At 54.2% G+C, this 114,909-nt stretch overlaps 3 protein-coding genes across 3 annotated transcripts in view; 1 reads left to right on the top strand and 2 right to left on the bottom strand.

Annotated features, from left to right (window-relative positions):
- The window catches only part of TMEM160 (transmembrane protein 160), a 1,998-nt gene extending 138 nt beyond the window's left edge, over positions 1–1,860 (top strand). Inside the window, exons 2-4 of the mRNA XM_004693967.2 lie at positions 4–122; positions 1,023–1,115; positions 1,515–1,860. Coding sequence (XP_004694024.1) covers positions 4–122; positions 1,023–1,115; positions 1,515–1,780 — 478 coding nt within the window. The 3' untranslated portion in view covers positions 1,781–1,860. The remainder of the gene's footprint in view (positions 1–3; positions 123–1,022; positions 1,116–1,514) is intronic.
- A 132-nt stretch (positions 1,861–1,992) lies between these two features.
- Positions 1,993–20,130, bottom strand: NPAS1 (neuronal PAS domain protein 1). Its single transcript, XM_004693966.2, has 12 exons — positions 19,978–20,130; positions 18,754–18,936; positions 18,073–18,308; positions 11,500–11,573; positions 11,136–11,225; positions 9,615–9,780; positions 8,344–8,459; positions 7,949–8,106; positions 7,267–7,373; positions 6,721–6,868; positions 3,030–3,121; positions 1,993–2,542 (listed from the first exon to the last, which is right to left on the bottom strand). The coding sequence occupies exons 2-12, from the start codon at positions 18,873–18,875 to the stop codon at positions 2,091–2,093; spliced, it is 1,761 nt and encodes a 586-aa protein (XP_004694023.1). The 5' UTR covers positions 18,876–18,936; positions 19,978–20,130; the 3' UTR covers positions 1,993–2,090.
- Positions 20,131–29,177: 9,047 nt separating this feature from the next.
- On the bottom strand, positions 29,178–90,778 carry ARHGAP35 (Rho GTPase activating protein 35). Its single transcript, XM_004694229.2, has 6 exons — positions 86,908–90,778; positions 77,685–77,829; positions 41,741–41,818; positions 40,223–40,354; positions 33,899–34,004; positions 29,178–33,378 (listed from the first exon to the last, which is right to left on the bottom strand). The coding sequence occupies exons 1-6, from the start codon at positions 90,589–90,591 to the stop codon at positions 33,021–33,023; spliced, it is 4,503 nt and encodes a 1,500-aa protein (XP_004694286.1). The 5' UTR covers positions 90,592–90,778; the 3' UTR covers positions 29,178–33,020.
- Between the last annotated feature and the right edge of the window lie 24,131 nt (positions 90,779–114,909).

Genomic DNA, 114,909 nt, shown 5'->3' with positions numbered 1-114,909 from the left:
GAGCGGGGGCGCTCGGGGGTCCTTTGCCCCCGGCCACGGCCCTCGCGCCGGGGCGTCGCCGCCTCCCGTGTCCGAGCTGGATCGCGCGGACGCCTGGCTCCTCCGGAAGGCGCATGAGACAGGTTCGTGGGCAGGGGCTGCGGTCGGCCCGGGTGGCGCTTGGGGTTCGGGGCTGCCTGGCTGTCCGCCTGACGAGGGGGGTACGGGGTGGGGCTTCTGCTGCAAACAGGGCGGGCTCAGGAGAGAGAAGAGCTTCCTGATCCGCGCAGGGAGCGCCGGCTGCCAGGGCGCAGTCCGTGCGCGTCCGAGAAGGGCTTCGGATGGAGCGGCGATCTGGGCTAGTGGGCGGCAGGAGTGACCGGTCGGGCCAGGACAGCGGCCTTACAGAGTAGGACCTATCAACAGAGAGGCTTCCAAAGAGGGCAGAGGAAAGGGGAGCTGCCTACAAGCGGGGTCCGCATGGGAGGGGGAAATCGGAGTGGAGAGGGGTGCGCTCTGCAAAAGGCGGCTGCAGTCCCGACTGGAGGAGGGAACAACCAGTAGAAGACAAGCTCTCGGCCGGCTGGAGGCGAGATGACCCAGGCTGCAGGGGGTCGGGGGAGCTGTTGGAAGTAGGGTCCCGTTTGAAGAGTACCAGTGGTCCCTATCGGATGGGGGAGCGGAAAGGAAGTCAGGGTAGCAGAGGGTGGTGTTTGTGGTAAACTAAGGGGAGGGGGTGAGATTCTGTCCCAGAGGGCCATGAATGAAGTGAGGGGGTGACCTATGGGGTTGCACATGGGAGGGGGTTGTCCAGCATGGCTTTGGGGTCTCCCCCTGCCATAGCTTCTCCAGTACTGTGCACTGTCTACTCTAGTTTGGGGGGAGACGAAAAGGGGTTCGGGTAGGGCGGGAGGGTTAGGTAGGAGCCTCCAGGAAGAGACTGGGATTTGGGGTGGGATGAGGTGGTAGGATGAGAGGCCCCTCAGTTTGTCTGGGCCGAGGAGCGGTGGGGGGAGATGTCTGATGACCCCCTCTCCCTCCAGCCTTTCTCTCCTGGTTCCGCAATGGCCTCCTGGCCTCCGGCATCGGGGTCATCTCCTTCATGCAGAGTGACATGGGTCGGGAAGCCGCCTATGGTGAGTGGAGACTCCCCCAGGCCCCCACTCTAGCCCCTTCCTGGGATGAGTGTCGCTGGGGATGCCACCACCCCCTCCTCCAGCTCTCACTGAAGACGCCTCACCCTCAGGGGTGAGAGTCAGCCTCTCCAGTCCAGCCAACAAGCTCCCCTCTGACCCTGGACCCCCAGACCCCACGTATATATCTTGGACACTCCCATTCGCTCTTGATCCCTGCTGCCCTCTAGAACGCCCCTGCCCATGACTGACACCCTGATCCCCCAACCCCACCTGTGTTCCCTGAGCCTCTGGGCCCGCGGGATCTGCTCAGCGCCGCGGGCCTTCTCCAGCCTGGGCCCCCGAGCTTCTCCGCTGACCATGGCCGCCTCCCCTGACCGTGACCTCCACGCTCTTCCACAGGCTTCTTCCTGCTGGGCGGCCTGTGCGTGGTGTGGGGCGGCGCCTCCTACGTGGTGGGCCTGGCGGCGCTGCGGGGGCCCATGCAGCTCTCGCTGGGGGGCGCGGCCACGGGCGTGGGCGCCGTGCTGGCCGCCGGGCTTCTCTGGGCTTGTGCCGTCGGCCTCTACATGGGCCAGCTGGAGCTGGACGTGGAACTGGTGCCCGAGGACGACGGGACGGCCGCCGCCGAAGGCCGCGACGAGGCCGGCCGGCCTCCGCCGGAGTGAGCAGCGGGGCCGCGGGATAGGGCTGGGCGCGCGGCAGCCGCGGGCGCAGGGACATTAAACCTAACCCTTCCCTGGCTCCGCAGTCCGAGTGCTCGTTCCTGTAGGGGAAGGCTGGGCCAGGTGGAGATGGCGCTCGGGAGGTGGGAAGGGGCGGTGGGGGCCGGGGGGCAGCTGGAAAAAACCAAGGAGGGGGAAGAGGAGAGAGGTCCGGGATGCCCAGACTGAGCCAGCGTGGGGAGCAGGCCTTTAATTCTCAGCGCCAGCGGCCGGGAGCTGCTCTCCCCCCTTCGCTCTGTGGCCGCTGCCCCACTCAGTGGAAGTCCCCCTTTCGCTGCAGCCTGCCGCCTGTGGGGCCCGGGTATGGCAGACCCAGGGTGGGGTAGAAGGCCTCAGGCAGGGTGGGGCCCTGGCCCAGCCTCTGCAAGTGGGGGTACATGAGCCCCAGCTCCGCAGGGCCGTACCGGATGGCGCCAGGGGTGCACAGGCCCCGTACCACGGGAGGCAGGAAGCCCGCATGGAGGAGGGGGTGTGGGGGGTCTCCAGGAGGTGCCAGGCCCCACGGCCGCACCAGGTCCTGCTTCAGGGCACTGGCCCGGATGACGGAAGTGAACTCTGGCCGCGGCGGGCGGATGGGCTCCTCGTCCTCACTGTCCTCCAGGCTCTTGGTCTCTCTGGGCCCGGGTTCTATTTTGATGCACTTGCCCTGGGCCTTGTCCTTGTCTGGGGGCGCAGCCTGCTTCCCTTCCACTGGAGGCTCTGGCTCTGGAAGAGAAAGATCCCGTGCGCCCTCAGTCTTCCCATCAGTGGAGCTGGACCCGGGGCCCCAGCTGGGGTGGTTCTCCCTGGGGACATTGGTGGCTGCCACAGAGGGGAGGATAATGGCTTTTAATGGGTAGAGGTGGAGATGCTGAGATGCTGCTCAGCACGCCCCCCAGTGACGTCAAGCCTCCCCCACACGGGGTGGCCTGGCCCTGAACGCCAGGAGAGTGGACTTGAGAATCCACAGCTCAGACCCGCTGCCAGCTAGCACTTCCCTTGGTGACAGGAGCCTCCCTGGGCACCATCCAGGGCAGCAGTCGCTGGCAATGTCGCCACGGGGCAGGACATGATGTGTGTGCAGCTGAGAAACTGGCGTTTCCGCTGGCTGTAAGGAGCCATGCGTGGCTGGTGACTTCAGGACTGGGCAGATGGGCCCAGGGCCCCTGAGAGCCCCCCCATGATTTGGGGGTGGGGGCTGAATAGGGCTCACCTGTGGGCTCGGGCTCTGGGCTGGACGCCTCACAGTTTGCACTGGCTGGAAGCTGGAAGGCATCCAGAGGTGTTTGGCCACCCTCGGCTTGGCTGGGGGTGAGACGGATGGGGTTGGAGCCAGGGGTCTGCCTTGCAGGGGAGGGGTACCCCAGTGGGAAGTGTAACCTTCAAAGTCTTGTGATGTGGGCCTCCCCCCACCTCTGAGTATAGGCACCTCGTATTCCCACCCTGAGACATCCCTGGACCGCTGGGCTCCGAAATGGCTTCTAGCCAAGCTTGGCCTTGTCCCCTGAGGCTGGACCTGTTACCCCAAATGTCACCCCCTAGGTGTCTCTGGGACCTCCCAGGCTCGTCTGAACTTAGCATCTTCCTTCCAAACTGCTGCCCACCCCCCATCCAGGGGCCCAGATCCAGGCCCAGCAAAACCAGACAACCTCCCCTTGCCCCCCCAGCCTACCCGGGACCCGCCCCCACCCCCGCCTGGTCCTCCAGCCCTATCTTCTTCCTTAGCCCTCCCATTTCATGGCAGCCTGAACAGTCTTTTTCCAAAAAGCTGCTCCGACTGCAACCCTCTCCAGCTATAACGCCCGCCATGATTCCTTGGAGCCCGGAATCAAGCCAGACCCTCAGCCTGGCTGGGTCACACAACCAGTTATCCCACTCGGGGCTCTTGCGCTCTCTGTCCCTCCCCACCCCCTTCGCAGTGAGGCTGCCCAGTACGGTGGTCAGCAGGGCCACCCTGTGGTTCTAACAGTGTCAGAAGTCGGTGTTGTACACCCCCGTAGCCGGCCGACCCACGGGGAGCTTTTCTGCTTCGTGCAGAGGTCGGTTGCAGCCACATGCAGACGGAAAGCCGGCCCTCGGCAGGGGCCGTGCAGGCCAGACGCAGCGGGTGGCATTTCTGGACCAGTAACTGATCAGCACTCCCAGCCTGGTCCCTTGTCGCCCAGGTTAGAGCTGACAGGCTGCCCGAGCCAAGGCGGGAGCTCCGGTCAGCTTGCTCTCGACTTCCTGAAAGGCCACTGGCACCCAGCAGCCCAACGCCAGTGTTCAGTCTGGCCTCTGAGGGTTTCCGAAAGCATAGCTGCACTATGGGGGACAGTGGGGCAGTCCCCCAAAGTCTCAAGGCTCAAGCTTTCGACAAACACAGCTGCCGCTGGCTGCTAGAACCTCGAGCAGCGTCACCTGCTTCCTCCGCCCTCTCAATTTCAGACTCGCTGCCTTTCCCGCCCCATGGGGCCATCGTGGCGCCTGGTAGCCCCGTTCTGCCAGGCGCTGCCAAAGCAATATGGTGTCCGCAGAAGCCTCGAGGCCAGTGGGGTGTCTGCATATGGGCACCTTCCCTGTGCCAGCTGGAGCTTCGGAGGCAGCTCAGCCAGCACCTTCGCCCAAACAGTTGGAAGGTTCCTCAGACCTTGCAGAAGCACCGTGCGATGGTGCTGCGCTGTGGGAACTGGGTCCTGCCTCTGAAGCAAAAAGCTTGAGTCCAGGTATCTACTGGGGTGCAGAAAAAAGCTTCCTTCAAATCTAATACGGGGAAGCGCCCAGCCCCCAGGCACGCCAGTCGACACGGGGCCAGGGCTTGGTGCAGCTGAGTGCATTTCTTCTAGTGTTAATTGCCCTCACATCTTTCACAAATGAAAGTCACTTGTGTGGGGTTTATTTACCAGCACGTAGGAGTGTTGGAAGCTGTTTAATTCCCCTCAAAACCTCTTGCTTTTCTTTGGGGTCTTGTTCCCTTCCACCAATTCAGTTTTTGCAGGGTTTGTGTTTCTGGTGCACCCGGCAGCTCCTGCAGCCCAAACCACTTCATTTTCCTGCTACAGGCATCAGGAGGGCCTGCTTCACTTCTTGGTGGAGCACCCGAGTAACGTTTGCTAAAGCAAGACATGTCCTGGGGAAGTGTACCCTCCCGGAAGTGTACCCTCTGATCCTGAGGTGAAAAAACAATCTGGGCCTTCAATTTACTAAGGAGATCACGACCAAGGAGTGGAACTGGACATTCTTTTATGTAAAGGAAACTGTTCTACCTTTGGCCCCGAACTGGTGCTCTGACGGTTATCAGAGGGCTTTGTGTGGGCTCCTCCATCCCTCCCCGCCACCCCCACCCCCCCATGGCGACACCGCTCTCCCCGACTGTGCGGGACTCAACTTTAGAACTGATGGCTTGCTCCAGTGCGACTGACGTCTGTCAAACGACCCTACATGAAGTACTCCCTGGGGTGGTTAGCAGAGGTTCTCGCCCAGGCCATTTCATATCCAGGGCCCCCCATTCCTTATCTGAACCACCTTTCGGCCCGCCACTGCCTGTTCTCTTCCCTCAGAGGTCCTTCATTTCTCTTTTGCCCGCTTTCAGCCTCTCGGGTCACAGGAACCCCCGCCCCACTCTTCCTTGGGCTTCTTTTCCTTCCTTGCCACGTTTCCACCCTTCTCCCCTCTCGTTTCCACCAGGGACTCCAGCTTTCCCAGAGGCCTTCCTCGCTGCAGAAAGCCACTGCTCTTTCCTTAGAGGTTCTTACTGTCCCCTTCCCTTTCTTCTGCACCCGCCCGTCTCCCCTCTCTATCAGGACCACACAGGCCAGGTTTGCCTTATCTTCGCCAAAGGCTCTGTCCTCCACGTGGGAAGGCGGGTTTCCATAGCGACAAGGCTTAGCCGACTTTGTTAGTCTAGCTGGAGCACTCAGCGGAGTGAATGCCACCTTAACCATTCTGCTCTATGCCTGCATAACTTTTTTAGAAGTTCAGAAGGCTCCCCGCGCCTCCATTTTAAAAGGACAGGTTTACCAGGAGAAGGAGAAAGGCACCTGCACAGACAGGCAGAGCGCCGCAGCGCGGCCCTGCGAAGGGAGAGGCTTGTGAAGAGAAGCCCCTGCCCGGACCCAGGCGGGAGTGCTCTGGAGGCATCCTTGGCCTTTTGCCGACTCTCCAGAATCTTACCAAAACTTTTCTGTTTTGGGATCCCTGCCTTGGCCCTAACTGGCACTTGCACTGCTCTACTGGTTGCCTGTGTCCCTACTGGGCCCCCAATCGGGGCCTCCCCAAAGGACAGCTTCCCCGAACTCTGGGTTTTCTGGAGCTGCCAAGTGGCGACCAACGACCAGTTGCCTGCTTCCCCTGCCCCCCCAAAACCACTTGGCCCCCGGCTGCTTTTTCTTCTTTCAGGGCCAGGAACAGCAGCACCCCCACCCCCATCCCTTGCCTTTGAAAGCCAGTAAGAGCGCCCATGCGGGCCTGCCCTGCTTTATATCCTCCTTCACCGCCCCACCTTCAAATCTGATTGGACCGTTTCATGCTATGACTGATTGGCCGTTTAGCACCAATCAGCCCAGTGCTTGCACCTGATCGGTCTGTTTACGAGTCAGGCACTAAATATAAAAGGGGATTTGGCACCTGCACAGGCCCAACCTGCCCTGATCTCAGGGCAGGCTCATGGGCTGGGGTGGGGGGTGAACAATGGGGGGGTGCACTGTGGAGCAGCAGGTTGGGAAACCAAAACCACCACTGCTCTGCTGCTGAGGCAGTTCCTGCCACCAAAGATGGAAAGAGCTGGTCTTGTCCCCCAGTAGTGTTCTGGTTTCACTTCTAGAACCTTCCCTGAAAAGCCCCTTCCCCAAGACTGTAAGAATGTTGACTCTCCTGGAGGGGTACTGCGCCCCTCCCCCCATGGGAAGGGTGGGTACAGCCCTCACCTGAGCACGTAGCTGACCCAGAGCACGTGACGCTCCCCTGGGCTCTTCCCACTCACAGCCACAGTGGCCACGGACTGAAGCCACACAAAGCCTCCAGCACGTTGCAGCCAGCGGTAGTAACCGGTCACCACCTGACCCTTGTCCAGCACTGGGCCCAGCCCAGGCATCCAGAGGAGGGGGTGGGTTGAGACCGTCAGAAAGACAGGACAGGGAGAGAGGTGGATGGGGACATGGGTACAGACAGATGTGGTGACAGAGGACCACAGGGAGGACAGGGGATGGCAAAGGCACAGACGGGGAGACAGAGCCAGAGTCAGAAGGCCGGGAAGTCGCCTGGCACTGAGGCCCCCGGGCTTAAGGGTGGGTCTCCGGCCCAGCACCCCCTTCCTCCCACCCACTCTGAGTCGTCACTCAGGTGTCCTGCTGCTGCTCCTGTATAGAGTGGAGCCCTGGGCTGGCAGCAGCAGGAGGAGCCAGGCTCCAGCTCGGGGCTGACATGGACTTTGGGGAGCAGGCCCCAGGGGTACTCAGGTCTGGGGCTCTCACGGTCCAGGTGGCTTTGGCGAATCCTGGCTGCATCCTGTCCGTGGACAAACTGGTAGCAGCTGCGGCCCACAAGCTCCGAGGGCCCCAGGTCCATGTGGTCGCTTACTCTGAGGACACGGGGCGACAGGGGGAGAAGGGCCCGAGGCCATGGGGATTGGGGGGCAGGAAAGGCAGGGTTGGCACCGGAATCTCCTGGCATTCAAGCCCTGGAGCGTTCTGGGCCCGTTTCCCATCTGTAAAATGGGTAGTGGTGCCCCTTCTGGGGGTCTGTGGGCCCGAGCAGATGGCACACCCCGTCCTGCCCTGCCAGGCACTGGAGGCCCTCAGAGCCAGGGAGCTTTTCACTAGTCAGTCCGCCCCCACTCCGTGGTGCAAAAGGAATGGATGAGATGAGCAACAGAGACATCTAGAAAGAAATGGGGCTGGGCGGGGCAGGCTCTGTAGACAGGAGCTCAGAGGGGAGGGCTAGGGTCTCCACATCTAGCAGAGCCCCCTCTAGGTCCCCAGGCCCTGCACCCACCCCTGGCCCCTGGTCCTCCGCTCCTTCTCACCCTTACCCCTCCCACCGCTCCTCAGCCTCCCACAGCTCTGGGTGCCCCAGCCCACAGACCCGGCGCTGCTCTGCCTCCCTGCCGCCCAGGTGTGTGCCCCACCTGCCCGCCTCAGCCCCCAACCCCGGTACCTGCTCTCACAGGCAAGGATGGTGAGACTCAGGCTGAGACGAAAGACGATCATGTGGCCGTGGAGGGGCAGCTCAGCCAGTGGGGCTGGCGGCAGCGTGTGGCCGAGGGCCACCAGGCCCAGCGCACGGGCCCGCAGGCGGCCAGTCACGTGGATGACCTGCGGGCGGCGCGAGGGTCCCTGTAGGGTGGAAGGACCCTAACCCCCTCCTTTCTGATTGATCCTGGCTCCAGCCTCCACCCACAGGTGGGGTGCAGTGTGGGCCCCAGTTCCCAGGCTCAGCTCCCTTAGTCACCCTCTGCAAGGACACCACGACAAGAATCTAGGCCCTCTCCCCCCTCCCCGCCAGCCAGGGAACGGGGCTGGCCACGGGCCAGAGGGCGCACACCCACCCACCTTGTACCCTGAGGCCTTGACGTGAAGCCCCCTCTTGGTAAGGGTGGACTTCATGCGGACGAAGAAGGAGCGCTCCTGGCCTCGGGAGGAGGGGGTTGCCTCCGTGGGGCTAGCCTCTGGGGTGGAGAGTGAAGGGAGGTTAAGGGGTCCTGTTGGGGAAACACACAGGCCACCCTTGCCCCCAGTATATCCAGCCAGAAAAGGGTCAAGGTCACAGCCACGTGGTCACACCTAACAGTTGTACATGTTCACTGAGGTCTACTAACCTGTCCTCCGGGCAGCGGCCAGCTGGGTCTTTCTAAAGCTCAGAAGCCCAGCTCCTGTTGCTGGCCTAAAACTTGGGCAAGAACTGCCTCCTTCTGGCATCAGCATTCTCGAAGTCTCAGAGAAGATGCCTCCTCTTCCAGGAAGCCCTCCCTCCCTGAACCCTAGACCAAGTGCCTTCATCCCAGCCCTGCCCTTTCTGGGTGGTCACTGTGTCCTGGGACTGTCACATCCTACCGGACTGTGAGGGCTGGGAAGGTGGACCTGTTGTCACTACTGTGTCCCTAGCCCTGGCCAGCATAGGCCTCAGGAGATACAAGTAAAACTCATGATACACATTACCTCTGAACCCCACATTCACAGGTAGAGGCCCCTGAGCCCCGACTGAGGTGCAAGCACGTTACACTACTGACAGATGCATTTGGGGTTTAGCAAGCCCCATACAAGCAAATCCTATTTATAGGAAAGCTAACCTCAGAGTCTCCCAACACTCTGAGTGAAAAGGTACATTGAGGGTGCCCTCAGCACCCTCCCTCCCCAACATGGAGTGGAATTTTCCACTGGAGAGGTTAGAGGCAGAGATCCTGGCCCTGGGCAAGCCTGGCAACCAGCTCAGCTGCTGACAACTGTGTGGCCAGGTGCACTAACTTAACTTCCCCGTGCTGTGCCTCATTATCTTCCTCTGTAAAGTGGAGGTAGTTAAGAGTTTCTGCTTTGAGGGGCTGTGGTTAGGATTCTGAAATGACGTATTAAAGGCACAGCACAAGCAAATGCCCAGAAAGCATGTTACATTGTTTTCTGAAGCCAGTTTGCACCACCTCTAGTCAGTGTTCTGGGGGCTCTTCTAAAGCTCAAATCCTGAGGCAGGGCCAGGCAATCTTAGGGCGCCTAGGAAATCTTAGGAAGTCTCAGGGCCTCAATTTGGACTCGGATTCGTTTTACAAAAACTGCTTTGTACAGTGCTAAGCTATCCTCAGGTCTCACTCCTCGGGGGCCCTCGGAATTACCGATCTCAGGGGACTCCGCCAGTGAGGAGGAAGAAGAGGAAGAGGACGGTACGGAGGGTGGGGTGGGGGGCTCGGGGATCGGGGTCCGCAGCCCCAGTTGCTCCAGCACTTCGGAGTGGTCCCCAGGATGGATGTAGTCGAAGACGCTGCTGCCCGTCAGCTCCACCTGCCGGCGGCGGAGGGGAATGCAGGAGACTGGTGAGGTGCGCGCGCAGCCACTCGCCCGCCTGCCGGCTCAGCCTCGGGCTCACTCCCCTCCCTTCACATGGGGTTCAGGACAGTCTTGTGTTTTTTGTTAGGGAAAATAAAGTTATTTTAATCTTTTTTTTAAAAGAGCACAGATTTAGACTTTTCTCACCCTCCCCCCCACTACAAATAAGCCCAGCGGCTTTCAAGGATTTCCTCCCCTCGCCTATTCTGCGAGGCGCTGTGCAATGTCTTCGCCTCCGAGGACCCAGCCCCTCTTACTCACGCCCACCCTCTCCCCGGTTCAGCAGACTGTGCTCTGACATGCGTCACAGTCTGTCCCGGCAGGAATGGGACTCAGGACACAAGCCGCGGGATGGTTTTCAACTCGAATTTAGAGGGTTGCCGTTTCGTCGGACACTTCCACATTCAATTCTATTGTCCAACTCTCGCAGGAGGCCGGTTTCTCCATGCTTTCCCCAGCTCCTCCCCTGCCCTGTCTGCTAGTTCCAGTTCCCAGTGCACCTCTCCAGGAGCGTCTCCTCTGCCCCTCTAAGTACCCTCCCACACCCCAGCCTTACTTGGAGTCACAAGCTGCCCCCAGCCCCTCATCCCTCTGAAGCCCTCCCCTGCCAAGGCCTCCCCACACCAGCTTCAAGCCTTTCCAGCATTCTTCCTCCCTCGCTTCCTCTGGTCCGTATTCTCCTTCTTCCTTGCCTGGAGAGAATCTTCCCCAAAAGCTACTCACAAAGGCCAAATGCCAACACTCTGAATTTTCCAAGTTTGCCACTGACTAAAATCATTGTAAGAGTGCTCAAAGTTGATAGCAATTTGGACGGAACAGATTGGCAAGAACTCACGCCACTAGGAGCCACCGGGAACTGGGCTTTTGGTGACTTCACTCTGCCTCCCCTTCACCTATTAGCGTCCAGCTCAGGAGCTGGGGCACGAACAGCAGGAAAATAAAGACAAAGATGCCAGCCAGCCGCAGAGTACACAGAAAATCTTCCAAAGCTGGCAAAGTCCAAAGATCTCCCGAAACATGTTGCTGTAAATCTTTAAAATCACTAAGAAGAAATACATTTTGGTAAATAAGATCCATCTGGCAACCAGTCAGTGGCAAACCGATCTTTCTGCTCATTTTGTTTTTTCAAATTGCCTGTGAGAATGAGCCATGTTGGGTGCCATCCGGGGCCCAAGGCACACACTCTGGGAACCAGATGTCCAGTCTTTCCACCGCCCCCTCCCTTGCTGGGATGTTGAGGCCAGTAGAAGGGGCATGAGAGGGCAGCAGGCAGCTGAATCCGTCCAGGCACCCTGCGGTGGGGCCCTTACCTGTGAGAGACCCAGATAAATGGAGACAGTTTCTGAGATGTAGAGGAATTTCCCTTCCTGGTTCAAGGCAAACACGAAGCCATCCAGGGACTACAGCGGGGAGAGACGGAAACCGAGAGGGAGAGGGGCTTGGTACTGGTCTGTCCAGCTGGCGTGCAGTAAGAGGTTCTGAAACCAGAACTTAGGGATTAGTGCACGGTCAGGGGCTCTGGGGGCCCTTAGAAGGGGCAGGTAGGAAGGGGAGTCAGCTGTGGCCTCCTGCAGGATGTTCCCAGGGGATGGGTGCTGGAGCTTAACCAGTCTGCTGTTCTCTCATTGGCCACCAGGTGGTAGCAAGGAGCAGCCGGCGGGGAAAGGGCCTCACCTGCAAGATGTGTCCTCCCAGGTGCTGTTCGAAGACTTCCGAGACCAGCGCCACTGCACCCCTGTGGCTGGGGGCTGGGAGCAGAGGGAGGGAGGGATGAGGCCAGGGCCTGCTGGTCTGGCTGGTTCCGGCCCTATGGGCGGCCCCCAGAGAGGCAGCTGTTTTGGGGTATTGTAGGCCCTGCACCCTATGGGGTGTGGAGAAGGGTGGAGAGGACAGCTGGGTGGGACAGACAGAAGGACTGAGGCACATAGAGACACCAGGAGATGCAGAAGAGGGAGTCGCTCATTCACTCATTGAACAAAAGCAACCTGAGCATCAACTGTGCTGAGAGGTGCTGAGGACACAGGTGGCCCAACAGTCCGGTCCCACCCCCATGAGGCATTCAGCTCAGGGACAGAAGCAGCATGCAAGAAGCACATGGAGAACTGACATGTGTGGCCTTTATGTGTGGCTGTGAGGACTTCAACAAGCGGGGCGAAATGCAGTAAGGGGTGGCTCACTCAGATGGGATGAGAAGGAGGTAGGAAGGAGAGGAGAGACAGGCAGATGGACAGAGCCAGCCAGCCAGATGATGGTAGACAGACAGGCGCAGAGAGACACACAGGCCGACAGACATCCAGAGAAACAGGCAGGAAGGAGGACGCAGCAGCTCCCCACCAAAGGACAAACCACCGATCCCACAGGGGCAAAGGACCTGAGGAGACTTGTCTGCAAGAGCCACAATGGGCCATGAGCTCATGAAGAGATGTGCAACATCACTAGTCATTAGCACAATGAGAGACTGTTTTGCACCCACTAGGATTCAAAAAAGAGGAAGGAAGGGTTGGTGAAGATGTGGAGAAACTGGCATCTTCACATACGTTGCCTGCGGGGGCGGGAAATGGCGCAGCTCCTGGCAACGAGGCCTGGCCATTCTGATCCCGCCATGAGTCAAGCATGGGATGATCCTACAATCCAGTAACTGCACTGCTGGTCACACACCCCAAGACACAGACACCCTATCAAGTGACTGTATGTGAACATTCACAACAGCGGTACTCATGATAAGCAAACAGCGCAGACGGCAAATGCTGCTCAGCTGACCAGCAGGAGAGAGAATGTGTCCCACCGCTGCCCCCAGCAGACAGCACATCCAAGCACCCATGCCGGCGACCGCGTGGAGGTTCTTGCAGATACTGAGCTAAGCAAGAGACACACGAGGCCTCGGACAGCTCGAGTCCTTTATAGGCAACGTCCAGAACAAGCAAAGCCACAGAAGGCAGGTTGGTAGCTGTCAGGGCCTGGGGCCGGGGGCCATCGGGGGTGACTGCTCCTTGTAATGGGCTTTTCATTTGGGGTATGAAAATGGTCTGGAGCTAGACAGAGGTGATGATTGTACAACACAGGGCGTGGAACAATGTCACCCAGTTGCACCCTTTAAAATAAATTAAAATGTGTAATTTTTACCTCACATTTAAAAAAAGATTTATTTTTTTATGCATTCAAGAATTGGGGTGTAGGCCAGAGGTGTGTGTGGGGGTGGAGTGAGAGAATTCACTAGAAACAGAATGGGGAGCAGAACAGGCAGATCGACGAAGTACACTGCTGAGGGGAGCAGCGGGGAGACAGGACAGGTCTGCTGCGCCCTGGGGGGTCCCTCCCTGGCTGGGATGGAACTCGTGCTGCAGTGGCTGCACTTTAACTCTTTGCACCACCAGGGAGGGACCTCAAAAACTTTTTTTCAAGAGAGATATTCCTACAGAGAGAAACTGAGATGGGGTGGAGGCAGAGGCAGAGGCAGACTAAGGAGGTGGAGACGTGAGGATTGCCGAAAGGCAGGGGCGGAGACCTAGCGCCCGCCGCCCCCCCGCACCCCCCCCTCAGGCAGAGCAGAGGGCTCTACAGTGAAGCTGGCGGTGGAGAAGACCCGTGTCCTCAGCCCTTTGCCACTGGGGCTCCCCGCATCCTGCAGAAAAGGACTTTGGGGCATGTGTCCCGGAGCACCTGGCTCCTGCAGGGCTTCGGGCTCGAGCCCGCGTCCAGCCCCAGCGCTCTCCCTCCCAGCCTGTGGCCGCGGGCCAGCCCCTTCGCCTCTCCGCGGGACTTGCTCTAGCGCGCTGACCTCTGCTGATCGGGCTTCCAGTCGGCTGAGCAGAAAGGCCCGGCGCGCCTCGGGCCCTGGGAGACGCACAGCCCACCGCTCGGGCAGCGATACCGTTATTCCCCGCCCCTCCGACGCGGCTGCGAAGCCCGCCCCTCCTCGCCGGGTCGGGACGCGATCCCGGAGCCCCGCCCCCGAGTCTAGGCCCCGCCCCTCCCGTGAGCACCCCCCACCCCTTCCTCCCTGCTGCTCACACACTTTCCCACCCCCGCCTGAGCTCAAGGAACAATAACGAGGGGGGGGTTCGATGGGGGACCCCCTCCCCCGAGACGCAGCCGGGTGACAGGCGGGAACAATGCGGCCTGCTAATTGTCGCAATTTTCCCCTGTCATTTTTGCTAATTCCTTCATTTTCCCTCTCATAGGATCAGCCCAGGTCAGACTGAACCGCTGCAATTAACAGTGTTAATGGGCCCGTCGGGATAGGGGTGTGTGTAGGGGGAGGGCTCAGCCACGTGCTGCCCCCCATCCCAGGGGACAAGATGCACTGGGGTCTGTCCCCAGCCTTGCCTGTCTCATCTTACAGCCCCCAGTTTTTCCCTCCCTGAACGTGCCACTCCCTTTCTCCTTCCCTCATGTCCCGCTGCCCCCCACTTCTCTCCCCTCCCCCATTCAGCAAGTGGTTCTTGAAGACTCCCAGGTCTGTCCCCTCTTTTCGTCCAAAGCCTGACCATCATACACACACTCAACAAACATTCGCTGGGTTTCTTACACCCTGACTACAGGGGCAGAAACACGGCTCCGGTCGAGAAAAACGGCTCCAGTCCTAATCATGGGGCTGGAGGGCCAGGACCAGACATGAGGGAGTGAAGGCAGCAGAGAGAAACCCAGAGCAATCCCAGGTTCTAGGGGTCCCAGGTCCCCTTCACCTCCAGTCTCCTCCCATTCTCAAGTGTCCTGAGGGACTTGCTGGCAGAGAAATGAGGATGAGAGAACCCATTAACTGCACCCCTCATCAAAGTGCCTTGCTCCCTGGGAGCAGACCTGAGGGTTGGGGTGCAGCACCTCTGCCGGAACTTTGAACGTCTCCATCTGTAAAATGGGTCCAGCCATGGAGCAGAAGGACTTCAAGCATGTGAAATGGAGAAAGCACGTAGCTCAGTCAGGCATTGGGGGGATGGGGAGACTCACTCTCCAGACTGGCCCTGCAGTGTTAACAGACAGGGACGCACCCTAAGACACCCGTGGTCGGGCCACCTCCTTGCTGTGCAGACGTGACAGTGAGGCCACCCAAACCCAGGTGGAAGTCCCCCCCCCCACCGGGGCTGGATGGTGCTGCCTGTGGGACCACGTCACCACTGCGCACGTGGTAAAGTGACATGAGATATATTTACACGGACAGGAGATATGTTTACACAGAACCCTGGCGCTCCTCACCCTCCGGTGTCACTGGCCTTTGGCTTTGACCGCTCCCTCTCTCTCACGCCCACGTGCATTTCCCACGCACCCCTCACCTTGTCCCCCCACTCCAACCTCCTCTTATGGGCCTAGCTGTCCCACCTCCTGTCCAGAGTCCTCCTCACACCCCCTGGGTTCCTGGCTTCATTCCCGCCCCCTTGAGGCTGCTGACTGGCTCAGGGAAACACCCATAGTCCTCACGCTGGCCCTTACGGCCTGCCAGCCTCCTGCTGACTGCTCCCTGCCTTACCTACTCCTCTCCTAGAGGGCCAGCAGCCCAGCCGGGAAGCCATTTCCCACCTGCCCACGGCCCTTTGCACTTGCTGTCCCAGTGACTGCACTGTTGCAGCTTCCTCATCGCTCGCTCCCTCTCTTCCACAGTCACCCAAGAAATAGTCAGTGGTTCTCTCCCTTGTCCAGGCACCATTCTGTGCTCAGGGAACAAGGTGCCATGGAGAAGACAGACAATAAATGCAAGAAAAGAGACATTGATCTTGGAATACAATCAGCAGAAAGAGAAGGCTGGTAAGGCAGGCAGGAGAGCTGGGGTGGGTGTGTGCTGTCATTTTTAATAAGAATGGTCAAGGAAGGTCTTAGGGAAGAACTGACATTCTGAAGGAAGAGAGTTCCTGGTGAGGCGACAGCACATGCAAAGGCCCTGAGGTGGGAATGATTTTTGTGTCCCTGAGGAACCGCAACATGGGGTGTGTGTGGGACATGTACAGGGGATGAGACCAGGAAGGTGGGAAGCGGGCGCTGACCATGCAGGCTTTATGGGGCAGGGACTGTGTGACCCCAGTACCTAGACCCAGGGTCAGTTCAGGGACGGCGCTCGGCACTCACTTGCTAAGTGAATGGCAGATGCCGAGCTAAAATCAAGGCGACTCTTCTCTGACTCAGAGGCCCAGGCCTGACCTGGACAACTGTGGCCCCATCTTATGGGTGGGAGACTGAGGCCCAGAAGGGGCAGAGACCTGCTGGGCAGCCCCACCCCTGAAGACCTACAAACGCACCCAGTATGGCCTTTGGAAGGTGGACACAGAGCCAGGCGCTGGGCCTGAAGTTCAGCGGAGCCCGTCTGGCTGTGTGGCCCTGGCGGACAGTCGGCTCTCTGGATGTTCGTTTTCCATTTCTCTAAAATGGGAATGCTAACATTGCCTTGGCCCAAGGTTGGAGATGACGGAGCTGGCACAGCGACAGATATGCGTCATAGGTGACCGCTGTCATCCGGGGACCTGGCCCTGCCCTTCAGTCTGGAAGGCCATGCTTTGCTGCAGCAAAGACCTACCTCAGTTTCCCTGTCTGAGCTGTGAGATGACCCCACCTCCTTGGAGACCCTGAACAGCTGGACATGCCTCCCATTTCCCATTTGTGGGGGTGCAAGAGGAACCCACAGAGCTTCTTTTGCCCCAATGCTCTGCCCCTCCTCATAGTTCCTCCCACAGGCACAGAATAGGACTCTCCCCGGCCCCGCCCCCCACAATAGCCCTGTAGGCAGAGCAGGGGGTGGGGGATTGGACGCTGGCGGGTCTCTCTCAGCAGCCCCCCCCATTTTCTCCCCTGGGTTCGGGGACAATAGACAAGATGTTTATCCCCCGCCGGCGCACATGTTGTTCGAGGTAATGACAGTAATCAGCGGCGCTAATGCCGCATTCTCTCGGCGCCAGTCAATTCGCCTAATTACCGCCTGGGAAGCAGGATTATTTAAATTTAAATGGTGATTTATTGCGAGTTTAATCAATGCTATTTTCTCTCCCCCCCCCCTCCCTTGGGACCAGGGCAGGAGGGGAATCGGAGCCTCTCCAACCCCACCCTGAGGACTTCCCTTCTGTGGGGTGGGTGGCCTAGGGTGCCCCGTCTAAGCCCCGGTGACCTCAGATTAACACGTTCCCTGTTTCCTAGTACAGTAATACTTAAAGCAGGAGTGATAACAGTTTCGTACCTCTTGCACGGATCCATCGGTAATAAAGCCTGCATGAGCATCAAAGTAGCTACCTGGGTGTCTATGTTTTGCATTTTCTATATTTGAGCATATTCTACATTGTGTTTCTCCACGCTGCATTGGCCACAAGATATCAGCCTGTCCAGAGCATGGGCTCCAACTTGTTTCCGGGGACTCCCCAGGGATCAGAAATGGTGGGCAGTAGCAACTCAGTGAACAGCCCCGGGCAGTGGGGGCGGGGTTCGGGGACAACCTGCCAGATTCTCCCAACCTGCCAGACTCAGCGCGCTCATGCCGCGCAGGACCCCGGGATCCTCTCCTCAGCCCTGGAGGTTGCGGGATTTCATCATGAGCCCCATTTCGCAAATGAGGCCGAGAGGGGAGGTGACCAGGGTCACAACGTGGATGCCCCACGAGCCCTGAAAGTCAGCGCTCACAGCAACGCCACTTGGGCGAGAAGGAAACTGAGGCACAGAGAGGTGAAAGGGCTGGTCTGGAAGCACACAGCCGGGGAGGGACAGCCCGGGCTTGACAGGGGTCCTGAGCCCTTAGGGGCCCTCCAGCATGACTTTGGGAATCCACACCCCAAAGTCATGCTCTGCAGGGTTGGGGAAGTCCACCAGTCCACCCCCACCTTGAAGTCTACAGCCCTCTGCTCCTGATTGTGGGGGCTGGATCAAGAGTCCAGCCTCGCTGTGTCCTGGCCCCTCTCTGCCTCTTTCTGTGATTCTCTGTCCCTTCGTGGGTGGGAGGCCCAGGCGGGCCGGTCATGGGACTGCTGGGCTCGTTTGTGATAACAACACTCATTCCTTCTCATAAAAGTTACAGCATTTCTCAGCATTCTGACCTCCCCAAGTTGCCAAGGTTCTTGACTAGGCCAGAATTCACGAGGTAGTGATGTGCCACCTCGTTTGCCCATTTTACAGATAAATAGACCGAGGCTCGAAGAGTAGCAGCTACTTGACAGGGACACAAAGCGTCTGGCGCACTCTGAACCCTGTGCCCCCTCTCGGTCAAGGAAGTGGGCGCGGAATGGCTCTGCCACCAGTTGCCAGGGCACCCCTGGACCACCTCCGCGCATGCGCACTCACCGAGTCCGGCTGGTGGCCCCGAAGTCCGCAGCCCCCAGGGAGGCGCCCCGAGCGCCGCGAAACGGCGTAGGCGGAGGTAGGTGACGCTGAGGCGCACGATGGACGCCTTGTCCAGCTGGCTCGAGATGGCTCCGGGCAGGGGGAGCAGCTTCGCCAGCTCGAAGAACTCCAGGTTCTCCTTTCCGCGCCGCGAGCGCGCCGCGTTCCGGGATTTCTCCTTGCGCTGCGCCTGCAGGCTGGGCGGGCGGCGCGGAGGGGGCGTCAGCGGGGCCCCTAGAGCCCCGGAGCCAGGGTCCTGGGGACGAACCCCACCTTCTAGGGCTTTGGGAACGGGGCGGGACCTTGGAAATGGATTCAACTCGCAGGTTGTGTGGGCAGGACCCGAGTGTGAATTCTACATCTCGGCTGTGGGACAGAACCCTGGGTGTAAATTCTGGGCGGAAGGAGGAGCAAGAGAGGAGAGATTATGAATGGCGGGAATGAATTCTAAGGGGCCAGGGACAGAACTCAGGAGTGGGGTGACCGAACAGGCGGCCAACCCAGGGTAAGACATTCTAGCCCCAGGGGGCGGTGCAAGCAGTCAGTAAATTCTCCAAGACCCCTCCTCTGGGCGGGGCCACAACCAAGGGGCGGGCCCACAGCCAGGGGCGGGGCCACAGCCTGGGGGCGGGCCTTGCTCACCAGGGTCCCGGCGGGGCCTTGACCGCGAGCCCCGGCAGAAAGTCCCACGCGACGCTGCCGCCACGACCTCCCCCGCATTTGACCTCGCCTCCGCCGCCGCAGCCGGGGTAGGGGGCCGCCATGTCCGCGAGGGCTCGCTCAGGCGGGCTCAGAGCAGCAGGCGGTTCTCGAGACTCGCGTCTCCTGCAGCCAGAAGGAGCCGGAGGCAGCGCTCGGAGCCCGGGGACTCCCCCCCGCGACCTTCTAGGGAAACTGAGGTCGGTGCGGAGCTCTGGGTCCCAGCCAGGCGCTGGGGTTGGATGGTGCCTTCCGTTTCCCCTCCGTGGAGGCGGGGGTACGGAGCCCGTACCTCTCACCATGCTGGGCCTCTGGCGAAGCTCTAGGGGAGGACGTGCCCCGCCGCCTCCTCCCCCGCGCCGCCCGCCAGCGCGCCCGTCTCACGCCCGCGCCGGGCCGGCTCCCGCATACCAATAGGCGCACGCGGCGCGCATACGGATCCGACCGGCCCGCGCGCTGCGTGCCAAGCATGCCCAAGTCGGGCGGGGGGCAGGCGCCTAGCTGGGGCCCTGGATCCCCTGGCTCCAGCCCCCAGAGCCCTCTGCCCTCGCCCCCCTCGAGTCCATCCCAACAGTCCGGGTTTCCGCTCTGTGGTGCGCTTATTTTCGAGGCGGAAGGGGGGCAGAGGGCAGGGGTCGCTGCCGTGATCACCGTGTGATCTGCCCAGGGACCACCTCTCACCCCCTTGGGCGGGGGTGCCACATGTCCAGACCGCGAAATCACCGCAGCCACAACTTACTCCTTGAAGACCCAATTGTGGCCCAGCCCCCGCACCAGCACCCAGAGCCTCAGCCCGAGGACGCACCCAGGATGGCCCCGACATTCGGGGCCCAGGTGTCCTGGTTTCTAGACCCCCCAGAACCAGGAACATGTTCAGTTAGGCGGCTTTCCTTCCTCCAGGCCTAGACGTTCACGTTCTCCCTTCCTCTCCTACCCCACCCCCATATTCAGGCCACCCCCAAGCTTCCCAACCAGGTGTCCACATGCCCTAGACCTTGGTGTGCAGGCCCTCCGGCCCCCTATTTCGTAAGGGCCCCAGCGTTTGTGTGTCTGTCTTCGGTATACAGGCGTTCTGACAGCCTAGCCCCCGGACACTGGAGTTCCGACCTCCGATTCCTGAAAGACCCCGGAGTTACCAGTGTCCTCGTGACAGCCTCCTACCCCTACCCTCAGGACCCCCAGCCTCGTTACCTGGCTACGAGGCAGACTCCGGGCGCGGCGGGGGGCCGGCCGGGCGGCGCGGGAGGGCGTCCCCATAGACCCCGGGGCGGCCCGGCTCGGCTGGGCGCACGGGCTGTGGCGCTCTGCTCTTGGCGCCCACCTCGGCCTCGCAGACTTGGAGAGGCGCGGACGGCGCTGCCGGGCGGGGGCGGGGTCTCCCGAGGCCCCGCCCACCATGTCTCCGCCCCTCGGTCCCTTCCAGCTCCCCCGCCTCCCGCCGTCTCAGCGCTGGGGGTTTCCCCGCGAGCGAGTCAGGAGCTCGAGGCCTCTCACCCTACGGCAGTGTCAGGGGTCCATCCCCGTCTGGCCAGAAAGAGAAGCTCGGAGTCGGAGCGTCCTCCGTCCCCAAGAGGAGCACCGCACCGTAGTCCTGGCACTATCTCCATGCCCTTTCAGGAGCAACCAGCGCCCCTGCTCCCCCAAGAGAGCCCGAAGCCTCAGCAGCCCCTCCAGCCAAAGTGGGCAACCTGCATCCGAGGCCCCGTTTGGGTGGAGACCCAGAGGTCTGTTTCCCCTTCAGGAACATCCACTTGTTGGGGCCCCTCCTCTTTCAGGAGACAACTCTAGGGTGTCGGTACCACTCTCTGCCCAGGCACCCAAAGCTTCCGTTCTCTCCCTCCACCCCCACCCCCCAGACTTCTAAGCCTCATACAGATTTGGCTCCAGGGCCCTCCCTGCTGGCCAGCGGGTTAAAGCGCAGCACCATAAAGCTATCGCAGCCTCTGCAGCACGAGTTCGATCCCCAGCCAGGGGGGTGATCCACATATTGTGGCAGACCTCTCCTGTCTCCTCACTGCTCCCTCTCTCACCCTCCACACCTCTGGCCTGTACCTCAGTTGCTGTATGCATAAATAAATACATCTTTAAAAAATCATAAATGGAACTCAGGAATTGCAGTCTCCCGTGAGGAACAGGGACCCAAGAGCCCTATTTGACAGAGACCCTCCTCTTCCACTCAGGCTCCTCCCCCTCTCCCACTCAGGCTCCTCCCCTCGGCCCATGTCCAGGGCCCCAGGATGTTTGCGGGCAACCTGGTATTGGGGTGCCATCTTCAGGTGCTTAAGCACTCCTGGCTAACTGCAAGGAACAAATGAAATTGGGAAAGAGTCTTCGAAGAGGCAGGCAGGGGTTGGCAGACCAGGGGCGGCCTTGGGGTGCACAGACGGAGGATCAGACTCTGTGCCCAGGCGGATGCAGCACAACCTGCTCCTGACGTTCATTTAACACCCTGCGGCCTGTTAATCCCTTCATCCCTGCAAACTTCTCAGCTGGACTCTGGAGTAAACCCTTTACAGAGGAGCAGTTACAGAGCGAGGAGAGAGCCCAGTCGTCATGGGCTCTCAGCCAGTAATATCTCCGTATTTATATTAAAAGAGACTTGTTAGGAAGTCCGAGGTTTCAGAATTGCCTCTGGCTCCCATCTCCTATGAAGCCGGCAGGACCTTGAGAGGGATCCTGTACCATGCAATACATCCTGAGTACCCATGCCCAGGAACAAGGGTCTTTGGAGGTGAACCCCACCGTTGAGGTTCAAACCCCAGCACTGCCACCTACTGCTGTGTGATTCTGGGCCAGTAACTTCACCTCTCTGAACCTCAGATTTTTCCCTTGCAAAAGGAGGCTCATTTCATTCTACCATGCTCACAGCATGGGATGAGCATTAGCTGTTCTAGCTGTTTTCAAAGTGGACATGAGAGGGGTTCGTGAGAGACCCTTGTGTGGGGAGGAGCTGCCAGGTCAGATTCTCTGATTTTTTCACTTCTGGCCCCCACCACTGCCTGGTGGAGTCTTCCAGTGGCTGCCTGGTGTAACATAGCAACAGACTGAGTGGGACATGACCGGGAGAATCCAGCTGTTTTCTACTGTGCCAGACTTGACAAAGATTGGTGTATGAAATAGTTTGATAAAATTATTACTTAAAGGTAGATAATGAGGGTTCTCCCTGGTGGCGCAACAGATTGGGACACAGCACTGCAAGCTAGCTGCAGCCACTTCAGTGAGAGTTTGATCTCCGGTCCTGGAGGTGACCTACACGGCATTGCTCCCCTCAGCAGTGCACTTCGTCCATCTGCCTGTTCTGCTCCCCACTCTGCCTCTGGTGAATCCTCTCACCATCCTTGTACCTCTGGCCTGTACCCCAATTCTTGTATGCATAAATAAATACATTTTTAAAAAAGATAAATAATGGGAAAATACAACAGGACATTCCACCTCAGATTGCTGTCCACGGTCAATGAATTAATTCAACAAATATTTATTGAGAAGCTATTATGTGCCAGAGAGACCTCTTAGGCTGACCTGCAAATGTGTGACATGCTCAGTCCCATGTGACATGACCTTTGAGCATTTATGAAGGAGTGGGGGTGACCCACTTTCCCCTTCTGCGGTGGCAGCAAAGGGTTCCTGTATATTTTGGTGTTCCCAAGTCTCATTTCTCTCAAAGCATTCACTCATTCATTCAACAAATATATTTAGGAAAAAACAAACAACAAACTTGGTCTATCAAAGATGCTATCACCCAATAATGGTAGAGAAAGTCCCTCCACAAAATTGTTGTAGTGTGTATGGGAGAAAAAGATACAGTAAATATGTTTTAAAAATTCATACAGGCATAGGAAAAATATACAAACTATGTAAATAACTTTGGGTTGATATGCATCATAAAGAATCCCCCAATCAATAAGATAGAGGCAGACAACCCAAGAATGACTTCATGGGTAAAATGATTAGCACACACAGCAAATCACTAACACAAAAGGCAGATAAACATGAGAAGGTATGAACGGAAATGAAAGGACCACACGGCCCGGGGTGATGCAGGGGTTAAAGTCTCAGCCCTACCAAGCTATCATGAGCCACTGTGGCTTCAGTTCCATCCCTGACCAGGGAGTCACCCCCAAGGCACAGCAGACCTCTCTCCTGTCTCCCGCTGCTCTTCTCAGCAGTGGGTTTCAGTCCATCTGCCTGATCTGCTTCCCATTCCATTTTGGGTGAGTCTTCTTACCTACCACATCTCTGGTTTACACCCCAGCTGTTGTATGCATAAATAAAAAAAATAATTAAGAAAAAGAAAAGGCTGCAGGCCATCCTTCTTTGCCTGTAGATGGGCTTAAAAAAACGTGGATACGGCCCTCCCTGGTGGTGCAGTGGGTTAAAGCACAGCACTGAGAAGCTAAAGCCACTTCCGCATGAGTTCAATCCCCACCTGCCCCGGAGGTGACCACATGGCACGGCAGACCTCTCCTGACCTGCCCACTGCTCGCCTCAGCAGTGTACTTTGTAGATCTGCCTGTTCTGCTCCCCACTCTGTGTCTGGAGAAGCCTCTCGCCACCCCTGAGCCTCTGGCCTGTACCAGTTCTGAATGTACAAATAAAATCTTAAAAAAACAAAACAAAACGTGGATACTCTCCAGATCCAGATGTGAAGAAGTGGATTAGTTTTTAAGTTAATTTGGTATTGCAAGGGGAGATTTATTTTGCATCTTAAAAAAAATTTATTGATTTATTTATTTACACATACAAGAACTGGGGTACAGACCAGAGGTGTGGGGGGTGAGAGTACTCACCAGAGACAGAGCAGAACAGGTGGATCTACTGAAATCCACTGCTGAGCGGAGCAGTGGGGAGACGGGAGAGGTCTGCTACGCCCTGTGTATCACTCCCTGGTCGGGGATGGAACTCATGCAGGTGGCTGCGGAGGGCTTTATTTTGCACTTTGTAGCCATCACAGTTCCTTTACATCTATATATGCGTATAACTAGACTATAAATATAGAGCAGTTCCTCAGCCCTGAAAGTGTATGACTTCCTACTATGTGCCCGGGGCTGGGACCCTCCGTGAACAAGACAGACGGGGTCTTATGTATATGTGTTAGGGTGGGGGTGGGGTAGAACACAGGTAAACAGAAAAGACGATGGGAAGGAAATAATGTTGAAAAGAAATAAAATGGTGACAGGACAAGATGCCTGGAGGGTAGTGATATGGCACTGATGCCCTTTCCGAGGAGCAGACATTTGCTGGACAACTGAAGTATGCGAAGAATCTAGGCTCCAGGCTGGGGGTTGGGGGGTGGGCCGGGGAAGAGCAGGTGCGCGCGTCGGGGTGGGCCGGGGGGAACTGGATCCTGGACGGGTGTCTGACGTCCAGGGCTCTCCGCCGAGGGTCGGAGAGGCGGGGCCACGTGGGGAGGGGCTTGGGTTTGGCCCCGCCCAAGGTAAGCCACGATTGGAGAACGTCAGGTCGGGGAGGGGCCTGATGTGGTTCCTATTTCTAAGACAACTTCTCCTGGGCGAAGAAAAGACCGTAAGTGGGACCCACCCCGCTGCGGAGCGCGGCACTGCGAAGCTAAGCCGAGCAGAGGCGGCTTCAGTGCGAGTTCGATCCCCGCCCCAGAGGTCCACAGGGCGCAGCAGACCTCTCCTGTCTCCCCGCTGCTCCCCTCAGCAGTATACTTCGTCGATCTGCCTGTCCTGCGCCCCACTCTATCACCGCCCCTGCACCTCTGGCTGTACCCCATTTCTGTAAAAGCGGCGAGATAGCAGAAGCAGTGCAGACAGGGCGAGCCGGCGGCGGACCTGTCAAGACACAGACCTTTCAAGACACAGCGGAGGAGGCTGTCTGGCGACCGGATGTGGGGTGGGAAGAGAGGAGGAGCCTCGGGGTGCGGTGGGTTGGGCTGGAGAGCTTGACCATTGGAGATGCCCTTGAAGGGGAGGCGGCAGCAGTGGGTTGGGGGTTAGGTGTTGGACTGAACTCTCAAGAGTGGACAAAATCCCTCAGATCTGCTTGAGATTTCTTGGAATAGACCTGCGGTTTTCCACGTTCGCAACAACACACCCCCCTGCTGTCATTTCCCAGAAAGTCCTACGTTGAGTCTGACCGGCATCCCTTCTCCCCACCCTACCCCCCCCCACCGTGGCACCCCAGCAATACATCATGTGAGGGGGGCAAGCTCTTGTTGGCCTGTGAGAGATGACATACTGTAGTGTAAAGCTTGGCAAGGGGTGATGAGAAGGCACCTGAGATGTAGGCTGCCCAATTCAGACAGTTTTGTTTTATATTCTCCTATCTGGCAAATACTTATTGAGCATCTATTGTGTGCTGGATGCTTCAGGGATCAAGCAGGGCACAGGGAGGCAGAGAGGGAGGCCGTCACTTTGATCTGACATGTAAGTGGGGGTGTCAGAAAAGGGTCCAAACAAGAAAAGGCCTGTCAAGGCCTCCCTGGGGGCGCAGAGAGTTAAGTCTCAGCACTGTGAAGGTATCTGCAGCCACTGCAGCGGGAGTTCGATGCCCCAGGAGGTGACCCACAGGGCGCAGCAGACCTCTCCTGTCTCTCTGCTGCTCCCCTCAACAGTGGATTTCAGTTGATTTGCCTATTCTGCTCCCCGCTCTGTCTCTGGTAAATCCTCTCATCACCCACACCTCTGGCCCGTACCCCAGTTCTTGTATGCATAAATAAAAAAATCATTAAAAAAAAGACTTGTCAGATGGGGCAAACTGGGGGGTGGGTGGTGGTGGGAAGCAGGAATGTATGTGTGCAAGTGCAATAATAATGGTGCAGGGTGAGAGTTGTGGGGGGTTGAATGGTGACTCCTCAGAATATAAGTCCACATCTTATAACCCCGAAACGTGCAGATGTGACCTGAATGGCAAAAAGTCTCTGGAGGTGAAGTTCAACAAAAGGTCCAGAGGTGCAGTCATCCTTGATGTTGGGGTGTGCCCCAACTAAGTGACAGAGGGGGTGCATGGGAGTCCGTCACCTGGAGGGGCTTTACCATTACTGGGAGGGCTGCAGCCGCCAGCAGGGAGGCCTCAGTGCATTCAAAGAGGCAGGGCCTGGTTTCTACCCCTGAGGAGGAAGCTGGCCCTGCCCACACATTGACATGAGACTTCAGGCCTGCAGGGTGGGGAGACAGGGTGCTACAAGCCAGCCAGCTGGGGGTCGCTCATTTGTTAGGGTGCTGCAGCAGGAGTTGTGGGCTTGGGGGTCAGAAAGCCGGGGCTCCCATCCTGCTTCCCACTGATTGCAGGCCACAGTGGTCAGTTCATTTGTGCCTCAGTTTCTTCACCTAGAAAATGGGGTAATGACCATACTCATGTCATAGAGTTTGAAAACTGAGCTGGTACATACAATAATGAAGTCATTGGAGTCCTTTAATCATGTTAAGATGGAATCTAGGGCCCTCCCTGGTGGCACAGTGGCTTGGAGTGCAGCACTGTGAAGCTGGCTACAGCCGCCTCAGTGAGAGTTCAACCCCTGGCCCCGGAGGTGACCCACATGGCTTAGCAGACCTGTCCGGTCTCCCTGCTGCTCCCCTCAGCAGTGTACTCTGCCTGTTCTGCTCCCCACTCTGTCTCTGGGGAATCCTCTCACCGCCCCTGCACCTCTGGCCTCTACCCCAGTTCTGTATGAATAAATAATCTTACAAAAAAAAGGAATCTAATAACTTGTGTGTCAAAATTGCACCCGGACATGTCTTGCTGACCTTTACGTCACCTGCGTGCTCTTCAATGCCGGTAGGTGGGAAGAGCCTGCAAACTGCATCTCCTGGATCCCGGCTTCCTGCTGCCAGCTTTCCCTTCCTGCTGCCAGCTCTCCGCTCCTGCGGACCCCACTGTCTCTCCGCTGATCAGTCACAACCTTGGCTTCCCAGTGCCCTCAGGACAAACTTCAACTTTATTGTCTTGCCCTGCAAGCACCCTGTCTTTCCACGACTGACGACATAAATGGCTGGCTGGCTGGCGGGCGGGCTGCAGAGACACGTCCAACTCCATTTCTCACAACCCGCTGCTCTATAGGCCGCACCCCCTCCTTTGGATTTCGCTTTCCCCAGCCCCCTCCCTCAATACCCGCTTCGACCCTGCGGGACCTACCCGCGCTGGGCCGGGCGGCGCTCTGCTGACCCCTGGTGGCCGCGTGGAGCAACGCCACACTCCCAGGCCCGGGCTCAGGCGCTCCGCCCGTTCCACCCACTGGGTGAGGCTGCAGGGGGAGGCAGACCCTCCCCTGGTGGGTGTCACAGGGGAAGCCATTGTGATGTCTCCTTGGAGTCAACCCCACCTCCTCCCTTGAGCAAATTCTGCTTTCCTGACCCCCGAGGCTCCGGGAATCCCACTCTCCCCACCCACTGTCCCTGCTCTGGTCAGCCCCAGGCGACGACCCCCCCCCCCCATCTTAGCTTGTGTCTCCCGGGCCTTGGGTTCCGACAAAGCTGGGCATGACTACAGGATTGTCTTCATCATTCTGCTCATGGCAATTTTTTTTTGCATTAACAAAAAACAACACATTAAACTGCAATATTTTCATCTTAACCTCTGAGTTCTCACCATCCCCTGGAAGCTTGGTACTGGAGGTGAGGCACGCCACCATCTCCTCCTCACCTCCTCGGGGAAGCCTTCCGGATTACCTGAGGTAACAGCCATGATCCCGTCAACCCACTTAGCTCTTACCTGCACCTGCCATGAAGGCACACATGAAGGACGAGCAAAGGCCAGCTGTCCTGCTGACTGTCAGCTCCTGGCCATGCCCCTGCGGGCCAGGAGTGGCTGTGCAGCAAACAGGGTGACACGGTGAATGCGATCATCTGAATGAGGAGCGAGCTGAGCCAAGGCTCTTAAAGAAACTTTTCTTGAAAGCAAAGGAACCTATTTTGGTGGGAGTCAGGGGGCCTCTTGAGGGGGAGGGCGGTGTTTCAGGAGGGAACACATCTGAGGTGTGAGGGGTGCTGGGGGAGACAGGGTGGCTGGAAGCAGGGAGCAAGATGGGCCCCTGGGGTTGGCAGTCACAGGGACGGCTGGAGTTCAGGCTTCACCCTGTAAGGTCTAGGGCTTGTAAGGGCAGAGGTGAGACAAGATGGCCAAGGAGGCTGGATATGGGGCAAAGTGGAGGGGTGTGAGTCAGGTGGCGGGTGGGAGGGAAAGCTGGAGGTGGGCTGGGCCGCTGGGCAGGGCCAGACACCCCGAGACAGCCTCCAGGGCCCTGGCTTGTGGGGGAGCATGGGGCCGGGCGCAGAGAGCATAGGTGCCCCACGGAGGGCTGTGGAGTGTCGCCAGCCTGTCACGTGTGCAGGGGCCGGAGGTCTGGCTGGCGCGTCCCAGGTGCCCTGACACCCGAGGGGCACAGACTCCACACCCCCGGAATTCTGGACAGTGGTGGGTGGGGCCGGGAGGTAAAGTATCCATGACTTGAACGTCGACTACATCTTGTTGGCACAATATTGAACGCCTACTGCACACTGTCAATACTTTCTTAAAGGACGATGTGAGGCGTTTATGTGGGCCCATACACCCCAGAGCAGGGAAGGAGCACATGCTGGTGAGTCAGTGTGCAAAAGGGTGCGGGAGAGCTTCCAGAGGAAGACGGGCTCTGAGGCAGCCCTGCGCCTGGGCCCATAAGCTGCCTCAGGCAGGCGCCCAGCACCCGCGCAGATCTGGTCGCAGGAAGGCGCCGTGTTCAGGAACCAGGCGACTCGGAGGCTGCAGTGTGACTGCGGAGTGGCAGGAGGGCGGGCTGGGCCCAGAGGGGAGGCCAGAGGGGCGGCAGGCAGGGAGCCAGGTAGGCGGGATGGCTGCAGCAGGGCACACGCGGCCACAGGTTGAGGCAGCGGCGGGCCTCTCTCCTGGACGCCTGGGCCGCGAAGGGGGTCACAGGCGAGGGCCCGGGTGGCCACCTGGTGACAGGGCCAGCATGGGGGGCAGGACTCTGGGCTGCGGTGGCATGGGGAGGGGCCTCCATAGCAGATGCAGCCTTCGCGGGGAGACTCCTCGGGGGCCCGACCAACCTCCACCCGAGGTGCTGTCCTGAACGGGGGTGGGACAGGTGAGCTCTGTCCAGTCTGGAGAGGCGCCAGGTTCTGGCCTTCGGCTTGTCACTGCCTGACCCCACCATGGGGGAAGGCCACAGGGTTGTCCTGTGGCCAATTGCCGTGGCCAGGCTGAGCTCTGCTCCCACACACTTGCCGGAGGGGAGGGTCAGGGTGGCAGGACAGCGTGGCCTCCCTGCGGGGTGCAAGGGCCTACTCTTGTGGCAAGGGGCCTCGCCTCCTGCCGGTCCTCCGGTCCTCCACCAGGCCGGGCCCAGGCCCCGGGGACGCTGGGCGTGTGTGGGAGGCAGTGGCCGGGGAGGGCCACCTTCATCTCTCAGCTTTGGTTTTTTACAAGATTGATTTATTAACTATGATACATATCACATAAGGCCTTTTCAGTTTTTTACACCATTCCCATTGAGACAAGTACAATACTTTGTAGCAAATACATGATTTTAAAAAACAAAACCAAACAAAAACACGTCAGTCAGACACCTCAGCCTCGGCTGAGAGCTGGCCATGCACTAATCAGGCCGGGGCCTCAAACCCAGGACTGTTTACAAAGAAAGTCTGGAAATGAAGCAAACATTCCTAACACCAGCTAGAGGATGTCCTGGTTAAAGCCCCGAAGATACAAAGAAATAATTGTTATACTTTCTTTACATACAGTTCTCCACTTTGCTGCGAAACAGAATTTTGGGCACATGGCCAGACTACTAACACATTTCAATACCATTAATATGCTTTTGTTTTTCTCAGGAAACTCAAAATATTTGTTAATTCAACATATATAAAGATCATTTAACATGTGAAAATACAAGTACCAGAAAAATAAGCTGGCAGCAGCACTATTCCGAATTTTCAAACAATTTTATTCCCATACAATTCAGACATTTCCTTTTTTAAATGTACACAGGGAACATGATTCTTTTTATGCAAACAATAACTTACGCCCTGTCTCGACTACATGGAAGTTGACATCGCTGCTCTGTGCGCAGGGCGGTGGCTGGGGGCTGCCGCCCCCGCAGACCAGGCAGGCCCCAGGGGTCCTGCCGGGGAGGTGACGGCGGGGAAGGGCCCTCCCGGGGCTTCCAGGCAGCCCGCGGGCCATTACAGGGACGGGGTGACTGTCCATCCGCGCCCCAAGCACATCGGGTGGCCCGAACCTGCGGCAACGGCTGAAGGCGACTCCGCTGCCCACTACCTGCGGAGCCAGCAAGGCGTGGGGCGCCCGGCACGCGCCCCTTCACTTAGGGTGACGGAGGGGACTCCCAGCCACTGCACCAGGTCCCTGGGGCCTCCTTCAGCAGGCAGGGCAGCTGCCGAGCCCACCTCCCGCTGCCCGGGCCTCCTCCGGGCACCCAGTGGTGCGGCGCGCTTTCCAGCCAGCAGGGAGGGCAGAGGGCTGAGATCAAAATGCCAAGCGCTGGTTTTCAAGTTTCAGGGTTGAGGTTAGAATGCCACGGCCGGGGGTGCCGCCCCAGCCTCCTGCCCTGATGGGGGGGCCGCGCAGGGGAAGCCGCGGCAGGGGGCTCTGGCGGGCGCTGCTCTCCGGGTGGTCCACAAGCTCGCGCACCCCAGCGCATCCCTGCTCAGCGGAAGGCAGGAGCTGGGACCTGAGCTGGCGCTCTCCACGTGGCTCCGCGGGTGTCAAGAGGTGGGGGGGCTTGACAGCACGTGAGGGTGAATGTGGGTGACACCCGATGTGCGGCTAAGACAAGGTCACAGGACGATCCAGCACTGCGCGGCTCAGCCCACGGCACCCTCGGTGGGGGCACTGAATGCAGACCCCCGCCGGCCCCTCCAGCTACCCTGAGCTGGGGTGCACTTCCCGGGGCTGAGCGAACCAGATGAACCCGAGGGGTCTGTGCCTTGAAGGTCAGCACGTCCCCCCACGCGCCCATGGGGTGTGAGGCGCGAAGCAACAAGCGCCGCTGCCTCCAGTCTGTCAGCTGGGAGGAGGCTGGAGGCGGCCAGGAGAGGAAACCTCGGAGAAGCCAACCCGCTGCTTCAGGGCCCGGCACCAGCCTTGCTGCACCCTGGGGAGCCGGGGCAGCTCGCTGGGGTGCAGGGGTCCCGTGGGCCCACCTAGTCCAGCTTCCTGCTACCTGCCCAGGAGTGAGGGTGCCAAGCACAGACGCCAGGTCCCTGCACCCCGCCCAGGGCAACACAACCAGAGAAGTCACCCAACTGGCAGGTCTCTGGGGGCAGAGCAGCGGGAGAGGGAGGCGGGGCGCTACCAGGAAACGGGGGAGACAGGGCTACTTCTGCTTTAGTTCACAAAGGGACAGTGGCCCCAGGCCACCCCCTGGGGTTTTCCACCCCACCCAAAGCCTTGAAAGGCTCCCCAGGAGGGGTGAGCACAGCCAGAAAAAGGTCAAGATTCATTCAGTGGAGCAACTGCCTCACCCGCCTGGGGCTTGAGCAATGATCGGGGGCGGCACCAGGGCCCAGGGTCTGCCCACCTCAGCCACAGCTCAGGCCGGGCCTCGCCGAGCCAGCCGGGCTCCAGGCCCGGGCCAGCAGCAGAGAAAAACCCATCAGTGAACACCACAGAGAACATTCATGTACCTTGGGTTTGTTTTTTGACTTGTGTTTTTTAAGAGGCGGTAAAACCAGCAAGGATAATTTAGTTTTTCCAAGCACCTTATTCTGCCACATGAGAACTAGAAGCAGGAGGACGTCCAGCTTACCCAGAGGAGAAGTCAGTGGGCAGAAGCCTACCCGGCCTCCCACAGCCACAGGGCTGGGGGCTGCGGGGCGTTCGGACGTGACCGCGCTCAGGCACGCTGAAGTTGCCCTCAGCCCGGGGCGGCCAGGGCCAGCCACAGGTGCCGCTTCTTAAAGTGCAAAGAGACCCAGAGGCCGGGTGGCTGTGGGCCCCTGCCCCCACCCGGGCCCCTCGCGGAGGCCTCGCCCAGCCACCAGAGTGGGGGCAGGCAGCGCGGGCAGCGGCCCCTGCGGGTGCCGTGTCGGGGCAGAGCTGGGCACCGGGAGGGCTCTGCAGGGCCCAGGAGGCCAGTCCTGGGAGGGGCCGGGAGGAGCAGAGGCTGGGCCGAAGGCACTGGGCCCGCGCCCAGGGGCTTTGGGGCTCGCTGTTAGTGTTAGCGCCTCTGGGCCTGCATGGGCACAGCGGACCACCCACCTCAGGGCTCCCCGCCCACCACGCTCCCTGGCTGGCGGCATCCTCGGGCCGGGGTGCACCGGCTGCACGTCACACCAGACACTCGGCACCCGGCACAGGGCAGTGCTCCCGCCGCCCGCAGTACCCCGAGGCAGACCAGGGCCCGGGCGGGCCCCACGGTCTCCCTGGCTCTTCCCCCCGAAAGTTCAGACCGTCTTCTTGGGGAGGGACCTGGTGACAGGACGAAGGTGGGAGCCCTCACCCCCGGCACCCTTGTTTTCCCGTCACAGGATAAGGTGGGTTCCCGCCAGTCTGCCTCTCAGAGACGGGAAGAGAGCTGAATCTTGAGGTTTGTAGTTTTCTTCTTGTAGTTTCTTCCTTTTCTTTTTTAAATTATTGGAGGGGTTTCCATTTTTCTTCCAGTGTTCCTTTGTTGAAGGGGAATGTGTCCAGAGGCCCGAGGGGTGGGGCGGTGCGCCCCTTGGTCCTGGCCGCCACCCCCGCTGCCCTCACCGCGAGGTGGTGGCTCAGCGCTGCGCCGTGGGGCGCAGAGTGTGGCCTGTAAGTGTTCCCAAGAAGCTGCTAGACTGGCTGGACGCCCCACGTGGGGTGGGGGTACAGATACGGAAGGCGGAAAGAGACAGGGACGGGAAGTGGTTTCTTCAGGGGCCGCCAGGCTGCCCGGGAAGTCTGAATCGTGCCCCTCCTCCTCCTCCTCCCAGGCCAGGGCTCTGTCCAGGTTGCGGGCAAGCGCCGGAGGCTGCTGGTGTGAGCATGCCGGGGGCAGGCTGAAGCAGTGGGCGCGCGGAGGCCCTGCCCAGCCAGTCCCTTCTCCGGGGCGAGTCAAAGGGCAGGGCCTGTGGCGCCTGGGCTGCCTGCCCCAGGCTGCAGTGCGGGGTGCAGGCGCCCGCCCCAGCCAATGGTCTGCTGTTGGCTGGTGCTACAGCTGAGGCCGCGAGGAGGTCACAGGGGCGCGGACACGCCTGCCTCAGGAACTGGTTTGTTCAAGGCCAAATGCCGCCCCATCGAAGAGTCTCCTTCGCCCAGGCCACAGCGGCTCACAGCGTGTGTTCAGCTTGAAGCTGGGAGGGGAGCAGTGGCTGCATTGGGGACTGGGGGGTAGGTGGAGGGGTCTGGGGTGGTGACGGCTGACTGGTGATAGGAGTGGAGGTGAGGAAGGGGACGGCGGAGGCCACGGTGGAGGGGGAGCTGGGCGTGGCCCCGGGGGGCTCACTGATGGGCCGATTGTAGAAGAAGAAGGGGCACTGCTGGATGAAGAGTTCAATGATTGTCTGGTAGGTGCGAGTGGCCGTGAGGGCGTCCATGGTGCTGAAGTCAGGGCGCATCAAGGTGGGCCAGAAGCAGATGGAGAGGTTCTCACTGGTCATGAGGTTCACCTTGTTGTTGTGGCTGACTCTGCAGGCGACACCAGACTCAGGTCAGCGCTTCGAAGGCGGGGGCCCTGCCTCGCCCCAAGTGCACTCAGCCACCGTCACCCCGCAACTCTGTCACCCTCCCTCAGCCTTGCGGCCCCGTGCCCCGACCTCTCTCCAGAAGCCCCTGAGGGTGGTCGTGAGGCCCAGGCTCACAGGAGTCCCCAGCCCTGCTCCTGCCAGTGAACGGACAGCCGGGGGCCTCTCACCCACATCACCCAGGGCCCAGGTGTGCAGGGCGGGAGCCAGTCCCCAGCCGCAGCGCCACAGGCACCCTTAGCCAAGAGCGGAGTAGGCCTGCCGGAAGACACATCTCCACGCACCGCTGTGTCTGGAAAGGACACTGGCGTGCTGGGGACCACGTGGGCCTCTTCCGGACACATCAGGACAGAAGGCTGAGGCGCCATGTCAAGGACACACGTGTGAGCCAGATGTGCCCCCAGGGAGGAGGGGACCGCTGGGCGTCTGTGAGAGGGAAGCCCAGACGCAGTCCCGGGACCTACTTGTTCAGATGGGAGATGACGTATTTGAAGACTTCATGGTTCTCCTTTGGAAACTTCTTGAGTACCTCCTTAAGGGCATGTAACTTCTGTTCCCGGTCGTTGATTTCTGAGAAACGAGAAAACCAAATTTTTATGACCAAGCAGGTGGGTAGGTATTGTAGGGCTCAGAGCAAGTAGGGGTGCTGCACTGTTAGAAGCAGGCAGCCACCTGTGGGCCTCCCGAGACAGCCCCTGCTCTCCCGCAGCCTGTGCCCAGCCCCGCACACCTGGCAGCGGCACAGGCAGGGCCAGGCCCACCTCTGGGCCCTGGGCACTGCTGAAGGGGAGCACTGTGTGCCGGGGGCTTCCTGGCTCCCACCCTGAAGACTCCACGACCCGGAGGCTCCACCATAAAGAACGCCATTCTTCGCTCATCTGGTTGCCCCTGGAGACAGCCTGCCAAGGCAGAAAGCCTGCTGGCTTCCTGAGCAGACGGGCGAGCACGCCACCCGCCCACGCCACCAGACGGCCTGGGGAGGGGCCTGTCACAGGCCTGGGCTCTGTCCTTTTCCTGGAGTCACAGGGACCCTCACACATCTACTTGCTGGAGGAGCCGAGGAAACAGTGGGGGAATTCTTAGGCAGCCCGTCAAAGAGACCACGCACCCCCCCCCCCCATCGTGGAGTCCGCGGTAGCGGAGCATGAAGCCAGGCTAACCAGACGGTGTGCTGGGCCCGGCCTGGTTCGGTGCCTACCCCACGGCAGGGTTAGCAGCCCGAGGCCACGCTCAGATAACCATGGGGAGTCCCAAGTGGGGGCACATTAGGGCATACGATGGTCCCTGACTGGCTGGGGTCATCTTTGGGATGGATCAGTATTCTAGACCTTCTCCCCACGTCAGTCAGGTCCAAATCTGCTCGCCATTCCTGGAGGCGTGTGGGTGCCCCAACCCCCGGAAGCCCGGAGCCTCCAGCCTGTAGAAGCACCATGAGGAGGGTGGTCTGAGTGGAACGTGGATGGGCAGGGAATGTGAACAGCCAGCTGCGGTGTCAGAGCCCAAGCCCCCACCTGCCCCCAAAGTGGCCCAAGTTGGTTTCCGATACAGCCAGCTCCAGAGCCCGGGGCGTGACGTGTGAGCCCGGCTCCTGCTTCATCTAAGGGCCGGTGGTGGGCTCCCTTGCTCGGGGACACACTGTAAAGTGGGGCGCTCACAGCCAGACACAATACAAGAGCCTCACGGGGGTCAGACTGGAGGGAACTGGCGTGAGGGAGCTGTTCCAACACGCAGTGTGAGCCATCGAGGCCCAGGCAGGCTGGCAGACATGAACTTAGATCGATTTTTTTACCTTGAACATTTGACTTGATAGAAACACCATCTTGGTGACATTGTGTCTATTAGCAAACAACCGAATGGTCACAAGAACTGATTCTCTAGAGCCGCTGTCAGCTTTGTACTTGTGACACAGACTTGCTAATGTTCAAGTTCTATGGCAAACTTTCTCTGTGGTCTTGAGTTTCAAAACCCCTTACTGTTGAACTTCAATAAAAACTTCACATTGGGTCTCCCCTGGTGTCTTAGCACTATGAAGCTGTCTGTAGCCACTGCGGCATGAGTTCGATCGCCGGCTAGGAGTGACCCCCAGGGCACAGCAGACCTCTCCTGTCTCCCCGCTGCTCCCCTCGGCAGTGTGTTTCAGTCCATCTGCCTGTTCTGCTCCCCACTCTGTCTCTGGCGAATCCTTTCAACCCCTGCGCCTCTGGCCTGTACCCCATTTCTTGTGTGCACAAATAAATGCATCTTAAGAAACCCTACTGGAAATTAAAAAAAAAAAAAAAAAGATTATTTATTCATACAGAACTGGGGTACAGGCCAGAGATGTGGAGGGTGACAGGAGTCACCAGAGACAGAGCGGGGAGCAGAACAGGCAGATCAACGAAGTACACTGCTGAGGGGAGCAGCGGGCGGGTCAGGAGAGGTCTGCCACGCATGTGGTCACCTCCTGGGCAGGCGGGGATTGAACTCATGCGGAAGTGGCTTTGGCTTCTCAGTGCCGTGTTTTAACCCGCTGCACCACCAGGGAGGGCTCCTACTGGAAATTTTTATATTAAAAAACAACAACAACATGCATATACTTTGGGGAGTCAAGTGGCTATACTGGAAACCACAAGAAGCTCACGTGTGGCCCTGAGCAGCTCGTGCAGGTACATGCCTGGCACCATGCCGTGTGTGTGGGCTCTGGTCAGGTGCTCCCAGCAGCACCTTAGCACAGAAGCCTGTCTCACTTCCCTGGCTAAAGGCAGGAAACAGGGCTGCAGGGCCTCCATGCGCTGGGGACGCCCTGGCTCCTTCCCTGCTGCCGAGCAGCCAGTCAGCAAAGCCAGAGGCTTCCTTCCTGCCTTCCTTGGGGGAGGGGACCATCTCTACAGGCGGAACATCAGCATGGAGCCCCTAAGGTGCAGGCGGCCCAGTCCCTTACACCCTCTCCCACCACTGCATGGCCCAGCTCGGACCCAGAATCCAGGGAGACGCCATCACAGGGTGCCCAGGGAAGCCTCTGGTGCACAGGCAGCCTCCGCCCACAGCACGCAGCCCGTCAGCCCCTGAGGGTGGAGGACCCGCTGAGCTCAGGCTGGCAGCCTCGGCTTGGTCAGGCTCCGGCAGGGCTGGCACTGGGCTGGGTCCCCTGGTGCTGGTGAGAGGCGCTCCGCACCCCGGCTCTGGGCACCGTTGCCACTCGGCACATAGCGCTCGCTCCAAATTCACTACCTCCGACCCCAGAGCCCGTTGTCTGGGAGGCCTGCTAAGGCTCGGGTCTCGCTATCTAATGCTCTGCACCCTGGAAGTGAGAACTCAGTCACCTGAGAAGGCAACACAGGTTCAGGAGAGGCATGTTCAGGCAGGGAACAAGATGAAATCTGGACGAACACACTGGCCTGGTGAGAACAAGACCCAACGAGCCTGGGGTCCTCCCTGGGAGGAGGGGCAGCACAGGTCATGGGGACCTCAGAGGTGAGCTCGCTGCTGGCTGGTCACAAAAAGCAGACCAGCTAAAGCTCAAAGAAGCAAGGACCCTGGACCCAAACGCCGTTTCTGCCTGGCCAGGCCTCTGCTGCCATTCCCGGTGCCAGGCAGTTACCCGGGCACTAGGTGTGGCTGCAGCCACTGACACAAACCTGCGAGAGTCGCTCACTGCCTCTGAACATCACCCTCCCAGAAAAGGAAGCCCCGGGATCAGGTGATGCCCCCGGACAGGGCAGGTGGGCGTGCAATGCCACCTCCTGCTCAGTCGCTGGAGGACTCCACGGCCCAGAATGGGAGATGCTGGAGGCCTTCTCCTGGAGGGAGGCACGGCCTGCAGACTGAGAGGGGCTGAGGCTGCACACGAGCTGGCTCAGCATGCAGGGCCTGAGGGGGAGCCGGTGTCCTTACAAGGACCCGAATCAGCAGCGCCTCGGCAGCACGTGACTCAGAGCAGACCAGCCTGCCTGGTGGCCTTGGCATGTCGGACTTCTATCATTTTGTTTTACAGATTTATTTATTTATGCACAGAAGAACTAGGGTGTAGGCTATAGGTGCGGGGTGGGGGCGGGGGGGGCGGTTTCAGCAGATTCACCAGAGACAGAGTGGGGAGCAGAACAGGCCAACTGACGAAGTACGCTGCTGAGGAGAGCAGCCAGCGGGTGAGGAGAGGTCTGCTGTATGCTGTGGGTCACTCCCTGGCCGGGGATCAAGCTCTGGCCATAGCAGTGATAGCCCTTAGGACACCAGGGAGGCCTCTTCTATCATATTTAGTCCTGAGCTGTCTCATCCACTTAAAGGAAAGGGTAAGATGATGACCCATGGGCTTGAGCCATTCAGGTCACACATGCCTTTGACAAGCTGGTGAAAGCTGCTGGTCTTTACTGCAGACGACAATGTGCACAGGGACCTTTATAAGCAGTGACAGGCCTGGAGTCAAAGGTCCAGCTCAGAACCTGTGGGCTGACACAGGGCCCTCGGGCGGACTGGAGGGTGCCAGATAGGGACGTTGTGGATGAAGAGGACAGCATGTGGCACAAACACCTGCTGCACTGCTCAAAGGCAAGCAGCAGTGTGAGCTGCGGCGGCCCAGGGCGGCGCAGGCCTTTCCCACTCCCTCCCGAAATCCTGGTTCTACCTGGGCTGTAGCTCGGAGGCTGCCTCTCCCGTGAAGCCCTTACCTTGTCTTGCTCCTCCCTGCACTTCCAGATTGGTGGCTTCACTCTGCCTGGCAGGTGACAGTGTACCCGGGGAGGTCAGGAATGGGGCATGAGCCAGGACATCTGGGCCTGGGGTGCTCTCCCGGAGGGTCCTTCCTGCCTGAATCTCCCACACATCACCTTGAACACGGCACGGACAATGGTGGAACAATCACAAAGACCTATTTTGTGACAGTTTCAGCAATGTTCAATATTATGAAATTCTGGAGCCGGCAAAACAATCTGAGAGTGACCTTGGTATTTGTTGTAATGGGATCTGAAACCATTTCTAAGCCCTGAACACACACAGACATGACGGCTCTTAGGTATTAGTGCAAAGAGCCAGAAAAGGTGATGTTGCCATGGAAACCCAGACCGGCTGGGAATAGCTACTTTGGAGCTCGAGAATCTTCGTTCTGTAAGGTCCCTTAATACTGACCTGGGCACTACCTGGGCAGTGCTCTGACCTGTGACAGGCAGAGTCCTCTTCATGCAGGCGCTCTGTCACGAGAGGCGCCCTGTCAGGGAGACACATTCCCTCCGCCACGTTCAAGACAGAGCCCCAGCTGAGCTTGGGGCACAGGAAACACACAATGGGAAGAGAAAGCGGAAAATCTCCACCCTTTTCCAGGCTGCAGTAGCAGCAAGAAGCTCACTCTTCAGCAGAAGCTAGCGGAAGCTGCTGTAGGAAAGGCAGTGATTGCCTATCAATACAGCCTCCAGCTCAGCCTTCCCCAAACAAAAAGATGCCATGTCAGCAGTTCCCGCAGAAACAATGGGCCACCACAGGGTGCCAGGACCCGACCGGCCTCTAGATGGCGCCAAGTCCAGACAAATGCCGAAATGCTGCCAGCACCCCCAGCTCCCGTTCACACCTTCTTTTCCCTAACTTCCGCCCAGAGACAAGCTGGGGGAGAAACAGTGGCTCCAGGTAGATTTCCTGGCACACCGCACCTGGGCCGCCAGGAGTCAGCAGGAAAGCGACTATGTGTATGTGGGCGCCTCTCTCTCTCTGGCTGGCAGAGGGGAACACAGGCCACTGCTGTCTTCATGCCCTGAAGCTCGTGTCCCGGACTCCTGTCTCCTCAGGCACATGCAGAGGCCAGGCAGCGCACAACAGCCCCAGGGCCCCAGGCTCGGCTAGCAGGAGCCGCAGTGATTTCAGTGTCTTCGCCCCAGATGGCAGGGCTAGGCAGCCCGAGGAAAAGGAGATCACGGGAGTGACTCGGGCCCTGCAGCCTCGGGGCTACGCTCGGGCGCTGACAGGGCACCTCACAGTTCAGAGGTGGGCGCTGCCACTACTAAGTCTGTGCCCCAGGACTGCAGCTATGCCCCCCTCCCCCCTTGACCCTCCCCATTAGCCTGTGAGTGGACAGTGCCTGCTTGACAGCTCTTGAGCCGGGTGCTGGCGAGACCAATGTGCGCGGGCCCCAGGCCCACCCCTCTCCATCCCGCTGCTGCAGACACGCCCTTCTCGGGCAGCCCTGCAACAGCTGCTTTTGGTACTGGCCTGGCAAGCCCAAGGGCTGCAGCACTGCATGGGGTCAGCACAGCTGCCCAGCGACAGGATCCCGGCGGTGGACGAATGAGGTAGACTGTGCGCACAGCGTGAGGCGGAGCGACCGCGTGTGAAAGTCACCACTAGTCCCTGAGTGCCAACCCACGGCAGCCCCGAGCGAGCAGCTACAGAGGCCCCGGGTGCTGCCCCGCCCCCTCCCAGAGCGGGCTGCCCGGGGGCTGGCTAACCCAGCACAGCGTTCACTTCCTTAGACGAGAGGAGAGGGAGGAAGGACAGGAAGCCTCAGCCCTTCCCGATGCCTCCATATCCTAACGGGAGCAAAGAGCCAGGAAGGCTGCACTGGCCACGCGACTGTGAGCAAGGGGCAGAGCCGGGCCCTCCCCAGCCTGCTACGAGGCTCCTCTCCTGCAGCGGTCTTGAGAGGACCTGCAGCTCTGAAGGCCGGGCTCTGATCTCCAAGTCCCCTTTCTCAAGGCCTTCAAATGTGAGCTCCAAAACCCCGAGTGCCCACTTCCTGAGGGGAGCTGTATGCCACTGTCTCAGCCTGGCCAACACAGTCAGTCTAGGGTGCTGCCGGGCCCTAGAGCCACGCAGGGGCCGAGACTCACTGTGCGCCTCCACCAGGTCGATCTGCATGTTGTATGGGACCAAGGGGTCCGGCAGTTCTGAGAAAAAGCTCTTCATGGCGCCGGCCACAGTGTTCACCGTGAAGTCTTTCTCTGCCAAGTCCAGGTTGTGGTCTGAAAAGAAGTCGGAAGAGTGAGCACAGTGACCCAAGCTGAGCGGAAGCAGAAGGCAAACTTGGCACCTGAGGGGTAGGAGGGCCCCGGGGACCCCTGCGGCTGGCCTGGAACTGGGCAGGGACCAGCACTGTCAGGAGTTGAGGCGCGAGATCTGTGTGGGGGCCTGCTAAAGATGTCTGGGGGCCACGGAGAGGCTGACACCCCTGGCTCCCACCACGGTCGCCCCGAGTACAGGAGCTGCATCCTTCCTCCCTGTTTCTGGAGGCCTCTGGCCCCTGGTCTGGTCTGGACAGGCTGCCACCCTCGTGTACACCACTCCCCCGGCCCTGCGCAGGGAGAGCAGAGGCTACTTTCACCAGGGTCACGGAAGCGCCAGTGCGAGCTGCCGCCTCTGTCACTGCTCGCCCTCAGCCAGCAGGACCTGCGGACTCGTTCTTCTCCTTTGGCGCCCCCAAACTACGACACCACCCCAACCCTGCCTCTAGTCTGAATCATGGGCTTGAGCTAGTCTGTGGGGGTCGGCCACGGACAGGAACCGCAGCGTCCACTCTTGGCGTGCCTGGCGCGAGGCCCCAGCGCCTTGGCCTCAGCCTCCAGCCTGCAGACGAGCGGGCGCCGGAACCAGGCACCTGGCACGGAGGCGGGGTCTGCTCCTGCTCTCTGAGCCTGGCCACGCAGGCCTGGCCTGGGCAGAGCGGGACATATTAATCCCGGCTCAGCTTCCTCCCTGGCCGGGCACCGGAGAACTTTTACCGTGTTGGCTGGCGTGCTGCTGGTGCTGGCGGGGACTTCTCAGTGCTCAGCGGATGCTCAGTTCTAAGAGTGAGCTTGGCTGCGGGTTAGGGTGAAACAGATTTGGCTGTCTGGCTCTAGGCCTCTCAAAGCTGACCTAGCCCAGGAAGACAGGAGTCTCTGCCAAGAGCCCATGTAACGCTTGAGAGTGCAGCTGGGAGAGTCTGGGTCCATCCAGCTGTCACACAGTGTCCCCTCACTATGCTTCACTGCTGCAGGGACTCTGGGAGGAGGGTCACTGTGGGCGAGGGGGCTCCTGATACCCAGGGCCCTGGGAAACCAGGATCTTTGTCTCCACACAAGCTTCATGGTACATGCCCACCACTGCTCTGCCTGGCCTGACCAGTGCGGCCTGACCAAACTGCTGGAGGTGTGGGGAGCAGGAACGCTGCCTTCCCGCCGCCTCTGTGGCAGCGTGACGCGGGAGGCCAGGCTGTGTGGGGCTCAGTGTGTTCGCCTTTCTCAGTCACCAAGCCGGCACTTCCTGGCTTCGGGATGAGTGTGGGCAGGGCCCGCACAGGCAGTCTGGCAGGGGCGTGGGCCCGGCCTAGCGAGGCTCCAGCTTGCTTCAGGGCCAGGCGGCGGCCTTACCTTGATCAAACTGTCTCTGCAGACTCTCCATCTCTGACTTGTTCCCGCTGACCCGGTAGATGCCTTCAGTGCTCAGTCCTGCAGGCAAATGAATAGGTATCTCAGGAGAAGAACAGAAAGAGAATAAGAAGGATGGGACCCGAGGACAGAAGGGGAGCGCCAGGGAACTCCATAAGGCACCCACCAGAAGAGAAACAGGGCGAGGCAGTCTGGATTTTTCTAGATGCCTCAATGCAGTTGCCCTCCATTTCTTATTCATTTAAATAAAAAGAAATTTATTTATTTATGCATACAATACTGGGGTACAGCCAGAGGTGCAGAGGCAGCGAGAGAATTCAGCAGACACAGAGTGGGAGCAGTGGGTGAGACAGGAGAGGTCTGCTGTGCCACGTGGGTCACCTTCCAGGGCGGGGATTGAGCTTGTGCTGAAGCGGTTGTGGCGAGCTTTGCAAAGATGCGCTTTAATCTCTTACACCACCAGGGGAGGGCCCATATTCATTTAAGTTTTTGAAAAACTTCAACAACAGCAGTTTGTCTACATTTTGATGTATATTCTTGAATTTTAATTGAGAATGCAATAACATTTTAAAAAGTCCTATTGCTCATTACTCAGCTTTCCCTAAGCCTTCACTGTTAGAAAGAAAGCAGAACTATCTTCCAGAGATCCTTGGCGGTACGGGCCTCTCACTATGTGAATCCTACTCACACTTCCCTCCACTTTTCCCCAGGCGCGGGTCTTCTTATTCTGGACTTGACGGGGGGCTCTGAGTATGTCATGTGTTATGTCAGTGTTCTATACATTTTTATCTTCTAATTTTACCTACTGAAATGTTTAAAATACATCATTTAAAAATGTTAGGTTTTGAAAACCACTTTCCTAATTCCAGATCAGATATTTTCTATTTCTTCTTTCTTGTTCGTTTGTGAGGTTTTTACCTCAAACTGTATGAGCTTTCAGGAACTTATCTAGGTAAAGAAAGGAGCCAGGTGCTAACATGCAATAAAGCACCCCGCAGACGGTGAGATGCCACATGAGGGAACATCACCCGGGCCCAGTTCTCATCACGGCCCACCCTGGCCTCTGGGAAGGGAAACCTGAAGTCCATGCCCTCAGGGCCATGAAATCACTGTACAGTCAAGCGGGGACTGACTTCGAGGGCCAACCACCACCAGGTTCTTTCAGAAGACTGCTTTTGAGGGCACCGAGGAAGCCCGTGGGCCCCACTGCAGCCCACAAGACACCAGGCAGTGAGAGAGCACTAGGCCCTCAAGTCAGTTAGCAGACCCCCGAGAGGCCAGATACAAGCTGCTGCTGCCTTCCTGCCTGCTTCTGGGGTCCCAGATTGGTGTGGCAGGTGAACTGAAGCCCGAGCCATCCACTGCCTGACTTAAAGCTGTGGTTAACTGCACAGACCTTCCATCCCAGAGAGCAGGGAGTTGATGGCGCCGACCACGGGCCTCCGACACGGAGTGCCGAACCGAGACAACGGAGCTCGTCGCTGCACTGGTGTGAGACCTGCCCCATACTACAGACTCGAGGTCCCAGAAGCACCTGCCAGGCGGCGGCCTCCCCCTATCCCTGTTTGGAGTCACCGCTGCTGCACTGAGCCAGGCAAAGTGCTTCCATCCGCCCCCCACTCCCTTGAGAAACAGACAGCGATACAGCTAATCCTTGTGGCCACAGCTGCTGGACAGACTGCAGGCCGGAGAGTGAGGTGAGACGGTCAAGACCTTGGCCCGAGTCACAGCCTGGAGGCAGTGCGGTCTGAGTCCAGAGCCGCCTCAACTTCTGGAGGATGCTTGACTTTTGTGGGCCAGGCAGGGGCCCAGGTCACAGTCTCCCCTCCCTGCAAGAAAAAATGCCCCGGGGCCCTCAGCTTTCTGCTAAGAGCTGGTACACACCACTGCTGTCAACCCAAAGTCAAGGTCAGGAACGGCCACTTTGCCAAACCCGGCAGGTCATTTACAGCGGACGGTCTTCTCAGTGACTTTTCTAAACTGTTCTCAGACATGTTTAAACCTCCTACCCGTTTCACATCTCAGGTGACACATACTGCAAGCTTGCGGATGAATCACCCACACTCTAGCAGGCCGGGGTATGTGTCAGTTGGCTCAGGAACTATGTTCTACCTATTTTTGCCTTCCCCTGAAGAGCAGCCCTCTCTGATACAAAGAAAACGACGGTACAAACGTCAGGATCTTAAACAGTTCCAGAAAGCGAGGCAAAGCCCACAGTCCAGGAGCCTGAGTAGCGAGGCCCTTTCTGGGCGGTGGCAGGTCCTGGCAGCGCAGCCCATCACCAGCTTCAAGCAGCCCTGACCTTCGGCTCCGGCAGAAGCATCCTCTTCCTGGCTTCCTGATGACCATCTGCCCCCACAGCGCGGAGACCAAGCTTCCAATTAGCTATCCGGGAGCCATCAGAGGTGCGGAGCCTGCCGAAACCTCCCGACGTGGCTGATCACAAAGATGAAGCATTTGAAAGTGCAAGGCCAGCTCCCCGGCATCTATTAATCATCCACTCGGCACTTCCTGTGATCTGCACGCATGTTTGTTTTACGAAATCCCATTTTAAAATAGCAAGGCAACTGCCCCACACAGCACCATGGCATCACTTAGGAAAGGCAGCATTTGCTTGCCCACTACAATTTATCACAACTATTAATTAGACGTCAATTAAAAAAAAACAAACACCACAAACTCAGGGAGGATCACCAGCACCACAAAGGCAGCCAGGGAACAAGGGCCGGCGACTCAGGTGAGGACAGGACACCTGACAGCAGGGGCAGCCGGCCAAGGAGGTCCCGGGCCCACACCGAACATGCCAGCTGACTCGGCCACGCCTGCCAGCAGACAGCAGGGCCCTCCAGGAGCCAGCCCCAGGGCTAGTCCGTGCCCGCAAGTCCGCCTGAGAAACGCCACCCTTCAGCTTGAGGCACGTCCACCCGCAGAAGTCTCCAGAGGCCCACACAAAGCGGCCTCACACGCCTTTTGGCTTTCTTTAAAAAAAAAATCCTATTAGTTTCAGGTATCTTCTGTTTTAGTTAATCTCTCGGATCAGAACAGGAGAGAGCTCAGAAGGGCCAAGGTCGTTGGAGCTCAAACTTCAGGACAAATGCCACATGCAATAGCCATGTTCTGAGGCCCCGAGTCCAGAGCCCCACTGAGAGTAAGCGGTCATCACAGGAAGGCGCTTCCTCCACACAGTGACTCTTCATGCGACAGTCACTCCCTGGGGTTGTCCAGAGCTTGTGAACTCTGCCATCACCTGACAGCCACCTGCCTGCGTTGCTGTTTAAAAAAATACCTGACCTAAAAAGATACCACCTACTGGGTACTCACACGTGTGTGCATGTCCTGGTAAGGACCTGTCATGCGCCTTTATGCTAGTTCTCACAGAGCCCTTCTGAGGCTACGACCATGCCCACTTTACAGACAGACCTGAGAGCTGATGGTGGCAACCTGGATCCTGGATCTGCATGCTTTTGCCACTGAGCTTTAAATCCCGAGTTCTCAGTGCTGCGAGCCCAGCACCACGGGGGGTGGTCTGTCTGGCTCCGGGCTCCATCAGGAGGGCTCCCGGTTCTGATGGCTTGGAGCAGGGCCCAAGAATCTGCATTTCTTTCCTCCCTTTCTTTTTAAAAAAGATTTATTTATTTATGCATACAAGAACTGGTGCACAGGCCAGAGGCATGGGCGGGGGTGAGGATTCACCAGAGACAGAACAGGGAACAGAACAGGTGAGTGACTGAAATCCACTACTGAGTGGAGCAGCGGGAAGACAGGAGAGGCCTGCTGTGCCCTGTGGGTCACTCCCTGGCTGGGGATCGAACTCACGCTGCAGGGGCTGTAGACAGCTTCAGAGTGCTGCGCTTTAACCCACTGTGCCACCAGGAAGTGCCCCCAAGAACCTGCATTTCTAACACTGCCAGGTGAAGCTGCTGCTGGGCACTGTGCCTCGAGAACTGCCATCCTAGAGGATGACCCAGACCCCTTAGGTCCCTCTGACTCCAAACTGTACGATCCAGAAACACTGGGGGGGACCTCGGGAGAAACAGAGACGGACACTTCAGAACAAAGCAGTCCCCAGGGCACCGGAAGCGCTGTCTGTTCTGGCAACAACGCTCTGTGTGGTCTTCAAACTCTGACCTGGGTCACAGATGGCTTGTCAGTGGGTGACCAAACGGCAGAGAGCCAAGAGGCCCCTTCTCCCCTTCAGCATTTACTGAGCACCCCGCACCCCAAGGCAGGTAACTGCCTTAGACTTCCAGGAGGGTTTTCCCAAAAACCATTTCGGCAGCACCAGGCGGCCGGAGGACCCAGCGTCCCCCATGCTCCAAGCTGCGCCTTCCCCAGTCTTCCCTGTTGCAGCTGCAGCCCAGCCCGCTCCAGGGCCCTTGGAATGTGGACAGTGACCCAAGGGAGCTTGGAGCCCAGCAGAGGACACCTCCTGCCCTGGTATGTGTCTGATTTCCTGAAACGTCCACAGAAGTTTTTATTCCTGGAGCCCAAGCTCTCGCCTCTCAGCACCAGGGTTCTCAGTCAGAAGCATTCCTGCAGGGGAGGCCCCACCTCCATTCCTGCACACGGGACCTAGTTCCTCCTGTTTCCTTTCCAGCAACAAATCAATCCTTCCCCCCAGCCTAACTCTGACTTGTTCTTACTTCCTGTATTTAGATATCAAAACTCAGCACTTTTCTCCTTCAAAAAAACCGTAATGGGTGCTGCTCTAAAACGCCCCACACCAGACAGATCTTCAAAACCAGCTTTGATCAACTTTTCTGGAGGCTGAAAGTGCAGCTACCAGGCCAGTCTCCTTGTCTCTCAGGCACCCAAGAGGTGAGGGTCGGGTAGAGTTTCAAGGCCAGGGGTACTGAGAGCTCCAGAGAAGCCAACTCCTTGGGGCATAATATTCAAATTGTCTTGAAAATGACTGACTTGCTGGGAGGCGGAAGAAGCCCCCCAGTTAGATCAAATGCCAAAGTACACCTAAGGGGTCTCTCCTGGTAACGATCACAGGCAGCACCCCCAGCCCAGAGGGAGCCGGGGTGCGGGGGGTGCACACAGCATCCCAGGAAGGCAGCATCCATCTGCCCCGGCGCCGGCAGTCTACCTGGAATCTCCTCCTCCTCAGCACGCTGGTCATGTGCCTTTATTTTTTTCCAAAGACTGATTTATTTATGTGTACAAGAGCTAGGGTGTAAACATGTCTATGCGGGGGGTGAGAGGACCCACCAGAGACAGAGTGGGGAGCAGAGCAGGCAGATTCACTGAGACACACTGCTGAGGGGAGCAAAGGGGAGGAGGAGAGGTCTGCTGTGCCCTGTGGGTCACTCCCTGGCTGGAGATCGAACTCCTGCAGTGGCTGCGGACAGCTTCCTATCTGCATCTTAACCCCTTGCACCACCAGGGAGGGCCCTGGTCACGTGTCTTTAACAGGCTCTCAGCACAGGGCTGGGAGCTTAGCTGCTGCTGCTGACCTATGAGGAAAGCAAGCAGGAGGACGAGTAGCTGAGACCTGCTGCCAGGGAGACAGGAGCACGAGGTCAGAGCTCCGAGCACAAGCCGGCCGACACCTGCCTGAAAGGTTCGGCGCGGTAAGGAAGACGCAAAGAGATAGCGAGGCCAGTAAAACCAAAAGTAGGTTTATTTCTGCGCTCCTGGAGATGTTCACTGACCCAGAGTGAGCAGAGGTCAGGGAAGTCTCACTGAGAAGGACAAGAAGGGTCTTTATACGCCTAGGTAGGGGGAGAAACAGCCAGGTGGAAAACCCTGACAAGGAACTGAACTTAGTCTTCTGCCCGGGCTTGCGTTACCCGGTGGTAACGCAACAAGTCATGAGGTTCTCGCTCCCGGAGAGCTGCTTCTGCTTGGGCAACCGCCCCTTCCGTGTGCCTGTGTCTGGATGGTGCTGGCCCTGACACTGCTCACCCTCTGGACTCTGAAAGGTGCGAGCTACTGCGCAAGGCTGCAGCAGAATGGCGGCCTCACTTCTCTTGCCCACACTCTAAACAGCCTTCGTGGAGGCTCCCCCTCTAGGCCTGGCCTCTTCTGAGATCAGTCAAAACAAGCCAGACGCAGAAAAAATTTAAAAACATGCAAGGGCTGTGACACCAAAGGGACCTCAGTTCTGATCTGGCTCTGCCTGGTGCTGGCTGGGTGACAGGGACAAAGCTCTCTACCACTCAGAGTCGGGTTCTCCTCATCAAAAGGGGGCTATTATCAATGACCGTAGAGAGGCCTTCAATATCCAGATGACACAGAAAAGCAGGAAAAACAAAGGGTCTTTGCCTCCCATGGCAAAAACCCAAACCTGACTTCAGCTGAGGCTTCACCTCAAGCACTGTGTAAGCTCTTCGCTGGAATCATCACAGTGAATCCACCCAATGATCCCTTGAGGGGAACGTCATAGTTTTTCACCATTTTAGGGACAAGCAGAGGCTCAGCGAGGCTGAGCGACCTGCCCCAGGCCACAGACTCAGGCCACAGAGCCCACGAAGGAGGCCACGTTGGTGCGCTCATAGCCACGCTGCCACTTCGCGGCCGCTCCCATCCGCCCCCTCTGCCTGGAGCGCTGTCTGTGGGCCCCCGCCACCACGCCAGCCTCCCCGCGGGGGTGCGACGTCCGGCCCCACCTCCAGCCAGGCATGTGTGCTCACCCCGTCAATGTTCTCCTCTGTGTGCGGGACGGGGAGGTAGCGCCAGAGGAAAAGCGCCGCTCTCCACAGAGGGGTGGCGGGAGGCACCCTCGCTTTATTCTCGCTTTATTCAGGAAGAAGTTCCGCCATTGATGACACTGAAGAGTCCCCACCAAACCCCTGCCGCCTTCCTGTTTTGGATGTGCTCGGAATGATTTTCTGGCTCCTCTATTACTTGAACACTGGGGTCGCTCTGGCCCCTCCAGGGCCCTTTGTTAGCTGTCTCCCCTTGGTAATTCCCTCGTCAATCAAGATCTGTTTCTGGCACTGCCAGACCTCCTCTCTCCCCCCGACAGAATGCCACTAACACTCTATTATGACTGCTTGACCGGGTGTTCGCCTCACAACCCGGCTCTGTGGCTTTGTCATTCCCAACACCATTGTATGCACACGCAGCCATGCCAGAAAGCTCAGGCTGTGAGGAAGAAGGGGGTGGGGTGAAAGAATCACACCAGGTCTGGGCCATCAGATGGCTCTCGCCTGGCTGATCCGGCAGGAGCGCCCATGTGTTTACTGTCATTAACTGCGAAAGGTTTCTGGGCCTTGTTCTGAGCCAGACGAGGGCTCCGTTTACTCCTGAGTTTCCAGAAGAGGCACACGACAGATGTGCTGAGACCACACTGGCGAGTGAGCTTGAGGTCAGCCTGGAGTTGACACTGCTGTTTGGGGCAGTCTGCGACGGCGAGGAGAGAAGAGTGTGACCCACGTCTGGGGTGAGCAGACTGCACCCTGCAAAGTAGCAACCGGTGTTTGAAGCTAGGAGCAGCTGGGAGGCCCTCCTGCCAAGAAGGCGCACGTCCTTCGGGCTCTGAGGTGTGACCTCGCCCGCACACCCTTGCCAGCCCGGTGGCATGGGGTGATCGCAGTTTGGCTGAGGCGAGCTGATTCCACTGTGGTGAGGGTCTCACTGGCTGAACAAAGAGTTGCCAACAGACAAGCAGATCCAGCTGGTGCGTAGGTAGATGGGACCACCACTTCCACCCAGGCCCAGAGGTCACAGGCAGATCTCCTCCAAGCACTAATGAGGCAGCGTCTAGCTCCCTTCAGGCCCAATGCCCAGGCCCAATGCCCAGCGGACCGTGTACGGCACAAAGATGTCAGTCATTACAGCTCAGTGTCCTGCCTCTCCTGGCTTCTCCTCAGAACACTTTCCTAGGTTAAATGTCGAGAAACAGATTACCTGCCAGCTGCTCGGGTCGCTGCCCACCCCCACCAGGTACTCTGAGTCCAGGGTAAAATGCAGTCTCCACGTGTGGCTGGGCAGTCCAGGTCGGCCCTGCAAGGCACTCCTGGCTGTTCTTTCTTTAACCTCCACTGTCTCTGGCTGAGCACAGAACCCTCTGGTTTCCCATGCTCTCCAGAGAGATGCAGCTTTGTGAAGATCACACCACGTGCCTGCACAGCATGGAGCACGCTCTCGGCAAACCCCAACCACCCAGTCGCCATCCCCACTGCGAGTGTGCTCACCTGAACTCCAGAAACCAAGTCACGTGACAGCTACACGGTGGGGCAGCTCTCAGAACCCAGGCCATTTGAGCCTGGAGCCCACAGGATGGCTGCAACCCCCCCACCTCTCCCCAGGGTGGAGGAGGGTGCTTCTCGAGCAAGTATACCCAACGCCTGCCTTCCAGTGAACCTGCTGCTCTCCCTGCTCCCCACTCCCAGTGAAGACACAGCGCTTAGCAAATTCATTCTCTCACCATGGTCAGGCATCTGCTGCAGGCCGTGTTTCCCAATGCCAGGAGTTCACTTTTACAGGCCAAGGCTGGGACCCCCCACAAGAGGGCTGAGCCCCTTTCCAGAACTTATACAAGTCCTTGTGAATGGGCTGAGTGGCCCCATCTCAGTCGGCCCAGCTTCTTGGCCTGGCCTCTGCAGATTTCAGCCATGGCACGGCCGGGCTGCCCACAGAAACAGAGAGGGCCTCGCCTGGGATCCTCTGGCTCCCGGGAAACGAATTGCAAAGAGCGAGTCTGAGGCCACAGTGCCTGGGCAGGGCCTCCTGGGGCAGCTCACTGCAGCTGGTGGGACCTCTGTAGCCAAAGCTGGTGAATGCCAGCTCGCTACTGGTTGCCCACGTGTGGGAAACACTTTCACTTCGGCGTCCTCATCTGAAAAATGGGACCTTTGCCCACAGCGCCTGGCCAGAAAGCACTTGGGGACACAACACAGCGGAGCAGAAGCAGCCCGTGCAGCTCCCCCTTCTCACGTGTGACAACCAGAGTGAGGATGCGGCGGCGCGGACCCCTGCAGACCCCACCAGGCAAGGCAGGAAGCACAGCCCTGTACAGCCCGCACAGCCCTGTACGCTGCTCAGTGGCCACTCAGGCCCCGCCAGCCAGGTCTGCGAGGAGGAGGGACGGAGTTGACTGGGTGCTGGTGCGCAGAGGGAAGCGGACTGCAGCAGCAGGCCAGGCGGGCCTGTCGGAACTGTCTCAGGGTCTGGGCTTCCACCCAGACTATTTTGGTCTTGGATGTGAGGGCAGGATTACTTTGTGAAACATGTCCGGCCTCTCTCTGGCTGCGGGGTGCTCCAGGCACCCTGCCAGGGCTTGCTGCCCCGCCAGGGCTCTAGGTCCTGAGGAAATCCGCTAGCCAAGCAGGGCACAGCTCCGTGAGCACTGCTGATCTGGACGAAGCAAAGTGGAGCCTGCTGTTATGGCCGGGGGAGCTGGGAAGGGCAGGAGACTGTGCTAAAGGTAACAGGTAAGGAGGGTGGCGAGAAATGCGCTCATGGGAGGTAATCCAAAACAAGCAGAGGGCTTTGCTTTAAAACTACTTGGATTATGGAAAAGCGAGTCACTAACAAACCTAGAATCAAGGGGAAGGGGAGATTAAGTAACACAGAACCCCCATAAAAATCACAGCATATGAAACCACACACCTCATATTTTAGCACTTTATCATCAATTCAAAGCAGTATAAATACGGCAATTACTCACATAAGGCTGTTGGTGGATTCAAGCTGTAACAGCGCCTATTAAACTGTTAGAGTGATAGATGGGAGTATCTATGCTGAGATTAGCCGCCTTCTCTGAAAGACAGAATTACAGAGGTCTAGGCTGACTGCAGGGAAATAACTGCCTGATTTGATAGCGCTGGAGGTGCCAAATCCCTCCACGACTGCTCTGGAAAGTGGCTTTGATGAACGTGGATGGAAAGAGGCTCTGCCAGGGTAGCGCTCCCTGAGCAGGAAGAGCGTGGGCGTGTCGGCCCGGTCACCAAGCTCACAGCCCCGACAGGCCGGAGGGCTGCAAGGGGTCTTTGCCCAAGGGGCTCTGGGTTGGTTCCTTGCTTATGAAGAGAGGTTAGTGCTACTGTGAGATCAATACCATCTGTCAAATGGTGGGACCAGCTGAGAAACTTGACCCTGTGAAGAAACTGGGATCCCCCCCAGCTGCAAGAAGCACATGGTCCAGAGCTGGGGCTTCTCCTTGGCCCAACGTACCCTCTGAGGGCCAGCAGGGATGTTCCTGCAAGCTGAGCACCACTGCGGAGAGGGCCGGTGGGCTGTGGCGGGGAATACGCGCTAGTGGCATCGAGCTCCGCGGCCCTGAGGCGTCTGGTAACAGGTCCTTCCCAGCCAGACCTGAGTTTGTGATAATACCTCGAGAGCTTCGGGGTGAGGTGGTCACGAGAAAGCCTGTGCTTCGATAAAAAGGCTGGGCGGGGAGAGGGCTACAGACTGGACCATGCAGCTTCTGCAAGCCCGGGACAACTGGGCGCAGGAGCCTGAGGCCAAAGACACTCTTGAGGTGTGGGGTCCGTGCCCCAGGGGCACCTGGAGGCGGTGCTGTGTGCCCCATGCCTCCTTCCCAGAGGCTGCTCTGGAGCTGTGGTCTTTACAAGAAGCTGAAATAATAGGTACAGAATCTGCCCGAGTTCTGAGTCAGTGTAGCAAGTTATTGCACCTGAGGAGAGGTTGTGAGCACACCCCAACTTTGTGGCCAGCAGTATGACAGAAGTGTGGGTAACATGGGGACCTGACCCTTGTGAAGGTGCCTGAAGTGGGGCCAGTCTGAGGAGGAGGCTAACACTAAGTCTGGGTACTTGGTGTCAGAGTCGGAATAGACGCCACACTCTGGTGCCAGTCTTGGAGAGTCGTGAGCAGTGACGGTACGTGGAATGGGGAGCAGAGATCACCATGAGCTGCCTACATCACTTCTCCATGAGTGCCAAGAGCCTCACTTAGTCTGTTAGTCTGTCTTCCTCAGGCCCCGTGAGGCCGGCAATGGGGCCAGCAGGGTATGCCTTTGGCTCAGAAGCCCTGTTCCCAGCGCCACCTTGCGAATCCCATCTTCCCTTATCAGAAAAGTGGAAATCCTGCCTCGGAGGACGGCTATGAGAATGAAGGAGGCTGCGGACCTCAGCACGCGGCCTGGCGAGGCGCCCGCTACACACAGTCTCACTTAGCAGGCGCAGCACCCCACCAGGAACCCGCTTCACCTCCCTCTTCCCGTCGAGGACCCGAGACCTGAGTTAAGGAGCCTGCTCGGCAGCATGCCTGCGGCAGCCCAGACACTGCCCTGGCACCTCATGAGGGCAGGGTTCCGTGGCAGCAGCCGAAGGCTAAATAAGGAGCATTTCCCAGCCTGATTAAGCAAGCTCGGAGTTCACCAACAGCTGGAGAGAATCAGCTGCAGCGGTAGCTGGCCTTTGTCCCACTGCCTCCATCAGGGCAACGCTGTAATTTGCTCTCAGTTATGAAGCTGAAAATAAGTGCAGATTACTTATTCCAAACATTCAGCAGCCACTTTCCATTCACTGATTGGTGGGGCATTCCAGGAAAGACTGAGTTGGTATCTTCTCAAGAACTGTGCCCCAGCCATGGAAGCGTACCCCAATACTAGACACCTGTTTCTCCCCATCATGTGAAGCGGAGGGAGACAGTGTGTGCTGGGCCATCTCTCTATATAGGGAGAGGTATAGCCCGGAGGGGTCACGGATGGTTGTTTATTTGCGACCTGTAATGTGGAGGGAGACACCGGAAAGGAAGCCAGGAGCTAACGTCCCACAGGAAAGCAGGATTACGAGTGGCCATTAGTGTGGTCTGTCACAAGCCTGTGTGACCAGAGTGTCTCCATTCTAGAAAGCACCCCAAGGGGAGGCTGGCACAGCTGGAGGCAAAGCGACCAGCGGGGGTCACAGGGACCCCGCTTGCCATTCATGATCATATCAGGAGAGTTTCATCAGCCAAAAGGAAACCCCATCTCCATTAGCAGTCACCTCAAAATCCTCCCTCCTAACTACTAGCCACACAGCTTTATTTTTCAAGGGCCTCACAGACAGGCCCAGTAAGGACAGCTCCTGCTCTCTGTGCTCTCCTGGCTTCTTTCGCTTGCCGCAGTGATGTTTTCAAAGGCGTTCTTGCATGCCGTAGTGCTACAGCACTTTGTTCTTTCTCGTGGCCGAAGGCGACTCCCAGCAGCACGGTTCACACCGAGCGGGTGCACTCTTCAGCGGCACAGCGGGAGGGGTTCCTCTCCATCTTCTATGACTGCTGCTGCCCCCTCTCCACAAACCTGAGCGCGACTTACAGGTCTTGCCCCCAATGCGACAGATGCACTTGAGCCTTCATGGCCTGCACCAGCGCAGGCCTGGCAGCTGAACCACCCGCTCGCTCTCCTCCCTGGCCCGACTCTCACTCTTTGCCTTCTAAGATTGTCTGTTTAAACACTCGACCTCAAAACTTCACACATCTCCCCAACTGCTGGCGACACCCCCTCCACCCCCACAACCAAGAACACAGGGAACTGTCACCACCCAGACACTGCAACCTTGCCCGAAATAGATGTATCGTCTTCCTTCTCCTTTCTATATACTTACAATTCGTTTCCACTGAATAGGACTTTTGAGGGAAGGGGCCGTCTACAGACTGGCTCTGTCTATACCACTCAGAGCCATGACATGAGCCCTGTGTGCTTGCTTCAGGGGACACACAGCTGAAGACCTGGTCTCTTCCCTCAGTGAACTTAGGCTCCATTGAGGGGCCACAACTAGAATTCAGTGAGTGCACAGAGGACGGCAGAGCATGGCGGGGAGGGGAGACCCTGGCTCCAAGCGGGGGTCAGGGAAGAGCTCTCATGATGGAACAGCAAGGAACGGTGCTGTGGGCACAGCGTGACACCTAAGGAACTGCACGTGGTCCAATCTGTGCACCAGGAGTTCAGCGTGGGCACCAAGTGCCCGCAGTGGCGAGGCTAGAAGGCGGCGGGCGGGAACAGTGTGCTCTGCCCTGGGGGGAATCTGTTTTAGGGAGAAGTGCAGCAGTGTGGCTACAGGGCTGGACTGCAGGGGCGCTCAAAGCCAGACCCAGAGACCAGGCTGAAGAACACGGGAAGGGTACCCCAGATTTCATGCCAGCACAGGTGAGCAAGATCTCCTAGATGAAAACCAATTTCTACGTGCCCACTGATGCGATGAGATAGCGGGGTTTGACGAATCTTCTCAAATTCTTTTGTTCAAATGAAGGCTAAATGAACCTTACGCATCCAGAGCCCTGGTGGCCTGCCTCACGCAGAAGGACTTCCCTAGAATCCCGGGGAGGAGGGCGGGGGAGAGGGAGGGAAAACCAAAAAAGCCTCCAGCCCAGCCGGCCACCAGAGCCCGGCAGACATGAGGGCCGTACAGTTACCTGACTGTGGTGCCGCCCAGCCCCACACCTGACTCACCCACTCTGCTTCCAGACAGGTACCAAGTCAGCTTTAGGGGTTTCCTTCCAGTCCGATGCTCACCCAATGCCTCAGCCTTACAGGCACTGGGCAAGCTCACGTCATTAACCATAATCTTTTCTTTTCCATGTAACTATCGTTCCAGAAGGAACTGCTCTGTGACTTCCTTAAGGATATGGCCCTCACACAGGAAATATCGTGTATTCGACAAACCCAGAAACATTTATAAACCAAATAAAATTCTCAATGGAACAGTGAAAATGCCCAAAACAAAATATCCAAAAAAATCACGTAGCATTTTGGTAAAAAGGAGCAAAACTATCTTTTTCAAAGGTTGGAAGGTTGCCTGGGCTGTAACAAGAGATGGTTTCCAAGCAATCACCCCCTTTACTGACTTGCCCTGGACTGTGCTCTTCTGGGGACAGAGCCCCGAGCACCCAAGGGAATTGCTCGTAACCGTCCTCAGTTACTCTTTTAGGAGAATAAAAACTGAACAGCAGGACTGTAGGATATTTTGGTAGAGAGCAGCAAGGGGAATGGGAAACAAGAGTTCAAAGATTGATTCAACTGGCTATTTGAAAACATTTTGTAAAAATAAGAACTTAGAGCCTGATTTTGGTATAAGTCCAAGAAAGTGAAGTCTGAACAGCACAACCTCAGGAAAGCCCCAACTCTTAGAACAGCTGGTGGAGTAAGCAACGGGCCCCACCCGGCCATCCGGCAGCCAGAGGCTGCTCACAGCGGGCGCCAGCGCGGACTCTGCGCGCCTCCCAATCTCCAGCCAAAGGCAGCAATTTTTGACCACAGGAAATGCTCCAACATCCAGCTATGCTTTGACTCAACAGTAAACTTCAAGATAAAACCTCCACAGCAAAGCACGGAAAACCTGCCCTCTGAGTCAAATGCCATGAAAACAACCCCTGGGAACCCTCCCTCTGCCACTCTAACACAGGCGGGGAAGACAGAGTCTGTTTCCTCTGGATGCTGAGCACCTCCCCTCCCTGAAAAGACAGGTGAGAGAGGGCTGGCCAGCAAAGCAGCAGCAGGGGAGCGGGTGCAGTGAGAAAGCGAGTGCGAACGGAGTCACGGGCCAGCAGCCTTCACGCCTCAGCACCAGCCTTCCTGCGGCCTGGGGTTTTCACAGTGGCCTGGGCTATGAACCCAGAGCCCCCAGCTGGCACATCAGCTGGCTCTCAGCCTCCCTCTCATTCTTCACGGGCCTCGAGGTGAGAGACACCCGCACACTGCCTGCCATTTCAGCGCCAAAAGCATCGCTTGGCCAATCCTTGCAGACGGTCCCGGGCTCTGGCTCCCAGCACAAAGCTCAGGAAACCTTGGCATCCATGGTGAGAGAGAGCGGGCCCTTCAGCTCCTGGGGGTCTTACTGATAAAATGAAAGAGTTGGACTAGGTGCTTTAAAACACGGCTTTACGGAAGCACAGCACACATTTCTAAGTTCACAGAGAAAGGTTCAGTGATTACTTTGAACACACCCATGTAACCAGCACCTGTACGAAGGTACAGAACACCACAGCAGCCTGGAAACCCCCCTCCAGTAAGGGTGCCGTCACTGTCCAGGTCTAGAACACCTAGGCAAGTTCTTTCCGTTTTCCTGCTTTAGACCATCAGATGCAGGCAGTGAACTGTGGCTTCTTGCTTCTCTTGCTCAATGTGCTCCTGAGAATCAGCCACAGGGCAGAGGTAAACCAGATGACTCTGAAGGCATATTCCGATTCCGACATATCACCTCTGAATGCCCCTGTCCCGTGCGGGCAGTGTGGGGTGCTGGGTGGCGTGCTGGCCACCTCCACCAGGACACGGCACGCACAGGCCCTCCGGGTCACTGTGAGGTCTCCCTTCCACAGACGCGCTGTGCCTCTGAGCGCTTCGGGCAGATCTTCGCTGCAGGGCTGCTTGTACAGGGACAGACCAGAACTACTGTCCTTTACTGGGAAACTGACTCCTGAAGTTGTGACATAGCCAGGCCAAGGAACAACACACTCAGTGAAGAGGGGAGGCGGGTAGGCAGGGGAGGGGCAGTCGTTTCTCTGTACCTAACTCACTAACGTGGCAAAGCGTCCACAATTTATTTTTAGGCAGGACACAAGCCATACACAGAGCGCGCCTGGAATCGTTCCACTCGGGTGGGAGCAAGCAGCACGTGCTCGTCCGTGCGTGCACCGGCAGGGCAGAGTGTGCTGGACAGTGAAAGCCCTAGCCACAGGGGGCGCTGAGAAGTGGACACGCCAATTTTACTTTTTTCTAGTTCAAGCGACAACAGCTTATTTTTTAAAGCTCTATACACTTAATGATAAGTTTCTTTCCACACGCTGCAGCAAGCACATATAAGCAGTAAAAGCTCTATCTCGTGCCACTAGCCCTCACCAACAACCGCCCTCCCAGAGCCAGCTGTGAGACACCCCCGAAATCTCCACTGTTTCTGGGCATTTCCCTGCTCGAGTCGTAAAACCACAGGCTTCCTCGACCTGACGAGCGTGAGCATGTCAGGCATGCCCGCTTTTAGTACGGGCAGTGCCCACGTCAGTACATCAAGAGAAGCCCGACCGCCCAATGCCTTCCGGGCACCCCTACTCTATCCGCGCTGCAAACCTGTCCACAGGGCAAACTCCCAGGCGGTCAGTGACTAGAACCAAGGACATAAAGGTTTCAAAACTTTAACAGATACTGCCCAATTATTGCGTTTAATGGCCGTATCACTCGATGTCCACCATCAGTCCATGAACACACCAATTCCCAAAGAGCCTGCCTTCGATTATTTTTAACGAGAGGACTCACTTCACCTCAAGGGGACGGAAACTGAAGACCTACGAAAGCCAGTCCTGAGTTCGAACTCCTCTAGGAGGTCTCCCCGTGGCTACCTTTATCTAGCAGGGCCAAGGCACCTGGCGCTGACACAGGCCCGGCCAGAGGAGGGCTGGTCCGGACACGCAGTCACAATAATCCCATCTCTACAGCTGTGCTCCTCGCTGTGAGAGTGGTGGGCCTTTGCAAGCTGTCAGCCCTTAAGATAGAAACAAGAAAGATCAAGCCCTGGAGTTCTGACTCAGCACATTTAAGCTGAACTTGCTGCTACTTACCAGTGAAGCCACTTTGGGGCAAATGACTTACTTTTCCTCAATACCAGCTCATTATTAAGAAAAGGGAAAAGGGAGTTGGCACGGCATAGGACTTTGTGGAGATGAAGCGTGATCATGCAGCAAAGAGAATGGAGATCGCTCATGACACTTGCCCTCTGCATGGTCACCCTGGAGGTCTACCAGAGGCCTCGCCAGCCCAGGGACTGCCACAAGTGGAATGCACCAATCTGAGCACCGGGGACCAACAGAACACTTGGCAATTTTGCTGAAACTCCTGACAGGTGGCAGTGGCTGCGGTCACTGGTAGTGCCTAACCCTCCTCTCCTGTCCTGGCAACAAGGAAGAATGAACTCCCCTACCTCCCCTCCCCCGGGGCTGGATGAGGCCAGGTGACCATTTCTGACGGGTGACTGTGAGAACTGAAGTGAGGTCAAAGCATTTAACAAGTGGAATGAGACCCTCTAGAAGCCTCTTTCCCGCTGCACCGTTGAAGAGAGTGGTTGTTCCACTAGCTGCAGCTCTGAGAGGACAATGAAGAACAGATAAATATCACTGGTAAGAAATTTGCTCTTTTAAGTCACTGAAATTTTTACCTGGACTAGCTTGACTGATATGAAGGGGCTAATGGAGAAGAAAAATGTAGCTACAGAAGTGATGGTGAGAATTAAGGCGCACACCTAGCCTCTAAAATGGACTTGTTTCTCCTCATAAAGACAACAAAAACCCGTGAAGCCCCCTCCAACGTGCCCTGAGGAAGCCCCAGGAGTGGGGGGCAGGTTGCCCAGCAGGTCGTGGGGCTTCTTGTTTTGGGGGTTAGGCTGTTCTGCACTTGATCCTGAGGCAAATACTCCATGGCTGGTGCCAGAGCATCTTCCTAATGATTCTCAGCACAGTCCCCTCACCCCCCACATGCCTCCTGAGGAGAGAAAGCTGAGCTGACTGAAATGCTAACAAAATCACAGGAAGACAGAAATAGCCAGGCTAGTGGAGAGAAGGCAAGAAAGCATCTAAGAACCTGTCCCTCTCAGTCAAGCCTGAAGCCACTCCCTCAGTGAGCTTAGGCTTCCCTTCCTTCAAGGGCACAAAAGCAGCACTTCCTAACCAAGGGCAGTGAGGGTTCTCAGAGCAGGCAAATGTAACAGCCATGAAAAATGAATTTTTCAGAATGCTAAATTTATTTAAATTAGAAGACTGATGGAGTAGTAATAAGGCAGACTACAGAATTTGTCCCTTCTTGAGGAAATCACACAAAAGCAATGAGGAGAATGAGAAAGAGAAACATCAAGTCTTTGACAAAACTGGAGACATCTGTGACCCCAAACCCAATACATGAGTAAGAACCGCTGAACACTGTAAAGGTCACCGGGGGTGTGGGAACGCGATGAGAGAAAAGCCTGCTGTCACAGAAGTCGGGCAGAGTGTGCAAGTGCGCCCCCAACAGAGACCCTTAGCTCCAGAGGCACTGCCAGCAATTCTCCATCTCTGCAGCGGGCGCTGGCCGGGAGCCACTAGCTGGACCCCCAGAAAGTGACTGTCCGGGAGGCAGGGCGACAGGAACCTGTGGGGACACAATGGCCAGTTCCAGGAGGTGGACCAAGAAAGGTCAGGCACACTGCTCACTTCCAGGCCTTGTAAGGAGTGTTTTGCTAAGCTAGAAGGCCCCCCACCAAAGAATTTTCTAGAAACTGCAGGAGTAGGAAGGAATCCCTTCATTCACAGATGAATGACAACTTTAAAGGATTCATCTATTGAACTAAATTGTTTATTAATAAAGATGGTAAATTGTATTGTTCCTATTTGCAATAAAAAAGGGGGGGAGTCACATGATACCTCTAGGAAGACTAGCAACAAGGAAGGTGCAAGAGAAACCAACTGCAGAAATATTCATGAAAAAAAAAAACAAACGCTGCCATACAGTGAATAAAAATATATTCCCAGGAATTCACAAAACAACGACCCAAGCAATATCCCCTCTAGAAACCACTTGTGTAAAAACTGAGTTACAAGCATTTAGAAAAAAATATGAGGCCTTAAAAGATAAAACACGTAGGGGTCGCTCAGGTAGTAGAAGAAAAAAATAAGCATTTTTCCATTACAGAAACTTCACGGGATAATTCACGGGAGCAGCCCACAGAAATCAGGAACACACTGAATTCACTCGACTGGCTGAGGACAAGTCAGGTGGCCACGCACTTGAGATGCACAGGGCAAGGAGTGGACAGGGACGTAGACCATCAGGCCTCCCAGGAGCCCCTTGCCCGGCCTTGGCCAGGAGCCTCTTGAAAGCCCAGCTTTTGGGCATCATGTGGGGGTCTCATTACCCAGGCCTGGCCGATTCCATCTAGACCTGGTGACTGGGCTCAGCCTCCTACCGTGCACCCCGAAGAGCATGCAAGTGGGGAGGGTCGGGAGCTGCAAGTTCCAACTCTCCAGTTTGCCTCAGTCTTTCTGGTGGCCAGGCCCACCCCGAAGTTACGGAGAACCTCAACACCTGTTATTTCATTAGCTCATAGAAGACATCACTTCAGAAACCCCATCCATGGATTTTAGGAGCAGAATACCAGAATCTGGGAAAAGAGACCAAGATCTACTATAGTTCACCAAGTACAATTTATTCTAAGGGCTATGGGTTGGGTCAGTAGCAGGTAGTTATTCATTTAATGTATTCATTATCAAGTGCATTAAAATGGAAAAAAATGAAAGGACTGCATATTTTTAAAAGTTCAAAGGGTAACTTGATTCTACTTGTGATAAAGCAAAAGCCCTCAGTAAAAATGGATGAGTAAATAAAATCCAAAATAAAAATGGAAAAAAAAATTTCTCATTCTAAAAGCCAACCTGGAGCAAAATAAAAATATCCACTATTATTAGCATTATTTAATTTACCCTGGATGTCCTATAAGTCAAAACAAGTCCAGAGTGAAGAAAGTCAGAGGAATAAATCTGGGAAAAGAGGTAAGACTTAAGTATCTAAAGCTGCTATAAATCATTTACCTAAAAACCCAAGAAGTTCTGTATCTTGAGTGTGGTGGCAGTTACATAATCCTATACTATACATTTGTTAAAACTGAATACACACTTAAAATTGGTAAGTTTTATTAAATGTAAATTATATTTTCATAAAGCTAACTGAATTCCTTGTAAAATAACAAGCAATAAAAAATTCAGTAAGGAGTCTGGACACAAAGTTAACACGCAGATGTCAAAAGCCTTCAATCTATTTAAGCACCACTTATAAAATGATGAGAAGTCGCTTTTAAACCCACCTCCAAAAAAATGTGCAGCACCACAGGAGGAAAACTAAAACGCTACTGAGGGACACAAAAGAGGAAATAATATCATAAAGACATCAACAGTTATTATGATTTAATATGACCCCAGCAGGACTACGAAAGGTTTCTTTTTAAAATTAAATAGATTCTGAAGCTCATATGGAAAAACAAGCAAGCAAGAAAATTCCAAGCGGTCAGCTATGAAGCCGCAGGGACTGAGGCGGGCTGGGCAGGGCGCCGCACGCCTGGGCACCGCGGGGCACCGGGTGCAGGCTGCCCGGACAGGCAGCTTGTGCAAGGCTGCGCTGTACAGCTGAAGTGACGGCTGTGCCTTCCACAAAATAACTTTCAGAGAAAAACAGAAACAAAATGGGAGAGGGAAAATCTGTGATGGAGTTTCAAAAAAACGATCTTGAAGTGGGGTAAACCCTTTCTAAATATATCAAAATCTCGGAAGCCAGAAAAAACAATGGAAAATTCAGCTATAAAAACAACAAATGACACATTCTATAAAGAAGACGATACACAAGGTGCCTGCCAACTTATGAGTGGACGGAGGGAGGTGGGTTCGTTGTGGGGAGAGGGCAGAAGCTGAGAGGGGACTTACTTTCTCCTGCGTTATCATCCAGCATTTTGTGCCAAACACAGGATAAAGAAAATAACAGAGGACCACTCTGGATTCTCAAGTCACCTTCCTGACTACTTTGGGATTAGTAAAGTAACCTCTCTCTCTCTTTTTTTTTTAAAAGATTTATTTGTGCATACAGAACTGGGGTACAGGCCAGAGGCTCAGGGGTGGCGAGAGGCTTCACCAGAGACAGAGTGGGGAGCAGAACAGGCCGACAGACCAAGTACACGGTTGAGGGGAGCAGCGGGCGGGCCAGGAGAGGTCTGCCGCGCCATGTGGTCACCTCCGGGGCAGGCGGGGATCGAACTCATGTGGAAGCGGCTTTAGATTCTCAGTGCTGTGCTGTAACCCGCTGCGCCACCAGGGAGGGCCCAAAGTAAACTCTCTTTTATGAAATAAGTCATAGAAGAGTTGTGGAAAGATTAAACATCCTTGGTTGGCAAAGCAAAATGTTGGGAACTCTATCACTTCCAAAATGCCAAAGGGTGCTGTCACAGCCTATGGCATTAGGCTGGGAAGCAGCCTAAATGATTAAACTGAGATAGAAGATTCAAGAAACACGACCCAAGTTGTGGCCTCCCCCCCCCCCCCCCGGCTGTGTGGGCTGGTGGCGCTGTGTGGCCGCGCACACCTGTTGGAAAGCGCCTAGAAGCAGAGGCCTCACCTGCAAGACAGACTAACCCCAGATGGGACAGCTGCGAAGTTGTGACTTGCAAGCACTGCCACTAACAAGCATTTGCGTTTTGATTTTCCACTCAAATGTCGTGCAGGTGGGCAGCGCCATCTCTGTGTGCGCAGCAGAGAGCGCTTCTGCCTCTCAAGCAGCAGGCCCTCCTGCTCCTGCCCTGAGCCCTCGTCCTAGTCACTGTCCTCTGGGCACTGGAGATGCTCATTCAACACCTGCATAGCCCGGATGAGTGGACAGTGCTGGAGCTAAAAGTCAGAGGCTCTGACCTGCCTCAGTCACCCCGCCACACGCCAGCATTACGACGCCCAACTCCACAAATCTGAATGAACTGAGAAAGCTGACTTGGATTAATAAATCATCGCAAGTCTTATTTCTTTAAATCAGGCTTTGACCAAAAAAGAGAAAGAAAAGAAGAAGGCTGCACCACGTGAATAGCAGTGGTAAAGGCCTGCCTCAAGAACAGCTGGCTCACTTGGAGTTAGCACGTTGAGAGCTACACACAGGATCTATCAAATATTTAGTTGCCTAAATCTAGGAGGAGATATGGCTACCTCAAACTGCGTCTAATCTTCATCCTCACTGAACAGATGAGGGAGCTGCGCCCCGCGCAGACGAGGATCCACTGAGGCGCCAGGGCCAGCTCGGCAGCCAAGTGGGGGCTCCTCAAGGGCCCTCTGGGCCGCTGTGTGCAGCGCTCTCAGCCGGCGGCATCACAGCTCGCTCTTTATGTCTTTCAAGAAGGGTGACACACCTAAGGGGACTGTACAGCAATTTCCATTTTGTAGAAAGAAAGAAAAACATCTTTCCCTTCCATGTCCTAAGGGGTGCCCTCTGGAACCTTGTTTGGAAACTGTGAATGCCACCCCAGTGCTCCCTGCACAGATGACCGTGACGGGGATGCTCCTGCCCCGGCATGGAGGCAGGGAGGTCTGCCACCTTGATGGATTCTGCCAAGAAGCTGGCGGCTGTGGGCAGGATGCCCCTCACCAAGGGGACGAAGTGAAACACTTACACAGAGCTCAGGACTGGAACGGCCACTGTCACGCTCCGCGCCCCAGATGAACACCCACACCTGGGCCCAGCCGGTGTGCCCCCAACTGCCGTCCCTGACAGCGGAGCCATCCTGGCTGCGTGCCACAACCCTCGCCCGGCAGCTGCCTCACACAGACCGGCTCCAGAACTGCGGGAGTTCAGTTCAGGCTAGCAAAATTTTCACCCATTCTTCCTCATCTAGTCTTAGTGATATTAAAATACAACAATGAACACAAAACTGATACTTCCCAAGGCCCAAAAGAATTGGGCTAACCCCAATTCAAGATCCTTCACGCCCGTCATGGGTAACAGGAGTATGTATGCTCCAGTCAGAGTCCAGCCCAGGTCAAGTTTCTACGCAACACTCTTGCTCCCACAGCCCAAGACTGGCTCCTGACTGCCACAACAGAAGACTCTTTTGTTGTGGCTTCTGAGGTACAAAAAGTAGATCACTGATTGTAGTTCCAGCTATCAGGAGTGCTGGACTACATACTAGAAAGGTTTGCTTTCAACTGAACCACAGTGACGTGACAAGATAAATTATGCCAGCTTGTTTTTTTAAAAAAGTTGGTAGGCCACCAAATTCAAACAGTCAAAGGATTCCAGCCAAGAGTGAAAGACGACAAACTGCCCCCCCACCCCGTTTGAAAAAGTGGTACTCCATTGTGTGACTCCAACTCAGCTCACATTTCACACGAGCCAAACCCCCAAGAGGCAGTGAGCCACAAGGGCGTGAGTTTATCTCTTCAGACGGGGTCCTCAGGGGTCGTCTTCTGCGTAGCCCTGCACCGTCTCAGTCCTTCTGATGTCCTGTTGCTGCAATCCCCATTCCTACTGACCCAGTTGCTCTGTTCTGGCCACCTGAACACAAAGGTCCCTGATACGTCCCTGGAGAGCCAGGTGCAGGGGACGCATACGTGAAGAAAGGCCCGCCTCACCCGGGGAGCTCAGAGTTCCGAGGATGCTATGGCCACCTTGCTACCTGTATTCACCTTTTCAGGCCACCATGATGAAGCACCAAGCTGTTGGGTGGCGGTGCAATAGCAGCAGCTAATTTTCTCAGAAGTTCAAGGTGAAAGTACGGACTGACCTCAGAGCCCTCTTGGGTCTCTTCCTGGAAGGACACTAGTCCTGTCAGGCCAGGACACCACCCTTATGTCTTTATTTACTCTCCATGCAAGGGAGATCAGAAGAGGAATGAATGTGTGGAGAGTTGCAGGCTTTAGAGTGAGTCAGCGCTGGTAGGATGGAAGGAAATGACATGCCAGGCACGGAGGACAGCAGTGGGCAAAGACACGGGGGCACGAAATGGAAAAGTGTGAAGAAAGATGAGGCCTGGGAGACAAGGCAGGATCAGGAGCTGACCCACTGCTTTCGTCTCTGGTATTCTCTGTCTTGACCACACCCAGCTCTTCCTCCTTCTCTCCCCCACAGTTACACCCCTTCATCCTCTTATAAGGGTCTTAAGTGGACCAGGTCAGTGATATGTGGACCTGGGCACATGTTCGGAGCAAGGAAGTCTGCTAACTCGGTGCACTCAAGTCCCCAGGGGTCAGGCCTCCTTTCCAGTGACCAGAGTTGTTCTATAAACAAAAGCCAATATCGCCACTCTACTAGAAACCTGGCTTCTAACCTCACTCCCAGTAAAAGCCGGGATCCTTACCTGGAAGGTTCCACTCAGGAATTCTCTCTTTCTGGAAGGTCCGTCCCCAGATCGTGGCCTGACTCCCTCCCTCATTTCCTTCCAGGTGCTCACGAAAGGTTTCTCCATATTTAAAAGTCCAACACTCACCCCAGACATTCCAAATCCCACTTTTCATTTTTTCCCTCCTGAGCATGAGGAGAGGAGCCGCCGGATCCTGGCATCTGCCTTGCACTGGCTGGGCCTGCGGCTGCAGAACAGGCAGCACTAGGCTGCCCACAACTGTCCTGGCAGGGCCTTGCATGGCACCTGGCATGCGGTGTGCGGGGTGCGGACATCTAGGCGCTGATGGACAGCGAGGGCAGCACCTTCACGCTCCAGGCACCCCAGTCCTCGCACACTCCGGAGCCCAGCAGAGAAGTCAAAGCACAGAGGACTCCTTCTCTAAAGAGGGAGGTAAAATGGAAAAAAGTAACCACGGAGGAGAGCGAGAAGAACAGACAACAGAGCTCCATGACCACAAGGGGAACAGAAGCAACTCAAAATTAACACAAGAAATAGATGAGTTGCAATCAACTGACAATGAAAACTTCACGGCAAAGTAACAACGGCCCCTGCTTCTGACTGCTATGTGCGAGGCCAAGATCTTCTGTGATGACGCGTTCGGTCCTCGCGGCCTTGTCAGGGCGCTACCACCAGTAGCCTTTTAGAGGAAATCCGCCTCGCAGACACACAAGCTGCACTGAGATTTTAAACCAAGTTGTACCTGGCTCCAAGTCCTGGCTGGACCTGCCTGCCTGCCCTCCTGGCTCCCTTAGGAACCCCAAAGAAGAGGAATGAATCGCTGGATTCTTCTTCCTGGAGGGAGAAGCTGGAACTGGACCGTAGATGGGACACCTCTGCACAGGGTGGGCAACAGAGTCCCGTGGACAGCAGGGCCTGGGGAGCGGTGGTGCCCCGACCAGGGCCCCAGAGAAGTAGAAGCGCATCCAGACCAGGTTACAGAGACAGCAGAGCCCAACAGCGAATGCTAATTGCCAGGTACAGCTAAGCTCTTTAATGGACCGAATCACACCAGAGACTCAGAGCTCCTTTATTCCTTTGAAGTTAAGCAAAGCGAGTCACAGAGAGGTTAGACATTTATCTGTAAGCATCGGGTGGGGACCTGAATCTAGGCAGTTGGGTTCCCGGTCCATCCTGCACAGCCTATTCAGTAACAAGAGAAAGGGGGGAAGGCCACAATGTACACACCCCACACATGTGCACACGTTCGGGGCAATTGGCAGAAGCCCTCGTGTGGCTCCTTCACAGCTGGCCCACGGGGACTGTTCTGCTGGCCCTGGGCCTGCCGTCATCTGCCTCCCGGGTTGGTTGCTGGGCTGTCTCCCCAAGGCCGCTGATCTAATGGCGAGCGCTGCTCCCTGGAGGTGCTCTCCTCAATTAGCAGTGAAATGTAAGTCTGCCACACAGAACACATTCTGTTCACTTACCCCGGCAAATGAGCGAAGTCAGGAGAAGGCCACAGCTTTCAGCATTCTGCCAGAGGGCAATTTATAGAGAGGGCTTCCATTTGTGGAGAGTTGCTGAGGGTCACCTCTGACCCAACGCTATAGACACCAATTTTTAGGCCTCAAGCCAAGGCTGCGGGCCTGGTATTCACTTAGAGACATGCAAGGGCCTCGCTTCTGAATATTGTCTCATCCGTACCACACATGGTGTCCACAGGGCTTACTAAACCTTTCGCTCTGCAGTCTCACTGGTAGGTGTAAGTAAGAACACCTACTCATCTTTACAAGGGGCCAAAGCTTAGTCAGAGGGCAATGTCCTGTGGTGACCTAGCAAATAACAACCACAGGGTTATCAAGGTTGGTGCTAACTACAGACCACTAGAGTGTGGCCGTGTAGTTCCAGTCAAGCACAGGATTGATATGCAAACAGGAATGATCTGGCTGCTATAAGAATGCAAGAAGCTTATGTACAGACACACCCTGCCAGGACCCCTCAAGGTACAGAACACAAAGCCGTCAGGTGGTGGGAGATTCCTACTGCGTTAACACTCAGCTTCCTGGGCTCTTACTCTTGCAGGGACTGGTATGCGCTCTGGGCGCTCTTTCAGCCCATCATATTCAGCTTGCTAAAGGAATCACAGCAGTCTCCTCCCCAGCGCATACTGAAAGGCACTAGTGCACAATGCATCAGGATCTGGGTGTAAGCTATGCCAGCAGCGCTGCTTATAAAAGCCCCAAACCAGACAGTACCACATGCTCACCAGGGTAGAATGAAGGCCCAATCAGGGCCAATTCACAGCATGGAACAGTATATAGTAGTAACAACGGACACAACTGTAGATTAGTCACACACAACTGCAAGTGAATTTATGGATTCAACCTCAGAGAAAGCTCACAGACATAATATTGAGTGAAGAAAGCCAGACACAAAACTGTGTTTGGTGGGCCCTCCCTGGTGGCACAATGGGTTAAAGCGCAGCACTAAGAGGCCATCTACAGCCAGGGCAGCTCGAATTTGATTCCCCCTCAGGGAGCTGACCCATAGGGCGCAGCAGACCTCTCCTGTCTCCGCTGCTCCCCTCAGCAGTGTGTTTCAGTCGAGTTCTGCTCTCCACTCTATCTCTGGTGAGTCTTCTCACCTCCACACCTCTGACCTGTACCTGTTTCTTGGATGCATAGATAGAAGACTGTATTCGGTATGAGGCCATTTTTACAGTACTAAAGCAAGTACAACTCTTCTACCCTAAGAAGCCAAGAGAGTGGCTTCGTCATGGCTGGTGAGAAGTCTGTTAGGCGGGGGCAGGGGGGTGGGTCATCGTCTGCTTCTTGGTCTTGGTATAGAGGTGTGATTGCTTCCTGGCTACTGGGTTGTAATTATGATGGGTGCACGACGGACAGGATTCATTTTATTCTCAAACACCCCCTTTGAAGGAGCAAACATTTTTAGACTCAGTTTAGGATCAGACAAAATGAGGCTTAAGACAGCTGAAGGTCTGCGAGGGAAGCCAACACCAGGGATGACTCTAAGCACCATGGGATTTAACGCCTGGTTATTCAAATGGGGTGCATGCCATAAACACAGAAATAGCATGAGACCCCCCCCCCCCACCGCTGTTCTTTTTTATGACACTGACCTGTTTATGAGTCCACACCAGTTGTTTTGGAAAATGGATCCCATTCTGGTTTTTTCTGATTACTTCCTGATCATAAGATTCAGATGAAATATTCTGGGCAAAGAGGCACATAAAGCCGGGTTGAATCACCAGTCGGGTACCAGGTGTCACCCCTGGATAAGGTGGTAAACCTCAAATCTCTCGATTATTTCCTCTTTGTTATCAGTAATTAATGTGCTGAGTAACATTCTGAGGTCGTGTAAATTTTGAGTTCCCTTCATATCTTTTTCTGGTGATGTTTTTTAGTTAGACAGGGGATACTTCCACCACCTCAAAAAGTTTTCCCATGCTCCTCTGCAATCAATTCTTGCCACGCTCAGCTCCCAGGCAACCAATGATCTGCTTCCTGTCCCTACAGATCAGCTTGCATATACCAGGGCTGTGTATAAATGGAATCGTAATTTGCAGGCTGTGGAGTCTGGCTTCAGTCATCTCAGCTTATGATGATTTTGCGACCTGATGTGGGCGTGTGCAGTGGCAACTCCCTCCTTTTGGCCCCTGACTGGTGAGCCAGGCACAGCCGGGTCTGCTTGTGTTCTCACCTGGGGACAGACACTGGGGGGTTCCAGCCGGCACTCTCACTAACAGAGCTGCTAAAAAACAGCTGAGCACAAGCCTTTGTGAGCGTGTTTTCATTTTTCTTGGGTGAACACTGAAGACTGCGATGGGATGAGTGTGTTCTGACATCCTAATAAACTGCCAGAGAACTCCCCCCAACCTGGAGCCTGGGACTTTTAATGTACCCCAAAGTTGCTAAAGCCCAAATCACAAAGCATTCTCCTTCACTTTATGCCCACTGCCTCATGCAAAACAAACAAGAAGCCCCACCAGAGGGAGGAAAGAATGGTTTGTTCGTGGGAAGAAGCACCTCAAAATCCAACCCACAGCGAAGGGAGGCGTAGCGCTACTAGAAAGTCACGTCACCTTCCCGCCAATGCGAGAAAGGTTTTCTGGCCTGAAATGTTAGCTGCAGGGATTTCCAAGTAGCCCAAACACCAACTGAAGGTCTGCAAGGCGAGCTGCCTCGTACAGGCCCCACAGCAGCACATCGGCTTCCCACGGCGCCACAGCCCCGCGGCTCCTGTGCCGTCAGCTTTGTTACCAGCGGCTGTGAAGCCAGCGATGCCCCACCTAAGTGAGTTATGCATTTGTGTGATTCCTTCTATCCCTGGACATCACCAGAGCAGCTTAAGTGAAACATGAAGTTTAGCAGAGGGACCATATTTAAAAAAAAAAAAAAAAGATAAGCTAATGTTTTTAGATCAACTAGTGACCTTTCTCAGGAAGGTTGCGCCTTTCTATACCTTCTCCCTGCTGTATCCTGGATTCCCTACTAAACAGAGCTGAGGTCGCGGTTGACTAGATCCTGTAGCTGGCGAGTGAACTGTGCCCTGGAAGGCAAGTTAAACAAGGCCAGTCCTCCTGGACACAGGCTGTCGTAGGCACTGAACCCCCAGCGGGCTGGAGGCTCACAGCCAGGCCTGGGTATCCGACACGACAAGGCGACGTGTGAATGTCAGTGGGCGTAGAGCCTGGGCGGGTGCTGCGCTGGCAGGCAGATGCGGGGCCAGCCACCAGTTTTGCACCGACTCCCCAGAGATGTTGGGGGAGCATCAACGCTGCCACCTTCTCCCTAGGCAGGCCAACCTGCACTTTACTGACATCGCGTCCTCCTGACAGTGACAAAAGACGTCGATGTCGCCTGACCCTGTCCCCAGGGCCAGCTTCCCACATCTGGGTTCTCAGAGCAACAAAACACTCTCCTGTGAAATGAGCCCACAAGTGCCAAGTGCTGAGTCAAAGCCTGGATCACAGCAAACACTCAGTAAATGTGTCAGGAATCGAAAATGGGGAGGGGTAACCCGATGGCAAAATATCTCTGGCATTATTATTTTAAACAGCCGCCAAGGCTTCCTGGACTGCAGGATTTTTTCATTCCGCGGGTACTAGCTGAAGTGAAGCCGCACTAGCAACACTGTGCCTACCAGTTATTCACAGGGTATGGTCTGAGTGCCCACACCAAGGTGTAAAACAGGGGTTTCTGCCCGAGCAACGAAAAATGACTCCTTTGCCAGGCCGTCCACTGCTGCCCTGCCCCCCACTGCACTCCTGGGGGTGCTGGGGCTCCCTTGTGAGCAGAGCAGTCAGGAAATAATTTTGCCACAAACCGCAACATCCCCATCCCCCTTGGCGAAAAGAAAAAGGTTAGGAATCCCAGAGTGAGGAAGTGAGGAGGTTCAGCCCCACATATTACCCAAAGCGACCGTTCCTAGAGGATGCTGAGCACTGACCAGCGAGGCCGGAATGGCAGGCGCAGAGGATCACTGGAGACCTCAGTTTCAAGAGCACAGTGAGGTGCAGACAGTGCGCTTACCCTGGGAAGGAGTCTCGGGAGGGCTGAGAGCAGGGAAGACGAGACTGCACGGAAGTGCATCGCACCGGCTCTTCGCGGCGTGGCAGTGCTGAGCGCAAGCCAGTGCTCTCCTTCCTGTCCCTCAGTCAGGGTGCAGTGGACCCACACCTGGACCTAGTGCCCTTGTGGGTGGAAACCACAAGAAAAAAGCCTTTGGACCAGAAACAGAGAGTCCAGCCCCCAGACAAGCAGCCGCCCGTGGTGACCTGAGCAGCAGCAGCAGCTGCGTGACCCTCCAGCTGCCCTCAACCAGAGCGGAGAGTTTAACTCTAATTTCCTACTAGCACAGCAGCACATGGGCTGGTGCCAGGCCGGGCCGGGCCGGGCTAAAAGCCTCTGCAAATGCGTCTGAAAGCTGGTCTACCTACCAGCCATTCCTTGAACACATCCCAATTTTAGGAAATTGGAAGAAAGGGTTAATGAACAGAAAGCACAGGGACAAAGCAGACAACTCCACCTACCACCATGCTTGCACCCAAAATAGGGGGAGGAAGCTGATGAAGAGTCCGGAGAGAGTGGAGAGGCTTGTTTTGAGACAAGAAGGCAGAGATGCTTTGTGATCTGCATTGAGAGGGGGATGACAATTTACCCACCGTGAGGAGGGGGTCACAGCAGTCTCTGAACCCTGCCACGGGCCACCTCTGCAATGTGGGGTTGGCCACAGCCAAGGCTCTCCGACTTGGACACTGACGCTCCACTTTCCCCTTAAAAATTCAAATGCAAGCCCTCCCTGGTGGTGCAGAGGGTTAAAGCACAGCACTGAGAATCTAAAGCCACTTCCGCATGAGTTCAATTCCCGCCTGCCCCGGAGGTGACCACAGGGCACGGCAGACCTCTCCTGACCAGCCCGCTGCTCCCCTCAGCAGTGTACTTCGTCGATCTGCCTGTTCTGCTCCCCACTCTGTCTCTGGTGAAGCCTCTCTCCGCCCCTGAGCCTCTGGCCTGCACCCCAGTTCTGTATGCACAAATAAATAAATCTTAAAAAAAAAAAATTCAAAGGCAGTAGTAGGCCTGTACCCACCCAGGGTAGAGCATTAAATACAAACAAACAAAAAAACAACTTGTAGAACAGACAAGTTGACTATGCCACACAATCCTGTGTTTTAGCAGAAAGTATGACCCAATCATTGAAGCAGATTATCTGTGGAGACTGGCATTGTAAAGGACTCTCACTTTCTGTTACAGGTCCACATTAACACCCCCGTATATGAGATTAATTTTTTACAACGAACAAGTATGTTACTGTTGTAATTTGAAAGAGTATGTGTAAGCCTGTGGGGTGGCTCTGGGTCCCATCTGCAATGAGTGCACCGCCCCCACTGCCAGGCCCCGGCTGCGATGGGGCAGGCGGGGGGCGACACCAAGGTAGGGGGGAAGGCCAGTATGCGTGCAGTGCCCAGACTTGACGACAGGACCTCCCTGGGGGCGCACACGCACACTTAGGCTCAGTGCCACCACGTCACGGGCCCGGCTCAATCCCTGAACACTCCCGAGTGTCAGTCAGTCAACCTGTTCTGCTCCCTGCTGTCTCTGGCCAATCCTCACCACTCCCTCCACCAGCCCCCTAGCCCTCCCATGCATAAACAGAAAATACATCTTTAAAAAAGTGAAGCGATGACGCCGCATCCCACGTGCGGGCACGAACACAGCAAGAGGACGTGCTGACCACTGAGCCGCCTGGTGGGCCACTCCGACAGGCTGGCAGCGACTGCCCAGACCACAACGAGGAAGCTGGGCCACACGGCAACTTCCACCACGAGCAGGCGAGGGAGATGTGATGGGCGGTCAGGTGGTGCTGGAACTTTCCCTGAGGAAAGTGAAGCTTGGGACAGTGGTCCAAGTGGGGACAGACCTAATCATTCAGCGGTGCCCAATACACCCCCGTGTGCCAGGGAGGGAGGTGGCTGCCCGGCCCCACCCTCTGGCTTGGCCGAGAGCCCGCGATGAGGGGGGGGGGTGCCGTCAGAGGGCTGACGGCGATGGCGCTCGTGCACACATCACACAAGGGGAACTCTGCAAGACACTGGCTACTCTTCAAAAAACTCTGAGCAGCAAAATGCACTGTGAGTACCAACTGGGTCCTAGCACAAAAAAAGTGGTAAGAGATGATTTTAGGGCAAACGAGTACACTGGTGCTGACCACGGGACGGCTGCTCATTCCTCTGGGGAGCGCGCTGCAGCCGTCGGGGAGAAAGTCCTGACACGGGCGAGAGGCTGAGAATGTCAAGGAGCTAAGCGTCGGCCCGGCGGCGTGCTTTCCGATGGTTTAACGGCCATAAAATTAGGGCCAGAAAGGGCCTATGTAGCAGACATTAATCACTGCCTGCTCGTCCAACTTTTCAGTGGGTCTTAACACTTTTCAGCTTGAAAAGCTGGGGAGAAAAGAAGTCATAACTACTTACTTTTAAAGGTCAAGACTGACTCACCAGAGGAAGGCAAATGTCCTGTGGGCAGAGCAATGTGGACGCTGCAAGAGGGTGCCCCGGTGCCAGGAATGGGCAGGTGCCTCCCCCATCCCGCGCAAGGGACCCGGGGTGCGCAGAGGCACCAGAGGACAACCTGCCAGTCACCCTCCTTCAGCAGGTGAGCACGAACAGGCAGAGCCTAATGCTCGCCTGACTGCAGCTCTCAGGTTCTCTATCACTGCTGCAAAATGCCCTTCCCTTACGTACGCCAGGAGAACATGCTGTAACAAGGGGGATGTGAAACAGTCGGTGACAAAAGCACTCATGGGACGTCAGGTGGCAAGTACAGCCAAGCTGTCTGAGCACTTAACGCTAGGAACACGCTCACAAAACAGTCTCATCTGGAAAGAAGCGATTCTCCAAAAATGACCATCTGATCCAAGCCTCAGTCACAGAATCTCGGTCTGCAGGAAGACGGGAGTAAGCAGGGCTCTAAGAAAGACGCTGTGCTCAGAAGCGGCCACACGACACACTCTGAGCTATGGACATAAAGGCCTGTGCACGTCTGTGGAGCAGTGAGACTGTAAGGAGCTTACACATAAAAAAAAAAATCACACCATTAACAGCCATATACCAGAGACATTTTGTGGGGGTGGAGTGGGGAATGGGATCAAAAACGGGGGGGGGGGGGGAACGGCGAAGGAGGGATGGGACGTGCATGGGACTATGGTGATGGCACACGGGTGACTTGGTGATGGGAAACCCACAGGGATTACAACTGAGATTAAAAAAATGTACAAAATGATGTAAAAATAAACTTATATTATTTAAAATAAAATCACACCATTAACTGGTTTCACCAAACGAAGAACAATGAATCTTTAAAATCTTTGCCAGTTTTACCTGTTAATCATGTACTTTTTATAAAGATGAAGGAAAATAATTGGGAAAAAAATTCTATAAAGACAGTCCCCCAAGTACATATCCTTAGTGCACAGGTCACAAGTTACCTTTTTCCGAAAGTTCTATTCAAGCATAAACGTCACGGAGGAGTACGTGATGGAGCGTTAAAGGGGGAACAGTTCAAGGTACCCCAGACGGAAAAGCACTCACTCAACAGTAGTCAGCGTCCTGTGCCCTAACTATGGGGAACCAGACCACCATCCCCTCAGGAGGCTGGTGTCTGCGAAGCACCCCAGGGTGGGGCCTTGAGGTAGGCGCTCAAGCCGCAGGAGCAGGCCGGACGCTCTTCCAAGCCAGAGGGCCAAAGCAGGCACAAAATATAAAGAAAATGCTTGCCTACACGCCTCTCCTTGCTGCTTGTACTCCTAAAAAACAATTTTAAAACAAAAATTGCAGCATATAAAGCATAAAGAGAGGAAGAGAAAAGAAAGATTGAAGGGAAGGGGGGAAAGAGGAGCGCGGAGGCCGGCCACCCTGACCGGCAGCACTGTGCGTGGAGAGAGCTGCGGCCTCCAGTCAGTCAGGCACGAGGAAGTTTGGGCAGAGGAGCTGCCCCTGGTCAGAGGGGCCTGAGGAGAAGGCTGGTGGGTGGGAGGGTGGGGGAGGAGTGGAAACGAAGTGGGGACCAGAGCCAAGCAATGACAAAGCAGAAGTGGCCGAGCAGGGAGCCCAGAGCACCAGGCCTCTGGCAACATGGGCGAGGCGGGTGGGCGTGCGCGTCCAGCAGCGCCTCGAGAGGGCAGGGGCTTGGCGGTGGGCTGGGGCCGGGGCGCAAGAAGCTCTACCTCAGAGGGCTCCCAGACAAACACCGGGAAGCTGCCGTTTGTCCCTGGACGTAAAAAGCGTTCCCCACAGTCCCAGGAGAGGAGGCAGGTGGGCGCGGTAGGTGAGGCACTCAGCTAGCGGTGCCACACCAGCCCCGCGCTGCCAGGAGCCCCTGGGGAGGCCGTCCCGACTGGGGAAGGCCACCTCGTCAGTGCAGGACTCCAAGTGAGAAACAATGTGACCCTTTGTAATGCCCACAGCATGGGGGTAGTAAGAGAAGCAGACACATGGTGTCAAAGCACCTTACACAGATGCTTCGTGACCTCAAGACCCCAGAGCAGGCCGCCCAGAGGAAAGACACTGCTTGTGCCGACAGCGTGAACCTGAACCTGGACAGGCAACGTTAAAACAAAAACCCAAGTCAGGGAACCACTTACAAATTAACTGAACTCTAAACTACTCTCTGAAACAGTCAAGATGATGAAAAGCAAAGACTGAACCATTTTGACAACTAAATGTAATGTGTGGTCTGGGATGAGACCCTGATCAAAAAAAAATCTGTCTTTTGTTATAAAGGATGTCAATGAGACAACTGACGAAATGAAAGTCTATCCCTGGGTTCTCACTGGATAATGTTAATCCACTGGAAAATGACAACATCCTCACATTGATAGTTAACATGGACGTTTTGTTTTCAAGAAATCCTGATGTAAGTATTTAAAAATAAAAATACATCTGGACCCTCCCTGGTGTCACAAGGGGTTAAAGCATAGCACTATGAAGCTCTCCTCAGTCACTGCAGTGTGTGTTCAATTCCCCAGCCAGGGAGTGATCCAAAGGCGCAGCAGATCTCTCTTGTCTCCCTGCTGCTCCCCTCAGCAGTGTATTTCAGACAATACTCCTTTCAGACAATAACCCACTGTGTCTCTGGTGAATCCTCTCACTCTCCCCCACCTCCGCACCTCTGGTCTGTACCCCAGTTCTTGTATGCATAAAGAAAAAAAAAAAAAGATATACCCGATCTGCAATTCTACCACATTTCAGCAAAAAAGATACAACATATAGGAAAAAAACAATAAAGGAAATCTGATAAAATGTTAAAATTTAGGGAGCCTGGGAATTTTGTAACTTTCAACATGTTACAATTTATAACTTTTGCAATTTTCCTCAAGATCTGTGATCGTTACAAAGTATAACATTAAGGATCCCCTCCAACCTTCCTAAAAGTAGGACAGGAGCTCTCTGCAGTGTTGGTCAAAAAGGAAAGGCTTCACCACCTAGAATTTGCTTTGTGTAGATTTCCTCCCGTGGAAGGGAGAGATACCAGGAAGAAACTAAGTAAACCAGTCTCAAAGCCAGATGGACACTGGGAAAAAGGCCTTGGGTCCTATATGGACTGAATAAACTACAGGTCTGCCGTGGCCACACCACGCGCTCGGAGTGAGGCCCACCCTGGTGTGCCACGGGGAACCCTGGAAGAACTCAAGGCTCAGCGGGCCGGCAGCCCTAGCTGAGGTCAGTTTCCCTAGCATAACGGTCTCCCGTGTCCAGAGTACGGAGTAGCATCAGCCTGCAGCAGAATGTGGAGCTGTTGATGTTATCAAGGGTCGTGCCTCAAACACTTAGTATTTTACAGGTGATGCCAGAATCAGGAAGAACGCATAGGAAGGCTGTAATCTCTACCTTGGCTTCAAACTGATTTTAAGCCAGTATCCTGAGCTCAGCCACGCTCAAGGCCCTAGACCGAGGTACCTGCTATGCCACTTTCTGCTCAAAGCTCACCAACTTTGAAAGCATCCAGGAGAAAGCCGAAGTTCATGTCAAAAAACAGCTCAGATTAAACCGCAAGTTTCAAGGGTTTCAAAAGACAGACCAAAGAGACACTTAGGAAATGCTACGTGAGTGAAAAAATGTTTCAAACATAAGTCAAATCTCATGACCTGAAGGGCAACTATCTTAAAATTGTCAGGCAGTCTGCGCTTGTAATAGCACCAAATTATCAGTGGGGTTGAAATTCAGCTGTGTGACAGAAGGTATCCAAACACCCTAGTTGTTCTTTATTTCTGGGAGGAAAATGCTGTCAACGTGTGATTCTGAGACCCTGTAATAGCCTAGGGCTGAGACACTCCCGACAACTCACTCCCGTATCACAGCTCGTGTCCAGTAGGGTGCTGAGGACAGTGCTACACATAAAGCCCTCTCCCTGCCCTCAACTTGCTGACAGGCCTAAAGTGGACACAGATGACCAGGCTGCAAGCTACGGCGGGAGCTGTGGCCCCAAGACAGCTCACAGACCCTGCACGGCAGCAGAGGACTGCATGAAGACGGGGAAATCCAGGAGTTTGACAGCTGACAGGGCCACTCAGCTCCTTCTCAGAAGGCATCTCACACCAGACGAGAGCCGATTCCAGAATTTCCAGATGGCTTGGCCCACTAGAAGCATCCTGTAGACAGTGAAAACTGCTGTTGGCTAAGAGGTTAACGCTCTTACCTGTGGCTTCGATGTACTCAATACATCTCTCAATAAAAATAGGGATTGGCTTCTCCGGAGTCACCACGGTCGTTAAGGGCACCCCAAAATAGTTACTCTCCCAGGTTGCCTTTGTAATGGATGGCCGGGGTTTGGGCTTTGGTTTCTGTCCAGGAAAAAGAAGAGAAAGCACAAAGACAACATGAGTGTCAACAGGCACCTGAAGTATGGCAAAGCTTCCAGAGGCGACGACAATGGCGTGAAGCTGCTGGAAAGACTCCAAGCAGGATAGAGAGACCCATTTGTTCACGTCACTAATTCTGTATTTTCCAGCCTCCAAATATCCTGCGAGGAGCCACAGAGTCACACCTTGACAGTGTTATGAGAACAAAGGTGTTTATAAGAAGCAAGTCATGTTTATTCAACAACAATAAGATGACTGGCCACATCCTTTATCAGAGACGCACATGAGTACACAGGAAGTTTTTCAAACATCCCGTAGAGATAATAGATGTTAAACATTCAAAGATGGCGAAAATCTTGAGAGAGATAAAAGATGGAATCAAAAGTGAATAATTTCCTCTTTCCAGAAAAGATAGCCAGCCAGGGCTGAAAGCCCCAAGTGCGAACTGTCTTCAGCGCCCTAGTCTGGGATTAGCGTCCAGCAGTTTCCATGTCAGGAAGGCTAAAGCCGACAATCTAAAACAACGAAGAAGAGAATTCTTTTCTTTCCCAGCCATTACCCTCCTCATGGGGTAGCAGGAAGAGCAGCAGCAGCAAGAACCGCCCAGAGCTTACTATGCACCAAGCAAGCCCCAAATATCACTTCTTTTAAACCTCACCATGTTCTACGTTACTAAAGAAAGCTGTCCCATGAGCCTCAACGACGGGGCTAATCAGCGACAGTGTTGGGGTTCAAGGCCAGGCGGGCCTGTTTGTATTCCAGGCCTACCCTCAGAACAAAAACCTGTTCTGCTCCAAAAGGGTTCAACCCTTAAACTTTGAAGCTCACACAGGGCAAACATACTACACAAAGGTCAGCACCCTTACCCTACAGTCACAGAGATGCACCTGAACTTTGGCCTTTTGTTAAAACTAAAGAAGAAGGTGACTGAGTAGGGTCAAGATAAACAGACTCGGCGATGTGCTGGAGTTAACGGACCAGCACACAGGGCAGATTTACTCAAAAACAGCTCAGCTCATAAAGGTAAAAGTATTCAGAAGCTTTGCATAAAACCCAGTGAAGAGTCAAGTAACCAGCCGCCGGGTCACAGGTCGACCATCATCGCTCCCAACCTGCCAGCCCGTCCTTCTGGTACCCGTGCATGGGGGAACAAATCACATCCTGTTTAGTCTGAGATTCTCTGAGGACTTCCCGTGCAAACACATCACACGCACACAACCCACCCGGCTGGAGCATGGTGTATATGGGGAAGGAGCAGGCCCACTTCGGTGCTGGTGTTTGTGCGGCCCGTAGGCTGGCTCGGGATCCAGGCGTGATGTGGCGCGAGCGACCCGGCTCCAGGAAGCCCTATGCCCGCCACAGTGCCTGTCCCCACCCTGCCACCCTCTCCACCCACTGCCCCTGAAAAGTGCATGATCTACGCTAGGGCCAGCGGGTGCGGGGCTCCTCCCACAGGGACTGCTGGGGCAACAGGCTCTGACGGAGGCTTTTTACCAAGCAGCAAGGACAGGCAGGTTAGCAATACGTGCACAGTCTTTAAGGAAACAGTTTAGCCAGTCTCCGCAGCAGCTTCTACTTACACTAAGCACAACATAAAGAACTTAGGCTCTGAAATCTGACAGGCTTGGGTTGAGTCCCGACTGGAAGTTTAGTGATTAGCCAAGTGGCAGCGGCTGGCGGGCACCCTCACTCACAAGGTGCTGGGGAGGGTGGCGCGTGGAGGGGAAGTGGCAGGAGTGGGGTACGCAGCAATCACCCAGTAATGTTTGTTCTTGCTGAGCGCCTCCACGACCACACTAAGTCCACTGTCTGGATTTAAGAACTCTCTCCCTTTGTAGCAATCTCAGTCCTGTAGAATCTGCCTATCAAAACTAACACAACTGTTAGCACTGTTCTTCAATAAATCTGAGGCTTCCAAATAATCTGCTGTTAAGGAAGAGGACACTTGAAGAGAAGCTGCAAAAAAAGTTCCTTCTAGTCACCATGAAGCCTTCGAACCAGAGTTCTAATACACAGACGACAAATTGTAACCTTGTACTTCTTTCACCCTGCAATACCAGAACAAATGATGAGGTATGTTCTAACAACCTAGGCTAGAAAATTTATAGACTCCAACAACTGGATTACTATGTACCATGTACCCTTGTTTAAATTCTTTACCTGTATTATCTTACTCCAGATTGACAACAGATCCGTGAGTGAGGGTATAAAGATCCCTGTGTTACAGATGGAGAGGCTGGTCCCCGAAAACTTCAGTAATTCACCCAAGTCAGGTCTGCTTATAAGGCCTGTGCTCGTAACCGCCAGGGTTCCCGCCTATCGCAAAGTCCCCAGGCTAGGGAGAGCGACCAGCCGGAGAAAGGGCACTACGGGCGCACTGACTTCTGGACCCCGCAAGGTAGCGGAGGCCTCTCGTGAAACTCCGGAGCACGCGAGCTGGCACTGGGAAGACCGAGCCCTGGGGCAGCTACTTTAAAAGCTTACGGTGCTCTGTCATAGGGGAGAAGGCTCGTCTGTATGGCTGCAAAGAGGCAGATGTGTGAGCCGGGAGAGGTAAGAGGAAGACACAGATGCACGCTTGGGCACTAGGAGGAGAAATTAAAACCAGCAGGAAACCCCAACTGTTTAAAAAGGAGGCTCACCTGCTGGGAGCATACTCAGCGGAGGGCTGGCCACCGCACGGCCTGTCAAGGTCTGCTATGGACGGAGCTCAACTACACGCGCGCCCCTCTCACCTCGGAACCCCACACCTGGTTGGCGCTCTGACTCGGAGATACGGAAGGGCAGGTGAGGCTTCACACCACCAAGGTGGTGGGCGGGCGACATGCGTGTTCTTTCCTTCCCTCCTTCAATCTCTAAGATTTAAAGGCGCTCTAGCCCACAGAACGTCAAAATGCCTCCTTGAAATAACCGAAGACTCTTCAGGGTGCCACAAAACTAGGCAGGGAATTCTTGCACAAGTAATTCTAACGCTTCTCAGTCAAGAGATCAGGTCTGTGGTGCGTGCCGAGACCTGGGGCTGACTGCCGAGACAACCAGCAACATGCCAGGATCTGAGGGCAGCGCGTCTCGGAGGGAAACGCCGCTCTTCCGCGGCCTGCCAGAGGCCTGAGCGCCCGGGCCGCGGCACGTCGCCCCTGGGGAGTCCCTGAGGCACTCGGAGAAAGGAGCCCCAGCCCGACGCGTGCCCTCTTCTGCGGATGCCCGCCCGCCCCCAGGCCGACGTGCACAGCAGCGCCTCCCGGCGCGGAGTGGCCGCGAGCAGAAGGGCGAAGGGCAGAACCGGGCGTGGCTGCGCCAGGTGCTTGGCAGTGCAGAGGCTGCACAGCCACACTGAGAAGTGCTCGGCCCATTTTACGGATGAAAAAGCAAAGGCTCTGAGAGTCACGCCAGCACCGAGCACGCCCGGTCCTGAGGCCAGTGACGTGTGGCGCCTGAGTCCTGGGCGCGCCGAGTGAGGCCGGAGGAAGCAGCGCAGCCGCACCTGGTCCTCCAGACACTTCCCAGTGAAGAATGCGGCCCACTGTCCTTCTGCTTCCTTCAAAATACGCTTCATTCTTAATCTTGACACTAACCACGTGGCAAAGGAAACCAAAACCTGAGCCAACAGTTTACACCAGCGCTGCACTGGGCACCGGGAATCTGCGTCTGGCCCCCGGCACAGTGTTTAGGGGTGAAACAGAAAGGTGCGCCGAGGCTTCGCCTGCCTGCAAAGTGGGAAAGGCACCTGTCACCCCCTCGCAGGCCCCGACAAAGCGCAGCTCTGTGCTCTGTGAGGGCGTGAAGTCCGGCAGAGCTGCGGCAACCCTGGAGCCTGGTCAGACTGAAGGTGGATGGGGGGGGCGCTCTCCCCAGGCTGCTGTTTCCAGGCGCCCTGCCTGGTCCCACGGTCACTGCGCTCGCTTCCCAGAGCGGGGCGGTCAGTCCTTAGCTGCTTGCCTCCACTCGAAAGCTGGATGAAACTTACTGGAAGGCCTTCTTCTATTCACGCAGAGATGATTTCTGACTGGAGCTTAACAACCAGGGTCCCCACAAAGGTACGTCAGTAGCCCTGGGTGGTGGTGAACAAGCAGATGCCATGAAGATCAGAGCGATTCTCTGTTCTTTAATAAACAGATTTGGGTTGTCTCTTGTGAATTTTTTTTTCCTCCAGAAAACAGGTGTGCAGTAAGCTAAGGCAGACAGTTAAAGACGGACTATTTTTTGAACACACTATAGCAGTTCTTTGGGCTTAAAATAAACTGAGAAACGAGTGACACCAATCGAAAACAATTTCTCAAAGTTCCAGCCAGTTGCTGTTTCAGTGTCTCCACACCTTTTCCGTCCTCCCATCATCAGCCACCCGAAGCCAGGGACAGAGAGCCCACTCTGTTCTCGGGGGCACGTAGGGAAAGGGCTAAACGTGATAACCCAAGTGCTGTGTCTGAAATGGACAAGCTGACTGGGCTGGGGGCCCACGTATGGTCATGTTCCTGGCAGAGGGGGCTCTTAAAAACCCACTGCCAGTGGGAGACCGGGGTTCAGAAAGCAGCTCCTCGACTAAGTGAACGACGCAAGCCTGGGCAGGGTGTCTAATCTCTCTGAGAAGAAATAAAGCTGGGAACTGGCTGAGGACCTGCCTGGAGGCCCCGGCACGCACCAGGCCTTCAACAGGTGCAGACTGCACCGGACTCTCCACGCGCGGGGCGCACGGCCGGGGTCTCCCCAGCTCTGTCAACACCGCGAGCTCTTTCAGCTCCGAGTTACGATGCCTCTTGAAAGCCCTCCCTGAGATGCCACCATCCTCACCGACTCGGCCTGCCTCACCCTGTGAGGCTCAGCCTATGCGTCACATTCTTGGGGAGCGTTCCCAGCTAGCCTAGGTCAGATTGAAATTCCATGCCACACAATTCCTTAGTACCTTGTGCCTCCCTTTGGTAACACTCAAAATGCAAGTAAGTACATGCTTAAAATCCACCGCCCGAGCCTGTGAACCAGCTGCATGTGAGGGCCACACCTAAGCCGCTCGGACCAGGCTGGTGTGCAAGAGGCTGCCTGCTGAACTCATTGTCTCATGTGCTCTGGAGCAAAAGTGTTTCTTCTAGGAGATAAAAATTCTTGCAGGAACCAGACATTCCAAGGTCAAGTCAGTGCCCCCACTTTTAGGCCATGGTACTTCTTTGGCCTCACAGCTCACTGAGTAGGCCCGGCGGCCCTGAAGCACACACCAGGCCTCTCGCGAGCAGGTTACAAAGAGCTCGTATTTCACGCCATTCAGCCTGTCTGTCAGAGACGCAGCAACCCTCCTGGGAGCGAGCAGTCCAATTCCCCAGCTGGTTTTCCTTCACACTAGAAACTTTAACTCCGTTCTAGGCCGCACAAAATGAGGACTGTGTCCACACAAAGCCACAACAACCAGCCAATTCAGTGAATCCAATGAAATAAGCCAATTCACTGGGGGACACAAACTGTCAAACTGGTTCCTTGGTGCCCCACAGGCCAAACAATGTGTGATTGAATCGGTTTGCTTTTCAATAGGTTGTCTTGTCATGTGGTAGCTACAGTGAGTGAAAGATTTTCTTTATCGTTCTGTTTTGTTTTGTTTTTACATTAGAACAAGAGTCTATCAGCTAGAAGGGTAAAGAGCCAATAACATCTCTGTAAATCAGTAGTCAGACACTCTAAATTCAGCAATTTGAGTTTGCCCAAAAGGCACATTTTGCGGAGCAAGGCTCCCCAGCTTGTTTTTTTGGCTTTAAAATAAGATTCTGCCGGTCCTGATCTCATCGGCGCGAACACACGGCTCTGGGAGACAGAGACCGTGTGCAGCAACAACTCTTTACAGACAAAGCATCTATTCACGCGCCCGCTGAAGTGCAAGCGTAGGTTTTCGATTTCATTCAGCTAAGTGCGGAAGGCTCCCACTATGAGGGTAGGTTGCTAAACGGTTCAGCTGGGAAAGGACCCAGAGCAAGCGTCGGCTTTACAGTCCGCACTTTCATGAGGAGAAATGAAAGCGACTCGCTCACTCCAGCCCCAGTCGTACAGTAAAGAGCCAACCTGGCAAAGCGCCGAAGGCCCGCGCAGTTTCACTTTCTCCACATCACGCTGGTCCCCAGAGCTGAGCTTTGTCGTTGTCAGGGCTGTGGCCAGGGTAAAGGGAGGAGGAAACAGCCAGGCAACAAACAGGGTTGCAACTTTCACAAAAGGGAGAGACAGCATCAGTCCGGCGCCAGAGCTGACCAGTCTCCTCCTGTCTTTGAATGCAAAGCGAACCTACCTGCAGGCCTCCCTTCCCATCTCCTGGCCACTCATTCCTAGCTGGCAACAAGCCTCCAGGCCACCCGCAGGCAGGCGGTTGGTGAGCATCCACTCACTGCTCCTCATGCCCACTCCCCTTCACAGTGGGGCGGGAGAGGGGTGAACGGGAGGGAGCTGACCCTTGGCCATGGCCCCGATCCCATCTGAGCTCCTCATCACTGCACCCCATCCTACCGTCACCACCCTGGGGGAGACCAGGAGCCATCTGCTCTGCCCTGGCACAGCCCACCGAGGGCCGACCACCGGTATTCATCAGTGGCTTCACATGAGCACTAAGGTCTGGGCAAGGAGAGTCCAGCTACTTCCCTAGAGGTGTCTGCCACTCAGGAAGCCCTGAGTGTATTCACCATTACCAACTGGCTCCCCTCTCCCTTCAAATAAACCTGTATTGCTTTGTCATGCTAACAAAAACCCAAGCCCAGGTGCCCACGTAGGGGCAGGCTTGCACTCTCTGCCCGGGGCAGCTTGCCTTTCCAGTAAGGCAGGTGTCAGTGTGTGTCTTCAAGGGCAGCGGTCTCAAGAGGGGATTGCTGCAGGCAGAAGAGGAAGGCTTCGCTTGCCCTGCAGGATGGCGAAGCCGCTACGCTCATTCCACAGCACCACTTTCCAAGGCAGGAAAAGAGATGCTCCTGTTCACTCTCCCCAAAGGACACTCCTACCCAGATTCTGGCACGCTACTGCTCTTGGGCCAGAGGGGTCGTTTTACCGTGACCTGAAGAGGGCAGCCGCACAATCACTCTTGCGGCGAGCTGGCCAGGGCGCGGGAGGGCCCCAGTAGGAAGTGCCGGGCACCAGCATGGGTGCCCAGGCTCAGGGCTCAGCGGAGCCAGCTGTTTTTGCTGAGCCCACAGTGCATGCTCTCTAAAGCACGCCTTGATCAGGAATGCTTTAAAAGCATTATTTCCAGCTAGAAGTCAGAAAACTAGCTCTAGCTCACGGTGTGCTATTATACCACCTTCCTAATCCCTAGGTGTGCGAACACCCCCACGAATCAGAAGACTGTCAGCATTTCACTAAGCTGTGCTGGCAGCAGCCTGCACTGCGAGTGGAGGAGGAAGAGAAGTCAAAATGTTCAAAATGTTTGGATTCCAATTTCGTTAAACAAGAGATCTTTGGGGAAATGCTGGAAGCAGGGCAGGCTGTTCTCTGGCTTCCATGACCCAACTGTTGTCCAGGGGTCTGCTCCCACCTGCCTCTGGAGGACAAGATGCTGCGGCAGATGAAGAATCCAAGTGGAAAGCAAACCCAGGGGAACTGGAACAGAAGACGGCCCTGCGAAGTGCACTAACACCCTGCACGGGGAGGGGGCACTGAGCGCAGGAAAGTGCCCTGCCCTTGCTGACTGCACAGTAAGAAAAGTCTGGAAGCTCCTGGCCACTGGTCACTGAGGGACGCTCCACACGCCCACAGGAAACAAATGGTCCTGGCACCGCGCTCCTCAGTCTCCAGAGGCCTCCTGGCCAGTAAGAGCTGAAGGACAGCCTCCAGGTGCTACTTTACAACAGAACTGCCAGCTCTCAAAATAGCCTGTATTCTACATCCCTCAAATCACTAAGTCGTGTGTCAACATATGTCCTTTTACAAAGGTACGCTCTTCTTTACAAAGCTCCCGAACTGCTTCCATACAAGTAACTTTGTCTTCCACAGCTCCCAGGAGGGAAAGGATCAAAAGCTTCCAGGCGAGAGATCACCCTGCGTGTCCCGCTGATGTGGAGTCAGCACGCCACACTGATCTGGTACGCAGTTTCACTGAGCGTCTGCCTCTACAAGACAGAGTATTTCCGTATACGCTGAATAGGAAACAAAGAGGTGGGGGGAGATGGCTCCATCTCAAAGTCTGAGCACAAGGGCGGCTGCCCCGCCTGCAGCAGGCTGCTGGCGAGTCAGAGAAGACTGGCTGGCCACCGCGTACGGGCCGTTTCCTCTGCATCAGAGGGGCGTGACGGAGGGTGGGGGGCTTCTACTTTCGCCTCCCTTCCCTGCTCCACTCGTGGCCCTGAAATAAAACCTGGAGCTCTCACTGATAGTCGCGGTGCAGTGAGTCACTTAGAATGAGCTGGATCGCACAACTTCACAAATGGGGACAGTGCTGACGAACTTAAGTTTTCATTTAAGTACTTGAGGCCCCTTCATTGATTTGTGTGTGCAAATAAAAGAATCACCCAATATCTCCCGATTGAAAATGCAACCTTTGCAGATTAGCAAGGGAAGAAGGTGCGTTTAAAGGCATGGGAACAGTCACAGATGGTATGTTTGTTAGCAGAAAGAGACCGAGCTGTGTGACTATTTACTTTTTACATTCTAAAGAGACAGGTTTATTAGGAAAAGGAGAGAGAGAGGTACCTGCACTGGGACGGGCGGGGTGCTGAGTGGCCGCACAGACTCAGACGGCCGTCTTGGAAGGAGAGCTGCCTGATTGTGGTCGCTACGGGAAGAAGGGCATCTCCGTAGTCGCCAGCTTGGCAGCCTGTCAGGATACTGACAAGTTCCACAGGATCCGCTCACTGTGGTAATTAACTATTGTCTTGGACAAAGGCAACTCAGGCTCTCTACCCGACGTCCTTATTACTTGAGAGCCACGAGCAACAGCGATGAGACAGTGCTTGCTTTTCTATGCTCAAACAAAGAGCAAGCTCATAGACAACACACACACACACAGCTATTTTCTAGCAAGACAAGCTGTCCTCGGAAATCAGTTTTCATCAATCAAACCACACCCAGACTGTGAGCCACCCCAGACTCACTCCTAACTGGTCTCACCTTAGTGTTCCTTCTCAAACTCCGAAGAATGTTCCTCCTCCTTGGGTCTTCGTCTGTCTCGTACGGAATGACGGCACTGTCCCCCTTGTAGCCCTGGGATGCCTGATCCTCCTCTTTCTTCCGGATGGGCCCTAGTTCATCATCACTCCCCACGCTGAAGCTGGTTCGGTAACTAGCAAACCGCCCCAGCCGGCTGCATCTCGTCCTGTACAGCACTGGCTTACTCACGATGGACACTTTTCGGCCTCGCTCCAGAGAGCTGGTGTCCATTTCACTGTCAGAACCGTTCCCGCTGCCATTGGACTGGGCTTTGTTGATATTCCGGATGGTGATGATTTTCCCCTGGGTACTGTCGTGGGGCACCGAGTATATGTTTTCTTCTTCGTTCCTGGGCTTGACAACAGCATCAATGGGTTCGGCGTAATCTGAAGGATCGAACCCGTCTGGAGGCAGCCAGGTGCTAGAAGACACAGACTTCCTCTGCCCGTCCCTGTGGCCCTGATCCAAGTAAGGGAGGTCCCCCTTTGTGACGTCAAAGTGAACGGGCGGCTTTGGCTTGACCGGTGGAGGTACTTTGTTGTTCAGTTTACTCTCGAAATTGCTCATGATGTATGACAGCCCGTCGTTTCCCTCCAGCTCCATCGAGAGCTTAGAATGGTCTTTGGAGAGAGAGGGCAGTGATGTGTCTTCTCGAAACAGGCTGTAGGACGGCGGCTCGATATCCTCTTCCGAATCCTGCAGGTTTGAGTTGCAGAGCGGGGAGCCTGCCCGGGGGGAGTTGAACACCTCTTCCGTGGTGCTGCAGGCCTCGGCGACATTGTCGTACATGTGAGTGGCCTCGATGATGTTCTTTTTGTCCACCACATCTTTGAAAAACGGGTGGAAGATCTCGAGTTTGTGCTGGGGTTGGCTACAGGGGATGCTTGTGAACCTTCCGTCAATTTCTTGAGCAATCTCCTCCCCCTCAGTCAGCTGCTCCCGACTTAAGTCGTTGTCCAGGACATCCACAGCGCCGTCTGTGAGTGCCACCAGCTGAACAGGGATAATATCTTGCACTTCACAAAGAAAGGCACGTAACATAGCCAAGGAGGCCTTACGTTTGGCTGAGTAAAAAACAATGTACCCATGGACCAACCGGCTTTTGCGGATGCTGAATGAGGAATGGTACGAAAGGACAGACAGCTCGATGCGCTTCTTGTGCAGCCCGATTGGCAGTTCAAGTAAAACAGAGTTGCTGCCTCCACAGTGGGCAGACTTGCAGGTTTGGGACTGAAGGACAGGAAAGAGCACGTCATCTGCACTGAAAGGGTCTCCGCACATCAGACACATGACGATTCGCAGGTCAACATCGGCCAGGTCTTTGATGCTAGTAGTAGAACTGACCAGGTTCAGGTTGCGCTTTGAGTCCAGGAGTCCTTTCAAAACTTGACTGATTTGCTTTTCGTTTATGTTGCGTCCGTAACCAATGCCAGCCGAGGCAGGGTCAAGAAACACACACTGGAGCTTGCTGGCAATCTGTTGACCCTGCTGAATCAGGCTGTGCAGGGTCTCCCCACTCGTGTCTCCTCTCTTGTTAACCAAAATTAGCGTCAGGGGCAGATGGACTAAATGATGATCTCGCCTGCCGAGTGTGGACTCCCTGCTCTTCTCTACGCTCTCCACCACGTAGCACAGAGACTCCTTGGAGTTGTAAAGGCAGAGACAGCCATGAGGCTGAAACGTTGGCGTCTGGAAAGAGTTCACAGGAAGCCTGACGTTCCCTTCTATTGGCCTGAGGGAGAGCTCATACATCTTACCATCTATCACATACTTGTCATCGTTTGTACACAGGGCTCGAATCTCATTGGCCAGCTCGCGGGCAAGGCCATCTTTGCCCAAGATAACCAAATTGATTCTATCTATATTAGGGTCAGAGAGGGAATTTTTCTGATTCCGCTCAGACGGTCGGCTGAAGCGAGAACCAACCAAATGCTCGATCTTGGCGTCCACACACGCGGGGCAGCTGGGGCAGGTTTCCTTGGTTGGGTGGTACACGAAGTGAATGTGCTTCAGAATGAGGGCATCGCGCTCTGCCTGGAGCTTCTGCAGGGCTTTGAATCGCTGCTCCTCCCCCAGGACGTCCTGAATGACGCCCATCTTCTCCTTGCTGGGCTTAGCATCCAGCTCCAGCTCGTAGAATAACTCTGAATATTCCAAAAGCAGTTCCTGAAACTCTTCCTTTGCCTTGTCTATAATTTGCTTTTGGTGTTTACCGTAAATATCCATGTACACAGCTTCTTCCAGCCACTGGTAGAAATCTTCATTCATAATGAAACTACGGGCCTCTTCCCACGGCTTTCCAGGAGTTATGAAAGGAGAGGTTTCCAGGTTTCCTTTGAACGCCCTTCTCATCTCGGCTCGCTTCCTCTCGCTGCGCAGCTTCTCGAGGTGGCTCTCATACACCTGCTCTGCGGGGAAGGTCTCCAGCAAGTCGAAGGGAATCCGCTCGTTCTCCATGTTGTCGATGTGGCTGGTGGCGTCCCATGGTGTCTCTTCAAGCACAACAAACCACTTCAAGAACTCTGGCTTGGTCTCCAAGAGCTTTTTGGCTTTTATGCAGCTGAGGTGGTCTATTTCATCGAGGTTGGGGATGAGCGCTTCGAAGGCTAAGGGCAGGGCTGCCAGGTAGAACTTCCTTCTGCGGTCAATGTGCTCCTGCTTGAGGCGGTGGATGTGCTGGAGAAACAGCTTCTTGGCTTTCTGCGTCCCCTCCAGGTAGACGTAATCCTGGTACTCGGGAGAGGTCTGCATCTTCCGGTTGACACTCAACCAGTTCTCATTGTGGTTTTTCACGATGCGACTCACCAGCCACTCGTACTTGTCCTTGGCTGTGGCTATCTGCTGACTCTGCTGCTTCAGTGCTTCGAAGTAGGGAATGATTTTTGTCTTTCCCCGACTTTTATCTATGAGCTGCACTAAGGTGCTGAAAGCCAAGTCCACATTTACATTGGATCTCGCTGAGGTCTCCACAACCTGGAGGTTCTTTTTGCTTAAGGCGAAAGTATGTGCATCTCTAATGTACCGCTCAACACCCTCATCACACTTAGTCAAGACCACCACTATGGGCTTTTTTGTTTTTGCAAGCTGATTGTAGAGATTGGAGACAAACTTGAGCTGGTCATCAAAGTTCCTATTCATGCCCCTACTGACATCAATACCAAGCAGAAAACCATCGACTAGCAGCTTTCCATCCGGCATCTGTTTCTGCTCAAAGTCCTGCTCCAGCCCCAGCTGGTCAGTGCAAAAGTACATGAGTTTCTCAGCTGACGCGAGCTTGGTAGCAGCGGCTCTCTTGATGTAGGGCTGCAGGGCTGTACTTCGATGAGGCTGGAACGTCTGATCGTCGATGAATTCAGTCTGCTCCACAATGTGCATCCTACATTCCACACAATCCTCCAAGGATCGGCTAACTTCTCCCCAGTAGAGAAAGTGGTCATTATTGACCACTCGCCCCCCAAAGTCGCTGGTGCTGAGGACGGAGGTGTGGTCCAAGTAAAATTCATCAGCGCTCGGACGCACAAAGCGGTTGCACAGACAAGACTTCCCAATGCCGCACTGGCCTTTCTCCTTCTCTGTCCCGGACAATCCCACCACACTGATGTTGTAGGTGGGAATGCGGACATCTTGCTTTCTTGCCATCATCATCGTCGACACATCCTGCCACGACCAGCCACTTCCAAGATCAGATCAGTGTTTTCCAGCAGACACAAAGGCTTTCTGGCATTATCAGTGGAGGCCGGCAGCCCATGAAGCAGAAGGTCCAGTCCCGTAGTGTCTGTACACCAGAATGAAGTCAATTTTTGACTCTCCTCATCGCCAAATAGCCAACATTTCTTCCTAAAAAGATGGAAGGAAAAGAAAATACATTACATCATAATACTAGAGAATCTGATTTTGAACACTGAACTACATAGCAAAGATCAATTTTCTTACTCAACAAATACTTATAGTAAATTTTGAATGTGCTGGGTGTGAAGACAGAAGAGCGAGTAAGTGTCCTCAGGCAGATATGAATAACTCAGAGGAAGGCAGGTGTGCCAAGAACATGGTATTGAGCAAGAAAGAAGTGCTGGGCAACAGGAAGACGCACCTCACAGGACAGAGGAGTCGCTTCACGGGGCTTCCATGGCCACTCAGTTGGTTTGAAAACCAAAATAATAGGCACTGTAATGAATTATAACCCACTGCAAAATAGGGAGTTGAGTTCGTACTGTTGGATCAGGTTAAGAATCATCCCTTGATGCTAAATCTGTGGGGAAATTTTGATGAGAAGCAGGCTGTATGCATGGAACTAAGGGCTTCCCTGGTAGCCTACTGATTAGTTGCAATGGGAAGAAAGAAAAAAACATTAATTATATATACAGGAGAGAAGCTGGAAACACTGTGACTGGGTAATAAAAATCTTCAAAAGGATCAGACGGATGTTAGGGGCCCCCAACACGCTGCCCCGGAGTTACGCGCTCACCACGCTGTGACGGTCCCGAGCACACTACAGCTCAGCCGGACTGTAAGGAAGCAGCAGACAAACTCAACATGTGAAAGACTATGCAAAAGACGGTGTCTGTGCACTGTTATCTTTCAAAAAAGAAAAATAAAAGCATAACAGATAAAGAATGGCTAGGTAAACACTCCAGATTAAGGTAAGCTACAGGACATCCTAACTAAAAGCAACTATCTGATGGAAGACTGAATTCTGTGTTGGGGTGAAAGGAGAGCTATACAGGACACTACATCAACTACCAACACTAAACTATGAGCAGAGTAGTAGATCCAAGTATTTTATCAATTTAAATTTATGTAGTTGAGGCTGTCATGTGAGAGAACGTTCTGGGCGTCTTAGGGAAATACACACTTCGGGATTTTGGGGAAGAGTCCTAACAAAATGATCTATCTTTACCTACCTGTCTATCTAGAGAATGCAAATGAGGGGAACTGTTAACAATGGGTAAACTCTGCCCAGGGTACATAGAGACAGTCCTTCATGTTATTTAACTTTCTGTGACTTCCTATATTGCCTTTACTCCCAAATTAGTTTGTTTGTTTTTTAAGGACTGTGACTATCGAATGGTTTCCCAGCAGGACAGGAGCTCTGGGACGACATGGCCCACCCCGTCTTGTACACGCCTGTGTCCTCAGCCCACGTCACAGCGCACACCACAGACAGTCACTGAGAAGGGAGGACGCGGAGAAGAGGCCCCAGGGGATAACTGGCCTTTCTGATTTAGTAACAGCCCCCATGGGGGAAGTGCCATTCCTGGGGAGACCTGGGCGACGGGATGGAACAGGCAAGAGTCCTCCCTTGCCAAAAGCAGCGTGGTCCACTGGAAACCAGCTGAAGTACAGTAGGTGTGGGGAGGCAAAGTGAGAAGGAAAAGCTAGCCGCTTTACAAGAGCCTGGATTCCTTCCCAAAGACTGACAGGAACCCTCAGGTGGTGGCTGAAAGGTGACATTTAAAGACCTCAAGAAGTTTGTCTAGTTGAAGCAATGAAATGTCATGATGCCTTACAAATTCTTTCTATACCTTTCAGCAGAAAGTATGTATGTACAGTATGTAGCCTTTAGCCTCTTCTACCTAAATGGTGTGGCCTGGGCCACACCACAGCCAATTACGGCGCAGACAGCAGCACTGCTGAGCCTGCAGCCAAGTCAACAGTCTCCCAGATAGTCACAAAGGGAAAGCTTACAATAAACAACCAGGGCAATTTGCTCCTGCATCTCATTAATGCCCCGGCAGAACCTCCCATGGCCAGTTTCATGTTCTTGTGAGTATGTCTCAGAAGAAATGCAGTGCCAGTCACCACGGGTGAGTCTGTCTGAACCAGGGCAGAGGGAGGGCAGCAGTTGTCCCAAGACATCAGCTCAAAGGTCACTAACCTTCCCGCACACCCGCATCTCCCCTTGATAACCCAGGAAGTTAAACCTAGCAGGGCCAGGTATTTACTTAAAAATTGTTTAACAGTTTCAAAAGAGAAAATTCAGCTGTAGGCAATGCATTCCTGATATATTCAGGGCATTCAGACCCGCTCCAGGCTTTGCAAGCAAGTGAGATCTCTGTGGGAAAGAGGAAGAACAGGACTTCCCCATTCTCCACTTACTTGGATGACTGCTGACCTAATAAGATTGTAAGATGGTCATGAATATGTCAAGCATGTTTACACACAGCCTCCAAAATACGCCCAAAATCAAGTGCTTTGACACAGCAGCGCACGTGGAGAACTGGGTGGTGGCAGTGCCTCAGAGAAGAACACGGGTGAGGCTCAGGGACACTGGTGTGCTCACAAGACAGCCTTTACCTGACAAGCCCTCGTCCCAGGGTCTGACAGGACACAAAGCCATGAGATGTGCCCTGGTGACAAGGGCCCCCCTTCAAGGGACTGCTGCGTGTAGCTGGCAATCACCCCACTCACTCTGCACAGTGGGTCAAGTCCACCTCACCACAGATCTCAGGAAACAAAACACCAACCTGCTTGTCTTTGCCCTCAAGAAACCATGTGACCAGTTGGATTCTGAACTAAATTAAAATGGATCAGCCATTTCAACACCTAGTTTAGTTACGCTTTACTTTTTCATGGCATGACAGTCCACTTAGTCTGCAAGTCAGTCTGACTTATCTGGAGGATGCTGAAGGAAACAGTGCTCTCAACTCTCAAGAATGTAGTAACTGGTGGGCCCTCCCTCGTGGCGCAACGAATGAGGACACATCACCGCCTCAGTGCTGAGTTCGATCCCCAGCCCTGGAGGTGGTCCAATTGGCACAGCAGACCTCTCCTGTGTCCCTTCTGCTCCCCTCAGTAGATCCTCCTGTTCTGCTCCCCACTCTGTGTCTGTGAATCCTTCCACTGCCCCTGCACCTCTGCCCTGTACCCCAATTTTGTATGCATAAAAAATAAATCTTTAAAAAAAAGAATAATGTAGTCATTGGTTATTTTAAATCTACATTGCTGCTAGCTGACTAAACTAAAAAAGCTACAAAATATAAAGATTAGGTGGCATGGGAGTGGTTAAATTTTGGACACCTGGTAACTCCACTTGCTAGAAACCTAATAGTTCCCTGGTGTAAGTACACTCTTCTTACACGCTTGTCTTTGATGTCGGATAATGCAGTTTTACTAGTTCCTCCATTGGACTGAATTACACGGTAAACAAAGACTGTTATAAATCTAAAAACGTCTCAAACACTCAGTTAAAGGAAATAACCTTAAGTGCTTGGTCACAAACACGTTCAGCTTTTCTAAGAGGTGGGTAAAAAAATTGTTGAGTCACAAAATGTAATGATGTGGGGCCACAGAGGAAGATCAAGTAGCAGGTGGGAAAGGCCCAAGACCAGGGAGGTCTGCAGTACTGTCGTCTGATAGAAACGGGTGCCCTCGGCACGACGAACATGCTGGAAGAGCAGCGTCGGAATGTGTACCAACCACCTGCCAACACAGTCCTCAAAGCTGACGCATTCCAGCACGGGAAAAGACAGCCCTTAAAACAGTGACTCCTTTTATCTTTGAGCCACAGACCTACTAGTATCAAAAACAAAACACGGGACCTAATATTTCATTTCACACTTTATACCATAATTCAACCACTTCAGAGAGGAAAATAGAGTATTTTCAATTCTTTGTCACAAATATATAGTGCACTAAAATAATACAAACATCTCAGAGCTTTTTAGAACCTGTCACAGGCTAACAGGGTTTATGTGATTTGATTAACCAAAGAACCAGCTCTTCACAGGGTCCCTTAACTGGAAGCCAGGAGAGGGTATGTTCTTTTCTTGTTTAAAGATTTATTTATTTATGCACACAGTAACTGGGATGTAGGCCAGAGATGCAGGGGGTGAGAGAATTCACCAGAGACAGAGTGGGGAGCAGAAGAGAGACAGGAGAGGTCTGCCGTACCACATGGGTCAGCTCCCTGGCCAGGGATCGAACTCCTGGTGCAGTGGCTGGTGAGAGCTTGATAGCACTGAGAACCCTTCCACAACCAGGGAGGTCCGAGGGTGTTTTCTTTTTTAACACCTCAACAAATCACTGAGGGCAAGAAGTGGCAACATTCTCAAGATAGTACACATTTCATGGGATAATGAAATCACGGAGATTCTGCAACACCAAGTGCAAACAAAAAACATTTTCCAGAACTCCTTCATACCTCACCTTTCTCAAAACCTGCAGCTTCTGAATGTGTTCCCAATCTATGAACCACCCTCAGCAGCTGGCTAAATGTCGGCCCACAAGGTGTGCGGAGAGAACAGGAGCCAAAGCAGGGGATGGGCGTGGGACCTCATCTGGTAAGAGAGATTCTTGAAGGGAAAGTTTTGAGAGGAACTTACATTCCGAATGGCCAAGAAAGAGGGAGCAGGAAAGCTCTGGTGAGAAGAGAACGTGGTTTTCGGCCCATGAATTATTCTGGTCTGTAGAGTGATTGAATTTAAGCAAAAAATACTTTAAGATCCTAATGCTTCTTTTTCCACAATGCTACATGATAAAGTAAGTAAAATTTAAGATTTTTCATGCCAAAAAAGATATTCAGGTAGGAAAAGTTAAGAGGCCAAAATTCTTATTCCCCCATTTCACACACCTGTGCAATCCAGGTGAATCCACACAGCCTGAAGTTGGCGATGTGCCAAGACCATGTCTGAAAAGAGCAACAGGCGCTCTCCACAAATCTGACCCCATACAGAGGAGTCTCCGTCCCTTCGCTGTGGTTTCGGTCAGAGCGAAGCAACGCCTTACTCACCCCTTCTCGCCACGTAAAGGTCACCTTGGGGCAGGGCCGCGTGGGCTCACCAGCACGGCCCAGATGCTGACCTGCAACAGAGGGGCTGTCCCTGCGCAGCCCCAGCTGCTGCCGCTAAGTGCTCTCGGCCTCCTCCAACACGAGGCTCAGGTGCTTTTTTAAAAAACTCTAGCCTCTGACCCTTAGTACTGAGAGTGGAACTCCCCATTAACCAAACCCTGCACATATGTACAGAGTACACCTCATATACTGAGGCAAAATGAAGAGCGGGGCGCCCCTGAGAATCTTACTTAGTTAAGATGCCACCAGGTGGTAAAGGGGCTCCTGCTAGTGGGGCTCAGCTCTGCAGTCGTGGGGCCTGTGACCGCGGCATAAAGCCAGAGTCACTGCCGGGAGACCAGCAAGGTTGGGGAGAGGGCCTGGCTGTTCGGAGCCCTGGTGACCAACATGGAAAAGCACCAGCCACATCCCAGCACAGGCCAACCTGGGTCAGAATTCTCATACGTGCAAGGAAGAAAACAAGATGCACAGGCACACCTCAGTCTGCGAACAGCCGCATTTTTACCTGCGAGAATCCAATATGAAAATCATCTTTTATGCCGCCAGTGTTTTCTATTGTTGGTAACACGTCAGCTCTCAGCCAGCAAAGAAACAGACCAAGAGCTGATCATGTTGCATACAAGGAGCCTCCATGGGGCCATGGCAATTACACTCCGACATTCCTGCCCGAGGCCAATTAAAATAACCACGCAGAAGGGGCCAGAAGACCATGGGGCTACACAGGAAGCAGCAGAGGGTGAGTGGCCAGGACATCCTGGTGGCTGCGCCCAGTGCTGAGCAGGGCTACGTACGCTCCTGGGCAAGCAGGCGTCTCCTCATGGCCTCGGGACGGAGCCACGGCCACAAGGCCCAGGGGAAGGGAAGCTGAACTGGGTCACCTGAGCCTTTGGGAAGGCTGATCTAAGAGCCCCCCCCACTGCCCCCGTTTGGTCTCAAAACGTCTCCAGGTAGTGCCGTCTTCAGCTCTCACTCTACCCTGTGAGCTCGATGGACCACACTCTCCAGAGAAGCCAGAGAGGAAAAGACAAAGGGATCAAAAACAGTTTTCAAGGACCGGTAACTCAAATGTCTGCTTTGAAAATAATCTACTAATTTTAAAAGAGCAGTTAAAGAAGAATCTCTGACATGCCACTTAATTTTTTGTTTAAAAAATGCCCCTTCCAGCAAAGAAGATACAATGGAACAAAGAAAATTTGTTCAGCAAGTGGTGCTGGGAAAACTGGGAAGCTACATGCAAAAAAATGAAACTAGATCACTGCCTCACTCCAGTGACTCGAAGTGGATTAAAGACCTAGACATAAGAACGGAAAGCATAAAATACCTAGAAGCAAAGATGGGTCAAACACTACACGACATACACTTCAGCGACATCTTTAAAGACAGACCACCCAACGCCCCAATAGTGAAGGCAAAGATAAATAGATGGGACTACATCAAGTTAAAGAGCTTCTGTACAGCAAAAGAAACATTACTAAAAGCAAACAGAAAGATCACTAATTGGGAAAACATTTTCTCACACAAAAGTAGCGATAAAGGACTGATCACAAAAATATACGGAGAACTGATGAAATTCAACAAAAATAAACAACCCCATCAAAAAATGGGCAGTAGATAAACATGGAGCTTCCCTACAACCCAGCAATCCCACTCCTAGGTATCTACCCAAAAGACACAAAAACACTGATTGAAAAAGATACTTGTACCCCCATGTTTATTGCTGCTTTATTTACAATTGGAAAAACATGGAAGTAGCCCAAATGCCCAAAAGTAGATGACTGGATAAAAAAGATGTGGTACATATATACAATGGAATATTACTCAGCAACCAAAAAAGAGAAACACATGTCTTTTGCAGCAACTTGGATGGAGCTGGAAAAGATCATGCTTAGTGAGATAAGCCAGAAAGAGAAAGAAAAATACCGGATGGTGTCACTCATAGCAGGAGTATAATGGACCAGGCGAGAAAATAACAAAAATAATGAACAACCATATACCAGAGACATTCTGTGGGGGCGGAGTGGGGAATGGGATCAAAAATGGGGGGGGGGGAGGGAAATGCATGGGACTATGGTGGTGGCACAGGGGTGATTTGGTGATGGGAAACCGCAGGGATTATAATCGAGATGGAAAAAAAAATGTGCAAAATGATGTAAAAATAAACTTTGTAAAAAAAAAAAAATGCCCCTTCCTATTCCTCTCAATTCATCCCTCCAAGCCCACCACTTGTCCAACCCCTAGTAAAGGTACCTCTGAACTCGCGGGGGGTGGGGTGGGGCAGAAAACCAGACCCCGCCTCAGTCTCGCCCTTCTAACTGTCCCACCCGCCCTAAAGCAAGCAGCCCATTCCCAGGCACGCGGGCCCTGGGTCTTCCCAGAACTTGAACTGGAATTTTACAAATCAAATTTACCTGCTGAATGGGGGCGCTGCCTTTCAGCAAAAGCACTTCCTTAATCCTTACCCTCAGCTGCTTCCACGGGGCAAGTGTGGAGTTCTAATCAAGCGCTCTGGTCACAGCAACCACAAAAACAAAGCCAAAGGCTGAGAAGTCTTTCTCATTGAGGCTGCCTAGCCAAGAGAGTTACCTTTATTAGCAAAACCAATACACCACTGAAATAATGCAAAACCAAGGCCAACCTGCAAAGGAAGGCGCTGCAGTAAGAGCAGGGCTGGCTGCAGGCAGCTAAGGCTGACCACACGACTAGCGAGCTGCGGGGCCTGCCACGACCAGACTGAAGAAACGCAGCCAAGGCTTACTGCTGAATGGCCTCGTACTCAGACCAGTGGTGACACAGAAACAGGACAGACCCAACCTCCAGATCCTGACGTTACTAGGGAACAACCTGGATGCACAGTTTAAGAACTGCCTCAGGACTCACCTTGGTGACACCCACGCTCAGCTCCTCTTCCCCACTTCCTACTCTCGCCTCTACTCACCTTCTCAAAGTCAAAAACAGTCTTTGAGAGAGATGCAGGAAAAGGAGTAACTAATTACAACACAAGACAGACGTGGGGCTAGACTCCAAATGAGCATAAATTATTATAGTAATTGTGCCAAGGACACAATTAATCATATTTGAAAATCTGCTAATTTGAGGCGTTTATCCCTAATTTCATCTTGAGCTCATACGTTAAAAACAAAAGGGATTGGGGCTCCCTCCCTGGTGGTACAAGGGGTGGCACAGCCCTATGAAGCTATCACAGCCACTGCAGCATGAGTTCGAACCCCGGCCAGGGAAGTCACTGACCCATAGGGCGCAGCAGACCTCTCCTGACCCGCCTGCTGCTCTCCTCAGCAGTGGATTTCACTAATCCGCCTGCTCTGCTCCCTACTCGGTCTCTGGTGAATCCTCTCACCCCCCCCCCATGCCCCTGGCTTGTACCCCAGTTCTGTACACATATATAAATCTTTAAAAAAAAATTTTTTTTCTGAATGAAATGTTACAAGCAGGCTTTTAAAAAAGATGTTATTTTTACTATTATGTAGAAGAACTAGGGTGTAGGCCAGAGGTAGTGTGTGTGAGGTAAGAGGATTCACCAGAGACAGTGGGGAGCAGAACAGACAAATCTACTGAAATCCACTGCTGAGGTAAGCAACAGGAGACAGGAGTCTGCTGCAGCCCTGTGGGTCACTCCCTGCTGGGGACGGAACTCCTGGGGGCTATAACTCATGCAGTAGCTGCTGACAGCCTCACAGTACTGACATTTAACCCCCTGCGCCACCAGGGAAGCCCCCAAGTCAGCACTATTTACAAATTTATTGTAAAAAATATTCTTATTCAAGTATTTTTATTTTCTGACCGGGGTTGGCCACAAGCATTCACGTCATTTGTTGCCATACACTTTCCCCACTATTTTTCTGAAATGCAACAACTCAGAAGAAACACAAGTTCACAGAGTAAATACCCTCCCTCAATACTAAGAGAAAGCCCCCTGCCACACTAGGCTCTGCCTGGGGTCGCACCAAGCAGATGACGCTAATCCTCAGCAAGTGAGAAGAAATGGTGAGGGGGGCCCCCCACCGAAGGCCCGGATGTACCTGGCAGTTCTTCCGGGCTTTGGAGAAGGCTGAACAGGTGGTGCCTCATTCCTTCCATTCGAAAACAGAGCCACGCAATCTGATCTATTTTATATGTTGGCTTGAAAAATCATCATTTCAAGATCAAGCATTTGGTGGTCTAATTTCCAAGATTTTGCCACAAAACAAGAGCTTCCCAGTTGATCCCTCTCATTCAGGAAATCTGTGATGACTGGCCTGACTCAGACCGAACAGAAACAACTGAGCTAGTGAGAGGCAAAGCCAGGCCCAGAACCCAAGTTTTCTGCCCCCCTTAGCCCTCTACACCCCTCAGGTCCCAACTCCCACCCCACCATGTTGGTCTTTGGCCAGAAAGCAAAAAATGGCAGCCTAAGTAAGGCACAAATGGGGCAGAGGCTGGGGGCGAATCTGTGGGGCCCCTAAACAAACTCTGACCTCCTCCTCTGACCAGGACAGCAGGGCAGTCTGGGCTGAAAGAGGGGATGTTGAAAGCAGCCCCATGCACTCTAACCCTCTGTATCTGTCTGCGTCTACGCTGTCACTCCATGGGGTAAATATTCCTGTACAAAGGCCACTTCAAACCTGGTACATGAAGAACAACGGCTCGCAGTGGAAACAGTGACACAGTGGGGCTGTAAGATTCCCACTGGAAAGCCTTGTCAGGGTCCAGCTTTTGTAATTTAGCGGTGGCTACAGGAAGCGCTGAGAGCCAGATTCTTTCTGACTGTGCTCAAGGCCATAATTTCCTTCCCATACTTAAGCTGATGACCCTATGTCTCACTGTCAAGGGAGTTTGCCAAAGGGAAAGGGCAGATAAATAAGCAGCAAAAGCTGAAAAAAACTGGTCAATTTGAAAAATTCCTAAGATTCTTCTTGAGACTAACAACTAGACTTCTACATTAGCTGATGGGTCTCTGTCTCCAAACAAAAGCCCCATGGCGGCAGAGCTGGGATGAAGTAGAGGCCAAATCCTTCAGGTAACGGAGGCGGAAGCTGAAGAGAAGGGAAATAAGTCATAGAAGCAGCTGTCAGCAGCAAGAGCTAAGCCAGGCCCGGCTCCCACCCTTCTCCCACCCCAGGGCTCTTTCTACCCACCAGGCTCTACCCCGATAGGCATGCATTGCTGACTAAGATTACTCAGGACTGGGGCCTCCCTGGTGGCACAATGGGGTGAAAAAGCACAGAACTAGGAAGCTGTCTGCAGCCATTGCAGCAAGAGTTCAATCCCTGGCCAGGGAGTGACCCACAGGGCACAGCAGACCTCTCCTGACGACTCCTCCGCTGCTCTCCTCAGCAGTGGGTTTCAGTACATCTGTCTATTCTGCTCCCCACTCTGTCTCTTGTAAATCCTTTCACCCCACACCTCTGGCCTGTACCCCAGTTCTATAGGCATAAATGAACCTTTTTTTTTTCTTCAAAATCACCATTAAAAAAAAAAGATTAATCAGGATTGGAGGATCAAAGCAGCCAGAAAGGGGACAAAAAAGATGACCCTGGGCCAGTACTGTGCTGTGTGTGCCATGTGGCCCCATCTCCCACCCTCCTGCAAGACAGCTGCAAACTGTGGAGCTGCTGGGGGGGAGGGGTATAACAGAGAAAATGTCTCTGTGGTCATAAGAACTTCAGAAATGACATTTTCTATAAAAAGCTAGCTTAATGATTCTCCCAGAGATAAGAGACCAGAATAGTAACCGTTGTCCTTATCAACCACCATTCCTCAGAAAGTCCTTGGTCAGTAACTTTCCTGGGGCTCTTCAGCCACCTCTTATCATTGCTTCAGCCTCGGGCCTAAGAGGGAGAGCAGGCCCAGCCCCCTCTCCTCTTCAGTGACAGCTGCCCTACCCACAGCGGAAATCGCCTTGACCTCTTGTGTTTACTTTTCAGAAAACCATGCCCCTGCGCTCTAGCCCCAGGAACACATGGCCCAGGTGCCACTGCACCTTCTCAGCTTCGTGCCAGCGTCGCACTCTCCCAGCACAGACCGGCTGCCGGCCTCCCTCCGGCCACCTCCCACTGAGAGCCTGGAAGCAGCACCGCCAATCTCCTGCAGAGGCCTTAAAGGCCAGGAGAGAACAAGGAGCTGATTTCTAGGTCCAGAAAGAATCCTGCAGAAACGCACACCTCCGCAGCAGGCTGAGTTTGCCGGCCACCGCACAGACTAATGCGAAACGAGACTTCTATGGCCCTGCTGCGGCAACCGCTCCAGTTGCAAAAAGGCTGGCTGGACAATAGTGAAGGCGAAGATAAATAGATGGGACTACATTAAGTTAAAAAGCTTCTGTACAGCAAAAAAGACATTACAAAAACAGACAGCCCACTAATGGCAAAACATTTTCTCATACAAAAGTAGTGATAAAGGACTGATCACAAAAATGTACGGAGAACTGATGAAACTCAACAAAAATAAACAACCCCACCAAAAAATGGGCAGAAGAGCTAAAAAGACACTTCTCCAAAGAGGAAATGCAGATGGCCAACAAGCATATGAAAAAATGTTCAACATCACTCGTAATAAGGGAGATGCAAATTAAAACCACAATGAGATACCACCTCACCCCAGTGAGAATGGCACATCTTCAAACAACTAGCAACAACAAATGTTGGCGAGGATGTGGAGAAAAAGGAACTCTCCTGCACTGCTGGTGGGAATGCAAACTGGTACAACCACTACGGAAAACTGTTTGGAGGTTCCTCAAACTGCTAAACATGGAGCTTCCCTACAACCCAGCAATCCCACTCCTAGGTATCTACCCAAAAGACACAAAAACACTGATTGAAAAAGATACTTGTACCCCCATGTTTATTGCTGCTTTATTTACAATTGGAAAAACATGGAAGCAGCCCAAATGCCCAAAAGTAGATAACTGGATAAAAAAGATGTGGCACATATATACAATGGAATATTACTCAGCAACCAAAAAAGAGAAACACATGTCTTTTACAGCAACTTGGATGCAGCTGGAAAAGATCATGCTTAATGGGATAAGCCAGAAAGAGAAAGAAAAATACCGGATGGTTTCACTCATAGCAGGAGTATAATGGGCCAGGCGAGAAAATAACAGAAATAATGAACAACCATATACCAGAGACATTCTGTGGGGGCGGAGTGGGGAATGGGATCAAAAATGGGGGGGGGGGAAATACACAGGACTATGGTGGTGGCACAGGGGTGATTTGGTGATGGGAAACCCGCGGGGATTACAATCGAGATGGAAAAAAAATGTACAAAATGATGTAAAAATAAACTGTTATAAAAAAAAAGAGAGAGAGAGAGAAGGCTGGCCGGACCGAGGCGACTCGAGGCAGCTCCTCTCTGGCGCCTCAGACCATTTGCCTGCCCAGCACATCAGCCACGATTTTGGCTTTCTGCTCAGGAAACCCACTGATTACACGGCCTGTCAGGAGCTTGACTTTGCTGTCCACAACAGGCCATCTCTCCCGCAGAAGTGCAGGTGGCGGCATGTAAACTCCCAGAGCTGCTCATGCCAAAATGCCCTGTCAAACACCCTGAAACCTCAACCTCCTCCAGCACGGCCAGGCAGCAACACCGCCCTGAGTCCTTTCCCAGGGACAGAACGAGGCTGCTTCTCTCGACTGTGGAGGTTTGGTTGGTTTCTTTCTTTTTTTTAAGATTTATTTACTTATGCACACAAGAACTGGGGTACAGGCCAGAGGTGCAGGGGATGAGAGGATTCCCCAGAGACAAGAGTAAGGAGCAGAACAGGCAGCTGGACTGAAGCACACTGCTGAGGGGAGCAGCGGGGAGCCAGGAGAGGTCTGCTGCATCCTGTGGGTCACTCCCTGGCTGGGGATTGAACTGTGGACAGCTTCATAGTGCTGAGACTTAGCCCCCTGTGCCACCAGGGAGGCTCTTGGTTTGTTTCTTTTTTGTGCTGTTTGGTGACCAGGCCTTGAATTGATATATTCTTCCATGACCTGATTTTAAAACATCATTGTAGGCCATTTCAAAGAGTGATTAAAAGCCACGCACCATGGCTTGTCAAGTCTTATAATTACATCAGTTTAAAAATGTTACACTACTGAACTCCATTTTCCATACTGACATTTGAACAGAACGCTCAACTCAACCAGCTGAATCATGAGTGCTAACGGCCTAGTCAGGCGCAGTAGAGACAACCGCACTGGCAGCTGCACGCTCACATTCCACTGCCAAGGCCGCAGGAGCAGGGGCGCGGCAGGGCGAGGGCTGGGTCCGCGCAGCCCTCCTCCAGCTCCCCAGCCGAAGTCCAGGTTCGGCGGCGGGGGCCTTGCTCTCTAATCTGACACAGTGCGGCCAGTGTTGTCTGGAGGCACACAGCTTTATATGTACTTGCTTCTAATTAAAGGCCTTTCGATTTTAAGAACTTCATAAAAAAAGGCCATAAACCTGTATCACTCCACAAGAATGTCAAGAATGCTAAGTACCCAGCTAATACTCTTCCAAAGTGACCTTTATTCTAAGGACTGCCCTGCAAGCTTGCCAGCTAACATGTCAGCAGGCACCTACATTCCTACCTATCACTACTCAGCTCCGTCTCAGAAAGGCAAACAAAAGGGACTTCTTAAGTAACCAAAGCAACCCAAATTCCTACAGCAAGAAGTACTCGTACAAACAGTCTAGCTAAATGGCAAAACCAAAGTTTAAAAGTCACTCAAAGAGCCAGCAAATGATTCAAAAGAGTTGGGAAAGGTAATATCAACATTTTAGTGGCAGAACACTTGGAGACTAGCCAAGAGGCCTGGACTTTCTCCCTAGCAAAGTCATTAAATCCTGCAGGGGAGGGAGGCGGTGAATTGGCATCTAAGCCAAGCTATCTTGACAGCTTTCATTTGTCAGCAGGATCACTGGACAGTGAATTCTTCAAGGGGACAGGTAGGTTTCTGGGCTACTGATAACCGAAGTGCATGCAATTATAATCAGCCTGATAACAATCCACCCTACCCTTGGAAAAGACACTCCAACTCAACAACTGCGAGGTAGAACCTATTTGCCCCCCGGGGAGCCAGGTCACCCAAACGCCCAGTGCCTCTCGTGTGTCCCATATCTACGCCCGCTCTTGTGATGAGCGCAAATTCTCCAGACAGACCTGACGCCACCGCTCTCTGGCTTGCAAGCCCTCAGAGCTGCACTCTGCACCTATACTAACCCCAATCCTGTTAACAGGACCGTGGGGCTGTGGGAGCACCTCTCCAGACGCCAGTGGCCCTCTGTCTCTTCCTTCAGGTCCCTGGAAGCCCCCTCTTCAGTCTATTCTCATTCTCCTTTAATCATTCAACAAAAAGGCACCCAACTTTTGTGAATCACCACCTACTGTGTCGTTAGACACTGGCTACACAGTGTGAACAAAGGAGGTGAAGTTCCTGGCTCAGAGCTCACATTCTAGCAAGGGAAAAGAGATCATCACAAAAAAATACTCCTAATAGTAAATTCAGGCTTGGAGATAAACAGTAGGAGGAAAAGCAGCTTCACAGTGTGGGGGAAGGTATGTGCATGCCTTTAGCTGGACAGCAGTGGGCAGCATGGGGTGGCCACGGAAAGGCACACACTCTCACTTATAAACGTGTCCTGGGATGTATCCATGTCTGTCACGGTGACTAAAATCATTGTATTGTACATTTAAAAGTTGTGAGAAGCTCTCGTCGCAATAAACTTAAGATGCTAACCAGACGCGCGATGGTGGCAGCCTCACGCCACCTGCAGACACAGACGCCCGGCTGCCCTCCCAACTAGATGACGTCAGCTGCACAGCAACTACAAGATCCTCAGCTGCTGAAAAGCTCCCTGGAAGAGTTTGACATTTTATAGAAGACTGAGGTCATCACTGCCCCTCTTGCAGGACTTATTTTCTGAACTAAAAAGAAAAAGCTGGGGCCCTCCCTGGTGGCGCAGCAGATTAAAGCACAGCACTAAGAAGCTAACGCCACTTCAGCATGAGTTCCATCCCTAGCCCAGAGGTGATCCACCTGGCACGGCAGACCTCTCCTGACCCGCCCGCTGCTCCCCTCAGCAGTGTACTTGTCAGTCTGCCTGTTCTGCTCCCCACTCTGTCTCTGGTGAAGCCTGCCGCCCCTGCACCTCTGGCCTGTACCCCAGTTCATATGCATAAATAAATAAATCTTTAAAGAAAGAAAAGAAGAAGCTGGTAGGAGCCGGTTGCAAGGAGAAGGGGCAAGAATGCAGAGGAAAGAAATGAAGGAGCTGGCCCGAGGGCAGACCCGGGCAGAGCGGGCGGGCAGAGCGCACAGAACCGCAAGGCTGAGTGAGATTTCCTGGAGTGCATTTCTCCTTATAACTGTTGCTGCCACGAAGATGGGATCTAGTGAATTATCTGTTGCGCACCCAGCTCGCCACCCAGTCTCATAGTCCCTACTAAACCCCTACTAAAAGGTATAAGATTAGAGCCTAAGGAAAATGCCCAAAAGGTGCCCCGATATAGTAAAAGAGTTAGCTCAAGTCATGGGCTTCTGATTTATTGAGCGTAAATTCACTTCAAGAGAGACCCCAGCGGTCCCCGACCCTTCCAGCTTGCTCACTCAGCACCATCATAGAGACAAAGCCATGAGCAGTAAGGATCGTAAGCCCAGCAGTCAGCGTGTGCAGAAAAGCCATCAGGAAGTGCAAAGTCATGGTCTGTCCAGGGCCTGCCTGGCGGCCATGCCAGCCAAGCTCCTCCTGGGGGCTCCACCTCCACCACCCCAGCCCGAGTCCAGCCCTTTCCTCATGTCAGGAGCTTCCTCGCTCGTCTCTCCCAGGCCAGAAAGGGATGCTGCTTCAGTTTCTGTCACGACCTTTGCACCCCATTATTTCGATCTCATTCCAATTGCCCTTCAACAAGAACACACTGAGCACGAGCCGCACCCTGGATGCGCCGGCGCCTTCCAGCTTGGGCACCTCCCATGCGGGCTCACCCCTGCCCGCAGGCCGGCACAGGCCTCCATCCACCTGAGTGGTAGTGGCTCAAGTGCACCTTCTCTGCCCACCCTGGGCTAGGAGAACAACCGCCTGGCCACACCTGCACTTCCCAGACCCTTGCAGTCCCAGAGTGCAAGCCACCCCCGTGCCCCCAGCCCCCTGTGAGTTGCTCGGCAGAGTCTGGGAGCTGGCTGCAGGCGCCCACGATCACCTGAGTGTGTGCCGCTCCAAAGGAAGCCCTGGGCCAGCAGTGGGCTGTGAGCAGAGGCCTGGGTGCCAGCCCAAAGCTGCTTTCTGGCCTGTAGCAACAGCCCCCCCTTCTCCTTTTTTTCGCTCGCCCTCCTTTTCCTCCTCCTGCCCTTCCACCACCGCTATGATGAACCTTTTGCGTTTAAATCCCTCTCTGCTCGAAGTATCTAGTTTCTACTCATCTGGTTAGGCAGTAACTGACACAGGAGAAGATGAGGAAGAGTTGAAAATGGGACTATCAACCACGGGGGAGGATGAACTACAAAATGGTAAAGGAATGAGGACCCGTCTTCTAAAAACCTCATAAACAAAATCCTAGAAAACATTTTCCCCTAGATAGAGCCCAACACAACTTCTGAGTTCTAAAAATTTAGCTGCTAGTTTCACTGCATATTTCGTTGTCGTTTACAGTACAGTTTAGTTGCGTATTGTTTAAAGGAAGTCAGTGTCACACCTCCCTCCGACTGGGATTCTATAGAATAGGAAGAATGCCACTTCCTTCCAGGTTCCTCACACAGGGTCTTCTTAAGCATCGGATGTCTGACTGATGATGGCTTTAAAGCTCTGGCATTCACTGAGACTGGGGGGTGAAGGTCAACCAAACAGTCCAGTTTTGGGGGTCTCCCCAAAGTAGCCCACAAAGGGCTCAAAGCTCTTTCCGCCCTGAAAGGCAGCCACAGAGGCCGGGAAGGCAGAGAATCCCGGCCGGCGCAGGCACAGGGGTTTCAGCTCTTGCAGGCCAGGGACCCCCCCGAGCCTGGTGGGCCTACTGCTCACTTACGCTCAGGGCCGCCTCTGCCGTCTGGTCAACAGTCTGGCTTAAAGCCATGATGGAAACTGCTTTTCTGGAGGTGAGACACCAAGCCCAGCAGGGTGGCGGCCCAAGTGCCCCGTCTGCCTGTTTCCAGCACACTCGGACATCACTTCGCGACATCTTCAATTCCGTTTCAGATATTACGTTAAGCCAAGGCCAGAGTAAGAAGTGTTGGATATGAATGTTTTAAAGGCCAAGTAAACACTGTCACTTCAGAGGTCAACAGCCACTGAAACCATGCCGCAGCGCATCACGTCACCTGCTGGCCAGTGTCCCACTAGCAGCCTGTGGGCGAGGGGCCCCAGCATTGCTCCAGCCACGCTCCCCGCAGCCCGACTCACTGCTGTCCGGCTGGCAGATACAACCGGGCCACGGGCTGTCATTTTCATACTTCACTTGCCAATATGCTAGCTGGTCCTTCACCACATCCAGAAACCGTGCCAGAAGAAACCGTGCCCTACAACCCAGTGTAAGTATCAGGCAGGATACCAGCAAATGAAAAGTTCCAGTAAAACAAAATTTAACGACCGCTTCTCAGAGAATCAGCTCTTCACAAAATGGAATGTTCAAAACAACTCCTCACAGGCACTCACGCCTCTCCCTGGTAATTAAGCCAACTGGTCCCAGTGGGGGGCTTCAGGTTCACCACTCACTGAGGACCTTCTGGGGTCCCTGCGTGGTGTCTTCACAGCGCAGAGTAAGCAGGACAGTAAAGGGACAGGAGACACCTCCCCCGGCGGCCACGCTTCATCGTCACCGTCGCCTAAGTAACCAAAGCACGAAGTCCTTCATAAATCAGGCACGATACCGAATGATAATACCCCGGAGTCGCAGCAACCCGACCAGGCAGGGACAGAGTTATCCCCTGAACGCCTGTTTCAGCGCTGAAGAAACCTGCGCAGAGAGGTCGAGCACTTGCCAGGACCGACCCGCCTCGTGGCTGAGCCGCCTGCCTGAGGCGCAAGCGCCTGGCCGCGCCCAGCGGCGCTGCTGCGCATAGGCTGGAGGGACAGAAGCTACGTGTTTGAGCTTTCTGGAGAAAACAGAAGCTACCACTGCATGATTAATCCGTTTGCTCTTTTCACAGAACTCTCCACAGTGAGGGGCACCACCTGGCAGGGGCATTCCACTCAAGATGCGGCACCCCGGAGTCGGACACCAGCGACTCCTCAGGTCAGGTGGTGGGGTCTACGTGCTGCCTCCCCCGTGGACGCTGGTGTCGCCCAAGGCTCAGCAGAAACAGAATGTCTGCCGGCATTACCCGCCAAGTGTCAGAGTGAGACCTGATGAAAAAAGGTCGTCATTAGTTCAAACTTAACTAATGGGCAACGAAGAAAATAACTATAGTAATGCAAACATTAAAATGTGAGAAAACACTAGTTTGCACCTTTCTGCATTTCTCAAACTACAGAAGGGGGAGATGTAATACGTGTTTATGTATTTAATGTTTATTTCTTCCTCACCCTACTTCAAAACTAATTTCTTCTCACACAGATAGTATCCCCACCAAAAAAAGCACCCAAAAAATGTAACAATGTGACTTCACTATTCTGAAAATACTCTTTCAAGGCTCCAGACACAGCGCATCTCTCTTACTGTTCCAAAAGTTGTGTGCCCATGAATCCAGAGGGGACAGGCCCTTAGAAGAACAAGCATAAAAGTAAGGACTAAGGACAGGAACTCAGTTCTCAAATATCAAGGGATTAAAATATCTATACTAAAATAGGGCCCTCTCTGGTGGCACAGAGGTTAGAGCGTACGCAGCACTGTAAGTTAGCCTAAGCCACTTCAGTGCGAGTTCGATCCCCACCCCAGAGCTGATCAACAGGGCGCAGCAGACCCCTCCAGTGTCACCCGCTGCTCCTCAGCAGTGTACTTTGTCAGTCTGCTTATTCTGCTCCCAACTCTGTTTCTGGTGAATCCTCTCACCACCCCTACACCTCTGGCCTGTACCCCAGTTCTGTATGCATAAATAAATAAATCTTTTTTAAAAATTTATACTAAAATAAATATCTATACTAAAACCACTGGTAGGTGAAAATCTCTCTCTTAACTCACCAAACAGTACAGTGAGATAAGACAAGGAAGACAGGGGTTTCAAGACGTTTAAAAAAAAAAAAAAAAGTCAGTGCTGTTTAAAGTTTTAAAAGAAAACATAAGCCAGCCAAAAAAGTGAATCTGAAGTGACCTTAGAAATTTCCCCACTATTCCAGTCTATTCGTTAGAAACATCTCAGGTACAAGAGGTTAAGTCTCAGCACTATGAAGCTATTGTAGCCATTGCAGAAAGAGTTCGATCCCCGGCCAGGGAAGTGACAAAAGACCTCTTCTCTCCCTGCTGCTCTCCTCAGCAGTTTATTTCAGTAGATCCACCTGTTCTGTTCCCTACTGTCTCTGGGGAGCCCTCTCACTCCCTGCACCTCTGGCCCACGCCTTAGTTCTTGTATGCATAAATAAATAAATCTTAAAAAAAAAAATCACTGTTTCACATGCAAAAACTCTTAAATTCAAAGTAAGAATTTCACTTTATCAGGGCATTTTGGACAAATTTACCAAAGCTAAAGGAAAACTGCCTCTGTGCATGAGCTTCTTAGCTGTGTGGAAAATAACTTTCCTTGAAATCCATAGGCAAAGCATTGCATCCTAATTGCATCATTTGCTCTTTGTTTGAGGATACTGGAGACAATTTCCAGAGCAAGGGAACTGTACTTAAAAAACAGCCTCATCACAAAATGCAAGCATCTTGAATGTATGGTCAAAAAAGTTCCACATCTACTGAGACATCTGGATTTCCCAACATATGGCCTTCATAACCTGAAACTGTATGTAAGAATTTAAGAGACTGTCAGCCTGATTTCAAAATAAAAATAATAAAAGGGTTATCAATTGAGAAAGTCAGAAACAAACCCAATGTAGAAACATCTCAAACATATTTGCATGAAAACACCTGCACCTCAGCTGGTAAAGATGGTATTGCCAATCTGCACCCCAACCCTAAGTCCCCAAATCTACCTAGACCCTGGGATCACTAGTTCATACTGCTGTCAGTGCAAAAAGCTTCCATCCAATCTTCCTTGGCTTATATGTTTACAATATGATATGAAGAACTCATGAGGACCGACTAAAGCAGAAGTGCTGGCAGTGACCTTGGTCACTTTTAAACTTTTTTACTCTGCTACAGGTCAAAGGCAAGGGCGGAGGTACTACCCAGAAAAAACAAGGGTCAAGCACTTTGTAATCTTCCAAGTTCGTGCTCATTCAGTCCCACAATCCAACAAAGGTTGTGCTCCTTCTCCAGACCATAGACCAGAGAATGCTAAGGCTGGCGAAGGGGCGAACGCTGCTCCCAATGCACCCCCCGGGGGCGCAGCGGGACCTGACTGGTTGGCCTGACTGGTTGGCCGTCGCGGGACCTCGCGGAGCACAGGTGCACGCAGACGCTCGTCACGCGACTCTGGCGCGTGCAGCAAATCCAACCGCTATCCAGAAGGGGTCGGTCCTGACCAACACCACCATGCCAGCCCCCGTTTCCCATGCCAGGGCAGTCCTTTCCACTACCCAGGCTACGCAAGGCCCCCCAAGCTCTCCCGGACCTCAGAACACGGGCTGGCATCTGATCATGCCTCATATTCTCCGTAATTTGAACAACCTGCCCGCCCTTCCCCAAGCAGGTATTTAGCTCCTTTCTACCCACAGCCCTTTATTTAGCGCCTGACTCTATGAAAAGGTCACGCCTGTGGAGGGCAAGAGACAGCAGTCAGTGCTCTCGGGGACGCAGGAGCCACGGCGCTCAGGGAAGGTGCCGCAGGGAGGCCTCTGGGCAGGGAGAACCACGAACTAGGGGGCTGCACAGCCACAGTGCCAGGCATTCCCCAGGCGTCCAGGAGAAGCAAGTGCCCCGGACTGACCAGAAGGTGGGTTCAGGGAAGATGAGGCTGCGTGGTGACCCAGAGTCAACCTACGGAAAGAACGGAGGATGAAAAGCCAGCGCTCAATTCTTCAGGCCCTAGCACCCCTGAAAGAAAGGGACATTGCTCTTTCTTAACGACTCATCCCATGTCCTTGCTGGCAAAGAAAACAGAAAAAGCAAAAAGTGTGCAAAGTTTTTGACTATATTCACTTGAGAGCTTTGTTACATTTGTTTATTTGTAAAAGTCCTCACAGTGATATTAGAACGAACAATTTCAGGGCCAAGAGAACCAAGTGGCCAATGAATCAACATTTAGCTTTTCAGCAGTTAGGATTCCTGTGACAAGCTGGTGAAAATGTGAACCATCTCCCTTAGAAAAATGTGCATACAACAAGAAAATTTAGGAACCCCATATTAAGAGACTATGCCCTAGCCAGTTACATGACAGATTTTTATAAAGGGGGGGAGGGGGGAGGCAAACACGGTTCCTAACTAGGAGCACCGCTTCCCCAGCTCACATCAGGGCGACACGCTTTTCTGAGGGACATGATTATCCTTAGTGAATAAACAACACGAGAGAATTTCTTCAAGCTTTATGATCCTCACCCACAACAACGCAGCTTCCTCATCGGGCCACAAGGTGAAGGGCCCTCTGTGCTGGGCTGCGCCCCCCCCCCCCCCCCGTGCAGTCCCAGGGGCAGGGGACTGTAAGTCCCGCTTTACCCAGAAGGAGAATGAAGCCCACAGTCAACTGACCTGACTCAGCCTACTCAGCTGGAAAACGGCAGAGCGGGGTCTGTAACACGGGCATCCTGACTTCCCCACTCCGCCCAGCTACTTGGCCTGCCCCTCCCCCGCCAAGGGACCTTGTCACCGTATTGATTGTGGGGACACATCAAAGGACACAGCTTCACCCACTGAGTCAACAGTTCAGTCCAAGAGTCCAATCCAGAAGCACACGCCCTCTGCGTGCCCAATAAATCTTGATGTATGACCAAGGACAAAGAGCCCCTGACTCTGGGGTGGGGTTAACAGTCTGAGAACCCCACATGGCCATGTGTCACAGCTGGGCCTGTTACTTCCTGTGTCTGTGGGCCTATCCAGCCTGGCAAGCGCCCTAAGCACCTACTGTTATACCCACCAGTGCAGAGGTTTGCAACCTATCAGAGGGAATCAGATTAAATGGACACGGACATATCACTAAAATAAAGTCTGGCCACTCTACACCCATGTTCCTTCTGTCCCTGACCCTCCATGTCCGCAGTCCCCACGGCAGGGGCTCCCATGGCACCACTGGTCACTTGCAGGCAGGCAAGCTGCAAGTCACTAGGTGCCCCTGAGGGTCAGGGCACAGTGACCACCATTCTGTGACCAGCACTCAGCCACTCTGTGACCAGCGAGCCATAAAAGTCCCTTCAAATGCACTTTTACTAAACAGAAATACTATGAGCTATAATGCCAATCCCCCCAAAACACAAGTTCCTCCCTGATGTGTCCGTAGTAGCCCCCCGGCACCTCCCACTGAGTGTAAGGAGAGACAAAACACAGTGCCCGATCTGAAACAGTGAAATAAAAGAGAGAAAATGAGGCCACGAGTCTCAGTGTTACTCTAAACCAGTGGTTCTCGTCTTTCTTGGGTCATAGATTCCTTTGAGAATTAACGAAAGCTACAGATCCTTTCTTCACAGAAAACAAACAAAACCAAAATTCACCCCCTCGCCCCGAGAGCATTGCGGCCACGCCCCACCCGTCCCCAGGGATCCACAGGCCCTGGCAGACAGACCTGTAGTGTGGTCTGCATTTCCAACCACGCCTCACTAGCGGCTGAGTCCACGAATCACCTCTTTCACTACAGAGGGCCAGCAGAGGAAGGGAGATGTCCACCTGCCATGTCTCCACCCATCTCTACGGCCCACGCCTCTACACCTGACTCACGTTACCGAGACATGCGACTTGACTTATACCTCCCCAAGCTGGAACGTAAGAAATTAAAAAGCAGTGTTATATATCCTACCAAGAGCGGCACATCTAACTGTTGAATGGTTTACTAAAGAACAGATCTAAGACAATCCAAACATCTCATAGTGAAATGAGATAAATTCACGTTATCAAGAAAAAAATAACGCTATATAACTAGGGAGATTTTAAAACAAATTATTTCCTAAACTGGACTCCTGGGAGCTTGAAATACAAAAATAAGCCCATTTAAAAATGCACTTTCTCATCTCACTGGCCCTGGCTTCTCTCTGTGGCAGGATCTGGCTCTCGACAGCAAACTCCAGAGACAGCAAGCTCAGGACAGAAGGAAAACTGCCAGGTTGGAGGGGGGGTTGTGCTCTGCGCTTTTGACACTACATATTCAAGAACCATTTCCTGAACATCACTGATACCCACGTGCCTGGGTATATGCTTAGAGCTAAAGCAATGGCAAAGCGCAATCCCACCTCCAAGTCGTTTAAAAGTAGTAATTTATAAAGAACAGTCAGTACCACGCCAGAGGGCAGAAACCCAGGAGGCAAAGGCAGGCAGACCACCAAGGATCAAGGAAGGCTTTCCGAGAGAATAAATCCAAGCAGAAAAAAGCAATTAGTTAAACTAGTTCTGGTTTTGTTTCCAGAGGTTCTTTGTTTTTTCGGTCGGATTGGGCTGGTGACCTCGGGAAGCAGCCATCCATGAAAAGGGAGCAGGACATGACAAGACGCAGAAGGAAAGGTCCCTGGCGGAGGACCGTCATTCTGCAGGCTGGGACGGGGTAAAGTAGACAAGCCGAGCACCTGCGCGCCCCATTACATCTGAACTCATGTACAATGTACACAGTCCACCCCTCTCCCCAGGCACCCCAGCTCCAGAATGCTCTTGCTCTGGTTTTTTTAACTTATTTTGGAATAATTTTAGATTTACAGAAAAGTGGCAGACATGACTGAGAGTTCCCACAGATGCTTCATCCATGTCCCCTAATTTAACGTAACCATGGCATACCTGTCCAAACAACAAAATCACCTGTGGTACAAAAAAAACCCCAAAACTATAGAATTTACCTGGATTTCATTTTTCCATTAATTCTCTTTCTGTTCCAAGATCCAATCCAAAGTCACACATTACGTCAAATTCAAAGTTTTAACTCGTCACTCTCTCCATCCTTGTTGCCCCCAAAACACCAGCCCACGTAGTTAAATATTTTTTTTTTAAAGATTTATTTATTTATTTGTGCATACAGAACTGGGGTACAGGCCAGAGGCTCAGGGGCGGTGAG

The sequence above is a fragment of the Condylura cristata genome, unplaced genomic scaffold (genome assembly GCF_000260355.1).
Source record: "Condylura cristata isolate star-nosed mole 26May11 unplaced genomic scaffold, ConCri1.0 scaffold00041, whole genome shotgun sequence".
Lineage (NCBI taxonomy): Eukaryota > Metazoa > Chordata > Mammalia > Eulipotyphla > Talpidae > Condylura > Condylura cristata.
The sequence above is the reverse complement of the archived record's forward strand: the minus strand, read 5'-3'. Positions and strand labels throughout refer to the sequence as shown.

Coding starts and splice junctions, on each gene's coding strand:
- ARHGAP35 (XM_004694229.2), bottom strand. CDS start 90,591: ATGATGATGGCAAGAAAGCAAGATGTCCGCATTCCCACCTACAACATC. Junction 41,819..77,684: donor TGAGTACATCGAAGCCACAG/GTAAGAGCGTTA, acceptor ATTTGCCTGCAG/GACTGAGCACTGAAGGCATC. Junction 33,379..33,898: donor GTCATCTCCCATCTGAACAA/GTAGGTCCCGGG, acceptor TGTCGCCTGCAG/AGTCAGCCACAACAACAAGG.
- NPAS1 (XM_004693966.2), bottom strand. CDS start 18,875: ATGGCGGCCCCCTACCCCGGCTGCGGCGGCGGAGGCGAGGTCAAATGC. Junction 8,107..8,343: donor TCAAGGCCTCAGGGTACAAG/GTGGGTGGGTGT, acceptor CGCCGCCCGCAG/GTCATCCACGTGACTGGCCG. Junction 7,374..7,948: donor ATCCTTGCCTGTGAGAGCAG/GTACCGGGGTTG, acceptor CCGTGTCCTCAG/AGTAAGCGACCACATGGACC.